Consider the following 138,714-nt stretch of genomic DNA (forward strand, 5'->3'; position numbering starts at 1 on the left):
TATTACTGTAAAATTTAACCTATAATTCCTAAAATATGGCCTAAACTTTGGCTCAAAAATCACACAATAATTGTATAAATTCAGGTCAAAAATAGGATAATTATTGAATGAATTACCATGCAATAATTGTGTGATTTATTGCAATTTTTAGCACAATTATTGTATGGTCAAATATACAGAAATCGTAGTGAATTTAATTGAATGATTTTTCAACAAAAATCACACAGACTTTTTTCATAGGGCTGTAGCACGCGCTTTTATTTATCTTTCTTCCGGGAGTTTTCAGGTATTACAGGTTGATCAACAGGGGTCATTTCTATATTAGGCAGTTTAGGAGGCGTATTGGCTACTGTTTTTGATGCTCTTGACCTTAATTTGTTAACCTTATGGTTAAATTCAGTGACATCAGGCTCATCTGCTAATGACTCATCATCTGTCATGTAAAAAACTGGGCAGCGAAATTTTCCCAAGTTTTGGATAAGGCATATATTGCTATAGAAAATATTAGCGAAAGGTAGTTGGTTGTATATTTGTAGCTTGAGCTTGAGCAGTGAAGTTCGTAGGGTTAGCACTGTTGCCAAACTTCTCTATCAATAACTGTGCTTTGTTTACAGCTTTTGACAGGTTTTTGTTAAATAGGTCTTTGAAGAAACAGTCCTCTATAAAAGAACTTAAGTGAAAAGAAAGTGACTGATAAAATATATCGTTAAATTCTGAAATGAAGTCTACAGCTTCTTTGTATTGTATTCTACTCGTGTCCTTTGTCATTTTTAATGTGTAATAAAGTTTAATAAAGGAATATATTTTTTTAAAAAAAATTATTACACAGAAATTTTCATAAAAAATGAATATTCAGGAAAGAGTTTTTTTAAATAAGTATTAAAGTTATTACTATTACACAAATTTTATTTACTAATATTTAACTCACATGATAATTGGAAATAAGGCTATTAAACTTTGTCTGGCATTGTTTACCAGTGTAGTTGCACCCACAATTATGGTTAACACTTTCTGCTATTGTATTCCAGAAGTTTCTTTGGCTGTGACCAATGATTCTGTAGTAATACTCATAATTTTGTTCCCTATGCTGCTCAATTAGAGCAGCGGTTTGCTGGTCTGACCATTCAGTATTAGAATTACGATTATGGCAAGAGGTAGAAGTCTGAGGGGAGGTAGATGAATTATGATAAAAAGGGTATGAGGGGAGGTAGGAGACTGAGGAGAAGTAGAAGACAAAGAAGAGGGTATGAGAGGAGGTAGATGAATTATGATGAAAAGGGGTATGAGGGGAGGTAGATGAATTATGATAGAAAAGGTACGAAAGGAGGTAGGAGACTGAGAAGAAGTAGAAGACAAAGAAGAGGGTATGAGAGGAGGTAGATGAATTATGATGAAGAGGGGTACGAGGAGAGGTAGACGAATGATGATGATGAGGGTGCGAAAGGTATTACGATTATCATGAGGAGAGTTAGGTCAAGGAGAATCAGATCAAGGAGGGTCAGGTTGAGGAGAGATATTAGGTTGAAGAGAGGACATGTTATTTGAAGATAGAGAGTTAGGTCGAGGAGAGTCAAGTCGAGAAGATAGTCAGATCAAGAAGAGTTATTAGGTCAAAGAGAGGACATATTACATATGGGCCAATCATTAATTAATGATCAGGTGATATAATTTAGGAATATATATGAAATTTGTGATGATCTGCAAATAAATAACTTTCTACAAAAAAACAATATGGTGGGAATCATCGGGAAATCATTTTCCTATTAGATGTTGTAAATATGTGACATGTTGAAGTTAGTATAATGTGCTCTATTTTTATAACATTATTTGCACATTATTACGTTTATTAAGGCATTTTAAACAACAGTTTACACTGTAAAACTTTTTTTAAATATATTAATAGGTTTATTTTTATTTTTTAGGTATTATTGTTTAATAATTATTGTAATTATTGTATATTATATGTATTTATATAATAAACAGCATATTTTTAAGGATTATTCTTTATTTTTGACGGTATTTTATAATGGTTTTATTACACAAAAAAAGTGTTTTTAAATATTTTTTTTGATTTTTTTTCGCTTGTAAAGTAAGCATCTATTAACATAACATTTCTTAATTCTTAACTGCAATTTATTCAAATAAATAATACAATTATACAATTATATTTTATCTTACAGCAATTAAAGAAAGCAGAGCAGATGAGTGAAATTCTTGATGATAAAAAAAAAAATCTGAGATATTAAATCATTTGCACAATGCATATTGTTCAGAACCATTATTTTGTCAATTTTACGAAAATGAATACTGTTTGACCTATCATGGAGAAAATCCTGAACATGTTCAATTAAATGATTCTATGTTACTAGTATGGGCTAGCTATATAGTAAGTATATATTATTTTCCGTTGATTTATTGTTGAAAATTGATTGGTGTTAATTGCTTCTTATTTACTTGAATTAATTGAATTAATTAATAAATTAAATATACTTATAGGTAGATGATTCTAACCAGAAAGAAATATACCAGAAAACAAAAGAACATCTTTGTCAAAACCACCTCCTTTAACATCATTTATACCACCAGCAACCCAATCAAAAAAGCAAAAAACTAATGCTTTACCAAGAACAACCGAAAATAATCTTGGATCACAACCTATGATCATTTATCAAATGTCACAGCCGATGCCACCAATGTACAATTCTTATCAACATGGTTATTATTCAACAAATAATAGTATTGGAGATTTTCTTATGAAACTTGGTGATTCTTTTCTACAATATGAAAGTAATTTTATTGATAATGGATATACTGTTGATTTGTTATCTCATTTAACATTAGGTCAATTAAAAGATATTGGAGTAGACTTAGCTGGACATCGTATTAAAATTTTAGTAGAATTAGGAATTAAAATTCCAAATTGATCTTTTACTGTAGTTCATTTGAAACATTTTGAAATATATATATATTAATATAATAAACAATTTGCTTATTTTTCATCCATTTTGATAGTTTGTCAGATATATTAAGGAGTCAAATAATAAATTATGCATAACCCGCATGAGTAAAACATGCTTTAGCTTTACTGATTCTATTAAATTAAATGCCGTATTCAATACGTAATAAGCGTCATATTCTCTTTCTACCCATTCATGATATCTATGAAGGAAACCCTTTACATATGAAAAGCATTGCTCAATCTATTAAATAAATATCTGATATTGTTAATATTAAAAAAAAAAAATGTAAATAAATGTATATAAAATATTACCGAATTAAGACCAGGAGAATAGGCGGGTAAAAATATTAACTTTACTCCATATGCTGCAAGAATTTCATATGTGCGAAGAGATTTATGTATTGAGCAATTATCCATTACTAAAATACTAAAAAATAAATTTAATTATTTTAATAATATTGAATTATTAATTTAAAATAGTAAAATAAAAGTATATTTACTAAATCGTGTAGTAGAAAATTATAGAAATCATCTTCATTCATAAGACCTTCTTGTATACAATGAGCAATAATACCATTAATCCCTAATGTACCTTCAATTGTGTATCTTTTACCCCTTATAAATGGACATTTAATTTCTGCACGTCTATTTGAAGATGAATAGCCATAAGATCTAAAAGGTGTTCTCTCATCTTTTGCAGTTTCATCCACAAAAACAAACTGTTCAAGTGAAAAATTTTTCATTCTCATAATAAAGGAAATTCTTTCTATTTCATTTCTTTCTTTTGCTTTTCTAGATAGCTATAAATATATGATGTAAATAACGAACATACAAAATGTATAAATTAATTACTATAATAAATAACCTTTTTTCTAAAAAATCCCAAAGATTTTAAAGTACGACAGACAGTTGAAACACTGACTGAAAGATTATTGGGCTTGTCATTTAAATATTTCTGCTGATATTTAGTTACTTTGGCTGCTAATTCATCTAAATACCAATCAGATTTTTTAAGTAAAAGCCTATATAATTTTTATTAATAAATAATGTATATTTATATAATTGTTGTAGTATAATAATAATATAAAACAAATTACTTTACCATAATTCTTTCCTGTTGCAATTTAGATTTTCGTCTTGCTTTTTTCTTATTAGAATTTTCCAACACACCATGTTTCTTATAATATCTTCTTACATCTTTTACAAAAGTTTTTGATACATGACACTCTTTTGAAATTTGTGAAATACTATGTCTACCTAATAAAGTCTTTTGAATAATTAACTTCCTTATATCTTTGCCTAAGTAAAAATGTCCCATTGTTTAAATTTTTTAAAGTGTAGTAGTTTATTTGTTACACATACTAATTTATAAATAATATAATATAAATATATTGAGTTGCGTGATTTTATTATTTGTTATTATTTCTGATTTTATTTTGAGGAGTCAAATAAACAAGTTTTTAAAAATCACAGGGTGGTCGCACAATTTTGCGATTGGAAATAAGTAATTGTTGATTTTGTGAAGTTTTAGTTCATTCAGACCAGGGATAACCACTAACGTGAGGATGTTTTTGGGTTTAAAGCATTCTGCACATAGCAAATTACAGATAACGGCGTAAATTATGCCAACAGAATATTGTGAATTTATAAAAGGCTGGAACCAGTCCATGTTTAGCATCAATCCAATGTACTCTATTAGCATATTCTTTTGTAAAAAAAGGTTCAGTGTTATCATCTTTAAATTCTTCTCAAATCCTACTATCATAAATATCGAATAATGCTTCAGTTTCATTTTTCCTTTCTGCTTACTTTCGACATGACATCTCAAAATCTTTGCGGCAAAAAAAGGGAAAGCTGCTGCTTGATATTGATTAGTGGAAAAGTCATTACTGGGCGAAATATAGGATTATAATTACTATCTATATTTCTCGTTAATAGATTACTACACATTTGTCGAAATCTTTGCATGCTATGATTTGGATAGTTTACAAAACTACAAGTTGGGATTTCAGTTGTGTTTATTATTTCATTAATGTCATATAGTTTATGACATTTATTACAAGCAGCAAATTGGGATATTGTTGATATCCCAATTTTTTTTTTGCGAGGATGGGAATGACAAAATTTACTTTTATCTAATGCTGAAAGTAAAAGGTTTAAAAATTTAAAAAGAGAGTTTATTGCGACATTCAGAAGTTTATATCATTATTAATATTGCAATATCCACAACATAACCCAAGTACAGACATCATCGTTAAGATTAGGAGAAAGTTTAGTCTCATCATTATCAAATTCTGGTGATGTAAAATTAATCTCTTCATAGTCGTCATCCTCCTCCTCATCAGAATCATCAAAATCAATATTTTGGTCATTATCCTTCCCAGAATCCTTAGAGGGTCTATTTTGATCATCATCATCCGCATCATCTGATATTAAATTTCATTTATAGGCATCTTTTTTGTTAAAAAAAGATAATTTCTTACAGGTAATGGACCAGGAATATCAGATGATAACTCGGATAATGGTTCATACTCCATTGCATAATAATCCATTTCATTGGCTTCTTGATAATTGATTTCTATTTCATTATCGCATAGTCCAGATGGCCCAGCTTCTTTATAATTGATACTTTTATAGCTAAAAGTATGGCAATGGTTATACATTCTGTACACATTGGTACAAAATCTTGCCCTTCAATAAAGAGTGGAGCTGACCTATATTGATATTAGCTCGCAAAGGTCAACCCATACGCACTGGGTAAAAAAAAGGGTATCAACTGGGACAAACCACTCTAAAGCTTTGAGCTTATAAAGTGGAAATAAAATATATAACTATTCTACTAATACTAATTTTTGTAATAAAGACAATATTTCTGCTAAAACTTCCTTGTTTGCTTTATTACCACCCTTGATGGTCAGGTGGTTATTATTCTTAGAAGCTTTCATCAAGGATTGTTATTTATCCTTCTTCTTAGACTGATTACTTATCGGAGCTTTACCTGTTTTACCAGATTTCTTCTTGTCTGAGATATTTTTAGCCTTCAGTTTTGATTGTGTTAGGAATGGAGTGTTGACACCATTTCACTTGTGGCATCTCCCAATTCTCAAAATAGGCCACAAGTTTTCTCCTTTCTTTGCTTGTCTGAATGATTTTAAATGAGCTAGCACTGCACTTCATTAAAAATTCAGTCAGTTTACAGTCTATTCACAAGGTAGCCATCATTATTTTTTCTGGAATGCCATGAATAATGGCTTAGAATTTCTCATGTTATTTGCTTTCTTGTAATTATTAAACTGGGGAAGGGCAAATGAGGATAGTGCTATCTTGACTCTAAAAGTTTGATACTTGTGTTGGTGTTTAAGCGAACACTTGATAGTATTACCCATAGTTTTAATTCTGCTAAAATTTTTGGCAAATCCCAGGTATACGGAATATAGTAAACTATTATGTCTCAGATTTGCTTTTGCTCCTCTCTGACAGTTTCGTATCTGGTCAGTATTTGAATAGCCTTGGGTTTGGATGATTTCTTTTCCTTTTGGGAATTTTTAGCTAATGTTTGTGCATTAGGTTTTGCTGTTGTTGATTGGTTCTTGACTTGTTTATCATCTGTAACACGCGCTTTTGATTTTTGTTTATCCTTCCAGGAATTTTTAGGTATCACAGTTTGATCAACAGGGTCATTTTCACATCAGGCAGTATTGGAGGCATTTCAACTACTGGATTTGGTATTTGTAATCCTAAAATTATATCATCTTCATCTTCATAAAGATCATCTTCAGATGACTTATCTAAACCATCATCTGTAACATTTTCATCATATACAACGTCATCCATGTCGCCAAAATTGTAGTAGAAGTGGAAAGCAAAATTATCCCATGACCTGGACGAAACATAAAGTGCTATAGAATATATTAGCATTACAAAACATCTGTATCAATAACTGGGCTTTATCCACAGTAGTTGATGGGTTTTTAGCAAATAAGTTCTTGTGAAAACCATTCTTTATAAAAAAACCTAAGTGTTTTATAACATCTTCAAAGAAAATGATACTAGAGTCAAAAATTAACTTTATAGCTTGTTTGTTTTTCTGTATTCTACTCTTATCCATTTTTTTATTTTATGTAATAAAATTTAATAAAGAGGATTATTTTTATAAAAAATTATTATGCAGAAATTTTCGTAAAAAATAAGTTTAGAAAAGAGTTCAAATTACAGATATTCAGAATTTATTTTATTCCAACAAAAGTAGTAAATCTGGACTAGTACAAATAGTAGCTAAATTGGTATGTAATATAAATACAAGTGAACTAAAATACATGTCTAGAGCCAGAAATATATATTCAGCGCTAGAAACTAAATTTCTATACCACCAGACCTCCCCCCTTTATTAAAGAGAAAAGCTATACCTAAGTGAAACTACACTGCCTAATCTAACCCATATGCATTGGGTATAGTTAAAGAAATCAACTGGGGATAGCCCCTTTAAAGCCAAGGGCTTATAGAGCGAAATAAAAAGTAAAAAAAATTCTGCTGCTAAAAATATGCTATATTCTAATTAGAAAACTTAACCATAAAGGAAACTAGACTAATTTAATTTACATAATAAAGTTAAAATCTCTGCTAAAACCTCGTTGTTACCTTTATTACGACTTTTACTCTTTGAAGATTTCTTTGCCTGCTTGGGTTCTTCAACTGGTTATCATCTTTAGCGACTCTGGTCAAGGACTTTATATCCTTCTTTTTAGGCTTATTACTATCCTTGCTTTGTCCAGTAACACCAGACTTCTTGTTTGAAGTATTTTTGCCTTCGTATTATGCTTATTCATTAAGGTGTTAACACCATTTCAACTCCTTACCATTGGTAAAGAAAACTTGTGAAGTATTTAAGGCCTTGAGTGTAGCCTCCCAATTCTCAAAATAGCCTACAAGCTTCCTCTTCCCTTTACTTGTTTGTATAATTTTAAATGCACTAGCATCACATGTTGTTAAAAATGCTGTTGGTTTATGGTCAGCCCACAAAGTAGCCATCTTCATTTCTTCCAGAATATTATGAATGATGGCTTAAAATTTCTCTCATTGTTTTCTTTCTTGGAGATTCCAACTTGCAGGAAACTATCTCACAGGTATACCTCCCAAATCAGTCATCCAGAACTTATTAAATTGGGGAAGAGTAAATGAGTTTAACTCTAAGAGTCTGATATTTATGTATCCGTTTAACTGACAACTTAATAGTTTTACCCCATAATGTTAATTCTCCTAAGTATTTTCTTAACGTCCCAGGTATATGATATATCGTATAAAATAATATCTCTAATTTGCTCTCGCTCATCATCAACTTCTTTGTACAGTCAGCTCACCTTATAATGAAGTTGCCGTCCCAGCTGATCTGACCTTCGTTATGGAAAAATTCGGTAACACCACAGCGAATTATTTGGTATATATAACGAAAATTCGTAATATTGTATAATGAATATTTATTGCATTATTTTAAAATTCGTTAAATATCTTTCTATATTTTTTAAAAGTTTTATTTAGTTAATTATGTATTATTTATTAATTATTATTGTTGTATTTGTAATTATCATACAATTATTATATTATTACTAAAATTAATGGATTAAGTAATATTAATAAAATTATTGAGATTAGTTTGTCTTGCAGAAATAAAACGTTGTTTTAAAGCTTCTTTTTTTAGCTTTTTAACAAAATTTAATTCATCTTTTTTCATATCAAAATTATCCTCTTGTTGCTCCAAATACAAAATCACCTTATCATAATGCTCGATAGCCTCATTATGAGTAATGGGTGGTAAAGGATCAAAATCTTCTACCTCCTCTTGATTATTGGGATTATTAGGGAGAATAGCTTTCAAAATTTCTTCATTGGATATCATTTCTGCTGTAAGTCCGAAATTATCATATTGAATAAATTCATCAGCAGTAAAAGGATTTTCAAGATAAAGTTGATCAATTAAATCTTGAACTTCTTCTAGTTCTCTCATATGCATTAGATGAACTTGTGTTTCAGCATGAAATTCTAAATCAATTTCAACTTCATCATCTTTAGGTAAAATACCTGTCTTTAACCAGCAATTTTCAATTGTAGATTGCGTAACAGCATCCCATGCACGTGCAACATATTTGATGCACTTTTTGATATTAATTTCAATGGGTTCAATGCCATATTCATTATAATTATCGAAAGTTTTAACTCTATTATGTAATAACAACTTTCGGTATTGTGCCTAAAATAAAAAAAAATGATAAAGTAATAATCAATAAAATTTAAGTATCACTGATGCAAAATAGAGATTAAATTTGCTCACCTTAAAACTATTGATAATTCCTTGATCACATGGTTGGAGGTGTGCAGTAGTGTTTGGAGGAAGGAATTCAATTGTAATATTTGTAAGACTTGTATTTTCATATAAAGAATGAGTTGGTGCATTATCAACAAAAAGAATAATATTTCGGTTTTGTGCTCTCATTTGAGCATCAAGCTTTTTGAGGTATTCATTCCAGATTGATACTTGCATCCAGCTCTTTGAGTTCCAGTAATAATTTACTGGAAGAGTCTTCTTATTAATATTTTTAAGAACTCAGGGATTTTCATATTTATGTATGAATAATGGGCGCATTTTTTCAGTTCCAGTTGCATTACAAGTAAACAAAACAGTTATACGATCTTTTGATTGTTTTGTTCCAGCAACAGGACCATTAGATATAGTGCGATTGGGTCGCATTTTCCAAAAAAGACCTGTTTCATCACAATTAAAAATATCCTTAGGGTCATAATTTTTAAGAATTTGGCGCAAGTTTTCACACATTATATCAAGATCTTGGAGTGGTGCACTTGCTGCTTCTCCATGCACATTATATTGTTTAAGGTTATGCCATTTTTTAAAATTGTCAACCCACCCTTCTGATCCTTTAAATTTTTCTTCATTGCACAAAAAAGCAAACTCCAAGGCTTTAGTTGAAAGAATATCATCACTAATAACAAGGCCAGCCTGGAGTGCATTTTCTACCCAAAGAGTTAAAGCCTCTTCAATATTAATAAATGGAAGCTTTCTTTCATGTCGCAGACCAGCTTGATATGAACTAAGATCCACTGCAAGCCAACGGTCTTTTTCCTTTAAAATATCACTAATCATCCCTTCACTAACCTCATACTCTTTGGCTAGTTCTTTTTGTTTTAAGGAAGGCGTGGATATTTTTTTAAAACAAACTTCTTTTTTTTGTGCAGCAGTAAGAGACTTACGTTTGTTAGTAATTGAAGGTTCATTAGAAAGTTGTTTTTTGGATAGGTTAGTAGGTTTAATTTTTGGCATTTTTTAAAAAAATATAAAAAATAAAAACGCGAAACATGAATTTTAATCATTATCTATTATTATTTTTATATAAAATTACAGAATGTGCAGTATTGCTATATTTGAAACATGATTTGGTGTAAAATAAATGCTAAATTGTCCTTTATAGAAAATTTGCAAAAAAATAGCCCTCCATAAAAAAAATTGCAAAAATCTTCGTAATATTTAAAAAAATTCGGTATAAAAAAAATTCGTTACAAAGCGACTCATTTTATATATAAAGTTTACACAATCTACTTCGTTATACGCTATACAGCATTTAATTAGTAAAATTCGGTATAACAAGATTTTTTAATATGTAAAATTCTGGACCACAGTGAAGATCCGTTGTACTAAAAAATTCGTTACATTAAAATTCGTTATAAAGCGAGCTGACTGTATCCAGTCAGTATTTGTGTTGCCTCAGGTACGATAAATTCTTCCCCTTACAGGGTTTTTTGGCTGATGTTTGTACACTATGTTTGGCTTGTTTATCATCTGTAACACACACCTTTTATTTATCTTTCTTCCGGAAAGTTTCAGATATCACAGTTTGATCAACAAGAGTCATTTTCATATCTGGCAGTATTGGAGGTGTTTCTAGTACTGGTTTTGATGTAATTTTCGTATTTGATGAACTAGTAGATGGACATTCTGATTCTGTATCATCACCCATACCACCAGTCCACCATATAGAGTATAGGCGCAGGTGGCAAAAGCATCTCACGATCTAGACGAACAGTAAAGAGCTATAGAAAATATTAGTGAAAGGGTGGTAGGTTGTATATTCGTCACCTTTGCCTGTTGAAAAAAGTTATTCAGGTTGGCACACTCGCCAAACATTCCTGCTAAAAGCTGAGTTTTGTTTATAGACTGTGAACTTTTATCAAATAAAGTTTTAAGGAAACTATTTTTCATGAATGAACTGAGCTGAACGGTTACTTCATGTAAAAATTGGTGTCCATTATATAAGACAAACTTTAAAAAGTCTTCTGCATTATTAGAATTTATTCTACTCAAGTCTCCTATATCTGACATTTTTATTTTATGTAAAAAAATTTTAAATAAAGTGAAAAAATTTATAAAAAAATTTTTGCAGAATTTTTCATAAAAATGAAAAGGAAAAAGAGTTGTTACAGATATTCAGAAAAAAATTACCTAAAGCAATAACTATATGGCCAATAGTAAAGCTCTAAATGGTTTGGATTGGTCCAGATTGGGGAGTAACCTAGGATCATACCAAAATAATTGGTTCATTTTGGTCTGGTCCCAGATTATCTTTTAACATAAACTGGATCAGATCAAAATTAACTAATTATTTTGGTCTGGTCCAGTCCAGTCCTATAATAAAAAAATGTTGCTTAAATTAAAATTACTTTGAAAAAACATTTCGCAACATTTTTTTATTAAATTATTATAGAAACGTTACATAAACAGTTTTTTATAATAATATATTATAAAAAACGTTTTCACAGCAGATTGCAAAATTGTAAGACCACCCTATGATTTTTTAATTTGAAAATTTGATATTTTGAATTTTTCAAAAACCAGTAAAAAATCAAGTTAAAAACCTGTTTATTCAACTCCTTAAATAAAAATAGAAATATATCATATGATTTAATATAAATAAATTACTTTAAAATCTATATTAATTTTAAGGAGTTAAAGTTATTACCAAAATAGGTATTTAAACTTGCTTTTTTACTAATTCTTGAAAAATTCAAAATATCAAATTTTCAAATTGAAAATCATAGGGTGGTCTTACAATTTTGCAATCTGCTGTAATTAAAAAAATGTTGCGAAAACATTTTTCTAATTAAAATTACTTTGAAAAAACATTTCGCAACATTTTTTCATTAAATTATTATAGAAACGTTGCAAAAACGTTTTTTTTATAATAATATATTATAAAAAACCTTTTCACAACATTTTTCCATTAAATTAATTAAAAAAATATTGTGAAAATGTTTTTCTAATTAAAATTACTTTGAAAAAACATTTTACAACGTTTTTTCATCAAATTATTATAGAAATGTTGCGAAAACGTTTTTTCTATAATAATATATTATAAAAAACGTTTTTGTAATATTTTTTCATTAAATTAATTAAAAAAAATGTTGCGAAAATGTTTTTCTAATTAAAATTACTTTGAAAAAACATTTCGCAACATTTTTTTATCAAATTATTATAGAAACGTTGTGCGTAAACATTTTTTTATAATAATATATTAAAAAAATGTTTCACAACATTTTTTTTATTTAATAATTAAACAATTGCAACAGTTTTAATATAAAACCATTGCGAAAACGTTTATTCAATCTGGTCTTCTTTGTTAGACTGTGGTATAAGTGTGAATATATTTTTCAACAGCCATGTATCTATTGCATGTTAAATATATTTGCAATTTCTTTTGTAATATTTGCTTTAGCCTGGAGGAAAATGTTATGAAATAGGGCTGGATATTTTCATTGTCCAGGGGTAGCCTGACAATTTGTCAGTCGTAGCAACCAGTATTTTTTTTACAATATTATGATTTTAAGAAACAAAACACTTCCAAAAAATTTAAAGAAAAAACTAACTTAAAAATATGGCATTCACCTCTGGTGAATTTTACTGGATGAATTTTGCCATGCATAAATTTAATAAATTTTATGGTAAAATTCACCATAAGTAAATTTCACCTTGATTTTCATAAATTTTTTAACTTTTCTCATTTTATTTTTTTAAAGAAAATCCTTCTTTCTTAATAATAAATAACCTTGAATAGTTAGTTTCTTTAATAACAATATGGAATTTAATGCTTTTTGTTCTAATTATCATAATAATAATTATGAGATAAATGCTTTTATTATGATAATTTTACCAATATAAACCTTTCATTATATTCCGAACCTTTTAATATAAACTTTTTGCCATCATCTTTGGAACTTTCTGAGCCACCTTCTATATCACCTGTATTACCATTTGTATTATCTGTTAAACCACTTTTAACTTCAGATAATAATTTTACAGATATAGAACCTTCGCTACCTTTAGAACCATCTTTTGGTAATAGTAATTATCAATATAATTTGGCTGTAAGAGATTCTTTTGATGATTGGTTATTAGTTATAATGATAAAGATTCTAATGATTCAACTATTAACAGACGTAAATCATTTCATTGTTCATTAAGTAGCAATTATGAACCTCAAAAAATATTGGATCAAAAATTACATTGGTTACATGGTACAATTAAAACTAATTGTGAATGGCATGTTAACTTTACATTTCCTAAATCTGCACATCAAATAGGGTGCACAACATTAAAAGATGTGCATAATCATGAGGTAAATCCTGCACAAATATCTCATATTATTGCTAGATATAGACGTCTTAATAGTGAAATGATTCAAGACTTAAAGTTTTTTTCAGATTGCAAGGTTGCGCCAATTACACAATTAGAGATACTTAAAAAAAAGTATCCAGAACATGTATTTCATAAGCAAGACGTTTATAATGCAATTTATAAATTGCGTCAAAGTAATAGAGATGAAAAACTGGATTCAGTTTTATTTCTTAATGTACTTTTAGAAAAAATGACTCAAGACCCACGTTGGAAGATTTATATTTGACATTTTGGTAATGAATGTCATTTATCAGGCATCTTTTGGATGTCTCCCTCTCAATAAGAGTTATATCAATGATTTTCTTGTAAGACCAATAAATACAATATGTATTTGAGTGTATTAATGGTAAAAGACAACTATGGACGATTTTGAAATATAGCAAATGCACTAGTGGAAGATGGAATGGCATCTACATACACATGGATTTTGCAATGTTTAATGAAAGCTACTGATAATATTGCGCCAAAAGCATTTTGGACAGATTCAGAGTCAGGATTAATCAATGCAGCTTCTCAAATTTTTTCTACAACACCACATTTTTATTATTTATTTCATATCTGGCGAAATATAATTAAGGATTAATCTTAAATCAAAATTAGGATTAAGATTTAATGTTTTCAGTAAGGCCTTTTATTCATGTAGAAACGTACTAAGCATAGAATTATTTGAGCAACGTTAAGCATTTATGATAAATGAATTTCCAGAGTATGAATGCTATATGACTAGGGCATTATATGGTAATAGAATCAGTTTGGCTAAAGCTTATATGCCATTCCATAAATTAGTTTGTTAATAAGTTGAGATAGAGTTTAACATAAATTTTTGTTATAGAATTTACAAGCTGAAACCATTGATGATAATTTCATAGAAGTGGTAGATGAACCACAAATAACATTGAAGGCTATACTTGATTGTATAGATACATCAAATATTATTGAAGTATGGAAATTATTAGAATAGGAGGTATTTCTAGAAAAAAAATCTGGTAGCTCTTTTTAGTGATGGGACTCATATTTGTATGTGTATAGAATCTATTACAAAAGGAATTATTTGCCATTACTTTTGGTGAGTAATGCTTTATTCAAGTACTGCAAGATTCCATATTAGTATTATACCTATCAGATGGTATAAAAATGAAATTTTAATGAAATTAGATGATATTCTTGATAATTCACCAGTACTTATAGCATTAGAGTCATCTACTGAAGTTAATACAACATCACGAACAGTAGATTTTACTCTCCAAAGTCTAAGACAACTTCAAGGATCTTGTCATAAAGAAAATGCTCAGAGAATTATTCCTCAAAGAAGCTGTCCGCAGGTGGGTGGGAGGTTTGGGAGGTTTGGGAAAAAAAATAAAGTCTTTTCCAAATAATTTTTTTTTAATTCATTGCTTCTAATGAAACTTGATCAATTTTTACTCAGTAATCATAATAAAATATTCATTAGAAAAGGGAGAAAATTTTACATATTTTTATTCATTTTTATTGTACTTTTTATTGTATTTTTAATTATATAATAACATGTAAAATTGTACTTTTTTAAAAAATTGAATTTTAATATAATAATTATAAATCATATGATACGGTAAAAATCACCTCTGGTGAATTTCACCTCTGGTAAGAGTTAAAATGATCCTAAAAATATTATCATTTTTATTTTTCTTTACAAAATGCCAGAGTTATTTTTTTCTCTCACTCATCAAATCCTAACACATCCAAAGATCTGGAACTACCTGAGATTTTTGACTACCTAGGAATGAAAGTTGTAGGGTACTTGTACCTGATAGGCTAGTCTCTTCTGACTTAGGGTCTCATTAATCAGAAAACGAGGTGGTTCCTAAGTACCTTTCACATCAAGGGTGGATATTTTTTGATACTATGCGTCAAGGTGGTAATCCTATATCTGCGAATTCAAAAAAAAAACTCTAAATCAAAAGAATTTGAAGTCAAGGTAATCTAAGCATTCTTTTAAAAAAATTTAATCAAAGATTAATGTGAACATGTTATTTGTAGATGACAGATACACATAATTCTAATTATTTATATAGCTAGAATAATTGTTATATGGATAAATCTAATTGTAACAGCCTGTTACGTGTCTTATTTGTAACAACTCCCAATTTTATCCAATTAAAATTTAAGATCGGGCGTAATGTAAACAAAAACAAAAGATCAGTCATGTAACTAAGACAAAAGAATTTTTAAAAAATTTCAAGAAACTGCTTATAACTTAAATTTTGTCTATGAAACTGTCTTAAGTACATTAAGTAAAAGTTTTCCAAATTAAATTTTGCATATAAAAATTTTATTTGTGAAACACATATTAAATTTATTATTAAAAAAAAATAAAAAAAAGATGTTACAAATAAGATATGTAACAGGCTGTTACAAATACATTTTTTCTTGTTATATATTTTTTTGTAATCTTTTTTATTATTAAATAAAAAATAATAAAACTTTGTTTAATTGAAAATACGGTAATAAAATTTTAGTATAATATAATTTTACTGTAGCCTGAATTAAAAATTAAAAGTTAATCTGAAAATTTTTTGCACTCCAGACGCAGTTACCAGTTAGTCATAATTATGTGAAAGTATGACAAAATTATATTTATCTCAGACAAATTGGGTGCCTAATTTTAAATTTGCACGTGAATATGTTATATTTGCATTTGTTTACTCTGTTTTCTATCTTTTCTCCATGTTTTTGTATGATAAATTTAATTTTGTTATTGCTTTTCTTTCAAAGATAATAGCAGAGTTAAACCTTTGGGGTAATACTATCAAGTTGTTAGTTAAATGCCAACACAAGTACCAGACTCTTCGAGTCAAGACAGCACTATCCTCATTCGCCTTTTTCCAGTTTAAAAAATATTGGACGTCAGACCTGGGAGGTATACCAGTTAGATGGTTTCCCGCAAGTTGGACTTTACGAGAAAGAAAACAATGTGAAAAGTTTCAAGCTGTCATTCATGACATTTCAGAGTATATGACGATGGCTATCTTGTGGATGGACCGTAAACCATGTGAATTTTTAATGAAATGCGGTGCTAGCTCATTTAAAATCATTCAAACAAGCAAAGGAAGGAGGAAACTTGTGGCATATTTTGAGAATTGAGAGACCACACTAAAGGCCTTAGATACGCCACAGTTTTTTGTACCAGATGGTAAGGAGTTGAAATGGTGTTGACACTCCATTCCTAACTTGAAGAAAGCATGTAAACTGAAGGCTAAAAATACCCTGAGCAAGAAGAAATCTGGTCATACAGGTCAAGCTTCAGGTAGTAATCAGCCTAAAAAGAAGGATAAAGTTCCGTCTTCAAAAAAAAACTACAAAATAACAACCAGTCGAAGAGTCCTGCCGTTCAGAAGAAGACAAAGAATATTTCAAAGAACAAGGATCATGAGAAGAATAACAAGGAGGTTTTAGCAGAAATTTTGTCCCTATTACGTAAATTAGTTTAGTCTAGTTTGTGTTATTTCATTAGTTAGAATTTTTTTATCATTTTAGGGTGGGTTACCTATATTCTAGGATGGTTCTTTTCTTGTCCCTATTCTACAATAGTCGGTTGTAGAATAGTTTTTTTTAAAAATTCTAGTCAAGATCCGATTTATTGAATGTAACTGCTTTTGTTAGTCAAATATTATCAATGTTATTCTCCTAGCTTGCCTTAAAATAAAATAATAAATAAAATAAAATAAAATACTTTAATACTTATTTAATACTTTAGGACTAATTACTGGTCATTGCAGATGACCCGCGTGGTGTCAAAAGCCATCCCAGAACTATGTTTTTTGAGGTGATGAATACACGGTTGGTGTCAGAAGAACTTGCCAATGGCAAGATATTAGAGGTATGTAAAGTATAAAAAGTTAAAATTATAAATTTTTTATTGATTTTCTTAATTATTTTATAGCACATCGCAACAACAATAGCAGTCAAAATACTGCTAATAGTGAAGAACTCGTTGATGGTAAGTATAAAATTTATTAATTTTTTATTTTTAGTCGATGACATTTAAATTTTTATTTTTTTATTTAGGCAATGTCGATTAAATTTTTTTTTTTTAATATAATAATAATAATAATTAATTAATAATAATTTTCTACATTTTTTTAAAATGTGATAATTTGATTATTAAAGTTTTATTTAATACGGATGGACAATCATATTATAATGCACAAGGTATGAAAATAGGATATACGCGTATTTTTCATATTTTTCTTTACAATATGTTGTGGTTTGGGTCTCAGTATAATCTGTAAAATTTAGTCTGGATTAGATTTATAATCCAAAATCAGATTGAACTGGACTGAATATTTTGATCCGGGTTGAAATATCAACCTAGATCTGACCAATTCAAATTTTCAGTCCAGATTTCTGGATTAGGACCAGACTGATTAGAGCTTTAGCCAATAGAATCATGTGATTTGGATTATAAGGATATGATTAAGCAGATAGGACCAAATGGCTTAATATTTTGCATTGGGCTGATTTCTATCAGCTTATGCCATCTAACCAAAATATCATGGATAATCCTCATATCATGACTGGTTTTTTCATTTTTTTTCATAAGAAACAATAGGATTTGAAGAATTGGTGGTTTAAGTTCGAATTACAATATTATGGCAGTGTTCACATGCATAAAATCAGAAAAAGAATAAATGCACCTACAATAGAATAGAAGCAGATAAAGGAAGATGAGAACAAAATGAATGAAATTATACAATATTTTGACTAGGGAATTGAGTCAATCAAATTAAAATCGATTATGGTTGATTGAGTCAAGTGACTCAACTATATCAAGTACTATAATCAATCATAATACTCGACTAATTATAATCGATTAAAATATTAAATGATATAATTGGTTAAATAAACATGATTAGATCTTAAAATAGTAACTAGTTTACCTTGTAAAAAAAGTTTTTTCTTTCACGTTCCTCTACTTGAAGTGTTAAACTTTTTTAACATTAACATGCCTCCAAAATGTGCAAATAGTTCTACTGAATCTTTATACACATCAAAACATTTGGCTAGTGATATTACATATGATAAGAGCCACAAATTTCTTGGTAGTCATTTTTTCGTCATAATAATTGACTATAAAGTACTAAAATTGATATTTATTATTCGATTTTATTTGATTGAGTGTACTTAATCAAATTTTAATTGATTACGGCTTGTTAGTTGATTTTAGTCAATTTTGCTAAACTAATTAATTGAACAATGATTTTTGGCATCAACTCAATTCCTTAATCTTGACAATCTTATTACCACAATAAATCCAGGACTCAATATGCCTATTCCTGAATGGCATCTGTGTCAAAGAAAAGCAATGAATTAAATTAAATGATGACCAGCAAAGTTACATTGATTTGATTAATAAATTGCAATAACATACCTAATGTAGGCTTTCATTCATAAGAAAATCAGATTTGCTAGTTTAAATATATTAAAGAAATTGTTCAAAGAACATTTGTGTGAGATGATAACAATGGACAACTGGAACTTGTAACAAGAAGGAATGATTAATGCATAAATAAATTCACATAGTTGACTTCAATTACAGGGTTGGCAGGCAAATGTGGATTTAAAGCAATCCTAAGTATACATACTGCGCTGCAATATGTTGCAAAATATGCAAGCACCATAATTATCAGCCTTTTTGGATGTATTGCATCAAATCCTTAGTAAAAGTCAGCCAGAAAATATGTTACTTGCTCCAGCCCAAAAGCTTTTATTACATAGTATTGCAAAATGGGACATTACCGACTGTCCAAGAAACCTACCATATTCTTCTCAAGTCTTCTTGAATCTTAACAAAGAAGTGCCAAGATGGATTTACGGTACTGGTAAAAGTGAAGAATCTTATTCTTTTAATAATTTGGGCTGAATGGAGAAATTACCTTTGAAAATATATTGGAATTGACTTACTGAACTTGAAGATTTCATATGTAAGGGCCTTCAATGGAAGGAGTTTTGCTGAGTGAAGGTTCTTCTTCACATTTAATACTGAAATCAAGACTGAATCAAAGATGGAACTATTACATAGTCATCTTTATACAACAATTATATCAAAGAGATTAATGCTGATCTAATTGATCATTTGGATTACCTATAGATGATGAAGAAAGCGAAATAAATGATAAAGAAGAATGCAAAATGAATATCAACCTGACTAAATATTTCTTGCCAAAATGGACCTAAAACCAAATTTTGATTGCTCTTTCAATCTAGGTTCGTAAGACATAGATTGGAACCATGACTGAATTATACAAACCTTATGGATATTGATATGTTTTTAAGTAAAAATTCTAAGATCGGTGAAGAAGAAAACATATTATAGCTGATTGCAAAATTGTAAGACCATCCTATGATTTTTTAATTTGAAAATTTGATATTTTAAATTTTTCAAAAACCAGTAAAAAATCAAGTTAAAAACCTGTTTATTCAACTCCTTAAATAAAAATAGAAATATATTATATGATTCAATATAAATAAATTACTTTAAAATCTTTATTAATTTCAAGAAGTTTAAAGTTGGTATTTAAACTTAATTCTTGAAAAATTCAAAATATCAAATTTTCAAATTAAAAATCATAGGGTTATCAAATGTTAAATGATAATTAAAAAATTGTTTTTAAAATACGCTTGAAGGACATAACTGCTGGCAGACAGGCTTTGAGAAATGGCAGGAAAATCTAAAGCACCTATAGCAGTGCTACTGCAATTATCACAGAATTTTTTATCACATTTCAGGTCAAGAAAAAAATATTTTTTATTATCTGATCTTTATTATCACAATCATCAATAGAATCTGTCTTCATATCAGAATCTACCAAGTCATGACATATTGTCTTCTCAAATTTACCTCAAGTGTTCTAAGCAACAATCGGTACATAAGTAAAAAAAACTAATATGTATGTATAGATCTCGAATTATCATTTAATACTGGAACATTTCCATATTACCAGACCTCACCCTTTGATAATGAGTAGAGCTATACCTAAGTGAAACTACGCTGCCTAGAATAACCTAAATGCACTGGGTAAAAATAAAGAATCAACCAGGGCAAGCCCCTTTTAAAACCAAGAGCCTAGAGTAAAATAAAAAAATTAAAGTATTCTAACACTAAAAACAATATAAATTATTTAGCAAACTTAACTAAAGATAAACTAATTAGCTAATTTCTGCTAAAACCTCCTTGTTAGAATTATTACCACCACTTTTACTCCTTGAGAAATTCTTGGCCTTCTTCTAAGTATTTGAGTTCTTTAACTGGTCATCATTTTTAGTGGCTTTAGTCAAGGAAAGTTTCTTATCCGTATTTTTATCCTTCAGTTTAAATTGTGCTTTTTTTAAGTTAAGAAGAGAGTGTCAATACCATTTGAAAACCTGTGGCCACAAGTTTCCTCTTTCCTTTACCTGCTTGAATAAGTTTAAATGAGCTAGCACTACAAGAAATCTGGTGATACTGGAATACTGGATAAGTTTTAGATAGCAACTAGGAAACGGAGCGTTTGAAGTATTATAATCACATGATCGTTAATAATTGTACATTAAATACCAAAAAAATTGTATTACAAAAAAAAATGTAACAAAAAAATGTATTACAAAAAAAAATGTAACAAAAAAAAATGTATTACTAAAAAAAATATATAGTTAAAAACATACATTGTGATACATTACAAATTTCCAATTTATGTTACAATTTATTTCGATAAAAAAATTTTCCCACAGACAATTCAATACAATTATACAATTGACGCAAAAAATTTGTCTAATGTTAATTACAATATCATATAATCCAGTAGTCGTTTTTCTTCTTTCTTTCTTTCTTTTACTCTATCACAACTTCCAATTCGGTAAATCCTTTCAAATGAAAACGGCTTAAAAAGAATGTCTTTCAGAGCACTAACCCATGATATTGAGACCAGCAGAATATTCCTTCTTTCCAATATCTATAAAAGCTTTTGGTAGCGTCAGTCCTTGGCTTTTATGTATAGTAATAGCCTACGCAAGTATGAAAGAAATTTGCAAACACGAACAAGCTACCATCTTGGTTTAATGGAGACAACTTTGTTACCCTCGATAGATATAATTGCAGGACCATTATAATTATCAAATTCTACAAGAACAGCAATTGGAAGAGAAGGTATATATCATCAATTGTTCCTACTGAGCCATTTGCCAGTCCTGTTTCCACAGACAAATTTGCTTTAAGCATAACCCGCGCACCCTTGGACAACAATAATTGTGCTTCAAGGCCTTTTGCAGTATCAGAATCTGCCTTAGAAGCATCATTGCCACCAGTATGGACAGCATGAACTCTAGCGACAGAAGCATTTAATGATTTGAGTTTAGCAAGGTTAATCTCATAAACGTCAACCTTTTGAGGAGTTATATGTATTGCATCCATAAATTGATTGTTTTCTATAGTAGATGAATTATCAAAACGTATTGCAAGTATCTTCAATCATCTATTGTTAATGTAATCGCATCAAACAGGCGAATTCCCTGATTGATGGCGAACTGCGTCAAGCTGATATACCTCTCAAAATTGGTTGTATACATTCATACCATCATTTGACAGTGAGTCATGTCTAGGTTTCTTAGAATATATTGGCTCATCAATTATCAGAGGAAGTTGACCAAAATCACCTACTAAAATGACCGATCGACCACAAAATGGTTGATTTTGATGTTCAGGAAAGGCTGCACATAAATGTGAGTCTACTTTCATCTATAATCACATAATTCACTCAATTCAATTTTTTTTGTAGGTTTTTCAGTCATTCACCCTCTATACTAAGGTCAGAACTGTTTATCAGAATTGAAAGAGTTGAATGGATCATTGTACCATGAATATTAAACGCAGCAATGCCAGTAGGAGCAAGAACAATCACAGGCGAAGTTTCAGCTCCATTATTTATAGCTATCTCTTGAAGACATGCTTGAATTGCGTTAATTAGATAAGATTTACTGGTTTCTGCTGTACCCATAATTATAAGTCTGAGTGGCTCAACTTGATTATGGTTTGTAATAATAGCATTATAGTGTGTTTCAATTCTTCTAAAAATAATCATTTGTTTCTCATTCAATGTTTGATAATCTACTATAATAGAATTCACTGTACTAACATCATCTTCAATCCTAGACTGCTGCATAAAAGTGTTTAAGTCTATAGAATCTATGTTGGGATAGCGATGTCTGACACCGCCAAACCAATTATTATTTCGATCAACATCATGTAATCCTAAATCAGAAGAACTATCAATAATTGCATTTGGACCCATTTCTGCTAATACCATCCAATCCGGATATGTATCATCTCTAGATTCATCCACTTCTTGCTGGCCTTCATCGTCATCACACTTATCTTCTAATTTATCAACAGATGAACCAAGTATATCTTTAAATTCATTTTCTGAATTGGCAATATTGTGATTAAAAAGGTCAGCCAAGCTTTGATGGGGAACATAGAGTATAACCTTTCCATTTACCATTATAAAACTTGTATCCAAAATAGAGCTAAAACATTGAGAGATTTTCTAATTCAACAGGTCTATCCCAGTACTTTTGCAAAGGTGATCGTTCCGTTCTTCCAACATCACTATTTGGCATTACATTTTTGATTCCAGTTCCACAAAGCCACCGATGAGATTCATTATTAAGATTTAAAATAACAAATGGACAACTGGAATGGTATAGAGGTAATCCAAGGAGTAAATGACAGGTTTCTTGGGCAAAATAATCATGTTCCGAAACCGTATGAAGCAATAAACATTGAAATGAAGGAAAAGAAGAACCAGAAGGATCACTTTCAGAAAGAATCTTATTTAGAATTTCTGAAAATGAAGAACATGGTTCTGACTTTGTAGCATATTTAGCGATGTACTGAAGGGTAGCATGAATATTAAGAACTGGTTTAAGGTCAACATTCGCACGCCAACCTTGAAGCTGAACGTGATTATGAGAGTTAACATAAGGATCATTTCTTGACGTAATCAGCTCTGGTTGTCCACGATCATTTTCATATATAAAACTATGTTCAACATTATCTTTAGGGAAACCAAATCTACAATACTGCTGACCATTTTTAGTCCTAAGACAGTATGAAGGACTACATCTTGTATGTTTCTGTAATTTATTAACTAGCTCAATATGATCTGTAAGTCATCACATAATTCATCATTAGCTTTTTAACAAGAATGGCAAACAAATACAGGAGCATCAGGACATGGATTAATCATAGTAACCAATAAGTCAAAATGCGACAAAATCCTGGACATCTCATCTTCATTATCTTTCATATTATCCCAATCAAACAAAGGCGCATCTCACATTATTCCTATTCCATAGACGTGCACACTACCTTGGTGTTGCCACTCATACCTATACCAATAGTCTTCCAATCTCCACTTAGGAATCAAAACGGTTTTCAAAAATGTCTCAAAACGTTTGTCAAAAAACCAGGTGGCGATATGCAGGTTATTAATCAAATCTTGACATCGATGCTTACACCGATCCTCATCCGATTCTACATCAATTGGGTTTTCAGTTTCTCCATGAGGCATTAATTAATAAAGATTTGGCCAATGCATGTCGGCTGCACTAAAAGTAAAAAATATCATCCCTTTTGCCCCAACTGCTTAATCATGTCATATAATTCAGAGCTGCATTTTTGCCAAAATTGTCTAGTGCCACGCAAACCCTCACCAAAATGCATGACACGATCTGCCATATGATTATCATCTTTCATCATTTCCTGAATATCCCCAACCATCAATTGACTACCATTTAGACTTTGCTTAACATAAATTTTCCTTCCTGTAAGGTACGCTAATGCATGTGAAAATTTAAGGCAAAGTATCACCATCGGGGATGACGAGCAAACCTTCCATCCTTATATTTGAGTAAATGCTAGAAGTATTTGGCCAGTTTAACGTCCCTGATATGTTCTGCTCAAAGGTCTGCACTACCTGTTGGATATAGAGTTGGAAAGGCACGAGCAATATACCCAGGCATATTAAATTCGTTAATAGCAGTATCATCTATGTTTGGCCACATAACAGAACCAGATTCAGACTGCATATGAGCAAGGGCATCATCAGTTTCACTATCTAAACGATCAGCATCATGAAGTTTGTAATCAACATGATGGAGCCTGTTCTCAGCATCACGAACTTGTGAAAGTAAATAATCAATAGATCCTTCGTCAGGCAACGTACACAATACATTGTCATCAATAATAATATTGGCATAGTATCGATTGTTTCTTTTCAGCCAACAAAGTGCTTTTCTAACTTTGTCACGATGAACTGTAAAATCCCTGAATGATGTTGAACTTTCAGCAGAACTGCGACGGATAATAAGTGTATCTAACGTTGAAAGGTGTCGTGAAAGGTGAGATACAAACTCTCCTATATCCTGTAGAAAGTTTATCACATTCCCACTGTAGGCGTATTGGCCTCCGTGAAGATAATAAACTGATATGATTGGAAAGTTTGCGAGAATTTTTTTATCTCATTTTTATCACTGTAGCAGCGACAACACATTCCCAAAATGAGATTAATTGAAGGAAAATGTTCATTGCACACGAGACAAATTTTATGTTCCAGCTTGTTCATTTTATCACAAAATTTTTGCAGAAACTCACAGTCAGATTCGGAAAGAGGTTGAATAATATCAGTATGCCGTTTATCATCCTAACAATTAAGCCATTCATCAGCATTTTTCAAAACTCTTCATTGTTTTTCATATTACTTCTGCGCTCGGTTTCTATTCAAATGAGCTTCACGTTGATTTGAAGTTTCTAAAGACCTTTTTATTCGCTTATTTTTACGGTCATTAGTAAGACAAGTTTTACGTTCATCAAGTGATTCTGCAGCTCTTCTTTTACGTTGTCTAATTGCGGCAGCAGTTTGGCTAAGATTCTTTTTATTTTTCATTGTAGACAACAATCAAAAACAATTCAAACAAATAATTTTTTACAATATTTTTAATAAAGCGAATGTATTTATTGTATATTTATTATTTTACTGAAATCATTGTATATTTATTTATTTCTTAAAATCATAATTAAAATCATATTTATTTATTTATTAAAATTATATTTATTTATTAAAATTATTATTATTTATTTATGAAAAAATGTATTTGTAACAGCCTGTTACATATCTTATTTGTAACATCCTTTTTTTATTTTTTTTTAATAATAAATTTAATATGTGTTTCACAAATAAAATTTTTATATGCAAAATTTAATTTGGAAAACTTTTACTTAATGTACTTAAGACAGTTTCATAGACAAAATTTTAAGTTATAAGCAGTTTCTTGAAATTTTTTAAAAAATTCTTTTGTCTTAGTTACACAACTGATCTTTTGTTTTTGTTTACATTACACCCGATCTTAAATTTTAATTGGATAAAATTGGGAGTTGTTACAAATAAGACGTATAACAGGCTGTTACAATTAGATTTATCTTTTATTTATTTATTTATTAAAATTATTAAAATTATCTTTAAAAGTTTTATTTGCATAAATATATTTAACACAAATTTGATAATGATAACATGAGTTATTTGTTTATAAGTAACACAAAATTTCATTCATCAATCAGGCTATAGTACAGAATGACATTGCATTAGAATTGTGTAGAAGTAGAATGTCATCATGCTTCAAACAATAAGTCTAAAAAAAAGGATAAAAAATATTCCTCAATAAAAGCTACTAAAAATGATAACTAGTTAAAGAACTCAAATATTCAGAAGAAAGCAAAGAATTGCTTAAAAAGTAAGGGTGGTGGTAATAAAGCTAACAAGAAGGTTTTAGCAGAGATTTGACTTTATTACAAAAATTGTCTAATCTTTAGTTAGATTTACTAATTTTAGATTATTTTTAGGTTTTATAAAATATTTTAATTTTTTATTTCTACTCTAAGCCCTATGGTTTGAAGAAGGTTTACCAGAATCCCGGACATCACATATATAACTCATAACTGATCTGCATGAATTTAAGTACTTTTTGCTCCTGCTAAAATAGACCTAATTTGCTAAAAATCAAATTATCACATTTCAAATCTATACTAATTTGCTAAAACTCAAAATATGAGTTAATAATCTTTTCTTTTATTATCAATAAAAAAATAAATGATTAATATAAATTAAACTGCCAATTTTTATAATTAAAATATGTAGATTATAGATAAAATAATAATTAATAAAAATAATAAATTAAATAAATAATTATTAAAAAATAAAATGTTGCGAAACTAAACGGACGGGTTTTGGCCCGCATTATGCTTAATTTTGGCCGGAATTCTACTTAATTTTGGCCAAAATATAACCCGGACCCCGAAACTAATATTTTTAAAAATATTATTTATAAAGTTAAAAAAAAAGGATAAGTTAAATTTAAAAAAAAGTACCAATTTGCTCAAATATAAAATATGACTTTGTAAAATTAATACAATTTGCTAAAACTCATAATTATAACTATTAATTAATTTTCAATCAATTTGCTTTATCTAAAATTATGAGTTTAACCTAATTTTGATTGAATTTGCTAAAACTCAAATGTGAGTTATATATGTGATGTCCGGGGTCCTGCTTTACCCCAGTTGATTCTTTTTTTTTTACCCAATGCATTTGAATTATCTTAGGCAGTATAGTTTCACCTAGATGTAGCCATCCTCTTTATCAAAGAGTGAGGTTCTGTAACATGGAATTTGTTCCAGTATGGGATAATAGTTTGAGATCTAAACACATATATTAGTTTTTTATACTTACATTAGTTACATATTAAGTTACTTTTATTTGTAATAGTACTCTTTATAAAATAAAAAAAAAATGTATATTTGACAACTTCAAGTCATCCAAAAAAATATTGGAATTCATGAAATTTACAAGAAAATATAATCAATACAAAATTCATGAAATATTTGAAAATGGAACATATAAACTAAAAGACTTGGATGGAAAAATATAAAAATATTTCAAAATGGATAAATCTAATTTTACGTATAATTGAAATTAAAATAAGGGATTAAAATTTGCATTTTGAATACACTTTTTTTTGGAAATTTTTATATAATAAAAATGCTGATCATTTTATCATGTGATATTGGAAAATTTCTGATTTTTTTAAATAAATGAGGACCCCGGATATCTCCAAAACAGGTCATAAGTCACACTTTCGGCAGATTGGCCCATTTTTCAGGAGGGCTTAAAAAATCGTTTTTTGTAAATATCTCGGCATCCAGTGGTCCAATTTTGATGAACATTTTTTTAAATTGTAGAGCTAAATGAGGGCTACAAAATAAAAAAAAGTTCATTAAAATTGAATTACTGGATGCTGAGATATTTACAAAAAACGATTTTTTGAGTTTCAGCAAAAAGGGGTGTTTTTGGCCAAAAGTCCATTATGACCTTTATATTAGATATCCGGGGTCCTAATAAATGTAATTTAGATCTGAAAATTCAAATTAATATGGAAAATATACAATAAATGATTTGTATTATAAATAAACTCATATTATCAGTTATGTATGTATTTTTGTTTTCTCTACAAAATTACTTACTATAGTAAAAAGGGCTTAAAACTTCATTTTTAACTTATATCATAAGAGTGTGTTCAAATGCAAGTACATTTAAATTTCAAACCCTTAAAATGATTAAAATTGGTTACAAAATAAGTTTAAATTTTTTTAATATTATTTAAAATTCTAAAATATATGCCTTACTTTTTATAATAAAGAATTAACACTTTATGCAAATAGATTGTAAGAATTTTTACAATAATAAGTGAAATGGAATTTGATCAAACTGAATAATTATCAGAATTTTAACAGAATAAGCAGTTTAAGGATAAAATGATTAAGTTTTAAAAATCAAATAGAAACTAGATTTAAGATCATAAAAATTTTTATTGTAACTTATTAAGCATATTAAAATTCAGAAAATTGATATTAATCTATTTACCATTATAAATTTCTTTATTTATTTATCTTTATTTACCTCATTTATTTCATTTACTACTTCAATTGCTTCATTTACTTCATTTACTTCTTTCTATATTAGTGGAAAAAAAAGAGTTATTAGAACAATGAAATTCAGAGAATAGAAAAACGATATACCTGTTCTTTCAACTTTGCCAGAATTTCTTTGCTTTACTTTCTTGTCTTTCTTTCTCTGAACCTAATTGGTTCTTCAAGCTCCTATTACAAAGAAAATAGTTGTTTATAGTTTGTAGTTTGCCTCATTACAACTAATACAAGAATAAATTGTACCAATGATTTCCTAGTGCAAATGAACAGAATACAAATACCTCCAATTAATGCAAATAACTCTTTGTTGAATGTAACACCTTGTTTAGATCTTTCAATACATATTATAGGTAATACAGAAAGTGGTACAGAAGATCGAATGATAGATGGTGTGGTAGGTGGTATAGCATATGGTATAGAAGGTGTGGAATGATGTACAAATACCGAGGAGAAACAATGCATAAATTCTGAGACAAAAATACACATGAAAATTAATGCAATGTATTTTCTTTCATAAAATATTTGATCGTTGTTTTTATCGTTATTACAGAACTTTGCGCCATATATACGAACAAAAAAGTCACTAAATAACAATAGTTTTTTGGACCAGATCTAAGGTTTAATTGAGAATGAGGCAATTTTTCTAAATTCAGTTAATAATTAATCATTATTAGTTTATTGATATAATAGTTATTATTAGCATGACAACAGTGATTTTATTATCCCCGATTTTTTATTTATATTTTCTAAACAACATAATATTTTGCACAATTCTCAATTGTACAGTATCCAATTGGGTCAATATTTGCTCCAATTCATGTAATTTTTTCCTTTCTGTTTCATTCAATAATTGTATATTAGAGCTCTTATTCAATTGTCGTAATGCATCTTCTTTTTCTTTCTTTTCTAGGAGTCTTGATGCTCCCGATTCATAATCAAATCTCACTTGATGTATATTAGCAAGTGTTTGATAATAATTATTCAACAATACATCATAACATTTTTTGTAATCTATATCCCATAGATAAAATGTTCTTGATGGTGCTCGATCTGCCGATCGTGGGACTTCCTGTAAAAAGATTCACGTATTTAGTTAATAACAAATATAAATTTCTTATGAACTTGACAGCTTGATAAATTACTTGTATTTGTACAAAACCCCCGCTCATTAATTCTGTAAGCTTTTGGCGAACTTCTAAAGGATTCATCAATGTTAAATTAACAATCTGAAAAAAATAAAATATTTAGTTTTAAAAAACTGATGAGGTACAAATTGTACAAATTAAAAAACTTACTGCTTTTTCATCCAATTTGCCTTTTTCGTATAAGAGTCTGACAATTCTCACTCCTTTAAATCCATATTTTTCCATAATGACATCTTCAAAAATCTCTTTTTTCAATGATTCACAAATTTCATTATATCGAATAATATACATTCCACCCATATTCTCATCTTTTTTACGTAATATATCATCATATTCCACAAGATAATCCAAATATTGTTTAATGAGAATTTCGCGAGTTACTCCTCTTCTTGCACTTTGCATTTGTTGATTAAATAAATCAGTCTTTTCAATGGGAACACTCCTAATAATTCTTTGAGCTGATATTGCATCTAACATATTTAAAATACATATAAATACGTATATTTATTTCAAGGACACAGATAAATCAAGATAATTTTATTTTATTCTTACATGATTCCACATCATTTGGCTTCTCATCATCTACAATGTCAAGAACTACTTTCGCTATAATACTTGCAGATTGATTAATTTGAGCCTTAACAAATTCAACAATTTGCTGTAGCACCCAAATATTAAAATTATTTCAGAAAAAATAATTATAACAGCTAATCAATATATGCTTTCACTTACTCTGTTTCTCGATTTAGCATTAAATTTTTCATAATTTACACGATAATATTGATTTTCCTAAAAGATAAGATTTTTGTTAACAAAAACAGAGTCAACGAATTCAATTGTTTATAACTTACATCAATTGGATCATCTCCTTTTTGTTGCTGTAAATTCAAATGGATTAGAAAGTAATTTATATATATATGTAAAAAAAAATATATTTAAACAAAAATTCAAACCTTTGTTGGTCGTTCAATACTATCAAAATTGATTTTACGTTTCTAAAAATTAGGATAAGGAAAATAAATAAATATGAAAATAAAAATCAAATTACAATACTATTAATATTATTAGCTTAGTCTCACCGATCCTGTTGCAACACTGTCATCATCAGTTACAGCCGCGAGTTTAGCTTTCACTTCAGCCATTTGTTTTTTCGTGGGAATAAAATTGGTGACTTTTGCTAATTCGCGTTGTTCAGCCTCTGATGCCTTATCCTGGGCAGATTTTGAATCTGTTATTCTTACTGGTGTAAGATAACGTCTTTCCACAATTTTTTTAAACGTCATCTTTAACTCTTTGTATTCTATTAATGAAAGTATGATAATAAATTTAAAGGACGAGCATAAAAAAAAATTAATATAATAAATATTTGATTTACTCACTGTTCGTTCTCTTTGATATATTTCGATCTTCGATGAATCCATTGAACGTTCCCTTACCATTTAACAGCATATAATAAGTAATCTCATCAGCTCCCTATTACCATAAATAAAATAATAATAGATATAATTCTTCACAAATAAGTGAACATATTAACATAAATCAAATCAATGTACCCTATGTCTAACCCATTCATTTGCGTATTTTATATAAATTCCAAAATTAACTCTTGCTAAAACTTCATTTTGATCAATAGAATAATGAATTGAATTACGTGAACCTTCTCTAGTTTCTGCCCAATATACTAAATTATGTTGAATTAGCACAAAGAGACATTCACGAGTCTTAGATACACTTTGTTTTGAAAATTTAGAAATAGATACTAATGGAAGTCGACCTTTTTGTAATAACACTTTGGCCACTTCCTATAATGGATAAGAATCATTTGAGTAAGGGTGCAAAGATATTTTCGAGATATGTAATTTAAATACCTCAATAATTGGACCAAAATCGTCCCTAATTATATAACAACATAAGCGTAAAAGTGCTTGCGCCATTATAATATACAGAATTTTTCAAATCCACTTCAGTTAAGACTTCGTGATCACCATTGTTTATCAGCCAATTAAAATAATGTATTATTAACATCTAAAACTTAGTCATGATATACTTTCCTCGTTCATCCTTACCAACCTCAATAGCACGAAAGCTTTTATTTCGTGCAGATACAAGCAAAAAACCACGAGGACCACCGTCGGGGACACCTGGAGCAACAAATTATAACATTACCGATACTCGTTATGAAGTTATTAAACGTATCCTTTATGAATCCCCTAAAACAGATTTACCACATTTCACAGAGGAAGATCTTGAAAGACACGAAACTATTGAAAGAGCTTGGCAATTATACTTGCGTAATAAACGTGAAGCGAAAAGTAAAGAACTGGCAGCAAAATATAGAATGTTAAATGAAGCGAATATGCAACTTGAGCAAATAAGTAAAAATTTATTTTTATCGGCTCAGCTTGGTAATAAAACCATGTTGTTTCCCGGCCAAATGAAAATTCCTACAGAGACCCCTCCATTAAATGGATGGAACTACGATTACATTCCTTCTCCTAAACCTGACCAATCTCAAGAAAAAGAAAGTAAGAAAGAAGAGGGATAAATCTTAGAAGAAAGAGGATAATAATCAGGAAAATTTTTCAATTATTGGCTATCTTGTTAACCTATTGATCATTTAAAGCTTGAAGGGATGTTTCAATCATAAATAAATAAATAATATATTTTTTGTCCTTGCTTGTTACAATTCCATTAAGCAATATAAATCCAAATCCAACAAGGCTTGTAAAGTTTCTTTGTAGATATATTAATCTTGTTTTATATCTTTCACTTATAATAGATTTATTCAATTAAAAATTTATAAATACATTTCTAATAACGCTCTTGCATCTTTTGCGTTCAAATTAACATCCTTATTTCCTTGAAAAGCGATTTCCCATAAAACTGGACAAACATCGGGTCTAATAGAATAGATTCCACTTACAACCTGTGTAGATCTAAATATCATAAGTAAATACTTATGTCTGAGTGCTTTGACATCACCAGTCTAGAAAGAAAGAAAGAATGAATGAATATTTTGGAATCAAATATGTATATATAGATAATTACTTACCTTCATGTTTACTCCAGTGATACACATTCTTTCAGCCCATTCTCTCACTAATTTCATCCGTTCCACACACCCCAAAGTCGTTAATTGATTTGCAACTTCATCACTATAAAATTCTATGAATAATTTTACAACTAATTCTTGTATACTTAATCTCCAAGGTGTAATATTGATTAAATCAGTTATGACAGATCTCCATCTTTCAGAACAAAGTACACGAACTCTATGCGATTTAATAATTATAGTGACAATTGATTGATACATGGATTCATACATTTCTAAATGCATGAAATCATTATCATTACGAGGTAATGATGCATATATAAATGGTAGACATCGATGTACCGCAACCGGATCACCTTTATCAGTTCGCTCAACAATGTATTGACAAAAAATCTACATAATTATTAAATAATAATATATATATGTGTAAAATATTAATTTACTTAATTAACTTGTACAAAATACCTTTCTAGCAACATCACTTCGTCCTAATAAATGAGTTTCAGCTTCGCTAAACGATATCCAAGTAGGTGTGATCGGTATTTCTTGAGTATCAATTACATCTTGCGTCTTATCTTTACGGGCTCTGTTATTCTCTTTTGCTTCCCTTTGTCTATCATCGACCATCATAAATAATAAATGTCTATAAAAACCTTCATAAAATTCTTTTTCATCGAGATCTGGTAAATTATAATTTTTGCTAAATATCATTCGAAATGCATTAGACCCAAAATGCAGCATGGAAGTACACCATTTAAGAGTCGAAGTTTCTTTTTCTTTCTACATATTTTATTGAAAAATAGAAAATTAATGAGAAAAAGAAATCTCGCATACGTTCTTAAATTGCTCAAACAGTGAAAAACATAACAACCGTGATCATTTGCATTATGTTAGTGACAAGTCGCAATGGAATTCTTTCTGATGATTTATCAACATATTTTCGCAAAATTTCGATTATTCGGGCAGAAAAAACGCTTACAACAAGAGGATCTTGAAAAACCATCGCGAGTTCACTGGTAAATTGATAAATTGACTAATTTATTAACATAAATTTAAAATTAAACAATGTATAACTTACATTATGTCTCTGGAAGCAGTTTTTTTAGCTTTGTTGTACATGCTTATTAACTCATTTATACGATTTGAATCGAATCCTTTTCTTATTCCGGAATTTACGTACCAAATAAAATTAAACGAATGGTCTCGTTTACACATCTATTTTTTATAGACAAAATATAGATCGACATTAATTCATGCAATTATAAGTCACTTTACTTGATAATAATATTTACTTGAATTCGATCCGCCTTTTGCATTCCCATGAAAAAATCAAACCTAAAGGAACAAATCCTAGGCCACCCGTTGTCATTAAACCAAATTCTGATGAGGTTTAGCATTTCATCAAATAATATGTTGTTTTCACCAATCATGTCTATTATATCTTGGAGACCCTTATTGTTCATTCTAAACATCATTTAAAGAAAAATAACGATCAGAAAGAAAAAATAACGATCAGAAAGAAAAAATAACGATCAGAAAGAAAAAATAACGATCAGAAAGAAAAAATAACGATCAGAAAGAAAAAATAACGATCAGAAAGAAAAAATAACGATCAGAAAGAAAAAATAACGATCAGAAAGAAAAAATAACGATCAGAAAGAAAAAATAACGATCAGAAAGAAAAAATAACGATCAGAAAGAAAAAATAACGATCAGAAAGAAAAAATAACGATCAGAAAGAAAAAATAACGATCAGAAAGAAAAAATAACGATCAGAAAGAAAAAATAACGATCAGAAAGAAAAAATAACGATCAGAAAGAAAAAATAACGATCAGAAAGAAAAAATAACGATCAGAAAGAAAAAATAACGATCAGAAAGAAAAAATAACGATCAGAAAGAAAAAATAATGATTAGAAAGAAAAAGTAATGATTAGATCGTATAATTACTGTTATAATGCATATTATAACATATAACAAACCTGAAATCTAAAACTTCATTAATATTAGTGCCTCTCATTTCTCTGCTTAAAAAATATAAACTTTGATCTTTCAAATATTCTTCAAAAATTGGTGTCACATAGAGCCTGAACAGTGATTTATCGCGAGCGAATAATTCCCTTTTGATACTCATTGGTGCCTCCTATTACTTTGACAATGTGAAATAAATAAATAATATCAAACCCAGACTTGACTCTTAAAAAGTAGATATTGCCCTTACATCAACAATATTCGGATCATTCACTAGCCAATCATACATTTCCGAACTTATTCGGTCATGATATTTAACACAAGCAGTCAACACTGCCTTTCGTATTTCCTTCATAAACATAAATTGTGAAGCAATATTTATAAATTCATTAAATCTAAAAATTATAATTAGATTATAAAGGTAAATAACATTTAATAATTTTTGGATCAGTCAATATTTAAAAATCTATTAATACGCTCACTTTTCGACATTCCAAAACTCTTTATCAATCATTCTTACAAATGATTCTCCCAATTCTTCAACGAGAGCTTTATTAGCTTCATATCTTGACAAACCACTATGGTCAAGTAAAGGACGTACATTCTAAGTTTTCCCAAAAATTGTTTTAATTCTCATGCTCATCGGAGATTCTCTAAATTATAAACAAAAAAAGTACCTCAATATCTGGTATATCAATATTAGCTAAATATTGAACATCTTGAATTCCCGTTGTTAGGTTATCGGAGCCTGCTAAGACAGATGCTATCCTAGTCATTGATTCTCGACCTAGAGAAAGGTTATTAGCATCTGGTAAAGGAACGCGGTACGGAAATGACATGTTTCAAACTTCAGATAGAAACTAAAACTACTGTTAAAAGTCAGATAAGAATTGATCAATCCGCAGTGGTTTTTTTATGGGTCACCTCGTCGATCACGAACATAATTTGTAAAACTAGGTTAACTAGATTTAAAAAAAAAACCAAAATTAGCTAGCAAGAACGTCACCTGTTTGAGGGCTGGGGTGTAACGATCCACGCCCACTTCATCGCCTCTTTACCAAATTCAAATGGGCATGTTAATTAAGCGTGGGAATAAAAATTCAGGGGAAACTTTAAAACAATCTTTCACGTTGTGATGCTGCGGGATGACGGAACGGCCTTTAACTGCTAAGCGTCTAAGCGGTGTGATAATAGTGTACACGATCATATCACATTTAACAAATATAAAAATGTCTTTACTTCCATAGTTTTTTTTTCCATCCTTTGAAATAATATATTTACGAAAAAAAAAGAAATACTATGTCAACTCAACTTAGTCAAAAAGTTATTGAACTTGAATACGAATATGGTGCTCACAAGTTAGTACTTTTTTAACTTACTTTATAACTGTATTTAGTAATCACGTGACATATGAATGTTTATAAATCTACCAATCAAATTGAACTCCAATTTTTCAGTCAATAAAATCGCGTCGTATTATTATATATTTTTTTATTAAGGAAAATTGACTTTTTTTAGCTATCATCCATTGCCTGTGGTATTCTCCAGGGCTCAAGGTGCGTATGTTTGGGACCCAGAAGGCAACAAATATATGGACTTTTTGTGTGCCTATTCGGCAGTGAACCAAGGTCATTGTCATCCAAAGATAGTTGCAGCTCTTTGTGACCAAGCTCAAAAGCTAACTTTGAGTTCTAGGGCATTTTACAATGACGTGTTCGGTAGATATGCCAAATTTATAACTGAGGTATTAAAAAAAATTTTGATTTACGGCTTTTTTATAAGGGCCTTTTTAATTCTTTGCATTTTATTATTTAGTATTTTGGTTATGAAATGGTCTTGCCAATGAACACTGGTGCTGAAGCAGTCGAGACAGGAATCAAACTTGCACGTAAATGGGGATATCTCAAAAAGGGAATTCCAAAAAATAAAGCTATTGTGGTCTCCTGCAGGAATAATTTTCACGGTAGAACAACGACAATTATTTCCATGTCAACTGATTCAGATGCACGTGAAGGCTTTGGGCCTTACATGCCCTGTGTAGGACCAGTTTGTCCTGCTACTGGACGTAGTGTGGATTATAATTCTATTAAGGATTTAGAAGATGCTTTTGAGGCACATGGTCCTCATATAGCTGCCTTTTTAGTAGAACCAATTCAAGGTGAAGCTGGGTAAGTAAAAGACTATTTTTTTATCCGTTATATGAATTTTTTCAATGTATATATATTTTAACATTTCAATTTACTATCAACAGTATCATCGTCCCAGACGATGGATATTTAAAAAAAGCATACGATTTATGCAAAAAGCACAATATTTTATTAATTGCTGATGAAGTTCAAACGGGCTTAGCTCGTACGGGTAAGTTGCTTTGTCAAGAACATGACGAGGTTCGAGCGGATATTGTCATACTTGGTAAAGCACTTTCAGGCGGCGTTTACCCAATATCAGCAGTCCTTACTAGTAAGGATATTATGTTATGCATTAAACCTGGTGAACATGGTTCAACGTATGGAGGAAATCCGTTGGGTTGTGCGGTTGCGATTGCAGCCCTGGAAGTAATTAAAGAAGAGAGTCTTGTAGAGAAAGCAGCTGTGTTAGGGGAAAAATTCCGTTCAGCCCTTCGCAAGATTGATTCTCCATTAATCCAAACTGTACGGGGAAAGGGCTTATTAAACGCTCTAGTAATTGATGAAACCAAGTCGGACAAGACAGCTTGGCAGCTGTGCTTATTACTCAAATCACGAGGGTTGTTAGCAAAACCCACTCATAAAAATATTATCCGCCTCGCTCCTGTGTTAAGTATTACTGAAGAAGAATTAATGCAAGGAGTTAAAATTATTGAGCAGGCACTTAAAGATATTATCAATATGAAAAGTGATAATATCCCAGGATATTTAGAGGATTCGAAATTAAATTTGCCTGATCAGTTTTGCGATGATTGAACCAATTCTCAATTAAATAAAAAGTCTATAATATTTTTAAATTTATCAAAAAAGTTTAATAAAAGAAGTAAAAGAACATTTTAATAAATATTATTTTTGTGGGCTAATTTTCAAATCATTTATCCGCTTTTTTAATCTGGTGTATACAGTACATATAAATTTTAATTATGCATAATACAAATGTTCATAAATTTTACAGAATATGTAATTCACGCACTGTGCGTTTAGTTTAATTAATAAACAATTAAAATAAAATATTTTGTAATACCAGAAAATAAGCTGACTGCCAAATCAATTAATAAAAGAAACCTTCAATTAAGAAAATAAAGTTAGCATAATCAAGGGAAAAATGAGATTTAAATTTAAGGTATTACATACCAATAATTTTACCGCCGGTGTGTTTACGTCTGGCTTCATGATGATCCATAATACCAGCACTTGTTGTTAACACTAAGCAAATTAAAATTAGAACAAATAATATATTTTTAATAAAGAATGATATATTATTAAAGCTTACCTAAATAACCGAATTGACGAGATGGTAATAAATTGTTAACCCATTTTTCAATCTCATCTAACTTAATGTTGAAACGAGGAGAAATAACACCACATTTATTTAAGCGACCATTTAAATGAATAACGAGTTTACCAGAACGATGGTCATCAATTTCCTCAAATTCGCCAATATATTCTATATTCAAAATATATATATATATATATATAAAAAAACATATTAATAATATTTAAGTATATATTTTGTTTAATGTGACCAAATATTAAACACCAAAATATTTATGACCAATAATAGATACTGGCGTGTAAGTATTTGGCTTTATTCTCTCGAAGTATTAAAAAACAAAAGTCTAGAGTAATTAAAAGTGACTTTTATCCAGTTATAACTCCGATGATTTTTAAAATTCAAATATAAAATATTTATGTACCGTGCTTTTGCATTACACGCAAGAACTTGACAATGACCTTCGAAGAAGGTCGAACAAGAACTTGGCGTTTGCCGCGTTTTTCAGCATTAACAATGTTATTAAGACAATCGTTCTAAAACAAATAATAATTATTAATTAAATGAAACATTTAATCCATAATCACGCGAAATATGTTAAAAAGAAATCAATTTAACATACCAAAACTGAAATTCTAACCATCTTGTCTTTTTGATGAATATAAGAACAGATTATGTCCTCAAAAGCTAAGGTTATTATAATATTCTAATTGATCAAAGTAAAATATCATAGTCCAATGATGGATATAATAAAGAAAAAAAAAAGAAAAAGAAAGCCATCATGAGTATCGCTCTTATTAACATTTTTAGTGAGCGAGTCAAGCAGCATAATGGCTGCATAAGGGTATCAATTTTTTCATAAATGATTCCTTTGCAGTTTAAGAAAGATAAATTACTATAAATTAATGTAGACTATATTTAAAACGTATGCTTCTTACAGAAAGAGCTCCAAATAAATCCAATGCAGCACACAAGATTTTTTTAATATATTTAAATAAATTCTGTAATGGATGAAAGATTTTTATTAGGTAAATGAATTTCTCACCTTGCTAAAGCGGTAACTAAAAGGAATGAGAAGATTACAATTCTTTTTTTTTTTTAAAAAAAATAATCTATCCAATCAAATTCACGTCTATCTATAAAATTTTGAATTAAGCTATGCACTAACACGTGAAAATGGCCGGTGACAAATAACGGGTGGCGAATAAGTTTTCACCTTTTTTTCAATAAAAAAAAAAAATCCAAGAAACGAAAATTTATAGTTGGTTTTTTTTGTTAAAATAAGCGGATTTGTTATTTTCAATGACTTCATTGGCAATTTCCCTGGAATGTAGTTTGAGTCATTTAAAGAGTTAATTCAGGCCAAATTTATGATGCCGGCTGGAATTACCCGATATTAATGTACGAACTGGCCGGAGTTAACGTTATAGCTATCACGTGCAAGTGCATAACTCCTAAAATTCGCCAGTTCGTACGTCTCGTACGTCACCCCCACTGATGCCCGATACATCACAAAAAATTTTTAGATCTATATATATACGTATGAGGGATTATCTGTTCGCTTTTTCTCTTAGTGAATCAGAATGCCGGTTGTTCACGTAGATAAAGAAGAATTTTACAAGGCTCTCGGAAAGGAATATTGTAATTTTTTTGTGACTCGAGAGTATTAATTTATTTCAGATATGCCACGAAAGTAAAATATACTGACATAATTATCAATTTTAAATCCTTTATTTTAGCCACGGATGAATTTAGTGAATTATGTTTCGACTTCGGTCTCGAGCTTGAAGAAGATGTATGTTTTATTTTTTATTGTGCTGAATTATCATAAATTATTGCTAAAAATTATGATAATGATTGTCGTTGGCCTAAGCTAGACCTCTGAAAAAGAGCTGGCTATCAGAGAAGTAGGTACAATCAAAGCCGAGGGTTTATCTGAAAAGCCTATCTTGAAAATTGAAATCCCCGCCAATAGGTAGATCATGAACGAAATTTATTACCTTTATTACTTTAAAAACTTTTTCATATATATATTTATCGATTAAACGAATATTATTAGGTATGACCTACTTTGTCACGAAGGCATTTCACGTGCATTTTTAATTTTCCAAGGAAAGGCAAAGCCACCCACTTACAAAGTGGTTGATCCTAAAGATGGGCAAATACAAATAACCGTAAAATCTGAAGTGAGTAAAAATCTAATTTATATGTTTACAAGTTGTTCACTGTATAAAAATAGAATCAATTACGTATGTAAACTTAATCATAATTAATTACATTATTATTATTTTAGACTGCGCAAATTCGACCCCATGTTGTTGGCGCCATACTACGGGATATATCTTTTAACGAAAAAAATTATAGTAATTTTATCGAATTGCAAGAAAAGTTGCACATCAATCTCTGCAGGTAACTTTTACGACATATTTCCTATGCTTGTAAATGTGGTGCACCAGATAAAATTTTGATTTAATATAGAAAGAGAACGCTTGTTGCTATCGGAACACACGATTTAGACACACTTAAACCTCCTTTCACTTATGAGGCTCTTCCTCCAAAAAGCATTAAATTCGCACCGTTAAACCAACCTAAAGAATACGATGGGGAAGAATTGATGAAATTTTATGAGGTGTAAATATATTTTAAAATCAAACTATATTTGATGAAAAAATGATTTAATATTTAAATTTTGTGCTGTATTCTGTTAATTTAGGCTGATAAACATATCGGAAAATTTCTTCATATTATCCGTGATTCTCCTGTTTATCCTGTGATTTATGATACAAATCGGGTCGTTTGCTCTTTACCTCCAATCATCAACGGCGATCATTCAAAGATTACGTTGAACACAAAAAACGTTTTTATTGAATGTACTGCAACTGATTTAACAAAAGCAAAAATCGTATTAAATACAATTGTTACAATGTTTTCTGAATATTGTGCGGAACCCTTCACGTGAGTTAGTCCTCGGTTTACACTTTATTACTTGAATTAACTATTGATTTATTTATAATTGATCTATTAAAAGTATAGAACCTGTCGAAGTTATATATCCTGATGGAAAAATATGTACTTATCCTGATCTTTCACCTCGTTTCATAAAAGTTAAAGCTGATTATATTAATGCGTGCATAGGTGTAATGCTCACTTCTTCAGAAATTATAACGTACTTAAATCGCATGGCACTTTCTGCTAAATTGGTTAATGAAGCAGAACTTTCGGTGGAAATACCACCAACTAGAGCAGATATTTTACACGCATGTGATGTTATGGAAGATGTTGCTATAGCTCATGGATTTAATAATATTCCAAAAAAAACTCTGAAAATTATCAATTCGACTGGCAAAGCATTACCTATTAATAAATTAAGTGATTTGGTTAGAAAAGAAATTGCTTTATCAGGCTGGAGTGAAGTTTTACCTTTAATTTTGGTAATATTTTAATTTAACATATTTTTAAATACAATATAAATTTATTAAGTTTTTCTTTATATAGTGTTCACATGATGAGAACTTTGCGTATTTGAATAAAAAAGATGATAATTCTACGGCCGTGAAATTGGAAAATCCAAAAACTTTAGAATATCAAGTTGTTCGTTCTTCTCTTTTGCCAGGAATTTTAAAGACCGTTAGAGAAAATAAGAAGCATGCATTACCTATTAAAGTTTTCGAGGTTTCTGATATAGTTTTGAAAGATGATTCTTTGGAAAGGAAAACAAGGAATGAAAGACATGTTTGTGCTATTTATTGCGCAAAAGTTTCAGGATTTGAGGTAAAGATTTTTACTTCCACTTTATTTCTATTTCTTTTCGCAATTGACTTTTTTAATTACATGTGATATTTATAGCTTATTCATGGGCTTGTTAATCGTCTTATGGATATGCTTAATGTTAAACTTGTGTCTGTTAATGGAGATGATGTTGGATATTATATAAAAGAGTCAGAAAGTATGTTCATATCCATATTTGGTTATTTACAATATTGTACAATACTAATATATTTTCGATTTAATTAATAGATCCAACATATTTTCCTAATAGATGTGCAGATATTTTTCTACGTAGGTCTTCGAAGTCATCATCAATAGTAACGAGTAAAATTGGTAACTTTGGTATACTTCATCCTAATGTATTAGAAAAATTTGAAATAATGTATCCTTGTTCTGTCGTAGAATTTAATTTAGAAGAATTTATTTAATAATTATCAAAGAATTTATTTTTTTTACCAAAGCGTTAGTAAAAAATTCCACTACAGATTATTCTCATATGAATATTAAGTATTCGTTAAAATTAAATTATACTAATTTTTTAGCTTCAAAAAAGCCTTTCAAATGTTGCAATTGCCATAGGCATGTAAATCCAAGAACAACCAATTGTGCTATAGTCCAATATACTACACGTGAATTAGTAAGTTCGGATTGATCACGGAATTCAGCCTCGCGTTCCTAATAAAGAAATGTTAAAATAAAATGTTTAAATAAAAATTTCTTGTAAATTTAGTTAATACTCACACGTTGATAACCTTGTTCCCTACGAATATCTGCAATACGGTGATTCAAGTCGCGTACTCTTTGTGCAAGATCTAAAAATAAACGAAAAATGAATAAACTTTGATTGTATAAAAATTCATAAAAAAATACCCACCACTAAAATGTTCTTTATCATTTTCTTCTTCGCTAGTTGTTTCTCCAATGACCATATCTAAATGTAATTTCTTCATATGATGATTTGAAATTAGATCAATTTTATATTTTAAACTCTGATAACAATGGTATATTATACTAACTATTTGGCTATTCGAAAACCAACCAGAAGAATTTGTAGATAAGCAGATTGCATGATCTCCCGATTCTGCAGCTGTGAAAGTGAATCTCCCGCGACTTGCTCCTTTTTGATTAATAATTCGATGCAATAGAGGTAATTCCTATTATTTAAAAGAAATTAATTAAATAAAATTTTTAAAAAAAATTGAATTAACTTGTGTATGATTACTTCAACAGTTATCTGTATTCCAAGTTGAGGATTTTCGATATATTGTTGTTGTGTATCAGACCATTCTTCAGCTTTATATGTACCTTTAAAGCAAATATATTTTATTTAACTTAATTTATTCCTAAATTATTAACCAAATACCGCCAATAATCTGTTTCTTACCAACAACAAGTGTGTCTCTAGGTAATTCTTCGAGAAAACATTTTTGTTCAGTTCCTTCCAAATAAAAATATAAAGACGTAGTTGGTTTAACTAAAATAAATAATACAATAGTATACAATAAGAAAAGGTTTATAACCCTTAAACGAGTTGAATACATCATTAATACCGAAAAAAATACAAAATCTACTTCAAACATTTATTAACAATCTTTTTATAACAGCTGTCGACTTTGGATTCGACAATATCCATATTTGATTTAGGCCAAATTACACAAGATTTAATTTGCAAATCCCAATTTATTACTGTGACTACATATTTGGTACTCGAAACGGATGTACATTCTATCTATTCGTGTAAAGTATCTATTCGTGTAAAATATTTATCGTTTAAGTATGAAAATTTGTTCTAATACTTTGTGATGCAGTAACTGAAATGAATATTAAATAATTTCTTCATTAAAAAAAAATTTAATTATGTACAAATAACGATTTATTTTCCATTGGAGATTGATTTTACAGGACTCGCAGCAAGTTCACGCTCATTAGGAACAAATTTCAAAGCTTCTCCATCGTATCTAAAAATAGACAAGTAATAAATAAACGCTAACTAGAAAAGTACTAATGTAGTATATAGATACCTATAATCAAAAAATAATTCAGATCCAGGTTCAAGGTCACATAAGGCGTATATTCCAATACGATGCTCGCCTTTAACTAAAGTGACTAATTTACAAGGTAAAAATGAATTAATGTAATTATATTAAAAAGTGAAATTTTTTACGTAGTATAAACGTACCGCGACAATATGCGTTTGGATCTTGTGAATGATTAATGAATCTAAATTTATTTCCTTTACGAGTCGCGTCTACAACAAATTCTATAGAAAAAGTTATTCGAAATTTTATATTTCAAATAAGTACACGAAAAGAAACATTTTAATTTAGATTACCTTTATTTAAGTTGAACAAAAAGCTTGTTCTTCGCTTATCGTAAATTTTACCACGGCGATCTGCTTCAGTTTGTGATATAACCTAAAAATTTGTAAAAATGAGTAAATAATACTAAAATTATAACAAGTAATTTATATATTTACTTCTCCGATATATTCTCCTAAATATTCATTTTTCTTAACATGTTCTCTTACGAAAAGACCCCAACCTGCCACCGTAGAAATACCGACAATAGTATGCTATATAAAGTGTAAATAGTTTTAAGCCAAATATATTAAATGTCAAATTGACTGATACTAACCTTGGCTTGCCTTCTCTGTATAGCGACATTTTTACACAAAGACCTTCCCATGTCTGTTTCGGACACCGAATGGCTTGTATTACACTCTAAGAATAATTAGGTAAATGAAATAAATCCATTTAATAACGCTTCTGTTAAAGGTTATTTGATAAATCAAAGGAAAATCAATATAATAATATAATACCAGAAGCTGTACATCCGCATAAATCTGGATCACATTCTCGGTAATTAGTAAAACATATACAACCACGATTACTGCATGTTTTTCCAAATCCATAACAATTACATCCAGGGAATCGTCGTGGACCTTTCAAGTAATACTATAAATTAGATATGATATAATATAATTAATACTATAAATTTAATGACTTACAATCGAGATCACAGTGACAGTATTTTTCGCATGGAACATTGCCTTTTTTGCAAGGACAATTAAAATCGCATGGACGACCAGGATGATCACAAGGATGATATTCCGAATGATTTTCTGCATCGATTACTAATTATACCGATGAATAATATGTTTCTTAAAATTAATTAAGGTTTAATGAAATGTGTGTGGGTATCATACCGAACAGATATAGGCTTTGACCCATCTGATCTTTTGAATTATTTTTCTTTTTTTTTCCTACTGCTTCTTCAATTATTATCTTTTGAATGGGCTAATCACGTTCTTTTCAAACTTTATCCGGTTTGAAGTATTTAACACGTACCAATTTTAGTCATAATCTTTCTGCTCTTCTTTTTCGCTTCATCTGAAGATGATCCAACCTCAACTTCCTGTTCTTTTTCGACTTCACCAAGTGCTCGAGATCGTCGATAGACCTAAATGATGAATGAATTTTTTAATCAATTACTAGATAATTTTTTGATTTTATATTTTACAAACCTGTTTACAATTTTTACTTGGAATGATATCAGCTATTTGACAATAATTCTTGCTTCCGATAAGTAATGCAGCCTTTCTAAATAATGCAATTTCGACATCGTTCCATTTATCATATGGTGAACGTGCCTCTCTTTTTAGATGCATATAACAATCCACTCCGCAAGGTTTATTTTTATCATTTAGTGGTCGAGGACGTTTTCTGTTTTCCGACGGTCTAAAATCAGTACCTAAAAATTCATAATTAATTAATATTAATATATTTTCTTGTTTCTAAACAATATATTAAATACACGAACCATGGAGTTTACAATCATACACATAACATCGTCGACACCATAAACTAGAATAAGAATGCATCATTAAGTTTACGTTGCTTTCACTTTTTGGTCTATTTAAAAAAAAAAAGAATTTTATATTATGTAAAGTTGATATGTAAATAAATCGTGAAGAAACAACTATATATCTATTACGATTCTATATCCATATCGCTTGAGTCATCTGGAGTACTCGTAGATTCAGTTGCAGATGATGGAGGTTCAAATTTGCGCGCATATTCCAAATATCTAATAAAGGAAATTTATTTAATTATAAAGATAAAACAACGGATTAAATTATCAGGATTTTTACTTGTGAAGTAACATCGTGATTTCTTTCCCCTTCAAAATTTTAGCAAGTGCGTTCGCAACAACTTCTACAATCTCTACATCATGATCATCAATCTCAATAGCACGATTAGCTGTCACTGATGATCGACCCATTCTTGAAGAAGTAGTAATTACTTCGCTTTGCTTAGGATCAATTTTAACAAGTGATTTTTCAACAAGTCCAACTGAAACATTGTTCTGGTTAAATATATGATGTAAAGTTCTCATGGCAATTTGCTCTCCTGTTATATTTGAGAAAATTTAATCCACTATTATAAATTTTGCTTAAACGATCAAAATTATTAACCTTCTGGATCTATAGAGTTCCTCCCAACGATACTATCTTCGTAAACATCAGAGTAATCAATATCTCCATCATCTTCACTATCTTCCCCAAAATAATAAAGATGTCTTAATACAGGATCATCTTCTGTCTAAAAAGGGTATAATAGGAAGTTTAGACATGTACAGAAAAAAATATCGTACATATATATTAATAAAATTACCTTCGAGCTTCTAATGATCGGGGTCCAAAAAGCGTATCTTGGAATTTGATTTTGTATAGGGACACTAGCAGCCTGACGCTTTTCATAACGTTTTTTGCGATGGCTAGCTGATAAAGAATCCTATTCGAAATTAAGAAGCTTTGTAAATCCTATATATTTTAATAAATTGAGAAAATTACTATGAATCACCGGTGGATCATCGCGAGTATCACGTGATCAATATATGTCACCCATTTTCTTTACAGTATGAAAAATCATATTTGTCACACATTATTCGTTACATGGTAGATTTCTTAATTCCGATTATATGGCGATCACATGATACTGGTGATTATCACCGACAGTGATAAATAACAAACTTTTTAAATAAACTACTTGAATATTTAAATCAATCTTTGCGGTAGGTTTCTTTTCCTTCGGAGATTTAGGTGATCCCGAACCAGTAGAACATCTTCCTTTTGAAACATATAAACTTTCAATTTCGGGATAAGGATCACTTTGAAATTTTGGGAATTTTGTAAGATGAATTTCATTTTCTTGAAATATTTTCATTACTTTTTCGCTATTTTCAAGTAGAGTAACCTTATATAAACGCGTGCCAAAAAAAAAAATTTTTGTAAAAAACTTGTATAAAAACGAAAACTTCAGTAAAGTGAAAAAAAACCTTGTTTTCTGACTGTTTCGAGCCATAATAGTCTTCACATGTTTTAAAATAATATTGCTGAACTTCATCTCTTAAAACAGATAAAGGTTTTACATGACGTTTACTCATCTTCTGCTTTATTTCACTAAAAAACGTCTTTGTAAAGAAGGGTGAGCGAAAATCTTGGTAAACAAACGAGCATTTTATAATTATCGCACCAATTAAAGATGCATGTTCTCCATGCAGTTTCGTTTGTTACACTGCATGTATATAATTCATAATTCATTGGACAGATATTTTGGTGTAATACGTGAATACGTGCCAAACAATAAAAGTCAAAACCTGAATTTATAATTTGTTGAACACGTAAAAGGTACAGTACTTAATACGAAATTTGTTTTTACTACATAGCAGATAGTCATTAAATTCGATCCATAATATTATAAAATAAAACAACGAATATGTTGCTCTATCCTTATCAGTTTAGTTTTTCTTAGAAATTTAGTCACATTAAAACTAAGCACGAAAATTTAAAATTTGAAGATCGGCCGTATATACTGTATACATACTATATCAATATTACCGGACGTAAAATTTATTATATTTATATATATCATGTAAAAAGAATAAGGATACAAAAAAAGAGGATCGTACAATATTTAAATTCATTATGTATATTTTAATTAATCTTCTTTCTCAACGTCAATCTCATTAAAATCATCATTTTCGAGGAAACTGTATGTATATATTTTAACACATCCATCTAGATTAATTAAAAAAGAAAGAATTTCTGATCTTAGTATTAATTCGCCAATTTGTATCTATCATAAAGTACTTTTATTCTACTAACCATCTGCACAAGTAAATAACAATGGTTTCCATGGATGAAAAATTACGTCTCTTACTTCTAAATCTACAAAAAAATTATTTGATTTTTCTAAAAAAAAAATCCAACAATTTAAATACTATTTTACTTACCATCATGATCTCTTAATATACCAGTAACTTGTCCATTTTTTAAATTGAATATAAATACACCACCGTCCATAGTTGGTGCAGCAAGATATCGCCCGTTTGAAGAAATCTTTATAAGCCATGAATTAGAATGATAACTATACTCAAAAATTAAATATACTAATAATTAAAGAACTAATAATTAAAAAATCTTATTATAAAAAATTATAAATGTATGTAAAAATATCTTACTCTTTGTGGTGATATCGTCTTATTTCTTCAAGATTAAATGATCCACCTTTTTTCGTTGGAAAATTTAACTTGTGTAATATACAAACATTAACTCTTGACGCTTTTCATTGAAAATAGGACAAACCAATTATTATTATGTCAATGTATTCATCTTCACCTTAAAAATTTTAATATTACCTATTTTACCACCTTCTGCGTCTAAAATTTCGACACCACGCGTAATAAGATAAGCGCTTTTTGGTTTTGATGATTTCTTTATTGCTTTACTACTACCCTCTTGTGCACTATCATTGTCATCTGAATCTCCTTCCAAAGATTCAACAGGATATATGAATTTGGCGCAGTCACAATATTGGGAATACATATTTCCAGAAAATGTTTGCACAAGCTTTAAAATAGAATCTCCTTTTCTTTAGAAAATACAATAGAAAAAATATCTATTAACATGATAGCAATTTTGTAATAATAAGTAAATACCTGTGCTGCTTCAAAATCATATAATCGAACATGTTCATCGGTAGCAGCCATGAAGTATCTGTTTCCAGTATTCGGAACAAATGAAACAGTGAACGCCATACAAGTTATACCATCTTCCATTCGTGTTTTGCTTATAAGAGTACTTGAAAGATTCCATGATATGTTAATTTAATATATATGCGTAAATAATAAGTGGAATTTTCATGAGAATTTTATTTACTCACGTCCAATCTTCTTGTAATTTCCATTTGATAATATAACCATCCTGACTGGTAGTTAGAAAATAAGGCTCTCCTTTGTACGTAATATTCTTTATACATAAAACTTCCTCAGAATGACCCTCGAGTCTTGCAATGACTTTTCCAGAAATTACATCAAAAATCTGTTTGACAACAGTATATATAATATAACTACTTTATGTCTAATAAATATACTTAAATGTGACACATATCACCGTTAACATTTACCTTCAAAGGACATGGTAGAATATGATTGTCATCATCTTCTTCAGACCATCGATTTCGGTCTTTCAACTTGCCACCAACAACCAGGTGTGTTTGATTATAAGTGAATTTACCGACAAAAAATTCGTCAATATTTTTTTCCTAAAAATAGCAACTAAAAAATATTAAGTTTCTGTGATATAATTAAATATTAACAACCTGATATACCTCAGTGTCTCTCAATTTTTGAATTAATTTGAATTCTCTTGTGTCCCAAATTCTTGCAGCTCCTACATTACAAAATGTTACGAGCATCGTTCCATCTGGTGATAAGGTCATTCCAGTAATTGGTCCTTAAAAGAAAATGCATAATAAATCAGTAATCGCTACAATAATATTTTACTGGCCAAATAAATGAATGTAATTACCCTGATCACGCACATCTACATTGATCAACTGAAGTTGATACTGAAAATTAAGATAATTTATCATTCCAGTATTACTTTCTGCATGAAATTGCCAGTAATTATCAGGATATGTGCTGGCAAGTTTATCAATATTGCATGGAACATATTGTGGCGCTTTTGATCCCTGTTTAAAAGTTATTATATGAATAATTTAGTGATCGGTGAATCAGCCAATTCACTATTTAAAATTAATAAGATAAATAAGATAAATACCTCTAATTTCTTCGTTTTTTTTGACTTTGTTGATAGTACAGCTTTCGATTTACCTTTGGAATTTGTAATTTCTTTACCCTTTGAGATACTACTGCCAGATTCCTTATTTTTTATTCTAAGTTTAATAATCGCTGTTTTCTTTTCCTGTTTTACTGATGATTCGTCACACGAATTATCGACTTCCTTCTTTTTATCTTTTTTACCCGTAGTAATTGTTTGAGTATCCTCTAAATTAGATTTTTCTCCTGCTCCTTCTATTTTAAGATTATCGGAAGTTGTTTCAATTTCTGGTTGTTGAAGTGGCTTAGTAGTTGCTTTATGATTTTTTTTATCTTTTTCGGATATTGTCTTTGCTTTTTTTTTCTTTGCTTCAAGTGCAGCTTGTCTTTCTGTTAATCGCGCCTGTTCTGTTAACAACTGTTCTTGTTTTCTCTTTGATAACGTTGAAGTACGTTGACTTCGTCTTAATGCCTACGATAAACAATAATATAAATTAAATAATATTATTTATTACAATATAATATCAAATACTCAAAAATGACGGTGAAAAACTTTTATTTCTTTTCAAAGAAGTTCTTTTGAATAATTAAACCTTACATTTTGCTCCCCCGACATTTTTTTTTTTTATTCCGCTTCAAATAAGAATTTATACCAAGTTAAAAATTGTGTTTTTTTAAAGAAATTCGATCAAATAAAACGAAAAATAAAAAAAAATCGAAATAAAAAGTCTAGACAATCGAACTAAAGTGACATAAACGTTTTCGTAATTTACACGAAATTCTACACAAATTAGCCTTTGAATGCAATAAAATGGCCTTTGAATGCAAGAATTGCAAATTCGGATACTAAATGTCAAAACGCGTTCATTTTTAAATAATGCAGTTGTTTCACAGTAATTTAATCCACGTGATCAGGATAATTTTACGAGGTAATTTCCGTTGCTTTTTAGGTAAATGACGCGATCCAATTAATGTAAAAAGAATCGGAAATAATATTCAGTCAATTCATATTTTTCAAATATGGGAAAATGGTTGCGTAATTAACGCGTTAAAAATTTAATCTCTCGGTTGTCTAAGTGTAATATGTACTTTTTTTTATTAATTTTATTAATAGAATATTTTTTTAATTCTTTTTTTCTTCATTAACGTTTTTTTCTTTTTAATCAAAAAAAAAAAATAAAAAAAATAAAAATAAAATAAAATTTTAAGCGAAAAAATAAAAATTTTAAAGAAATTATTATTAAACTAATTAATCAAAAGAAGTGATAAAATTGACCAGAAACTATATTACAGTAAGAAAAATCCTTTTTTTTTTAGAAAAGAAAAAAAAGGAGATTTAAATAAAATTTCACCCAATTAATCAATCCCTTTTTCTCTATTTCCATACCAAAAGAAAAAAGAATCTACATTAAAATTAACATCCAAAACATAATAAAATAAAAATTTTTTTTTTTTAAAAAATAAATGGTGATCTGTACTAGGAAAAACTATCCCTTGCGCCATCAAATCCTTCAATATAATTATCATTATCTCTATTACTTCTAACTTGTCTAACTTCACCGATATCGCCTAATTCGCTCTCATTTTCGTCCATCCTTCTCATACTAGAATATCTTCTTGGTAGATTTTCAACGCTATTATTCAAACTTTGTCTTGATCTCTCATCTGATAATTGACTAGATGCCGGACTTTCTCCAAAGACCATTAATCCACCACCTTCTCTGCTTTCCAGATTATCACTTCCATTATTAATATCATCTAAAGTCGAATCAGTCGTATATGGTGGTTCACCTGCTATTGCTATACTTATACTCCGACTTGCACTTTCACTTCCGTTTCCGATAGTATTATTATATTCAGCAGAAGTGGGGGGTGTATTATCATCACCAACATTACCAACGAATTCTGCAACACAAACATTAGGAAAAGCACCTTCACTTCCTGTACTCCTATTTATCCCTACAGCCCATCCATCATCAAATCTTTGCTTAACTTCTATTATATCATTTAAAGATAATTCCAATTCATCAGGTAATTGTGCTGAATAAGGAAATAGCACAACTACTAAACTCACTTCTTCTCTTACACCAGAATCGGAGTTAGGTGAGGATATATGTCGAATTGATGTAGTTGATGAATTTGCTGTTCCCGTTAAAGGAGGCGAAGGCGTAGGTATACTTAAAGTTACATTTGGATTATAGTTATTTACATTTAAATTAAATCCTATATTTCTATTTCCTGTATTATTATACATATTATTATCATAATGAGAATTGTTATTAGTTCCACTCATAGCCAAATCAACACCTTCAGCACTTATGTTTGATAATAAACTTCCAGTACCAGTATTTGAAGGAGTATTGGGCGTTACGCTACTATGCGAACGTCTTCCAATCATTTCCGTTGATGCTCCGTATTGATTATGACCATCAACATTTGGAGGTCTGAAATAAAAATATGGAGTTGCAAAAAAACTGCTTCTATCTCCTTTTCCGTGTCGTTTTTTTACACAACAAAATATAATGACACCCAATACTAAACAACCTCCTACTATTGTACCCAACACTAGTGCTAATCTGCTCGCATTATTACTTTTGCCATCAAATGCTTCTATACCTGATGCGTTGTTAGGCAAATTTGATGGCGTTAAGATTGTCGGTGCAGAATCGCTTACCGATGGTGCATTCTGAAAACATTCTAATATATCTTTAGCCGTGTCACAACACGAATTTGAGTTATCGCTTTTGCAATATGAGCATAATCCATTTGTATCAAACTGAAATCCTAAATAAAGGAAATAGAAAAATTAACATCCGTTTGAATATCTCTTATCTCATTTCATACAACATACCACAATTAACTAATTCATTTTCTTCTCCAGAGATACAATTTTCAGAGTCGTCAGCGGAATTTTGAGGATTTTCACACCATCTATTCAAATCTTCCAATTTCTCATCAATATTAAAAATTATCTCAGTAGTGCAAACGTTAGGACTGTAAGATATTTCTAGTAAAGATGCTAGATGATCTTTACAAGTTCGTTTACACAATTTCCTTTCTTTTAACGAAGAATTATTACATATTTTACTTTGAGGTCCTTGCACAAGGTATGCACAAATTGTTGTCAGAGTATACCTTGCATAGACAGTAAAGCTTGATGCTATTTCAGAAGAGCACATTTCCGCATTTAAAGAAGAATTTGCATCGTCTTTATATTTCCACTTAATATATTGAGTATTTACATAATTCATAATTAATTCATCAAATATGGTTATATTTTCTGCATTCAATAGCCAATCAAAATTTGTATCAAAAATAGCTCCACTTGAGTTTTGAAAGGACGGTAATGATTGTGAAGAAGCTGAGGATATATAGTATTGTGAGAAAGCGGGACATGTTACTGTGTTAGTAAGTGGAAGGCATGGTGGTGCTTTTACTGCTTGAGAATAACTTGCTAATGGATAAAAAGTTAAAAGGATTATAAGGTTGAGGAGAATTATTTTGAATTTTAATTTTGATGACATTTCGTCAGTATAGGCATTTTTGATAGGAGTTATTAGTCGTTCAGTTTTAATAAAAAGGAGGGAGAGATAACTCTCAAAAATGGACACTCTTCTTAATTTCGGTTTACTAAAACTAAAAAATTAAAAGAACCATTAAAATTAGAATATATTGTTAACTGAATTGTTGTTTTATGTAAATGATTTTAATAACTTACTTTTTTGTCAATAAATTTTTATATTTTCATTGTTCGTTGTTCGAAATAATTTTATAATATATAAAAAAGTTATTATTATATATAAATATAAATATAAATACAAAAAAAAAAAAATAAAGTAAAAAAAAAACAATAAAATAAAATAAAATAAAAAATAAAAATAAAAAAAAATAAAAAACAAAAATAAAAAATAAAAAGTTTCAAATAAAATTATCTTTTTATTAATTTGATTAAAGGAAAAAATAAAAACATAATAAGTATTTCACTTTGCATACTGGCAAAAAATCCGGAATTTTAATCTTTTTTTCTCACAAAAAAGATACAGCAAAACTATACTTTTATTACCTAGTTACTATACTTTAAAAAAGTTTAAGCTTACTTCACACATACATTAGCATACATACATTCAAACGACAATTCGGTTTGGACGATTTATGAGTATACGAAAAGGAAAAAAAGAAAAGGATCCTTTGAGAAAAGTTGGTGTAAATGATAATTAATTTAAAAAAATTAGCGGAAAAATATATAAAGAACAATTTAGTTCATCAGATCCTTATTAGGAAATGTTCCCTTGAGGCGATTGTGTTCGTGCTTGTAATACAACTTCATAACCGATTTCGATACACGGTCTTTTTAGTTTATAAAGATATATCTGATATTTATTATATTACAAAATAAGAAATTTGCGCGGGTTTACATACAATAAGAATAGAGACTTTACGCCGTAATTCAAGTTTACTAGACGAGGCTTTTAAAAATGTTATATTAGGAAATATCCGTAATTTCATCTTACGCAGCAAACTCTTTCATTTAAATTTTAAACTTAGTAAAGTAGAATTACAAAGTAAAAAATAAGTTGTTATCTGTTAATATATCTACTGAGAAAAACCTATCCTTTTTGTAAAAGTTGTTTTCCTTTTTGAAATTTAAAAAGGGATCCTTTTTTTCTTTACTGGTAAATCAACTGCGTATGCTTAAGAATTAAGAAAAGATTTGATTCGCTTGTACAACATGTATACAGATTGCTTTGTAATTTTGTTTCACAATATCTCTATAAATAAACACGTTATAATAAACGCGTATTTTTTTCTTTTTACCTGTTTTTTTTTAAAAAAAAAAATTATAATCTAATCAAAAATGAGCTTCGCGATTAATTTTATTATTGATCATCCTGATGACGAAAATCAAATAGAAAACTCATCTAATCTTAATAATTATTACTGGGATGATTTTTTTACTTCAGTTAATGAGATTTCAGATGAAGCTACTGGTCAAGTTATTCAACTTCAAGAATCAGAACAAAAAGAACTTATTCCTAAAGAACTTGTAATAGAACACTCTCCAATTCCTAAGCTCCCAATAAATTTACCTTCTCCTTCTCCTTTATTGGAAGCAACTAAACCACCTCCATCAATAATTTTAGCTTCACCTCCTTTACAACCACATTTATTATCATCAACAGCATCAAATATTTTACCGCCTATAATCCTACCTCCATTAACTCCCTTTGCTGTTAACATTCCTCCTCCAAAGAGAATAGAACTTCCAACTACTATTGCAATACCTCCTCCGGAAATATCAACTTCTCCTTTAAGAAAGTCCCCAAAATCACCTTTAAAATCTATAACACCAAAGTTAATTCAAAGAAATTCTAAAGTTAGGCCAGATGAACAAGAATTAACGCGTCCATCTTCGCCAAAATCTTCTATTATGAATATTAACAAAGTTGCTACTCCGGAATTTCCCTTAAATATACCGCCGGAACCAAAACCGGTGATTTTGATGAATTCACCCAAGGAAAATCCGGAAAAAGTAGGATCGTTGGTAGATGAGATGCAAGTAAATTTAATAGAAACTTCTGAAAATTCACAAAATTCCGAAGAAAATCCTACCTTCGAGAAACTTAAAAATAAACAAGCTTGGATTAAAAGGATGCGCTTGAAATTTAGCGTAAGACCGGAATTTGAGATTACACAAAATATTTTGCACCCAGATGGTTCTTTAAATCAAGAGTATGATATTAATTTTTTTTACTCATTAATTGTTTTACGTATGTAAGATAGTTTATTTGATTGAATTTATTATGCAAAGTTATTTTCGACCTTCAAAAGGATCGATTCCTCAAATACAGCGTAAATGGTCAGATAAGGAACGTGTTCTGCTTATTAAAGGTATAGAAAAATACGGCATTGGGCATTACAAGGAAATTTCCGATGAATTTTTGCCGGATTGGGTTTGTTGATGTTTATTTTATTATTTATTTACATATGAATTTTATTAATATTTATTATTGGAAATACATTTTCTTAAAGTCTGCACAAGATCTTCGCGTAAAAACGATGCGATTAATTGGAAGACAGAATTTACAACTTTATAAAGAGTGGAAAGGAGATGAAAATGCGATTAAAATTGAGTATGAGAAAAATAAAAATATTGGATTAAAAACAGGGATGTGGAAAGCTGGAACTTTAGTTTATGATGATAATGGAGTTGTCTTGAAGATGATTCAGGAAATGTCAGGTGATAGCAAAAAGAGGAAAAGAAATGGACAGGATAATTTGGAGGGAGAAGAAGAGATTGAAATTGATTAATTCTAATATTGTTATTATTCTGGAATCTGGATAAGACAATATTAACATTAAACATCACCATATATTCAAAAAAAATTGTTATATTATACTTAAAATAAAATAATTATCCATATCAGATTTAGATACAAGAGTTCCAAATTAAACAACAATAATAATTTAATATTTGTTGTACATACAAATTTATACAAAATAAATTCTATTCAACTATTAAAAGTTAAAGTTGAAAATAATAAAAGTACAAAGAAACAAAATAAATAAAAAAAAACTCTAACTTTTTTTTATTTAAAGGTAATTACGATAACCGCTTTCATCATCAGCACTCTGTGCAATCCAAAGTATAAAAGTACTAAATATGATGCGTGAAAAATCAATATATTAATAAATAAATAAAAGAAAAAGAATAATTTTAAATTATTATTTTACCTGAACATGATGGAAAGGTTTTGAATGATCAATGCAATTCCAAAATATGTATGTGGTGATTCAATTACAATATATTTAAGAATTAATATGGTCTAAAATTTAAAATAATTAGCAAGTATCAAACTGGATTTCAAATAAACCATAAATGTAAATAACCGATATAATAAAATCCAGTTTGACTTATACATACAAAAGATCCGGCAAGTCCACCAGCCAATGCAGCGAAGCCCACAAATAAGAACAGGCGAGCATACATATTAACTTCACCACCGTATCCGTAAGGTCCGTAAAAATTACCAGGCGTAAGATTAGATTTATTAATGAGATTAATACTATATTATTTATTTATTTATTTACAAAATATTTAAAACGTTACAAGAAAAAACACGAATCAAGTAAATTTTTTTTTTAGAATACAAATATATATTATTATTACGTAGGTTAAATTCGTTAAGGGTGTGAATTTTTTTTAATTCACGATTCTTGAGGAAAAAAAAACTTACATTATCATCCCAATTGTACTTAGAATTCCACATATCCAGTCCTCAAAATTCATTACAGGAACACTATCATCATCACTTTTCAAATAATTAGAATACACTACGGCATCAATAAAAAACCACCACCCTATTGCAAACTATTAATATATCAATAGATTAATGTCCGTATGTTCGTATGAAAAATATTTCAAGCACATAAATAACTTTAAAATTTCTCATACCAAGCCCCCGGAAATATAGACCCCAGCTTCTCGTTTCTTTTCTGTTAAATGAGGTAAGGCTGGGATCGGGATGAGGCAAACACGCTGCCTTTCATTATCAAATAATTGTGAATGTGACATTTGTGTTTCAACGAAAAATGGATATATTTTTTAAGAGATTCCCTATATTAAGCCTTTTATATTGTTTCAATATTAAGATACAGAAAATCCTACCATACTATATTAATAGTAGTATGGCACGCCAACTTGGACAAGTTAAATGCAAACTGTAAATCTTTTGATGCAAATCTTTAATAAAAAAAGAAATAAATTTCCTTAAAAAGGATAAATGTGATGTAACCTATTCTATAAAAGGAAAATTTTGTACTTTTAGATCGACTTTTCTTGGATGACACTTTATGACGGTGATCAGAAGGATCAGAAGATCAATTGATTTACTTAAAATTATAAATAGTATTTATTTTCTCTTCTAAATTCTAAAAAAAAAAGAAATGTTTACTACTAAAAAGCCATTTAAAGTATGTTAGCTCTCTTTTTTTTTGTTTCAAATTTCGAATATTAATTCTTGTTCTTAGACAGAATATGCCGTGGAAATGACTTGTAATTCATGCGTTGAGTCTGTGAAAAAAGTTTTAACTCAAATTCCGGGTAAATTTTGTTCGAGATTATAGACCTTCATCACCATATGAAGTATTTGTTAAATAATTAATTTTAAATATTTGTAGGAATTAACCGGTTTGATATTGACCTTAATGATCAAAAAGTCATTGTCGAAGGAACAGGTAGCGTAAAACTATAATTTAGATTTAATCAAACTTTTTGTATATTTATTTTTTGTCAATTGACAAATAGCGCCTCCTTCAGCTGTTTCAAAAAAATTAAAAGAAACAGGAAAGAAAGTAATTGTACGCGGGCAAGGCACTATTCAAGGTTAATTCTCATAAAAAAAAACTTCATTTCTCACGCGTAATTAAAATAATTGAAGAAAAATTTATTATTTAGGTCAGCACGCTGGTGCAGCAGTTTGCATTTTTGATAATTATACTTATATACCATTAGATCAAGGTGAAACTACACGATTAAAAAAACCACAAGGACTTGCTCGCTTAGTTCAAATAGACACCGATAATTGTTTGATTGATGTTACAATACAGGGGATATCTCCTGGGTATCACGGAATTCACATACATGAATTGGGAGACATTTCAAGAGGTTCTGAAAGTACCGGAAATCATTATAATCCAGATAATGTTGAACATGGAAATATTGAAAAAGGTCATGTTGGAGATCTTGGAAATATTTATGTTGATGAAAATGGTTGGGGAGATTTAGTGATCGAAAGTAATAGAGTTAAAGTATGGGATGTTATTGGGAGATCTATGGTCATTTCACATAAAAAAGATGATGAAGGAAAAGGAGATAACAAACAAAGTAAAATTGATGGAAATTCTGGTCCCGGAATTATTGCTGGAATTATTGCAAGATCTGCTGGTGCTTTTGAAAATACGAAGAAAGTATGTGCTTGTTCTGGTCAAACTCTTTGGGAAGAAGCTAGAATTTATGATAAGTTAAATAAGTAATGAGGTAAAGTATATGATAGTACTAATTTAATTTATTAAAAAAAAAAACTGAAATTTTTGCCTTTAAATGAAAATAAATATAACGACTTTGTTAATTTAAAAAACTTTGGAAATCAAAATTGCAGTAATATAATTCATATAATGCTGTAGAAAGATTTGCTAACGAGTTATCTAATAAATAACCCTTCCTCTAAGAATATTTAGAATCGTAATAGAACAATCAATCCTCTTGCAATTTTTTATTTTTATTTTGATAAACTTTCCAACATTCTTTAAAATTATTTAATTCTTTTTGGCATAATCTCCAATCTTTTTTGTCAGCAAAACATATCTGTAATTCTTCATTTTCTTTTGCGCAACCAGTTTTAATTATTCTTTCTTCATATTCATCAGGTTCATCTATAGTTTTAGTTATATTTTGCGGAGAGTGTGAAGATTTATTTTTTGCGTAATCCATAATTTATGTGCGAGTAAAAGTCTATTTTTTTTATCCAGGAAATTGTGCAACCTTACAATTAGAAAAATTTAAATAATTCAATTACTAAAATTCTCAATTTTACATTTTATCATGTGAGCCAATCAGAAATCAATAATAAATCATGTCATTTAAAATCATGTCATTTAAAATCATGTCATTTAATAATTTAATATTCATTGATGACTATTTTTAGTGTGGTCGGGCACTTCCCCTCCAGCGCTGTCAATTTTGGCGGTTTGGTTCACAGTTTTTTAGATTACGTTTGGCTTACGTACTGTGACTTTGTTCACGTGGAATATAAAAATAAAATAAAAAATTATTGGGTACTTTTTTGTAAAAAAATGGTTTTTCTTAGGAATTTGAAGCTGATTGATTGTTACTATAAGCTATTGTGTTGTTCGATTCCATTTTGGATACAGCATTCATTTAAATATTTTAATTATTGATCAGCTCGTACTCTCGTAGCTCATCTATCAATTAAATGTCAAATAAAATAATGATCGTTTGTTAGTAAGTAATTAAAGCGCATATGAAATGGTAAATCAAATAAAAATAATAAATTATTAACCATATGAAAATAAATCGTCAGTTTCCAAAAACAGCCTCATACATCAAGTTCCAGCGTTCATATGAAAAAATTGACACGAAAATTAACACATGTTTGTTTATGACTGATTAACACGATTAACACATGAATACTGACCTCATTCTGACGCGGACAAAAGTCTATTATTAGATTTAGTTAAATATTTCCCGAATACATTGAACACATCAATTCCCACGTTTGATTCTTTAATGATTCATTAATTGCTAATCCGTCACTCAAATGGTTCACTATCGTCGCCAAAAAAAAATCTTAACCATTTTTTTTTAAAACGAGATCTCTAACTAATTACTTAATTATTTACTGTAAAACGGGATAAAAACAGACTTTTGTCCGAAAATAGACGTGTCCACAAATAAAATGGGGGTTTTGGGGGTGGCAGATCTCGTAATAATCGCGTGAATCTTAAAATGAGCATCGGCTCGTGGTCTTTTTTTTTTTGCTATTTGGAATGATGAATAAGAAGTAAAATCCACTTTATAAAGGACGCGAAAAACCCCGTTTCATAAAAAAAAGAAAAAAATTTTGATTTTTTTTTTCATTCTTTCCTTGTATAAATAAATCAAAATGGCTGCTGCGCCAGTAAAAAAACCCAATGATTCTTCGCTTCCCAGTAGCTTTAACGATGATATACAAAAGCAAAAATACATTAATAAAAAACAATCCCATGCAGGTAATGAGGCTTGGTGGATAAATGGAGCTTTCGTTATCATCGTACATATAGTTTCACTTCTTTCATTTTTAACATATACTGCGGATAGAAAAACATGGGTTATGACCTTTGTGATATGTCAATTGGCAATGTTTGGGTAAACTATTAAAATTTTTTAATTATTTATAAATTGATATCAAGTTCCAAAATGTAATTCCTGTTCTGCTTTATTTTAAAAGAATTACTGTTGGATATCATCGATTATGGAGTCACCGAGCATACGAAGCCGAGCTTCCCTTGCGCGTTGTTTTAGGTTTATTAGGTACACTTGGATTCCAAGGATCCATCAAGTGGTGGGTTCTTCGCCACAGATTACATCATAGGTATGAATCATTACCTTTTCATATTTCTATACATAAACATAAATATTAATTTTTATCTCAATTTAGATGGACGGATACGGAACACGATCCCTATTCGGCAGCAAAAGGATTTTGGTTTTCCCACATGGGCTGGATTTTCAAAAGACCACATTACCCACGCTTGAAATTAGTTGACGCTTCTGATCTTAATGCAGATCCAGTAGTAAGATTCCAGCATAAATATTATGTACTTTTAGCGTTAAGCTGTGGATTAGGAATTCCTACTATGATCGCCTCGTTATGGGGAGATGCCCTCGGTGGATTCTTATACGGTGGTATCCTAAGTCGTACTATTATTTGGCACTCTACTTTTTGCATTAATAGTTTTGCACATTGGGCTGGCGAACAACTTTATTCTAATGAAGTTTCTGCACGTGGAAACTTATTACTTGCCATGATGACTCACGGTGAAGGGTATCACAACTTTGTAGGTTTGAAACGTTCACTACACTTCTTTTTAGATGTGCAAGCCTTATTAACATGAAATTTATTGTTTGTATACATAGCATCATGAATTCCCTAAAGATTTCCGAAATGGGTACCGTTTATGTGATTGGGATCCCTCAAAATGGATTATATTTACTCTACATAAATTAACAAATCAAGTTCCAAATGTATCTCGTGTTCCTGAAAATGAAGTTCGTAAAGCAATGGTAAATATGGAAATTATTAAAGCCCAAGAAAAATCTAAAAAATACGATTGGGGAATTGATCCATCCTCATTGCCCGTCATCACTTACGAGCAGTATAAACAAAAACAAGAACAAGAAGGAAAAGAATGGATATTAGTTGATGAATATGTGTTGGATGTTTCGTCATTTAAGGACGATCATCCTGGTGGTGCAAAAATTTTGAAGAATTATTATGGTAAAGACTCCACTAAAGCATTTCATGGTGGTTTGAATGATCATTCTAAAGCCGCCAATACCATGACGGCTATGTTTAGAGTTGCCAAAATCGAAAAGAGTCAGAAGGAAGAATAGGACAATATTACCAATTATATTTTTTAAACATATAATATCTTGTAACTTTATTTTAAACTAATAGTGTGATATCATTTAATCTAATAAACCAAATAAACCAAATATTTTTAATATTTCTATACAAATAAGACTATTCCAATATTTACCTTATATGTCTAAGTAAAAATGCCAAATCACGTGATTATACATGATAATTTCTACTTATGTGTGACATTACATCACTTTGAGAATTCAATTTTTTAAACCCGAATTTTTTCTTTTTTTTTCGTTAACTAAAAAATAAAATATGGATAATAGCGGAGAAAAAGACGATATTCAAGTTCCAGAATCTAAAAAAAATGAATTTAGTGGTTTTTTGAAAACTCTCTCTACTTTCACTGGCGATATCTACAGTCTAACGTGTCCCAGTTTTCTTTTATCAGGCGTTTCAACACTAGAATATGGGTAAGCCAAGCTACTTTCTTATATAAAAGTTAAATTTATTTTTAACTCGTTTAAAATTTTTAAACGATAGACAATATTGGGCAGACTATCCTGAATATTTTGCTGCTATCTCTCAACCAGCTGATGAATTGGAAAGAGCTGTTGCCGTGTTAAGATGGTATATAAGTACTTTATATGGTTCTTTTGCATCAAGAAAAGACAAAGATAAAATCGAAAAAAAGCCGTTCAATCCTATTCTTGGTAAGGTATTTTTTTTTTAGTTATCAAAGAAAATCAATCACGTATATATCTTCCCTTATATCCCTCTTGTTAAATTATAGGTGAACAATTTTTGGCAAGATGGGAAGATAGAAATGGATCCGGTGAAACTATATTGTCTTCAGAACAAGTAAGTCATCATCCACCAATCTCAGCAGTTTATCTTGAAAACCAAAAAGCAGGTGTTTCAGCAAATGGACATAGTATGTATATTGTTTATTTTACTTCTTACAGGAAATCATTTTTTAAGAGAGATCTTTACTTTTTTATTCAGCCGGACAGAAAAGTTCTTTCAAAGCAACTGCAGCTCGAATTGATGTCATACAAGTAGGTCATGTAATAGTTCGTATGAGAGATCATCCAGAGAAATATTTAATTACTTTGCCATCTTTACAAATTCTTGGATTATGGAGAGGGGCTCCTTATGTAGAATTGAGGTTTGTTAAAGTAATAAGGTTTATCGTTTTTTTTTTCAATTAATAAATTTGTAATTTTTTTTCTTTTATTTTATGTCCTTCTTTATAGCGGAACTAGCGTGATTCAATCTAATAATTATAATATTTTAATAGAATTTAGTGGAAAGGGATGGCTATCGGGGGATAAACACACTTTTAATGGAGTAGTGCGCAAAAATGGATCAAAAGAGCAACTTTATGTCGCTACTGGCACTTGGTCAGGGAAATCTAACTTAGAAAATTGTAGAACTAATGAAAAAACAATCTTCTTAGATATACAGAGCTCTCAAAGAGCGGTTCCTATAATTGCACCAGAAGAGGATCAAAATGCTTTGGAAAGTAGAAAATTGTGGAAATATGTATCACAAGCCATTGACTCGGGAGATTTTGCTACGGCTTCTAAACTAAAGGTATTGTGAAAAATTCTTTTTTTTTAAATATATATATATATATATATATAGAACTTTTTATTTATAATTTTTATTAATTTAATAGGGTGAGATTGAACAACGTCAGCGTGATAAAGTTAAAAATGGCGAAGAAACAATTCTTCAATACTTTGATTGGGTAGAAGATGATCAAGTGTTTTTAAACCTTAATAATTTAATTAATAACAAATATCAGATAGAAGAAAAATACAGGGAGAAAGGTAGCTGGGTATTTAAGAAGTTATCATTTGAACAATAATGATATTAATTTATAATTATTGGTTTAATTGTAAAATATACCTATTTGTGTTGCAACGCACCTCTTTTTATTCCTACGAATAAATTTGTCTGCAAAATTTCAAAATAAGGTAATAATCACACAGAAATACCATATATATTAAATATTTTCATATTTTGTTTTATTTCACTTCATTCTAAATAGAATTTATTTTTTTTTATATATTTTACTTAACTTAAAATCCTTAAAAATTGAGTTTTAAATGGGTTAAATTAACTAGTATTCTAACTATGTAGTACTTTTGAATTATAAAAGCAACATAATATAATAATTTTAAATATCTATTTAAATTCTAATAAATTTATTTGATTTTTATATTATTCTTTCTTTTATTTGACTTCACTTCTTAAAGAAAGTAGCATAACAATATACTTAATTGCCTTTATCATTACTAAATATAATTAACCATTCTCAAATTATAATTTTTATATTTTTATTTATACAGCTATTACTGGATATAATAAATCTGCTATAAAATGAGATTGCTATATTTTACAGTATTATCAAACTGTAATGTTATATTAATAATAATTTTCTAAATAACAAATTTATGTGAAACTTGATTTCAAAGACCAGTTATAAAAACTCACGGTCTCGTTTTCAATGTAAACAAGTTCACCATGTGCTTTTTTAAAATAATTTTGGTATTATGTGTAAAATTGGCATATTATTATAATTCACTATATGAACATATTATTATATCAACATCATTTTAATATCAACATTATTTTAATATCAGCAACATTATTTTAATATCAACATTATTTTAATATCAACAACGTTATTTTAATACCAACAACATTATTTTAATATCAACAACTTTATTTTATAACAAAGAAATCGTTCTCAAATAATAAAAGCCATATATTATTTTGGAATAATTGATTCCTATTTTGTTTCGTATTGCAATAAGCAGGTGACATTCTATAAATTTTATTTCATTAATAAAGAAATTTTTCTAAATATTATAATGCTATATACAAACCAAAATAAATTAATTCTATTAAACCAACTTATTAATGTGAATATAGTTAAAATATTTTTTTTAAAAAAAAAATAATAAAAATAAAAAACAAAAAAAATAAAAAACTCACATCTAAAAATCATCAAAATTTTTATTCAACTTTATTTTGATTATCTTCATCTTTCTCATTTTCTTCATTTGGTGATGGCTGCTTAATTTGCGTTTGTGTGGATTGCTCTCCATAAGTTTCCGATTGTAAATGTTGATCCTCATTTTCAATCCTTGGTTGTTTTGACTTTTCTTTTTTCGAGGAAGTAAAATCCGTGCTCGAGCAACCTCTACAGAAAATAAAAGTTCAACACTTTCTAAAATAAGACAGAAAAAACAAAATAATAGAACTTTAAAAATTACCTGCAACCGCATAAAACACACTCAACTATGCGTCCTTCTTCCAATTTCGATTTTGGTACGCGACAGATACACGTAGTGCCAAAATTGGTATCTTTAGGTTGAATGCATCGTAAGCAACAGAGGCGTTCAAATCCCGGCTATAAACCAAGTTTAGGCAATAATTAGAACCATAAATGCATTAAACAATAATAATGAGTTTATATATACAAACCTTTTTCCATTTGGCAATCAAATTACCATCGGCATATCCATGTTTTAAACAGTAATCATAAACATCTTTTGAAATGGCCTCTCGTTTGTAGTATAGATCATAAATGTAACGTGATCTTTGATGGTGTAAACGAAAAATAGGCCACAAAGATTCCACACGACGTTTTCCTTCGTGTGGCTCATTTTCAGCTATATTTGTAAAGAAAATTAACTTGATAGAGAATAAATATAGCAAAATAGTAATAAACTAATATTACCGTCTTTCATTTTTCGGGCAAATTCTTGCAATGTTTCTTCGATGTCTTCAAAACCTTCTGGAGGTTTTTTTGTTCGTGAATGTCTAATTTTTGGCATCTTTTTTGTGAGAGTATTTTTATTTTACTATACATCACATATTAAAAGAAAATTCGATATCACGTGATAGTGCATGATTTGACAGTTGACACCCCCGTTAAAATGATATTTGATATTGCCCGACATTTACACATGTAAAAACGGTTTTATAATTATTGAATAACCATTTTTTTTTTATTATGTTATTGGTTTAAATATTTTGTCGACAGAAACAAAATTCAGAATTTATCATGTGACTAAATATGAAATTTTATGCTATTCTGGTTGTTCACGACCACGGCCATAACCACCTCTAAATTCAGGCTTAAAGTCACCGGAAGCTCCTTCTTTTTTGCCTTCACCATCATCACGACGACGATAATCACGATCACCACGACCTGCTGTACGATAAGAACTTCCATCTCTACCTTCTCCCTCTTTTTTACAAATTAATCATAAAATAATTAAATCGGAATTTATCATATTTAAATCAAATCATAACATAACACATTAACATACCAGGGCGTGGCCTTGCAGCGGGCCTAGGTTTCTTGAAAGTAGCTGGAACAATTTCTTGAGGCAGATGTAAATATTCTCTTAAATACTCAATGCCTTTATCTGTCAAAGAATAATAATAATATTGCCATGAGAATTGTGTATTCACAAATCCTCTTGAATTTAAGCTTTGGCAAGCTTTAATCACGTGTAAATTAGGTACTTCAATGTCTTGATGTTTAGGGGCATTGAAATCTTTCTTCGCAACTAAAACGCCCTCTGAAAATAATTATCATACAATTTTAGGTTAATAAAAGATAACAAATCAAACAATCAGAAACAATTTGAAAAAAAATTGACCCTTGAAAAGATTTTCATAGATCAGTTTGCGATTTTTCTTTGGAATAAGCATCTTCGTGTCTTATCTATTTATAATTATATTCAATTGATTTTTCGAATATAAAACTTCAAACGGATGGTTTTTTGATCAAAAAAAAAATGATTTTTTCTGTTACACGTTACACTAATTTAAACCAATCATATTTCTTGTTCTATATAATTGATCAACGTCGAAAAAATTATTTTTTTTGCCCTTAATAATGTCTGCGACATTTGCGAAAGCAGGCTCTTGGGATACTTTAGAGCCTAAATTGAGTCCTTTTATGTGGGTTGAAAGTCCGCATTTCTTATTAATATAGGTAGCAATTAACAATACTTTAATCTTCTTTATCTTTAGTTTGGAAACTTTAGCGACTTTAGGATTTTCAGAAATGACCCCTGTTCAAGCAAGTGCTATTCCATTGTTTATGAAAAATAAAGACGTAGTGATTGAGGTATGTTCAAAAGATATATTTATTATAAAGGTTTTATTTTAAACTATATGTACTGGTATAGGCTGTAACGGGCTCCGGTAAAACTCTTTCATTTGTTATTCCAATAATCGAAAAATTAACTCGAAAAAAACGACTAGCAAAAAATGAAATAGGTGCTATCGTTATTACTCCAACAAGGTAGATTTGAATTGAGTTACTTCTTTTTCTTTTGTTTAATAAAACATACTAAAATAATTAATAAATCGGTAAAGAGAACTTGCACAACAAATATCTTCAGTATTTTCTATATTTCTCAAAGATCCCTCTTTACCAAAACACGCACTTATCATCGGGGGTACCACTACACTTCATGACGATATTGCTGAGTTTAAAGAATTGGGCCCGGATATTCTTATTGGGACACCGGGACGACTGCGGGATTTATTAATTGGAAAAGGAAGCGAAAAAAGTGTGGTAAATACTAAAGAACTAGAAATACTAGTATTAGATGAAGCTGATAGATTATTAGATATGGGATTCTCGCAAACGTTAGATAATATCATTACACATTTACCAAAACAAAGACGAACAGGATTATTTTCTGCGACAATGACCGATTCTATTTCTGAGATCGTTCGTGTAGGATTAAGAAACCCAGTGAAAGTTGTTGTTAAAGTTGAAGATATTATCTCAAAGGATGAACAAAGGACACCGTTAACGTAAGATTTATAAATTTTGTCGAAACCCTTATATTTAATTTCTGAAAATTTTTTTTATTATAAAAGATTGGATATCGGATGTATAGTATGTGAACCACACCAAAAATTAGCTCAGCTGATACGAATAATAAACCGTGAAAAAACTACAAAAAAATGTATTGTCTATTATGCTACTTGTGCTTGTGTTGATTATTTTTATAAAGTATATATTTTAACTTTATTTCTTAATTAATTTAGAGAATTATAATAATTTAAAATTTATTTATAACTTTTTAGATATTAACAAAATTGTCACAATTAAAAGGAATATCTATCCATTCGCTACATGGAAAAATGGATACAAAGAGACGAACAGCTACCTATCAGTCATTTATTAACCTTCCGACAACATCAAAGGCTCTTTTATTGTGTACCGATGTTGCCGCAAGAGGGTTAGATATGCCTGACGTTGATTTCATTATACAAATGGATCCACCACAAGACCCAAAAGTTTTTTCCCATCGTTGCGGTAGAACCGCAAGAGCTGGAAAAAAAGGAAAAGCTATCTTATTATTGGTTAAAGGAAGGGAAGAAGTTTACGTAGGTATGTTGTTATTATTTATTAAGCTTTACACTAAAGTTTTAATGATTTTACATGAATTACACATTATAATTTAGATTTTTTAAAAATCCGAAAAATTCCCGTACGGCTTCTTTCTTATATTTTATCTGATAATAGTAATACCATTGTAACGCAAGATACTATCGATGAAGAAAATGATAGTCTCTTGAAACAAGTTCAGGACATTGTTTTAGCGGATCGAGATTTACATGATAAGGTAGTTTGTGATAAACATTTGAATTAATCGACTTCTTTTATATTAATACTTTTTTTAAAAGGGCACGAAAGCCTTCGTTTCGTACGTTCGTTTCTATACAAAACATGACGCTAGTTACATATTTCGCTTGAAAGATTTAGATCTGGGTAAAGTTGCTAAAGGTTACGGTCTATTACGGGTAATTACGATGTTTATTATTTACGTTGATATTTTGTTCCTTAGTAATAGTTAATTGGAACTTTTTAGTTACCGAAAATGCCCGAATTAAAAGATTACAAAATTAATGACTTTGAAGAAAACTCCGTAAATGTACGTAAAACGTATTTGTTTCTTTTTTTTCCTTTTAAATATAATTGGACTTATATGTTTTTTTTGTTTCTAGATGGATGAATATAAATATGCTGATAAATCACGCGAAAAAAAGAGAAGGCAAAAGTTAATAGAGGAAAAACTAAGATATGCCACGCAATCAGATAAGATACATAAACGTCGACAACTTCCAAAGGGTTCTTGGTCTGCTAAGAAATTAGCAAAGCAGCGCAAAGCGGAACGTAAATTTAAGAAAGCCAAAAAGAAAGAATTTCTTAAAAAAAGAAATGCTGATGATATGATTGACGATGAATGGAAAGAATTACAAAAAGAAGAACGATTAGCAAAGAAGTTAAAAAAGGGAAAAATCAAAAAAGAGGAATTTGAAAAAAGAAATAACGAGTTAGATTAGCTACCTAGTTCTAGTCGTAAATTCAACACGGTCGTGTGACCGTTAAACGTTGTCCGCATATTTATTGACGCAATGTAGACCTACAGAGAAGTGTCTTATGATGTTACCTAGTAAATAAACTAAATCACATGATTTTAATTAATTAAACTCTAAAGAGATTGTCGATACTACGATGCTACCATATTTTGGTTAACAAATAAACATTATAAGGATCTACAATTTTTTTTTATTTTTGGCGGGAAATAAAAATATAAATAGAAATGATCATAAAATCAAACATATAAATTTTAGCCTTATTTCAATTATTTCAAGAACGTTTACTAATGCCAATAGAAGATCCACGCTTACGTTTACGACGGGCTGCCCGCGAAGGTAACCTAGATCTTATAAAACGACTTCTTGCAAAAACAAACATGCAAAATCCTGACCCCGAAAATGGATGGTATGGAAATAATGCATCTATTATTTTTTACTGAGAAAAATACTCATAAATCTCTCTAAAGGACGACCTTAATGTATGCTACAAGTTGCAGACATGATTATGTCGTTGAATACCTTCTTCAACAAGGACATGAAGATTTAGAGCTTTCAAGAGTATGTCATTAAATATTATTTATATCATTTTTTACCAGCTTATTTATTAACCTTATAATACAAATTCTCTAAGGACTTTGAAAATAACACTATACTAATGATAGCTGCAAAATATAATTCTTTGGAGGTAATTATTAAAAGTCATTTTTGGCAATTATTATATATTACCTATTTTTCAATTTTTTCTTTTCCTGAAATTTCTCCGCACAGATTTTGAAAATATATGCTACACTTTTTCCTAGCAGTGTTAATATGGTTAATAAGCAAGGACAGACAGCTCTTATATTTGCTTCCAAACTTGGTAATCTTGATGCAATTAAAGTAGTTATTTGTTTTATAAGAGATTTTTTTTTTTAATTTTTATTATTAATTATATTATTACATTATTTATAGTTATTGTTAGAATTTGATGCAGATATTAATCAAACAGATTTTGATGGGAATACTGCATTACATTAGTAAGTATTAATTAATTTAACTTTAATAATTCGATATTTAATTAATTAATTTTAATTATCATTCTTATTATTTTTAATTTAGTGCTGCAGCTTGGAATCAATTTCAAGTAAATATTATTATTTAGATGTTTGTTTTAATAAATACATTAAAAATATTATAATTTATTCTTTTATTTAAGGCAGTAACGATGCTAATTGAGCATGGTTGTCAATTTGCCAGCAAAAATCTTTCTGGATGGACTGCATTAGACTATTCATACTCAGTGGATATGAAGGCACATTTACAAGAATGTGCTCGTGCTTATCATGAAGAAACAAAAAATAACAGAAAACGCAACCTCAAAATTACAGTTGATTCAATTATATCACTTGATTCAATACCAGTAACAACTCGATCTGCCACCTTTCCATTAGCAAAAGCAAATATTGAATTAACACTGGAAAATAACAATCAAGGAAATTATTCCTATTCAAGTGGTTCTTTATCACCAAATGATTTGAATTTAATAAAAAGGAAAGAATCTTTACCATGGTAATTTATTTAAAATAATTAAACAATTATAGATTTTATAGATAATTTAGTTATAATTTAATCACAAAGTTTTAAGTAAAATATATAATATAGAATTAATATTTAAATTATTTAATTATTTTATATAATACAAATTATTAATATATAAAATAGAATTTTTGAAAACTTTATATAATAATATAAAAATGAGTAAATATATTAATATATTAAATTATTTTTACCCAATAAAATTTATTATTATTATTATTATTATTTATTAAGTAGTTTTTTTTTAATAATGTAATCCTGTTTATTTAAAATAAAGTTTAAAATACAAAATTTATACCCATTAATAAGGTTGCCTATCTAAACCTCTCCAAAATTCTACGATTAGTTTCTCCAAGATTTTACTATAGTTTTATTATAGTTTCGGCAAGGTTTCAGCAGTTTCAGCATTTATAATAAGTTTTGTCAGGTTTTGCTTTTCTCCAGAGTTTCGCCAACTTTTTAATAAAACTTTCATATAGTTTTGGCAAAGTTTCGCTATTTCGGCATTTCACCAACTTGCCAAAACCCCTAGTTTCTCCAGCAACCTTACCCATTAATAATAAGTACAAAGTAAATTATATACAAAATATAATAATATTGTTTAAATATCTTTTAAACCAAACTACCTTTGACCTTTCTAAATGGAAAAGGCTATACCTTTAAATCTGTTATAATAATAAAAAAATATTAAAATCCTTTTAATTTCTTTCAATTTGGAATATATAAGTATATCATATTAACCATCTATTACTATTTACTATTTACTATTTATTAATAAAATTATTTAACATATTATATTCTAAAAAAAAGAAACCCAAATATAACTGAAAACATCTAAATATATAATAAAAAACATCTAAATATATACAGAAAATGTAACAGATTTTGAAATAATTTATTTATGCTAGAATATTTTTTGTATATTTCTAGATGTTTTCTGTATATATCTAAATATTTTCAATTATATCTGTATATTTTCTGGTATACATGCTGCCAAAATAATTTGGAATGCCATAATTGAATTTGGGATTTTACTTATAATTACGGCAATCCAAAATAATTTGGGTGGCATGTATATTTTCTGGATTTTCTTTTTTATAGGATTATTTAATTTTACCAGTAATTTTATATTACTATAATATATTAATAAATAAATTTTACTAAAATTATTATTATATTTTTTGCAAAAACTATTATCAATTTCTTTTTATAATTCTATTAAATTAGCTATTAAATTTTATAATTATTAGTTGACTTAAATATACTTTAAATAATTTCATATATTAATAGTAATTATCAGTAATAAATTTATAATCTATGTTAATATTTTTTAAATTTTTAATTTTACTTAAAAGTATATCATAATACTAATATGATAATTATTATTACTACTAAACTTTATTTTTTTAACAAGTTATAAAATAATACTTTTATATACATAGTGCAGTTATTAAAGTAGCACTCTTTCATTAAGCTTAATTATAATTATACTGCAAACACTACTATTAATAGCATAAAAGTACAAAAATTACCAAATTATTTTAGCTATAATAACATGAAATAGATCTAGCGCAGACATATCACACATTTTATGTTACACGATTCAAATTATTATTTATACAGAAATATCACCAAATATTTTCAATTATATAGGTTTATAAATAGTGTAAGTTACTAGACTACACTATAATAAATTAGTATATATAATTAGACTATATATTTCAACAAAGGATTATAATATCCTTCTAATATTTTTTAAAAGATCATTAGAAGTTTCAGAATCCTATTTCATTATACTTTAAAAAGATTTTGGTTTTCTTCGATAGTTACTTTATAATATCACTAAAAATATAATATACTTTACTGTAAAAATATAATATACTAATAAATAGTCTGTCTAAATAGTAAAATTAAGGGTGCAATATCTTTGTATTAGTAGATCTATTGAAATAGATTTTAGACCAATTATAATATTCCTGAAATATTAGCTATATTAAATAAAAATTAGATTCAACTTCTAATTAGAATGAATATTAAATAATAACTCTAGTAATTAATAATCATCTTAAGGGATAAGTCTATATTTCTTTAATGTCTTCTGTCTAAAGTTGCCTGCTGAAACTCTACAGGCTATTATCGAAATATCAAAACTAAAACCTGTCGAAATGCCGAAATGCCAAAATAGGTTCGACATGTCGAAATTGTCAAAACCTAAAAATATTACGTTTCACATAATAACTCGGCATCCAATGATCTTAGAAAAATGCACCATAGCCTACATCAATCATTTATACCCGACGTTTAGCTAATGGTAGGCTTAAAATCATCTTTCTACTTTGCTAAAGTTATTACGCGCGCTCTCTACTTCTTACGAGCATCGCACTAGTATCCTATCATCCCCAAGGGGTAACCATACCACTAAGTACTTATTTTTCCTCAAGCAAACAGCACCATATATGAGGACATCCCCCATCAGGCCACATTTAAGGCTGATCTGAAACTAGGAATACACTGCCTATTCGTCCTTAAACCCATTGCATGATACTGGTACTCAATTTATTTTACAACCTTTAGAGAGCACCTACTTTCATGAAGGACTTTAAATCATCTTTCTACGATCACTAGATGCTGAGATATTGAGTGAAACGTCAAAAATTGGCATTTTGTATTTTGCGATACTGCGCCATTTGATGTTTCGCCTATTATCTTAGCATCCAGTTATCGTAAAAAGATGATTTAATCACCATTTGACTCATCATTATGAGACGATTCCAACGAGCTATGGTGCATCTTTCTACAATAATTGAATGCCGAGTTATTAAGTGAAATGTCAAATGGCGCAGTATCGCAAAATACAAAATGCTGATTTTTGACATTTCGCTTAATATCTCGGCATCTAGCGATTATAAAAAGATGATTTACCATTGCCATGTGGCGCAGTCCTGTCTGCGTCACTACTATACCTTAGGTGGGGACTTCCTGTCCAGGTGGTCACTCCACGATACCGCTTGGGATCAGTAATGGCTAGATAGTCGTCCTAGATGGTAAAGCTGAGGGTGCAATGTCTTAGTGGTAGTTTGACCTTCTGTTAGGTCTTAGACCAACCAAGGTGTTCGTGCATAAAACAGGTAGCATGGTTATGAAATTCGATTCCCTACTCGGCCTCCCATATGTATCCATCCCAAGGCTATTGATACCCACCATAAGGGGTGATTCTGGACAGATGCCTGCTACTTCCTATCCAAGTGGTCACTACAAAGTATACCACTTGGGGTAAACAACTGTATGTACTATCAGTGCTAAATAATCGCGGGCTGTACACAGGTCGAAATTAGTTAAATAGGGTATCAATAGGTTATCAATAGGTTATCAATCGGCTATCAATAGGCTACCCTGTGGTAGCTATTAACTTGCGCCATGTCTGATCACCAATCGGGCAGGCTGATTGATAAGCATTGATGTCTATTAATACGCCTTATTGATAACCAATTTGATAAAAATACCAATAGGATACTAATAGGTTATCAATAAGTTATTAATTGGCTAACAATCAGCCTGCCCGATTGGTGACAGATTATGGCGCAAGTTCAATAGGCTACCAATAGGGTAGCCTATTGATAGCCGATTGATAACCTATTGATAATCTATTGATACCCTATTTAACTAATTTCGACCTGTGGTAGTAGCCTTTGAGTGAGACTTAGTACCTAAAATGGTGGTATGGAAGGGTACTAGATGGTTGATGCTACCTGTCGAAAGTCCTTCATGAAAGTAGGTGCTCTCTAAAGGTCGTAAAAATAAATTGAGTACCAGTATTATGCAATAGGTTTAAGGACGAGTAGGCAGTGTATTCCTAGCTTCAAATCGCCTTAAATGTGGCCTGATAGGGGATGTCCTTATATATGATGCGTCTACAGGAAAAATAAGTACTCGGTGGTATGGTTACATTCTTGGAGATGATAGGATACTAGTCGATGATGCTTCATAAGAAGTAAAGGGAGACTTGGCCGTAAAAACTTTAGCAAAATAAAAAGATGATTTAACCACCATTTGACTCTTCATTATGAGACAATTCTAACGAGCTATGATGCATCTTTCTACAATCATTGGATGCTGAGTTATTACATGAAATGTAATATTTTTAGGTTTTGACAATTTTGACATGTCGAAACTATTTCAGCATTTTGATAAATCAGAGAGCCAATGTTGAAATGTCAAAATAGTTTCGACAATTTCGACATGCCAAAACTCCTTAATTTCGGCAGGCAACTTTAGTTATATAACAAAATGTTATATAACATATATAACAGTTATATAATGGTTATATAATAATTAAGAGGTATTTTAAGGTACTGTACAGTTGACCTTCTTTATAGGCACCTCCCATATAAGAACTACCCTCCTTAAGGCACACATTTTTTAGTCCAGATTTTTTTATATATAAAATACCCCTTTTATAATTACTTTATTAGTTATAAGTACAATCACACCAAACGTCAGTCCCATATTATAGTGAATATATGTAAAATTCCCCTTGCATAAGCACACAAATCACGTAATTTATAAAATAACTGTGCGTTTCATTTTATTATTTTGTTGTTTTACCATGAGGAAAAATTTAAGTTTTTTATTTTTCAAAAATTCGATAATTTTTACATATAAACTTTTTTACTTAATTATTTTATATATACATGTATATATATATATATATATAATCACGTTTACTTAAAAATTTATATATGTGTGATTATATATTTAACCCTCACCAATAGGCACACCTCATTATAATCACACCATTGGATGGTCCCGAGGGGTGTGATTGTAGAGGGGGCTGACTGTATATAATTATTTTGTATAATATCTTACTATTTAATAATTATAAAAAAATAAAATATATATTATTAGATTTGTTTTATTAAGTTAAGATGAATTAAATGGTGACAATTTTATGCCACTAATATCAATATAAAATAAGTTATTATAATTTAAAAATTTTAAAATATTTAAATAACCAGGTGATTTTATGTCCTATAAAAATCTAATATTTAAAAAACACTGCAATCACGTGAGCGTTATGTTTAGAATACCCATATAAATAACTATTTACAAATTGTGTAACCGCAGTGCATGATACACATGATGCAATAACAATAAAAATATGTTACAGGCAGTTACGTGTCTTTTTACTTTTTTATTTCCTTTCCCTTTCTTCAATAACGAAAAAAGAGAAGCAAATAAAAAAGAATCCACTATGCGTACCTAAATGGAAAGAAAGTAAAGGTTAGAACAAATGAAAAATGAAACAAAATAAATAAAACAAACAAAAAACGAAAATAAGTTGCACCTTAGAGCCAAAAGAGCCAGACATAAAATAGAGAGAGTAAAGATAAGAACGAGCGAAAAGCGAAACAAAACAAATAACACAAACGATACTAAACAAAAAATGCACCTTAGGGTCAAAAAGCTGAAAGAACTGGGACCTAAATGGAGAGGATAAAGGTTAGAACGAACGAAAAACGAAACAAAACAAAACAAAGCTGAACAAGTGAAAACAAAGAAAAACTTACCTGGAATCTCACGTTAAAAAGAGAACTGACCTAAAGAAAAAAAAAAGAAAAGGTTAGCAACTGCTTTACTTACCCAGAATCTGATGCTGAAAAGAGAACCGACCAAAAGAAAAAAAAAAGAGAGATTAGAAACTTCTAACGAAAGGGAAATTGAAAGAAAGAGAAAATACAAACCTGATAGAAGAATATCAAATACCGACTTACAAAAAGAGAATACCAAACTGATCTACAAAAAAAAAAGAACCCAATGAAGAATACTGAATACTGACCTACAAAAAAAGAAAAAGAATCCTGAAGGTGTCATCCTACAAGAAAGAGAATCCTGAAGCGTCATCCTACAAGAAAGAGAATACCGAACTGACCTACAAAAAGAAAAGAACTCTATAGAAGAATGCTAAATACTGACCTATAAAAAAAATAAAGAATCTCAAAGCGAAAAAAAATACTGAACGGTTTCTCCAATTGTACGAAGCTGATAGCTGTTGAGCTTGGAACCAAAAGAAATGTTAACCCAAAAGAATTAAGACGCTTAAATCGACATTATTCATCTTTGAAAGAGACTTAAAACATTTTTCCGCTGAAGCGTTCCAACACGGTCCAATCTTTTAAAGCAGATGAAAACATCGCATTCAGATCCGATAGATCTGACTCTGTTAAGGTTGCTTGCCAAAACCTGTTTGGCCTAATGCCGAAAGGTGAAACCTCTTATATAGTGCCGAAACGTCGAAACGCCAAAACTGCGAAACCTGTCAAAATTGCGAAACTGCCAAAACATGCCGAAACCTCTATAATAGGTTTCTCTGTAGTTTCGGCATAGTTGATTATAAGATTTGCATATAGTTACGCCAAGTTACACCAATTAATAATATAATTTAGATGATCAAATAATCTACAGATAAAAGATTAAACTTCAATATTTTACCGACGTCTTAGTTCTTTTAAGCTTTATCTAGTGTTAGAATTTTCATTTCTAACTCCCATATTAATATTATGATATTACACGTTTTTACAGTTTTTTTTAAGGGGCTTATATTCATTAAAGGAAAATGCGTAACATGCATTTAATAAACCCAATTCCGTCATCTCCTTTAACACTGAACTAAAGTTTCTTTTACTTTCTTCCATTTTCTTAATAATAAAATTAATAATAAACTGTTTCAAATGACTGATCACATAGAAGATTCACCCATTAAAAAGAAAAATAGAGGAGGTCAGCCACCTAATAGCATTTGGGAAGATATTAATAAAGGAGAAGCTGTTGGTTCTGGCAAATTTGCCGCCTCTTGCAAGTACTGTAAGAATACATGGTCACGCGGTGAAGTTTCAAAGCTCGAAGAGCATCTTTCAAACCATTGTCCAGATGCGCCAGCAGCAGTTGTTAGAAGGTATATGATTAAAGTAATAGAACGGCAAGATAAGTTTAAGTCATCCAAAAAAAGAAAATACTCTGAAGGTCAAAGTAACATGGATGATTACCATGATTCAACAGAGCTTAACGAACAAAGATGTACATGAATTAATCGTGCATTAGTTAAATTTTTTATTGCGTGCGGAATTGCGTTTAGAGTAGTGGAACATCCCCTTTTCATCAATTTTATAAAAGAGCTTAATGCCGGATACAATACACCAACAAGGGAAGTATTAGTAAATCAACTACTTGAACGTGAATTAGCTCAAGTGAACTTCAAAGTTAATTCTGAGCTTGAAAAGGAAACGAATTTAACGTTAGGTTTGTTAAATTAAATAGGCTATCATACGTCATTTTTATTTAATCTTACTTACTATATAATATTAATTTATAATTTAGCCTTTGATGGTTGGACGTCTGGTACACATCGTTCAATTTGGAACTTCATTGTAATGACTCCGTCGTGTAAAGAATATCTTTATCAACTTTCTGATTTGTCTGAAAATTCGCACACTGCAGAATATCTAGTTACGGTAATTGAAAAGGTTATAGAAGGTATTGGAGAAGATCGAATATGTGCTGTAGTTTCTGATAATGCGGCCAATGTTCGTAATGCACAAAAAATTATACATGAGAATCATCCAAAGATTGAAAATGTGCGATGCGTTACACATTCTATCAATTTAATTGCATGCGACATCATCAAGGAGAAGTTTGGAAAACGTTTATTAAAACGTGTTAATATTTTGAAAACCTTTTTTAGAAGTTCTCATCAGGCTAATGCAAAACTTACTCAAATAATTAAAGAAAAAGGAATTAGTGGAGGAGGATTAAAATTATATTGCAAGACATGCTGGACTACTGCTAGTGAATCCATAAATTCAGTAATAAATTTGGAATCAGCACTAGAAGAAATGGCCAGCGATCATGATAAAGTGCTAACAAATGATAAAATAAAACTGATTATTCAATCGAGAAATTTTTTTTCAAATTTACGAGTTCTTGGATTTGTTCTGGATCCTCTAAGAAAAGCGGTACTTTCATTAGAATCGAGAAGAGCTACACTTGCAGATTGTTTCCTGAGCTTGGCAAGACTTGCAGGTACATTAAAAAAGTTACCCAAATCATTAAATCCTGCATTCCGAAGTCATTGTATCAAAGTAATAAATAAAAGATTTGATGAGTTCGATGATGATAAGTATATTACTTGTTTTTTTATGGATCCCAGATTTAGAAACGCGCCACTTAAAAAATGCGCCCTCATGAGAATTATCAAATGTGCAGCTTCAATCGGGAAAAATTTAGGTTTTGACCGTTACGAAGCTGAAACTTTATGTGATCAAATACAGAAATATATTAATGAGCAAGAGCCATTTGACCTAGATATCGGTTTTGCTAAAGATAATCATGTGAATTGGTGGAAATATATTAATACCGAACCAGAACCAGATGCCCTGCCAAGAATTGCAAGTTATCTATTTGCAATATGTCCTAACTCAGCAACTTGCGAACGTGGATTTTCGACTTTAGGATGGCTATTTCATAAACGTCGCTTAAATCTTAATGTGGATAAACTAGAATCCATGTGCAAATTAATTTTGTATTGGAAATCCAATTCAAAAACTGAACTTGGATTTTATGGAATTGATCAAAAAAAGAATACTCGTCTTAGTGATGATGAGATCAATATACGTATTGCAGAAGCTTTTGCAGAAGATGACAATGAGGAATATAATGAGGAGCAAGCTTCTACTCAGAGATTAACTACAAGCGGCGAAACAATACCCGAAGACAATTGCCGTGTAGTAATCGAAAGTCTATGGATTGATCAATTTGTTAATTTATCGCATGATTCAATTACTAGTGAAATCGGCGATATTCCAAGAGATATATTGGATGATTCAGATGAAAATAATGCGGAAGATGATGAAGTTGATGATAGTGGTAATAACAAGAGACCCAGAGAAGTTGACTATGATTATGATATAGATAATGTATTAGGTATGGATGACGGTGATAATAATGATGATAATTATGATGATAATGAGGAATAATAATAATGAGAAATAATTACAATAGTTAATCCAATGAGAATTAATTCTAATATCATGTAATTTAAATAATGATACTATTTAGGAAATAAATGATGTAATTATGCAGGGCAAAATATTCGCGATCAAAGTCCAGTTAACATATAATTATGCAGGCAATGCAGGCAATTGTAATTTTATATTATATTTTAAAACATTGCCATTTAATTAAGGAATAAGGATAAGCATATTATATTTTAAAAATAGTGCAATTTAATTAAGGAATAAAAATAAGCATATTATATTTTAAAAATAGTGCAATTTAATTAAGGAATAAGGATAAGCATATTATATTAGAATCAATAAGTTTTAAGGACTTCGTTAATTAAATTTATTACATTAGATCAATAAATTTTAAGAACTGCGTTACAAAAAAAAATTTAGAACTGCGTTAATTAAATTTATTACATTAGAATCAAAACTGTGTTTATTTTGTTACAAATACTTTAATTATGTAGAATGTTATTATGTTCGTCAGTTCATGTTTTAAACATTATAACGAATTTTAAAATTATTATAAATATTATGAAATTTGAATTTTTTTTTCGCAATTCAAAACCAAATTGTATTTTAATTTTCAAATTGTATTTAATTTTCAAGTTACGTAAAAATCATAAAAATAAAAAATGGCAGCATTAGTACCTTTTGTCCCACCGCCACCACCAGTATTCCAATGGACGATTAACGCAGCTAGGCAATTAATCGCGGAACGAAGAAACTTACATCAGCAATTCGAAAGAATTGCAAACCGTCATCATGTAAATGCATGAATCAGGAAGTCACGGGAAAAATGTTCATCAAATATACATCGGTCATTTGATGTACATCATAAAGAAATGCTGAACATCGGACCCTGCAATGTACTACCGATGTCACAACATTCGATATTCATCACCAAATCAAAGATGTTCATTGCCCGTACATTACGATATACATTATTTTACATCATATCAATCTTTTATTATTTATGTTAATATGTCAATGTTAAATGTTATTGAATAACAAATTATTTTATTAAATTACATTATAACAATCTATACTAAAGCTATATTAATCTAATTAATCCTATTAAAAATAACAACGTTTCTATAAAAAAGAAAAAAAATGGCAAAGCTTCACAAAGAAATTCACCATTTTCAAATTCTAACATTTCTAATTGAATCCCTTGAAACCTACAAAAAAAAACAAAGAAAAAGAAAATTTAGTATTTCTGTTAAAGAAAATGAAAAAAAAGATGGTAAGCTTCGCAACGAAACTTACCACTTAAATTAATTCAACTGAATACTCCGGAGGACCCACAAAAAAAAGTTTTGAAGTTATTTTTCAAACTGATTTTATCCAGGAAGTACAACCTACAATAAAAAGATAAAAAAAAATATTAATAAAAAAAAATAATTTAAAAGAAAAAGTTTCGAAGAGAAACTTCGAAACTTGCCTGAAAAGCCGATCCAAATCTCGAAAATGATTCCTACAAAATAGACAAAAGAAGAAATGGTTAGTTTCTTCAAAACATACCAAAAAAAATTTAAAAGAAAAGTTTTGAAAGTAAACTAAACTTTCGAAACTTACCAATCATATCGTCTAAAATCTGGAAACCTGCAAAAAAAAGAAAAAAAATCAATAAATTAAAAAGTTTCAAAAGTAAACTAACTTTCGAAACTTACCGATAATATCCATTCAGGATCTTCTTCCCCTTTCCCCATTTCTTATCTTAAAGCAAAGCCCGGTTTCATGTTCAAATGGCATCCTTCTATACGTCCTATAAACAAAATAACGAAAAGAAACTGCTTAAAGGATCAACGTAACAAGTGTATGCTCCATTAATGTAATGACATGTTTCAAAAGAATTTTATGACGAACATATCCTTTAAATTTGAATTGAATAAAGGATCTATCACTGTGGCTAGCCTCATTAAATAATTTGTATTGTCCAGCTGATTATCGATAAATGTTTTCCATCATGGTAACTTTGGTATCCAAAGGTTGTATTAAACCACCAGTAATTAAAAAGGGTGAAGCACCAAGTTTCATAAATTAAAGAAACCCCCCTTTCCCGTTTATTATCCTAAATCCAGTTTCTTACACGTCCTACAAAAAAAATAATGAAAAGAAACGTTAGTTCGTTTCTCATATTTAAAGTAACAAAAAATTCTCCCTTTCCCCATTTCTTACCTAAAGTCCGGTTTCGTATTCAAGAGCTGGCTCGAGCTGGACTTGAACTTTACCTAAAAAAAAGAGAAAGATGGCGTTAATGATGTTTTATAACGCCATTACACAGCCACACACTCACCAAACAACACCTACCGCATATTCCATAGCCAGAAACCTAAAAAAATAAAAGAAAATTGGCATTAGCTAGTATTGTTTCAAATGCCATTATACAACCACACACTCTCTAAACTATACCAACCAATGTGCAGTAATTCTTGCTGATTATAAGGAAGGTGAAGGTGCTCCGAATTTATATCCAAAAAATCCTCGTGAGAAAGTTAAGGTTAATTAATCCACTAGCCGGAAACCTGAAAAATAAAAAAAAATGCGTTAATGGGGTTCCATAACGCAATTTCATAACCATACTATTCATATAATACACTACCTACTGAGGAAAGGCCGAAGAACTAAAAAATAAAAACAAAATTGCGTCAGTATTGTTCCATATCGCAATTTTATAACCATACTGTACACTACGTACCGTATAACTCCAAGGAAAGGCTGAAAAACTAAAAATAAAAAAAATGTGTTGGTGTTATTCTGTAACGCAATTCATAACTGTATATTAAACTACTTACCGCATAACTCCAAGGAAAGGCTGTTCTTGCTTTATTTCGACGGAATTCACGTCTAGAAGAATGTCCCTAAAGAAAAAAAAGAAAGGGAACGTTAGTAACGTTCCCAAATTAAAAAAAACAAGTATCCCTCCCCTTAACTTACATTTCTGTCATCCTTTTAAATAATAATAATGAATAAATTATTATTTAAAAAAGATCGGTAAAAAAAAAAATTTTTTTTTATATAAAAAGTTGATTATCAATCAACTGATCAGGATCGGTAAATCAGAATATTGGTAAGTCATATGACTGACATGAAACCGTAGTAATTAGCAGTTTAAAATTTTCTTTTTTTTCAGTTAATTTTTCTTTATTTTCTCCTTTTTCCAATAATTCGCTCTAGACTGCAGGCTATGCCTTATGTTCTTTTAGAATAGCAGGCAGGGTGACTACACTGGCTTCTCCAGTTGTGGTTGGATACATTCATGACAATGGGTTCATTAGACTTGTAGTTTATGTTTTTCTCATTAATTTGTATGACTCCAGTCGTGTCTAATTTTAAAAATAAAAATAAAATATTACTTTATAGGACTGAGCCCGTTACGAGCCTAAACTTTTTACCTTCTCGCTACGCATTCTACAAAAAAAAAATATGAAGAGAAACATTAGTTCGTTTCTTAAATTAAAAATATCCCCTTTCCAGTTTCTTACTACCTTAAAGTCCGGTTTCACGACCAAGCTGGTGTCTTACGAAAAAAAGATAATGAAAAAAAAAGATAAAATTAAAAAAAAAATAAATAAAAAAAAATAAATTAAAAAAAGTAACGACTAACGAGACTTACAGGTGTGAGAAAAAGGGGAGAACGAAAGGGAAGGGAAGGACGAAAGGACAAGAGGATGAAGGGAAGTGAAAGAAAGGGGTTAAAGTTTTTTAGACTTTTTTTTATCAAAAAAAAAAAGATCAATCGGCAAACTGATCATGTGATACCGATTATTACTAACTGTAGTTAACTGAAATTTACTAGTTAGTAATCATATTTTTATTATAGCAAAGATATGTACAGTCGCGTCCGAAAGTGTTGCCCGATTACTTACAGATGAAGGCCATAATTATTAAGTCACTATGATCATCTCGGCATCCAGTGATCAGAATTCGACAAACAAAGGCTCATTGGATTCATCTCGTCAAGACGAAGTGAATGGTGGTTGGCCTATATCTCTAGGATCAATAGATGCCAAGATATAACTTAAAACATTCTTTACCTGAAAATTTTTCAAAACTCTAAATTTCACGAAATTGGGAATATCTCACTATCCAGTGATTCTATTCTGACAAACAAAGACTCATTGGATTTGTCTCATTGATACACGTCGAATGGTGGCCAGTTCATACATGTAGCATCATTATATCTCAGGATAAAGGCCAAACCATCAAAAAAATGTTTTAAGGTACACCTTAGTATCTATTAACCCTAGAGATATGAGACATTCACCATTCAACTCATCTTGACGAGACGAATCCAATGAGCCTTTGTTCATCGAATTCTGATCACTGGATGCCAAGATAATCACAGGTTTCCAGATGATTATATCCTTTATCTTTAGGCCAAAAATAAGCTAAAATTAAATAAAATTGCAACTACTAATTTTCCAACAAATTTATTTGGTTTAAACCAAGTAGAGAACATTTAAAAATGAACCAATATATTATCCAGAAGTGTGTCCCTCTCCCAAGAGCTGTAGGCGAATTTAAAGCTATATTAAAGAAAAAATAAAAATTTAAATAGTTCTGTTTTTGAGAAGGTTGCCACCCTGGCATTATGAAAATTTGATTTAGTATGAGAAACAAACTAGGTATGAATATTTTACTAATGTATACACTAGTGAAAAAATACAGATATTTTTGCTTTTGTCTTCATTTTCAAATCGGGCGTCACTTTCGGACGCGACTGTACATTGAATATTTATTATTAAATGCTGCACATCATGATAAAAATTCATTGATGATGTTCATTAACGTTAAATATTACACGTACATTTAAAATAATGAAAATTACGATGTAAATGATTTGCAAAAATATACATGTGATGAACATTTTTCCCGTGACTTCCTGATGTGGACAATAATAGCAAATAGGGTGTTCGTTGTAACGGGATTTGCAGTGACACCCAGGCAATGCCAAACAAAATGAAATGCCCTCAAACGAGGTTATGAAAACCTCAGTAGGATAATAAATAATAATGATGACGACATTCCTATTATAAGCCCAAATAGTTTCGATAGAGCGTATTTTGTTGATATGAACGATGAATTCTGGTTACAAACCGGTAATTATTATTAATTATTATTTTAAATTAATTTTATTTAGGCAATTCATTCAATTCATTAATATTTTTATTGGATTTTAGATCTGTTTAGATGAGAGTATTGACGGCAGCATGCTGCGCATGATCGACGTCAATATGAATATAGATTGCGAAGGGAAAAAAGAAGGTCGCGATCTAGGTCTCGATCAAGAAGTAGATCAAGAAGTAGAGATAGAAGACGAGATAGAAGTAGAGATAGAAGACGAGATAGAAGTAAAGATAGAAAACGGGACAGAAGTAGAGATAGGAGAAGAGGTAGAAGCAGGTCCCCACATAGAAGATAAAGATATTATTAAATTTTAATTTTTATTATATTTTTAATCGTATATTTTATTAGTTTAATATTAAATATTATAAAATAAATATTTACATATAAAAAATCATATTGTCTTTATTCTTATAAATTGTTTAAATGCCGAAACTCTAATTAAATCATATAGAAAGTATTGCCGAAACGCCGAAACAGTTTCGGCAAGTTACGGCAATTTCGCGATTTTGATAGGTTTCGCAGTTTCGGCATTTCTTAATGATTTCGCGAAACTAGTTTCGGCAGTTTCGCGTACGCCATTCTGCCGAAACCCTCTAGTTTCGGCAAGCAACCTTAGACTCTGTATCTACTGAACTGACCTACAAAAAAAGAAAAAGAATTCTGAAGGCGTTATCCTACAAGAAAAAAAATCCTGAAACATCATCCTGCAAGAAAGTACCAATCTGCCAAAAAAAGAAAAAGGATCCCGAAACGTCCTACAAAAAAAGGGGGTTCTGACTGACAAAAAGAAAAAAAATTAAAAAAAGAGGGGAATAATTTGAGAAAATTTTAAGAAAATGGGGAATAAAAGAATATAGACTTCAGCTTTCAGCTTTAAAGTAAGTATTTGCGCTATTTTTTATTTCTTTTTTTTTGATTTAGGAACGCTACTAACGTTCCTTTTCCTTTCTTTTTCTTTAGGAATGAACTTAAATATTACTGGACTTAAGATTTCGGTTTTGGAGTTGTTTTTGTTTCTTTTTCTTTAGGGACAGACTTGGACTCCAGATTTTGGCTTTGAAGTGAATATTTGCATTTGTTTTTTTGTTTCTTTTTGATTTTTTTTTGATTTAGAAACGCTACTAACATTTCTTTTCTTTCTTTTTCTTTAGGAATGAACTCAGATATTACTGGACTCAAGATTTCAGTTTGGAGTGAGTATTTGTGTTGTTTATTGTTTCTTTTTCTTTTTTTATTCAGAACACTACTAATGTTCTTTTTCTTTCTTTTTCTTTAGGGACGGACTTGGACTCCAAATTTTGGCTTTAAAGTGAGTATTTGCATTTGTTTTTTTGTTTGTTTTTTGTTTTTTTTTGATTTGAGAATACTACTAACATTTCTGATCTGATCTTTGATTTTTGCATTTTTATTTTATCTTTGGAATGTGATTACCTTTGATCTTATCCTTGATTTTTGCGTTTTTTATTGATCTTTGTATTCTTTATCTTTGGGATGTGATTCCCTTTGATCTTATCCTTGATTTTCATGTTTTTTATTAATCTTTGTGTTCTTTATCTTTGGGATGTGATTCCCCTTTGATCTTATCCTTGATTTTCACGTTTTTTATTGATCTTTGTGTTCTTTAGCTTTGGGATGTGATTACCCTTTAATCCTTTAATCTTATCCTTGATTTTCACGTTTTTATTGATCTTTATGTTCATAGGCAAAAAATAAAAGAGCATAACAAAAATAGTTTGAAGTTACCACTGGTGATCTTTAGCAAAACTCAAAGAATAAATAAAAAATAATTTTTTTTTAAAAATTTTTAAGTAATAAAATTGAAAAGTGCGTATTACTATAAATATACGGAATTGTTATACAGACTGTAAGCAGATTTATCCCTAACTGTTAACATAGTTAACAGGTGAATACTAATTTAATTAAAAAAATCAGGTGATTTCACATCCTATAAAAATTTAATTAAAAAATCAGGTGATTTCACATTCTATAAAAATTTAATTGTAAATCAGGTGATTTCACTTGAAAAAAAATAGTCAGTAATTCATTTATATAAAAAATTTTATCATCTGTTATTATTATATGATATTTAATAAAATGACCCATACATCTCAAAAAAATTATTAAATATTTGGACATTGTAAGGCATAATGACGCATTTTTTAAAATTTCTTTCTCTTTTTTTACCAGCTTAAGTTGCTACAACTCTCTTTTCATTTTCATTATTAGTAATATTAGTTATATCTCATAGGTCGAAAAGTGAAAAATCAGGTATCAAACAGTCACCAATCGGTCACCAATCAGGTAGCTGATTGGTGACTAATTGGTAACTAATTGGCATTTTCGCCAAATACCGTCACCAATCAGGCAGTTTACTAACTTTTGATCCAGTGATCAGAAAAGAATGAAATATAGCTCATTGGAATCGTCTCAACAAGACGAATCTAATGGTAGTAAAACCGCATTTCTAGGATTAATACGTGATGAGAAATTAAGTAAAATATAAAAATAAAAATATCTTATTTATATTTTATTTAATTTTTTATTAACTATTAATCCTAAAAATACGATTTTACTACCATTAGATTTGTCTTGTTGAGACAATTCCAATGAGCTATATTTCATTCTTTTCTGATAACTGGATCAAAAGTTAGCAAACTGCCTGATTGGTGACTAATTGATGCCTAATTTTTCACTTTTCAATCTGTGTATCTTGCATATGCTTTGCTTTCTTTTTTTGGAGTTCACCATATAATCTGTACCTATTAGGTTGTCTACCTTTATGTTGTACTCTTAATGGATCACTAATATGCATATTTTTCTGATATTCAGATAATTCTACTTTTGTATTTTCAATAAAACATTTTACTTGATTGACGAATTCAACAACTTTATCAGTTCGAATAGCTAAATCAAGAGCTTTTTTAGCATATCCCATACCAAATTCATACTTTTGTTTAGAACTCTGCAGTTGTACAATATTAGGAGTTTGCCTAAAATTTGCAAGATATTGAAATGATCCATGCCTATAGAGCCAAAGAATGAGAAAAAGAAGAAATAAAAGTTTAAAAAAGAATGCATGATTCTTTTTTAAACTTTTGATATGTGTAATGCATGACGTAACCATTCGATCAGCATGAGACTAATGTCTAATTGTAAATCATTGCTAATTGAGGTTGAATTTTTTAATTTTATTCGAATATAGGCTGAATTTTACTAAGGCCGAATATTCATTTTTCAACTAGTGTAAATCTATACTAATCTAATTAATTCAAAAATATTAGCTAAATGTTTTTAGGCTTCGTAATAAAACTTACCACTTTTAAATTAACTAAATACTCTAAAACAAAGTAAAGTTTTGAAGTTATTTTTTAAAACTTACCAATCTTCGTATCTAGGAAATACAACCTACAATAAAAAGATAAAAGTATTAATAAAAAAAAAATTAATTTAATTAAAAAGTTTTGAAGTAAAATTTTGAAACTTACAAATCCGTTAAAATTTGTATATACTTATGAATCTTGACCTTCTTTTTCCATTCTTTGAAAACCCACCTGAGATCTAAAAAAAAGAAAAAGAACAGTTAGTATTGATTCATAATAATAATAATAATAATAATAATAAAAACCAAGATTCATATATACTATCAGGAAATTTGTTTAGGTGTAATTTAGTGTAATATTTTGGAGGTAGTGTAAAATTTTGAAATATTACACTAAAAATATAATATTACAAAAGTTTATGCTCTTAAATTTGAATAATTATAGTAATTTAAGAATATCTCGCTATCTACTGATCCAATCAAGATGATCTATAGCTCATTGGAATCAGCTTATCAAGATGAATCGAATGGTAGTAAAATCGCATCTTTACGTTTGATAGATAGCTTTCTATTAATTTAAAACTTTATTGCATACTATAGAGCATTCTATTAACTGTAAAAATGCGTGATTTTACTACCATTCGATTCATCTTAATGAGCTGATTCCAATGAGCTATAGATCATTTTGATTGGATTAGTAAATAGCGAGATATTCTTAAATTACTATAATTATTCAAATTTAAGAGCGTAAACTTATGTAATATTACATTTTTAATACAGTCTCCGGTGAAAAGAATGGCGGTGTGAATATCATTTATTATTTTGGATATGAGATCAGAATTTTCCTATTTAAATTAAAACTTGTAATGCCCAATGAATTTTTAGAATACTATTTTAAAAAGCAATAAAAAAAATGAAGATTATTATTGTTTTTACGCCTATTTTACCTTTTAAAAAACCAAAAAGTTATAAATTTAATAGAAATTGGAGCATAATAATTTGCTATGAATTTTTTTAAAATGCTCAAAATCCTACATAATAATAAATTCCAATTTTTTTTTAAAAAAAAACCACTTACTTTTAACTGCCAAATATTATAATTGCATTTTGTTATATCACATTATCACAGAGAAATACTACTAATAATTTTTTGAATTTGGTATGAAAGTTTGAAATAAAAAGTTTAAACTTCATTTTCTCATCAACCAAAGTTTGTATTGAAACAAAATTACAACTATTAGATTTCTTGCAATTACGAGATTTAAATAATGATCTTTTATTATATTATTAAGCTTTTATATTGCTTTTAGAAATGATTATCTTTATACAACATAAAAATCCATAATACTCACTATTATACTTGAACTATCACATTACACAGATGCTACACAGTAATTTTGAGACCACCATTCGAACCACATAGTCAAGAGGAATCAAATGGTGGTAAATTTGTCTCAATCTGACCTCTGGATGGCAAGAAAGCTAAGTAAATATTAAAATATCATAATAAACATATGGGCTGATTTGTCTACCTTTAATTAAAATATTGATTTTATTACATTTTTATTATACAAAATACTATATAATATACAGTAAATTGGGGGTGAGTATTAAAAAACTTTTATTTAATGTTATTATACTTTAAATTGGTAAATATTTCTTTTAAATTAATATAATTCTTAGCACTTACTATATATATTAAAAATTTGTATCTCAACTTTAAACGTAAATATCTTCAGATCTAATGATCCAATCAGCAAGCTCTTTTTTCGCTCATATAGACCAGATCAAAAGCTTTCCGAAGAGCCTAAATTTATAAAAAACGGATCAGTGGATCCCAAGATATTTGCATTTAAGCATGTTAAAAAGTTTGTACCTCAACCTTAAACGTAAATATCTCCAGATCTAATGATTCAATCGTCGAGCTCTTTTTTCGCCTATAAAGTCCAGAACAAGAGCTTTCCAACGAGCCTAAAATTATAGAAAACGGATCAGTGAATCTTGATATATTTGCGTCTAAAGATGGTAATACAAATTCCAACATAAAATAATTATTTTTATTGTTTGAAAATATCTATTATGATACCATCTTTTATATGATATTTTTATTATACTTTTATAAACATTTATAGCTACTAAGACTATATAAATTTTTATTTTACTTTATATTTTATTAAAATATACTTACTTTTTAATAATATATGTTAAAATTCCATATATATGAGAAATGGGTTTTTTCACAGCTCTTTTACATTTAATAATTTAAGTTTCGCAAATGTAAATTTTTGTTTAACTTATTATTTAGTCAAGTGATCATCAATCAGATGATTTTTTGGTATTACAAAACAATTTTGAGTAATGAAAATTGTGAAAATCAATTCAATAACGCTTTTTAATGCAGAGTAGACAAATCAGCCCATATATAGGGTTGATCACCCTATCTCAGTAGTTGGTTACTGAGACCCTTATTAAGCCTGAGTATGGTGAGGCCGCAGGTTCGATTCCCATAATCATGGAAATAAAAAGAATTTTACTGCGGACGCTACTACTAATAGCGTGAAGATATAGGGATTAGGTAGTTGGACTGCACCATGGTGAATTAATGTGTACAATTAGGCCGCACATTTCAACAAAGGGTTATGGTGTCCTTCTAACATTCTCTATGAGGTTATTGGGATGTTTGGAGTCCTGTTTGTAAGGTTACTGCTTGCATACCTTGGGGGTAATTTCCTGTCCAGGTGCTCACTCAAATGATACCGCTTGGGGTCTAATGTGGCTAGATGGTTATTATAGATGGTAAAATTCTGGGTGCAATGACTTTGTGGTAGTTTACCTTCTAATAGGTTTAGGCCAACTAGGATATTTCCAAACAGACAGGTGTACTAGGTGAGGTATGGGGTTCAACTCCCCACTAGGTGAATACCGGGTGGCAGCTTGGGTGGTAGGGCACCACTGGAAATAATCCCAAACAAGAGAGTCTGTATTATCTCATGTTCTCTCTGTCTCAGTGATCACTACTATACCATTAAAGGGGGATTCACAACTGTACCTTGGGGCTAAGGAATCGTGGGGCTGTAGTGGCCTTGGGTGAGGCCTTAGTTCAGTTCTGAAGTGTGAATGTTGGTACAGAAGGGTTTCTAGATGATTGCCATTACATCTGACACTGAAAGTCCTCCATTACTAAGACAGGCCAAAGTGGCATAATATAAATTCGAGCTTGTTTTGCCTCTAGAAATATAAAGGATGAGTAGGGGGTTATAGCTAGCCAGTTAGTATTCCGTTGATAGATAGGAACTATCTTGAGGTCAAACTAAAATGGCAGTTGTAGTAATAATTAGTCAGATTGCACATACCAGTTGGTTGGTATACGTTAGTCAACTAAATGTACTTATGGACTACCATGTTATAAATAGGTTCTTAAATGTGAACCTTTACTTTAAGTCAAATAACAAAAAGACAAATCAGCCTATATGAATAACACTGATTAAGAGTGCAAATAGTACGTAATACTAAATTAAAGCATTTATTGACATGAAAAGATGATCATATTAAATATTATTTAAATAATAAAATATATGTATTTTCTGTTCTTCTTTCAGAAAATAAAAAAAAATTTCACATTTTACTATAAATTATATTCGTGTTATCAAAAAGACTGACTGCCATTCTTTTCGCTAGGGTCTATATAATATTTCGAAATTTTACACCACCTTCAAAATATTACACTAAATTACGTCTAAACAAATTTCCTAATGTACTTATGAATCTTGGTTCCTTTTTCAGTTTTTTGGAAATCCACCCAAATCTATGAAAAAAAGAAAATGAATGGTTAGTAATCGTTTATAATATTAAAAAAAAAGAAAAAAAACTAAGATTTGGAATACTTACGAATTTTAGTTCTTTTCTATTATTCGGAAGCCCACCCAAGATTTATAAAAAAAGTAAAAGAACAGTTAATAACCGTTCCATAACATTAAAAAAAAATCTAAGATTCATAAGATAGAATACTTACGAATCTTAATAAAGATTCTCCTTTTTTTGTTTTTTGAAACCCCATCTGAGACCTAAAAAAAGAAAAAGAACGGTTAAAAACTGTCTATAATAACAAAAAAAAAATAATAAATTTAAAGATTCATACTATTATTACAAATCTTTGAGTTTTCTATTCTTTGGAAGCCCACCCGAAATCTAAAAAAAAGAAAAGAATGGTTAGAAACCGTTTATAATAATAAAATAAAATAAAAATAAACTAAGATTCATACTTACAAATTTTGGTTTTTTACATTTTTTGGAAGACACTCGAGATATCCAAGACCTAAAAAAAAGAAGGTTTGTAATATAATACTTACGAACCTTAGTTTTCCTTTTTCCAATCTTTGGAAGTCCCGATCCTATAAAAAAAAAGAAAAAATAGTTAGTAAACCATTCGTAATAATAATAAAAAATAAATCAAAAAATAAGGATTTGTATTCATACTTACAAATCTTTGGGTTTTTCCATTCTTCAGAAGTCCACCTGATTCTATAAAAATTAAAGAAAAAAAATGGTTAGTACTTAGTACCCGTTCATAATAATAAAAAACAAAAAAAATAAACCAAGATTTGGAATACTTATGAATTTTATTTCCATTCATCAGAAGTCCACCTGAACCTATAAAAGAAAGAAAGGAATGGTTAGTAAACTGTTCCATAAAATAAAAAAAAATACTAAGATTCTTATGAATCTTAGTTCCCATTCATCAGAAGCCTACCAAACCTATAAAAAAAGAAAGAAATGATTAGTAAATCATTCCATAAAATAAAAAGTAAATAAAAAAGATTCGTATTTACAAATCTTTGGTCTTTCGTTCTTCAAAACTTGGAAGTCTACCTGAACCTAAACAAAAAAAATGGTTATTAGTAACCGTTCTAAAATAATAAAAAAAATAAAAAAAACCAAGATTCTTATAAATCTTGGTTCCTCTTTGCAAAATCCTTTCTTCCATTCTTTTTCCCAGTTTTTTACCTTAAAGTCCAGTTTTGTGAACAAGCCAGCATTCTACAAAAAAAATAATGAAAAAGAAACATTAGATCGTTTCTTAACTTCAAAATATTAAAAATTTTTTTCCCTATTTTTTACTTTAAATAAGTCTGATTTCATGTTAAAGCTGGCGTCCTACAAAAAAAACAATGAAAAAAAAATGTTAATTTGTTTTCTTAATTTCAAAATAAGTTTCCTTTTCCCATATTTTACCTTAAATAAGTCCAATTTCATGTTAAAGCTGACGTTCTACAAAAAAAACAATGAAAAAGAAACATTAATTCATTTTTTAAATTTAAAATAAGTTCCCTTTCCCCATTTTTTACCTTAAACAAGTCCAGTTTCATGTTAAAGTCAGTGTCTTACAAAAAAAAAATAATGAAAAAGAAATATTAATTTGTTTCTTAACTTCAAAATAAGTTCCCTTTCCCATTTTTTACCTTAAACAAGTCTGGTTTCATATTAAAACTAGCATCCTATAAAAAAAAAATGAAAAAGAAACGTTAATTATATTTGTTTCTTAAATTTAAAAAAAAAAAGAAAATTTAAAAAAAATAAATAAGTTTCAAAATGAAACTTACATTACTTCCAAGAAAAAAAGGCATGAGAAAAGGGGGGAAGGAAAGGATGAAAGGGAAGGGAGGGACAAAGGAAAAGGAAAGGATGATAAGAGAAGGAAAGGATGATAGGAAAAGGATGAAAGAGAAAAGTTTTAAAAAAGATAATAATCCTTTTTTAAACTTTTAATGTGTGTAATGCATAATGTTTAATTAGTGCACTATTTGACCAATGTCTAATCGTAGATCATGGTTTATCTTGACTAGTGCACTAATATAAAAAATTATTTCATATAAATTTGATAAATAATGAATTATCATTATTTAATACTGCACATCATAATAAAAATCTCATTGATGGTGTTCATTAATATTAAATATTACATGTTCATTTAAAATAATGAATATTATATTAAATATACATAATCTACAAAAATGTACATATAATAAACATTTTTCCCGTGACTTCCTGATGAATATCTTCTAAAATTCACTTATTTGATAAATCAATATTTGTTTCAATCTATAAATGTTCAATTAATACTATAAGTCTATAACATTATCTTCTGGAATAAGTTCACTTAAAATAGTGCTTATTTGCATTTAATCGTATATTTCTATTAGTTGAATTAATGGTAGACTCCTCTATTTCATCATTATTTTGATTAATAAATATCATCTACTTCAGCTAAAGCTTCGGTAACCCTTTTATTTAATTCAGCTTCATTTAATTTTTGTATATCTTTCTTTACTTTGTTTACCATATAATCTGAATTCCTTTTCAGTATTTGACTTCCAATAGGTAATCATTTTAGATATAGATTCAAGTTTTTTAACGCCAATCTGTATATGAAGTTTATGTATAAATCAACCTAAACTCAAAAAGCCTTTCTCACAATTAGCAAAGTTTGGACAAATTAAAAAAAAGATGGTGAGCAATACAGTCAACTCTCTTTATAGTCACACATTTGGGACAGTCCATATTTGGTGATTATAAAGAGATGTGACTATATAAAAAATTTCTTATATTAGTACATCATAATTCCGGCCAAAAATTAACATAATTTTAGCCAAAATTATACTTAAAACTTTATTGTATTGTAACTCCTCCAATATTAATCGTAGAGAGATGATCTTACCGCCATTCGATTCGTCTTGATGAGACGGTTCTAATGGTATAAAATACATCGAAATCCAATCACTAGATTAATTTCCGAAATTAAAAAATATTAATGGTTTTTGTGTAATAACTCTGCCAATATTGATCCTAGAGAGACTATCTTACTACCATTCGATTCGTCTTGATGAGACGGTTCTAATGGTATAAAATACATCGAAATCCAATCACTAGATTAATTTCCGAAATTAAAAAAATATTAATGGTTTTTGTGTAATAACTCTGCCAATATTGATCCTAGAGAGACTATCTTACTACCATTCGATTCGTCTTGATGCGACGAATCTAATGGTATAAAATACATCGAAATCTAATCACTAGATCAATTTCCGAAATTAAAAAATATTAAATAGTTTTTAAGTAGTAACTCCGTCAATATTGATCATAGAGAGATGAGCTTACCACCATTCGATTCGTCTTGATGAGGCGATTCCAACGAGCTATTAATCGTCTTTTTACAATCACTAGGTACCGAGATATTTAGCAAAATGTTAAATGGCGCAGTAAACGTAAATCAAGGAATATAATAATGCCGATGCTTAACATTTTGTTGAATAACTCATCAGCCAGTGATCGTAAAAGGATAAAACTAAAAAAAAAAAACTCTCTCCCGTTCTGCTCACTTGACAATATTTACGAAAAATAAAAAATTTTTTCGGAGTTTTTTATTACTTTTTCTTTATAATTTCTTTATTTTAGATAACTACTACGACACTTTACAAATGGGTAAAGATAACAAAAAGAAAAATAACCAGTCTAACAAAGATACTACATCTAAACGTCCTGCCTCTAGCTCTCCAACTGGCAACGTTTCTGGTCAAGGTTCCTCTATGTCTGGCCCTTCGAACTCTCCACCTTCGACCACCTCTACTAATAAACGTACCAGAGTCAGTGCTGAAGACTCTGTCATGGATGTTGATAAACCTCTCACGCCTCCTGGCCCTGTTGAGACAACTTCCGCTGAGTTACCTTCTCAACCCGATACCTCCTCTCTCGATGCTTCGCAACACGCCCCTACTAACAACAACGATAAAGGCAAAAGCCCTGAAATTACTCCCGCAGTCTCCTTCCCTGAACGTGCTGCCTCTCCGGACGCGTCCCAAGCTGCAGTACAATCTCAACCTACACTTTTCTACGCCTCGGCCGCTCCTAATGACGTCGATGGCTTTTGGAATCACTTCGCTTCAAACCGCGACGCGTGCGATGCGGTTGATCGACAACTTTCCTTGTACTCCTCTTATGGTAGTCGTGCCACGTGTAGTGGATCCAACGATTTGAAGAGGATCATCGTCCACTTCCGAAAAAAGGAAGATCTTGACAACGCCACAGCCTCCCCTATGAATTCTTTGTTTGGCTTGCATTTCCATGCATATGACCCCCAGGCTATTAAGGCTGATGAACACGCGCGTACCCTGGTGGTTACCGATATCCCCCTTTTTCTAACTGACGCTCTTTTGCGTGGTACCTTTCTCGTTACGGCAATATTACTCGTTGCCATACCCGTTTATCTAAACTTTATCGTACTGCATACATTACCTTTGAATCTACTGGTGCTTTACAGAACCTCGACTCTACCTGGGGCGTCCTTTGTGGAGGACATTGTTTGCGTATTTGCCCCGCTACTTTCTCACCTGAACAACGCGCTGAAAGACGCGCTTATGTTGCTTTACTTGCCGGACTCCCGCATGGCACTATAGCGGTCGATCTTGCTGAAATTGCCGATGAAATTTCTGCTAAATCTATCAATGTTCCCTTCTCTATGAATTCTTACAATCCCAAACCTTACGCCTATTGCCATTTTGCCTCTGAAACGGCTATGGAAAATGCTAAATCTATTTCATGTGCCCTCAAGAAAGTTGGCCTTACCTGGCATTCTCCGGATGAAGTCACTTCTCTTTGTCATCGATGTGGTCGCCCTAATTGTAACCCTGATCGATGTGGTTCTTCATCTAGACCTAATCGCCCTTCTCGCCCTTGGCAATCTAATGATAAATTACGTGCTTTATATAATAAGCATCTACCTCCTTCTCATCCCGCTAAACGACATAACCGTTTTGCCCGCCCTGATAACAATAATGATGGACAAAGCCGTACCAATGCTTCTCGCCATCGTTTTAAATCCAGACTTAATAACCGACAACAATCTCGTTCTCGTTCTCAACATCGACCATGGAATCGCGACAATGTTAATAATAACAATAATAATCAACGTCATCGTATTCCTGATGCAAATGAACTTGATCACTATATTGATGGCATGGATGTTACATACCCTGCTCCTCCTACTGTGCTTACTGATTGGAAATCTATTGGTGCTGCTCTTGAAAAAGTAGTTGAAGAATTAGCCCTTCTTACCACACAATTTGCTACCATTAACAGCCGCATCACTAATTTGGAATCTGCTATGGCTGCTCGTGCTCCTATTCCTGGCCCTTTTGTCACTAAACCTCCTTCCTACATCCCTTCCTCTATGCAAGGATGGGATGATACAGTGAATCGAACTGATAATAATATCCTCGTTGATGTTAATTCTCCCCTTTGCAATCAACAAGTGGTTTTTCCCCGATTCCTCATTTTGCTCCCATTCCACCTTCCAACGTCGCTCCTTCCTCCCCTATTGATATGGAACAGCGTCTCTCCTCTCTTTCCGATACTGTTGCCTCTTTGGCTGGCTCGATTAAAGAAGGAATCCAACAAAACAACCTCATCTTAGCTCGGCAACAAGGCCAAGCTAATCAATAATTGTTCTCTTTTCCCCCTTCTTTATTACCGATTTATCAGTGTGTAATAATGATAGACAACAAAAAACATAATTTTTCTCCTCACCCCTCTCCCCTTATTAAATTTGGTCAATTAAATGTTAATGGTTTATGTTCCCCAGTTCGACAACAACATTTGCTTAATTTTTTTCTCCACTCCTCTTTTGGTGCTTTATCTGTTAATGATACGCGTCTTTCCCCTTTAAATGCTAAATTCATTTTTAAAAATGAACACTCCCAACATCACTTTAAGTCTTATTGGGCTTGTTCATCTTCTTCTTCTCGCCCTCATGATGGTGTTGGTATTTTGTTACGTAATCCCCTTCATAAACATGTTCAAACAATTGATCCTTGGAACGGTCAACTTCTTAAATTAGACTTGTTCTTTCATCAAACTAAAATTTCTATTATTTCTATATATTATCCCCCTTCTGGTTCTGTTCATCAATCTATTTGCAATGATCTTATTGCCAAACTTCTTTCTTGGCTCGATTATACCCGAGCTAATAATTATTTTGTAATTATTCTTGGCGATTTCAATGCTGATGTAATCGCTCATTCTAATTATTCACCTAATCATTTTAAGCTTCTTCGCTTGCTTTCCTCTCGGTTTTTTACCGATCATCAAGCTCACTTCTCTACAAATGGTCCTGATCCCACTTTCTTTCATGATAATGGATCTTCTCGACTGGATTATATTTGGTCTTCACCTGGTTTTCCTGCCCCTGGTCTTTTTTCGCAAGTGGTTTCTTGCCCGGATCTCCTTGATCGTCCTTTTACAGATCACAAAGTTCTTTCAACTGTTTTTGACTTCAGTTCTTGCCTGGCTATTTTGGCTAAATCTCGTCTTAAACAAAAACAAGAATTGCGTACCATTTTCTCTTACGCTTCCACTTCAGTTGAACAATGGAATAATTTTACCACTGAAGTAGATGATTCTCTTGGAGTTTATTTGGATAGACAATATCGCCCTAATTTTGATTTCTCCTCTCTTTCTCTTGATCGTATGTGGCATGCATTGAAAGCTGCCATAATTAGTGCTGCTATTGAAACTTTACCCTTTCAAAAAGTCTCCAACACACACCGACATTCGTACTCTCCTGAATTAACTAAACTCATTGCTATTAACAAGTTTTTAGATCGATTTTTATATCGCCTTACTACTCGTCGTTCTAATCGGCTTACTCAGATTGCGCAAATGACTGCCGCTTTGCCCTCCCATCTTGAAAATCTTGCATCCTTACTCCCTGATTACTCAGTTCCTACCTATTCTACAACCCCTGTATCTGTATTTAAATCGTTTTTACGATCACAGAAAAATTTAGTTTCTGCCTTTTTATCTACTAAATTCGCCCAATACCTTACGGACTCAGTGGAATATTATACTGCACTACGTGACGAACACTTTTCGAACTCGCTCGGCACCTTTATCGATTCTGCCTTATCAGTAGAAAAACGTTCAATTGTTCTTGACCGTGTTCTGGTCGTCTTGGACTCAACTCCTACTTTACTAACGGATCCTTCGGATATTAAACATGCAGCTGTTTCTCATTTTCAATCAATTGTTTCTCCTCCGTTGGTCCACTATTCTTCCATCACTTCATTTCCCGCCCGATGGCAACAAGCTTACACTCCTCTTACTAATGTGTCTGCTTCATTATATGGTCCTGTTTTGGCGCCTATTTCCCTACAAGAATGGTCTGCTGTGATTTCCTCCATGCCAAATAATAAAGCTTCCGGCCCTTCAAAAATTTCTTATGAGATGATTAAACACTTGTCCGGTAAAGCCTTGGATTTTTCTCTTTTACTTGCCAATACTTGCCTTTCTCGTGGTGATATTCCTGCTGACTGGCGTGAAGCCGTGGTTTATCCTATTCCTAAACCTCATGACTTTGATGCTCAACTTAAGAACACTCGACCTATTACCCTTCTGGAAACAGTTCGAAAATGTGTAGTTAAGGTCGTCACGAATCGTCTTTCCAACATCCTTGCTGATAATAAAATTCTTCAAGGTGGTAATTTTGCTGGTTTACCTGGTGGTTCTACTGATGTCCCTATCAAAATGCTGGATGCGATTATTCATCAACATAAACATGACTCTACTGATGATCAGGGAACTATGGATCGTTTCTCAAGATATCTCTAAAGCTTTTGATTCTATGGATTTAAATATGCTTAAATTAGCTTTAGATAGGTTACATATCCCTGCACTTTTAGTGCGATTTATTTTAAATCTTTTTACACGACGAAATAATAAGATAATTACATGTCATGGCGATACAGCTGCTTATAGAGTACGTGTTGGTATCGATCAAGGAGAAATTATTTCCCCTCTTCTTTGGGTTATTTATTTGGATCCCTTACTCACTGTTTTGAATCAAGAAGCACGAGATCCTTTTATTTTAAAATCTTCAGCTCTTTTAAATTACTCTCCCCTTGAATTTGAACAACATTCTTTACCAATTTCACATTTAACGTTTATGGATGATTCTACACTTATTGCTTCTTCAAAATCTGGAATAGAAGACCGTCTTTCTATTACTGCTGAATTTTATACTTTAAATAATGTTCAAGCTAATTCAGCTAAATATGTTCTTCTTTCATCTTCTTCCCCTTCTTCAACGATTATTTTTGATCTTACACCTTCTTTTTTAGTCTCTGATTTGTCTCTTTCCCTTTCCTCTTTATCTTTGCATGCTTCCTTTCGCTTTTTAGGCGTTTGGTTTTCTTTATCCGCCTCTTCTGATTTTGTTTTCAAACAAGCGCGTTCCATGGTTAAAGATATGGCAGCTCTCCTGGGACTGAAGAAATTATTAGCACAACATGTGGCCTATCTCTATAATGCTGTCCTTCTTCCGCGATTGGAATTTTGTCTTCAAACTACCCTTTTCTCTGAAAGTACTATTCAATCAATTGTCAAGCCCCTGTTTTCAGTACTTCGAAGAAAAGCTGGTCTTGCTACGACTACTCCGTTGCCCTTGTTATTTTTCAAACTTCCCTTTTCGATTCAAAATGCTTTCTATCGCTTTCTTTCTTCCCATATTGCATCTTGGCAAAAAATTTTCACTCATCCTGATTTCAAAGATTTTGCCCTTTATGCTATCTCCTATCTTCAAGGATATTTGGGTGCTGAAAGTTGCCCGACTACTATTAACCTAGAACCATGGTCACAGATCGTTTCTTTGCGAACGCACACTTTGTTTAATTCGTTATTATTTTCTTCACGTTTGAACATCACGTGGTCTCTTTCCTTCCGGCCTCCGAGGCTTGATCTACAACCTGCTCTGCCACTCTGATCTATTCTACCTCATTCCATTTTTCAATCGAGTTGGAAACTTTGGAAAAACTTGAATATATTTGTGCTTGCTCAGTTGGTTTCTCCTTGTGGACGTTATCTTATGAATTGGCCTGACCTTCGTTATCTTGGCATCGTTGGTCGTAAAGGACGGATCCCTAATTGGTTTACTTTTATTAATAATAATTTTCTCTCTTCTTCTTCTTCTACTTTACTTTTATCTTCATATTTTATTAATTCTTCTTTTACTTTAGCTTCTCCTTGTTTATTAGATCATACTGTTAAAGATTATTTTTTTTATCCTCAATGGGCTATTACTCTTGACTCGCTACTCAAACTTTATCTGTTGGTCGTGTGCGTATCACTTATAAGAAACAAAACTCGGCTATTATGTCTCATTGGCTTCCTGTATCTACCTCGGCTGATGAACGATCCTATGACCCTTGTCCCGGTTGTGCTCTTAACATTCCCGCCTTATCCATGAAATCTGCCATCAGACAACGCTGTAATAGCGAGAAATGCTTTTTTAATGTAACTCTACCTCGATATCTGCGGTTATCCTACCAGAAATGCCAAAGTTTTCGCGGCTTATCTTCCCATTACTCTATCTACTTCATGGAGTTATGCGACTTCCTTGGCTCTTGTTCATTTTTCGAACGCGTCTCCCGCTCTTTCTCCCCTCTTTAAGGATAGTATCGATAGAGATAGAATTGAAGACACTATTTTACCACTTTCGGTGCAATCTTTGTACACTGATGGTTCGTTCCATCCTGCCAATGATTCTTCACCTCCTTCCATGACTTCCGCTTGGATTGCTCTTGATGATGTTGGACTTGTTCTGGAATCTTCTTCCATGCATCTCCCTTCTTACTTTCCTTCCGCTTTGCGTTCTGAAATTTCTGCTGTTCTGTTAGGATTGAATGCCCTTTTCCGTGATTCGTCAATCTCTATTCATACTGATTGTAGTCAGTTAATTTCACTATGGACACGGTTTGTTGATGCTCCTTTCTCACCGAAGTTGCTCCGAGAACCTAATCATTTTCTTTGGCTTTCTATTCGACAACTTATCATGGATCGTAATCTTAATGTCGTATTGATTAAAGTCCCTGCTCATGGCGATGATATCTACAATATACAAGCGGATTTTTTGGCAAAAGATGCTCATTCGTCTTTACAACCCACTACTCTACTTTCAACATTTTGTTATGCTCCATGCTTGTTGACTTTTAACTCCTTGCCTATTGACGTGAATATTCGACATTTTCTCCGCTCTATTGCAGATGCTCGTGCTCTTTTATCTTTCTGTTCACTAGCGCGTTTTACTGCTCTTGGTTCTCCTTCACTTTTTGATTGGGCTGGTATATATTTTTGCCTTTCACAAATTAAAGGTTTTGCTTCACATAGGAATGGTCGTCCTGAATTTTGGATCTTCCGCATTAAACTTCTTTTGGATATGTTGCCTACCTTAACTACTCTTCAACAACGTAAACCTTACTTATATTCTCCTGACTGGCTCTGTCCGCAGTGTAATTCTGCTCCTGAAGATTTGAATCATCTTTGGACTTGTCCTTATATTTTACCGGATTTAAATCCCTGTTTAACACACCGGTCTGAAGTCATTAAATTTAGAGATTCTTGTTTATCTTCTTTCTTATCCTTGAAATCTTTGGATAATTCCTTTCATACCGAGTTCTTTGCTTTGGATTGCTGGAACTATGAAGCTCCTTCTTCATCCTGTCTTTGGCTTACTCGAGGATTGTTGCCTGCGCATTTAACGGCATTTTTGAATCAATACTTTCCTCTCTCTGTTATATACAAGATTATTTCTCCCCTTCTTAATGACTTCCAAGTCGAATTATATGGTGAAATTTGGCTGTGTCGGAATGTTCTTTTCCATGCTTGGGAGGAGTCGCAGGGTATCTCGGCTGCTTTCAAATTATGTGGCCCATCTACAAATTCTTTCCCTAATACTACTTCTCCACAACAACACAACTCTTCTTTGGCGTCAGTTTCTCAGGATTCCTGGATTTCTTGGATATCCTCTTCTATAATTCGGGGTGGATCTTGGATCTCGCACTTGGATTTTCTGCGCCGCTTAACAGTTCAACCTCTTAGGATTTCTTTCTGGTAACGGACTGGATTTTTTGGATGTTGGATAGTTGACTCACACTGGCCTTCGGGTAAAGTTGGGGTATGCGATTCTGTAATAGTTCAGTTTTTCTTTGCTTTAATTTTATTTTAGTTTAGATTTCTTTACTTGTATGAGTCGTGAAGCTACTCTTTTTATTTTTTATTAGTTTATTTTCTTATTTTTGTAATATTGTTCGATTACTTTTCGAAGCCCAAAGTATAAATAAAAGATAAAGTCATAAGACTGTTTGCACAGTAAAAGGATAAAACTACCACCATTCGATTCGTCTCAGTGAGACGATTCTAACAAGCTATGGTACATCTTTGTACGATTATTAGATGCCAAGTTATTTAATATATTCTTTATATAACTGTGATTATAAACGGTTCTTTTTAATATAAGATTTTTGAGGATAGGTGTGATAGTGACTATAGATAGATTGTGACTATATAGGATAAATTTTAATAATAAAGTGTTTTGAACATTCAACTGGTGTGACTATATAGTAGAATGTGACTATAACGGGAGTGACTATAGAGAGAGTTGACTGTATGAGGTAAAAAATCAGGATCTGGTAATGTATCTATAAGATTTCAAGATTTCACCAGTTAATAGGCTCTTCATATTCAGTAGCAAATTTAAAATCAAAAGGTACTTCTTTATCCTTATATTGTTTTAATTGTGAACATAAGGCATTTTGTTCTTGAAGATCAAAACCTAAATTTCGGCTAATTATTATAGCAGTTTTAACGATTTTTGCATATATACCTTTCTTTAATGGAGCAGCTAATTAAATAAATAAATTTTCAAAAAAAATGTACAATGCATTTAACTTAAATAATAAAATCAATAAATTAAATTAAAATAGGATCTGGATATTTTTTATAGAATTTACAACTGACTTTTTACCAAAAAAAATCCAATTTGTTCTTTTTTTATTTTCCATTTTTTGCGATTATCTTGGCATTCAGTAATCTGATTCATGCAGATTTTTTTATTTTGTAGAGCTTGATGATGAGAGTTACAAAACAAAAAAAAGTTTACACAAATTGGACTACTGGCTGGATGCTGAAATAATCGCAAAAAACTGATTTTTTTTTGTAAAATTTAGGCCAATTTGCGAAAAAGTTATTCTCTGAGTTGTATATGTAATGTCAGGGGTCCTATTAAAATATAATTAAAATTTAAATACCTCAAAATTGTGGGTTTAAAAAAAATATAGTAAATATTTTTTCATTCTCAAACTCATTAAACCTTTCATTCATTACTTGATAATAATGATTTTGAAAAGATTTGTTAAATAAGCGTGATAATAATTTCATAATTGCAGCTAATCGTATTAAGTTAAAAAATAATCAGCCAGAGTTGCTTTTCATGCTTTTAAAGCTAAAATAGCTTTATGTAATAGATCTAAAACAAAAGCCAATATTTTTAAATCAAACCAGAAATTGTGACCTTTAATAATAGCTTTAATTTTAGTTTTAGATAAACTATTAGCATGGTCCGTTATAAATAACAATAATTAATAAATTATTAAAATTAATAATTAATAATTAATAATAGAAATAATGTATTTACCGCACCTGCATTACAAATTTATATATATTTGTATATTTATTATTTGCTATTTTAAGGGAAGGTGCGGTGTATAAACTAAAGATCGATATAAACAATTTACAAAAAAAGGAAGGATGTGTTGTAATGCAAGGTACGGTAAATAAATTCACTCTTAATAATATTACCTTTTCTAAAACTAATTTCAAATTCAAAACTGAATTTACCGATTCACTTGAAGTTATCTAATGCATTTTACAATAAGATTTAAGCCCACCACCTTTAATATTATTTTGTTAAATCAATTGATTAAGTTTTGCATCTTTTTACAAAATATAAATTAAATGATTTTGTTAATAAATTCTTTATATCATTATATATTAAAGTGAAAAGTGATTATAAACCACTTACCAGTTAAATGTAAATTATGAAAAGTTGAAACTAAGGTATTAATTTGAAAAAGAGGATGGATTGCAAATGCATGATTAACAATATTATTAATAACTAGGTTAATACAATGTGAGATGCAATGAATATTTTCAATATAAGGATATTTTTCATGTATCATAGCTCTGGCATTGTGAATATTTATCGCATTATCAGATACTATAGCAGATATACGCATAAGTAGTATTTAACTTCTTTACAAAATCAATAAAAAAGGAATGTTCAATGATTTTAAAAGACATTTCACAAGCTACAAAAAACTTCACTAAAACACGATTGATTTTATTAATTCGGCCTTTAGAAAGTTCTGTTGAATCATGAAATTTTTTTAAGGTCATTTGTCCATTCTCTAATTTTCTTTTTTTTTGGAAGTACTACTAGTTTCTTGTCCTACAATGTTTTTCATATATTCACAAAATACCAGTACTGGTGCATTCATGTAATGATTTGCAAGATACTCTTTAAAAACTGGTATCTCTTTTTGTTTTTATGTTACCAAACAGTACTTATATTCTGCTTCATACTTTCCAGGTTCAACAGAATTTTTTCTTTCAAAATGAAGCCATATGGATCTTAAAAGTCTTCCATCAACTTTCTTTTTTTTTATCTTTAGAATTTGGTGGTTGCTCATTAATTTCATTAATATCTTATTGAACAGCAGAATTTGTAAAAGTACTAAACGTATCCATTTTAGAAAGTTTTTTAAAATTTAATAAAAAGAAACATATTAAAACAGGACCCCAGATATCTCTTATAGAACTCACAACTGACTTTTTGCCAAAAAAAAGACCCAATTTGCTTTTTTTTTATTTTCCATTTTTTTTTGCAATTATCTCAGTATTCAGTAATCCGATTCATGCAAATGTTTTTTTATTTTGTAGAGCTCAATGAGAGCTACAAAACAAAAAAATGTTCGTACAAAATTGGACCACTGGATGCCAAAATAATCGCAAAAAACTGATTTTTTTTTGTAAAATTTAGGCCAATCTGCGAAAAAGTTGCCACTGGGTTGTATATGTAATGTCTGGGATCCTATTAAAACCCTTATATTGCGTAATTAAATATTACTAAAAAATTAATATTACTTCTATAAATTAAAATAAATAGTATATTCAAATGGTAATAATTCTAAAAGCATTAAAACTTTTACATTTTTGAATAGAAAAGTCTAAATATTTGAAAAAAAAAAGGAGATTATAAATGATAATCATAATTGATTTTTATTGGATAAAACTATTTGCCACAGTTTTGCCATTTTGACATAATATTTAATTTTGACATTATTGAAACATTTTACCAACAGTTACAACGTTATTAATTGAGGTTTTGACTTTACTAAATTTAAAAATGAGTTTTACTCGCAACCTTAGTAAAAATTATAAACAAACATACATGAGTAGATTTATTTAAAATAGTGTATTAATCAGGTCTAGTAAAGATTATTAATTATTATAAATGTGTACTTACATGGATTTATATAAAATAAATATTGATCAGCATAATGAAATTTTCTCTGATTGGCCACAATTTAAATGTTTTGTAAAAACTGTGATTTAAAATGTACTTTACATGTACTCATGTATTTTATTTATAAATAGGTTTTATTACTTGTTTTAAATCTCTTGTCATAGAACTAGTTATTAATCATAGTAATGAAAAAAAAAGTTTAGACCTTGCTTAATAGATAATTGTGCATATAAAAATGTTAGTTTTCGTTTAATTATAGAACTTGCATACCAGAAATGCTAAAAGAAAAATATATTAGAAACGTATTCCTATCTTGAAATAGGAAAACAACTTTACCATTTACATTATTGCAAAATAGTGGAATCTAATAGAAATAAAAATAAAAAAAGAAAGTTAAAAAACTAAGAATGCAGTAAGAAAAAAGTCACAAATGAAAAAGAAAGTATTAATATAATTATTACTACTAGTAGCTGAAAGACTTCTTTTTAAATGGTTAACTTATATCTCTTTAGTTTTGTATAGAGATCCTATTTTCACATTAAATATTAAAATATTAACAACTGTATTATTTAACAAATAACGTCAAGAATCTGCTAATTTAGAATTGGATCCAATACAATTTCAACTTATAATTGAAGATGCTAATTCTGAATTAAAAGAATTCTTTCCTTCAATGGTTAATACTATTATTTCTAAAGATCGATTAAAATATAATAAACAAAAGCTAAAAAATCAATTGTTACTTTATATTATATAATTGCTAGTTTGCGTAACAAATTGTATTTGGTAACATTAGGTACTACATGGGAAGCTATTAATACAATATCAAGTATTGGATATTCAGCTTGTGCTAAAACAGTTATAAACTATTAAAAGAAGATTCAATTGAATCATATAACTAAGATTGAAGATCACTTTTTAGAAAAGATAAACATTATTAAAAAAAAGTGGTTTATACTTTATATATTATAAAATTGATTTTTTTTTTATTTTTAATAAGGAGATTGTCTGTATATTTATAATATAGATGATTATTATAACATTTATGAAAAGCGTAAACTAGTTACCATAATAACATTAATAGCAAAGCATTTTTCCATTTGTGTTGCAAAACCTGTTATAGAATGCTTTACAGTACCAATTGTATTTAATGGAGTATCTATTCACAATCCAAATAATGTTGAAGCACCAAGAATTTGTTGGTATTTGCTCAACAAATACACTAAAAACTTTGATATCACATATACAAAACATCAGACATATTGGATTTCACAAGAATATCAAAACACTAATACTTTTAATCATATTGAACTTTTAACTATTCATTATTATGATAATGTTATTGCAGAGTGAAAGAATGAAAGATCAATAAAAGATCTTTAATTAATTAGTTTTAAAGAAAAGCATTTACATTTGATGTAGAACTACTTAAATACTTTACAAATAATTTTAACTATAAGTAGAAAAACAAATTATTTGAATAATTATATTATATTTATTGTTGCAGATTGGCCAAATCAGCTGTTTATCAGAAAACATTAACACATCTGCATACATTAGGATTACAATCTGCTATTTCAAAAGAAATTAAATCTTTTATACCGATACTAGGTCCACTTCACCTTTCATTTAATAGTAGAAAACATATTATGATAATTCATTATTTTTTTTTGAACAAATGTTTCACTTTATATTTGGTAAAAATAAAAAGCTGGTGAAAAAACTAAAGCTGTGAAGGATTAACCTTCTCTTAAAACTTGCGTGAAGTGGTTGGGTTAAAATTAAAAATGAGGTTATGCAAAAATTTGGTTCAACATGCAAAGATGTTGAATATCAAACTATAATTGACTTATTAGACAACCTTATTTTCAGTTACACTTAATGTCTATGCAGTTTTATTTCGTTCAGGTTCATTTGAAGAATATATGAAAACTGTATTTTGTATTTGAACATTTGCTTTACGTTGAAAAAGAAAAATTATAATAAAGTGCCCTTATATTTTTATCAGATTTATTTTATTGGCAAGATCACTCATTTGCTGATACAATTAAAAATTATTTACCATATTTTAATGACTATTACATTGAAAACACTCATAGCCGAATAAAAGCAAATACAAAACAGACTTATATTATTGGTATAATAAATATGATAATATTAATTTTTATTACATATTATTTTTATTTATTCTTAACAATTTAAATAGTAGATCATGATCTTATTTTTAAAGATATATTTTACAAAACTCGCAATTATTTATACAATCTATCTACACTTAAATTTCTGTTTGATAAGTCCTCAAAATTTCATAGTTCTAACATTCATGCAACTATATTAATTAAAAAAACTTATAAAGGGAAATATTGACGATTATCTATAAAATTAAATAAATAGTCTGTTATTGCCTGTTTATTTAGAATTTTGCATAATATTAATAACAGAAATTTTAATATGTAATAATACAGAATTTTGATTAATACAGTCAACTCTGGATATAACGAACCTTCCGTTCCAGGAGGTTTGGTTCGGTATATAGTGAATTCGTTATATAATATACCGAACTAGTTTTCTTTATAGGTAATTTAGGCCAAATTTGTAATGCTGGCCAAAATTATAATTTCTTTTAACATAAATTTTCGAAAAAATTACTAGTAATTCTGGCCAGCACTATCTGGACTACTATATAGTCACATGACTGTTCGTTATAGAAAGTATAAAGTTATTATATAGCTGATATATAGGGGCTGGTTAAGTTTGGTTCAGATGCGTTATATAGTGTTTTATTATAAAAGTTCGTTATATCCAGTGAAATTATTTATAAAAAATCGGTTCTGGAAATTATGATTCGGTATAACGAGATTTCGGTACAAACAGGTTCATTATAACCAGAGTCGACTGTATGTATACATTAAATTTCTTTATCTAGTTTTTGTTTTTATATGAATTATATAAAAAATTGAAAGAAAATTTAATTTTTAAAAACAGCAATACTGTATTTTTACATTCTCAAAATTTTACATAATAAAATACTTTAATTTATATATTATTTGAAAGTTACAATTCTGAAGAATAAATATTATATATAAATTTTTATAATTTATCTTTCAAATTAACAATTAACATCTAAAAAAATAAAAATCATTCACTTTTTTTTAATTTGACAATCATCAAGAATTTTTAATTTTTTTAATAAATACAGCTGTATGAAAATTAAAAGCATGAAAATTTGACTCTATGTTCTTTAAAGTCTATATTATTACATATTAAAATTTCAAGCATTATTATTTTATGTAATTTTAAGTAATTAACAAAAATAGAGGGTCCACTATTTTTGTCTAAGTAATGTAACAATTACTAAGCTTCTTTTTTTAATTAATATAGCTGTGTGAAAGTTAGAAGTGTGAAATTTTAAATATATATTCTTTGGAATTTACGTTATCATATATTAAAATTTCAAGTATTGTTATTATGTACAATTTCAAGTAATTGACAAAAATGGAAGGTCCTCTACTTTTGTCTAGGTAGTGTACTTATAATATACCTAAAATGTATCTAAAATACTCTTAAAATATATTTTTAATGTACTTGTTTTGCCTAAGTACTTAAATTATATTTAAAATATACTTAAACTAGAATTTAAGTACAATAAAAGTGTATTTTTTGCATGTTTAAAATATTCTTAAAATGTGCTTAAAATTCAATTTAAGTATATTTTAAATATATAAAAAATACACTTATATTGTACTTAAATTTTAATTTAAGCATATTTTAAGAATATTTTAAACATGTAAAAAATACACTTATATTGTACTTAAATTTTAGTTTAAGTATATTTTAAATATAATTTAAGTACTTGGACAAAAAACAAGTACATTAAAAGTATATTTTAAGAGTATTTTAGGCATATTTTAGGTATATTACAAGTATATCGTGAATTAAAATTGATATTTATTTTAATAAGTATATTTTAATAAAATTTTAAGTATATTTTAAGTATAAAGACTTTTCATAGGGACTAAAAATTTGCACAATTCTAATTTTTAAAATTTGACTTATAACTTATTTTAAAATTCTGTTTAAATATATATTTGCAGGTTAAGTTAGTAATTAGTATTATATTAATAATAATGTAATTGAAATTCTGTTAATAAATAATATTATATATATTATAATTATATAAAAAGAGTTTAAAATTGAATAGTTGGATTTTCATTTAAATTAAAATATTAAAAATGTTTATTAATAAATTATTTTATTAAATTATTGAATAAAAATTATTTAATTCTAATATTTTTAATTCTAATAATTCTAATTCTAATTTAATTAATTAATAAATAATATTATATATATTATAATTTATATATCTTTATATAAAAAGAGTTTAAAGTTGAATAGTTGGATTTTTTACTTTACAACTATTATTTTATAAAAATTATTCATTTAAATTAAAATATTAAAAATGTTTATTAATAAATTATTTTATTAAATTATTGAATAAATAAAAAAATTTTTCTATACAAAAAATTATTATTTACAAATAAGTTAAAAAAAAAAAGTAATAAATGCATAATAAAGTATATGAAATAGTATAATTTATATATTACAAATTAGTTTATATAATAATCATTAATTTAATTTAATATATTTAAACTTTTTGTTAAGCCACATTTACTTATTATTCATATTTCATATTTCAAAAGTCTTTTACCTTTTTAAATTGAAGTAAAATGCTAAAAAATACTAACAAATAGAAAATTTTCAATGGCATTATTATAACAAATAGAGAGCGATTTAACATTGTGCGGATTAATAAATTGGTGCAACGTGGATTTTTGTTATTAAAAATTGGCTAATCAAATATTGTAATTCAACCCAGCAATATCCACATTATATTACTGGATGAATTTTGATTTTCTAGCTGCATTTTTTATATTTTTGGCCAGAATTTGAGGTATGTGACCAGAATAAACGGAAACAATCGGCCGAATACAAAGACTATAAATTATAGAACAATACAATTAATGTAGTTTTTGTAATTACGAGAAAAACCAAAAAAAACCGAACCTAACCTTTATTTTATACCTGTTCTTTTGCCTGTTGTGATTCGTCTCTGTGATTGAATAATAAAAAATGACAAGTTCACAAGAACCTGAGGCCCCTGTTAAAGTTACGCCTACATCAACTCCAGTATCAACTCCAGCTACTCAATTTAGGTTCAAGGTCAACAAAACTTATCATAACAAAATGCACGTTCCGCGAAGAAAGACAGTCTATAACTTTTACGAGTTTGTAAGTATTGTTTAAGTTAAATCAATTATTATGTTTGGGTAGTTTAGTTATGATTTGAAAGCCCTAAACCTAAACACCTATTTTGTATTTATATTTCTAATTTTCAAATAAATTCTCATTCAAATAGCAAAAGAAGTGCCTCGAACTGTCTGCCGATTACTATCAAGGTATCTCGAATCTTTTAAAAGAAACCGACGTCTCATTATTTTTAGCGCCGCCAATGCCGGGAACGGATCCCCTCCATATTATTAACGAAACTGGAATGGTAATTAGTGGTATGCTGAATCCGGGCTTGGGTGAATATGCTGTTAGTCCCCAAAATTATAGTAATAAAAAATTAAAAAGACATGGGAGGGATGATATTTCAGCGAGTGGAGAAGAGGCTTACAGTTCCGAAAATCAAAAAGCACCAAAACATAGACGAGCGCCAAGACAACTTTGGACAGACGATGAAGTAGAACGGTTGAAGGCGGCCCATGATAAATACAGTGGCGATTGGGAATTAATCATCAAAGAATTTGAACCTGAACGTACCAGGTCCGTGATAGAGTTCCAACATTTTACAATTGATAATTCGAATGTTGATTGAACATGAGAGACCTTTGAAAACTTCATTTCTTCTTTTAAAAAATTAATATAATAATCACGGTTATTTTATAGAATTCAAATCTTCCAGAAGGCACGCCAGATGGGACTTCGCGCCGTCGAATCAGGGAAATTAATCGATCTTTCAAAACCAAACTCGATCATCGAATATAATAATGCACCAGAAGGAGACGAAGGAATCGAATATGAACAAGAAAATGTCGCTGGCGATTGGGTACAAGAAGATGATGATGCTGCAAATGATGGTTCAAACGATGGTTGAGAAAGCCGAGCAATAGATCATTTATATATATTCTTTTTTTTAATTCTATTCTGTTTTATTATATAAATAGCCGCACATCTTTACTCTTTTTTTTTCTTGATTCTTTACTTCAACTAGTGTACATAGATCGCGGCTTTATATCCTTCCACTCAAAAACTCTTGATTTCTCGATGTATTGTGGTACCGATTTAATGAATCGCGACACTTAACATCAATATAATTTCTTTTTATTTACTTTACAATTCTTCGTGGGGCGTAGTATTCGAAAAAAAAACTAATGTTTTCGCAATTTTTTGCGCAATTAAAAAAAAAAAATAAACATTTTTAAAATAAAGCGTGGTAAAGTCACGTGAAAAAGAATTCAAATGTTCATTTTGTTCTTTTGAGATTTAAAACTAGTGAAGAACTCTTAAACTTACCTATCGGTGATTGCAGAGTCGATTTTGTTGATACTTTCTCAAAATTTGGCGAATACTCTGAGGAGTGGCACAAAATTGCTAATGTTTCACACACGGAGGATATCAAAGGATATCATATATTCCATTCGTTTCCTTTAATCCAAATAAAAAGGTCGCATTTACGCGCACAATAATATAACTAAATGTAGTTTGTTGATCCCTAAATTTTATTTTGAACAAATTTTCTGAGAACAAGTTTTTTAAATCATTCGTTTATGTGTTGCATAATCGCATGTACGCATGTTATGATATTCCACAAATTATTCCGCGTCCCTTGTCTGAAAATTCATTTACCCGAGTAACACAGTATTACTTTATTGTCTAAAGATTTATTAGCTACTTTTAAACATACAACCATCTTATTTTTTAATATTGACCTATACATTACACATCTGAATCGAAAAAAATGACAGACTATGATATGCAGACTTCTTCAAATTATTCCTCGGGATCACCGTCTTCTGGTGGCTTTGGTGGTAATGGCGGTCAAGAATACGTAGTTTTTGATAGAACTACTGAAGGTTTCTCGAAGGGTACTTTGGACAGATCTACCGCCGCAAAATTAAAATTAGAACACTTCTATAAGGTTACGTTGGATCAAGCGAGAGAGCGTAATGACCGGTAGGTGAATTTGTCTCAGTGTTAATAGTTTAAAGAATGTTATAATATCGTGGAAACGTTGCATTTTTACCAATTTGTTATTAAGTTTGATCTTAATTTTATTAATCTCTATTTATTTAGACGTAATGAACTTGAAAAAAAACTCGAAAAAGAAGATATCTCAGATGAACGAAAGAACAGACAACTTCAATCACTTGGAAGAAAAGAATCTTCTTTTTTGAGACTTCGAAGGACTAGATTAGGATTAGAAGATTTCGTTACCGTCAAAGTAATCGGTAAGGGTGCATTTGGCGAGGTATGTAATAAATGTTCGTATGAATGTATGTTTGAGATTTGTGGTAATTGTATTTTATATTTCATAAATTAGGTTCGATTAGTTCAAAAAGCTGATACAGGGAAAATATATGCAATGAAAACTTTAAGAAAGGCAGATATGTTTAAAAAAGATCAGGTGATTGATTGAATTATTTTTATTTTAAATTCATTAAAAATATTATTTAAATTATTAAAATCATTAAAAATATGCTATTAGTTGGCTCACGTTAAAGCTGAGCGTGATGTTCTTGCTGAATCTGATTCTCCATGGGTAGTTCAACTATTTTACTCCTTCCAAGATGTGTCATATCTTTATCTTATTATGGAATTTTTGCCCGGTGGTGATTTAATGACAATGTTGATCAAGTATGATACCTTCTCGGAGGATGTAACAAGATTTTATATTGCAGAGTGTGTTTTAGCCATTGAAGCAATTCACAAACTAAATTTCATTCATCGGTAAATATATATATATTTTTTATAAATTTAATTTCAATTCGTAATAATATTTATATTTATTCATTTAGAGACATCAAACCGGATAACATTTTGATCGACAAAGATGGTCATATTAAATTGTCCGATTTTGGTCTTTCTACTGGTTTTCATCGAACACACGATTCTGCATATTATCAAAGACTTTTAGATGGAAGCCTTAATACTTCATCAGGTCACAGACAATTAGGTAGTGAAGCTAATATTAATTTGACATTATCGAGCAAGGACAGAATTGCCACATGGAAAAAAAATCGAAGAGCTTTGGTATGATCTTAAATTTGACTTGAACTTTATAAGCGCTAAAAGCCTGATTCTTATCAAAAATTTTATTTATTATAGGCTTATTCCACGGTTGGTACACCGGATTATATTGCACCCGAAATTTTCTTACAGCAAGGTTATGGCCAAGAATGTGATTGGTGGTCACTAGGAGCCATCATGTTTGAATGTCTTGTAGGTTATCCACCATTTTGTAGTGAAAATGCTCATGAAACTTATAGAAAAATTATCAATTGGCGGGATCAATTATATTTTCCTGATGATGTTCATTTAGGTCCTGAAGCAGAAAATTTAGTTCGACGGTAATTTTCTTTTTCTTTCAATTTAACAATTTTTAGTTTAAAGCTAATTAATATATGAAATGTTTTCAGACTTATTTGTGCACCTGAACAACGTTTGGGACGTCATGGTGCCGAAGAAATTAAAGTACATCCATTTTTTGCTGGAGTAGATTGGGATACCATTCGCAGCATTGAAGCACCTTTTGTACCAAATTTGAAATCTATTACTGATACTAGCTATTTCCCTACAGACGATCTGGATAAGATTCCAGAACAACCCCAAACTATCGGTATGTCCATTATATAAAAAAATTTTTTGAATTCTTTATTAATTTTTATTATTTTTAAACAGAACGTAACAATTCAAACGCTACTGGAGAATATAATCAAAAAGACTTGGCTTTCGTCGGTTATACATACAAGAGATTTGACGTTCTTACAAGAAAAAATGCTTGGTAAATTATTATTTAAGTTGGTAGGGTAAAAAGGAATTAAAGAACGATCGAAAGGAAATTGTATTATCACTTTATTTATTTTACAAATTCTCGGTAAATATTAAATATATTTGTATTCCGAGATATAAACCTCATGAATTTCAGCAGAAGAAAAAAAAATATTAAAAAACATGATTAGCCAAAGTTTATTTTTTAGAAACAAGTGAAATAGTCTATAAAGTAATATTATTAATGTATGTATAGAAATTATTTTTAACATTGAATTATAATATTATCGATCAAAATTTGTTGAACTACTAAATTTTTTTAGACATTCATGATTGAAGTGACTTATTTATAATTTATAATATATTAAAAATATAGAGAATAATATATGTGATTAAGTATATATTTATTAATTAGCTTAACATCATAAAAGACATTCATCATTTACCATAAAAATAAAGTAACATCAATACTTGTTGTTATTAAACATTAAGACTTTGTAATTATTTAATGAGATTAAATTTAAAATTTTATTTAACAAATGATGTCAACAAAACATTCTACCACTGATCGGTTTTTATTAACTACTTTAACAACTCTGCCCTCATCATTCAAATACTACAACCGGGATACAAAAATATATATATATATATATATATATATAGAGTGAAAAATGGTGAACAAAAAAGAAAAAAAGAAAAGAAAGAAATTTTTCGACAATATTTGAATATGAATTATATACAAAGTTTTGCCATTTTCACTCATCTAAAGAAAAATACTAACAGTAATTGATGTAAAGATAAAAAAAAACTTTCCCATCTAAAAAGAAATCAAGAACAAAAACTACTAAAGTTACTATACATTGTAAAAGAAACATGAGTCTTCCTATGGTTTCTTGTAGAAAGAAGATAAGCAACATAATTTTTCAAATCCAAAAATGAATAAGACAAAAAAAAAAAAAAAATTTTATATATATATATCAAACCTTTTTCAAAACACTTAATAATTCTACGTTATTTAATTCTTTTTATATATTTATTGTTATTTTTTTTTTTTTAGACTTATTTCTTAACGCTAATATTAAAATTGATCGAGACAGGTAATTCGACTTCTTCACCATCGATCTCTACCTTAATTTTTGCTTTTGGGGCAGCTGCTGACCAACCATAACTCTTTTGAGGTTTAGCGATTAAAGTATACAATGGTTCATTTTCAGTCGGTGGATTATCGGTAGCTGCATCACCGTTTTTGGTTGTTTCTTCTTCATCCGTTTTGTCTTTTTCATCTTCGACATCCTTTTTAGAAGAAGATTCTTCATGTTCCTCTTCTTTTTCGGTAGAAGAATAAGAAATTACCACTTTAAGATCTTTAGCCTTCATGAAATTTTTGAGAGCAGGAAGACTAGTATCGGCTTTCTATATTTTTTTGATCGCGATAAATATTTGAAGGCAATTCCATAAATATATATTTCAAATATCTGTTGGTAATGCTTTTTTAAAAAAAAAGTTTCTTCAAAGAAAAAAATAAAACGCGTCTTTGTTGTGTAATCCCCTCTTCCAAAACCTTTCTTGAATAATAACTTGTCAAAATAAATTTATAATAATATACTAACCTCAGTCTTAGCTTTTTTAGTTCCAGTTGTTTTAGTCTTAGAAGTTGATGCACTTGTTGCTGCTGCTGCTTTAGCTTCTTCAGCTTTAGTTTTCGCGGCACGTCTAGGATTGGTCTTACGTTCAACTGTTGTTTCTTCGGAAGCTTGTTTTCTCTTACGTGAGGTGGTCTTTTTGGTATCGTCAGCAACTTCAGTAGTCATTTTTCTCTAGTTTATAAACAGTAAGTAGTGGGGATACGTTATTTATTTGAGCTTTCAACTGAACTTTATCTCTTAAAAAGTTTGTTATTGGAAAAAAATTTTTTTTTTTTTTAAGGAAAAGGAATGCCGTTATTTATTTTTGCGGGGAAAACAGACTATGCGGTTGTGCCGATGGGAGTGATGAATAATACAGTATGCACGATATGATGTGATTATAAAATATGACATATAATTTTGTCAAAATATATATATTTTATTGTGTAATAAAAAAGGTTTGTTTCTCGATTCTTTTCAAGTTAAATTCTTTTCTTGATGCATAACAGGATTATTTTCAGGGTTCTTTATCATGAATGAAAAGAGATTTTTTAGTGAAAAAAACTGAACCTTATAATTAATTTCTATTTACAGCTATAAACTCTGATAAAATCAACTTAGCCTCTTCAAAATATTCTGGTCAGGTCGATGTATTTGGACATTGGGCAATCAGAAAGTTATTGCAAATCCGTCTCGATTAGGTTCTGCACTATTTTTTGGAAGATTGTTTTAAATGAAGGAACTTTTTTCTAGGTAAATTATTTTTCTCCTTTTCACATACTATTATAATTCAATTTTGCTTACAATATGACGGTAAAACCATTTTTTCGGTTATTTTTTTTATCAAATAATGACGCATTGTTTATGAACAGTCATTTAAATTGACTGTGCATATATCAAAATTCTGTCTATAATATATAATTTATTTAATCGTTTTTTATTAACAAATGTAAATTTAAAGCTTTAAAAACTTTAAATTAATTATAATATTATTAAGCTAAATAAAAATAATAATAGTTTTTCAATTTTTAACCTTATATTAATATAAAAAATTAAGATTATATTAAAGTGAGAATTAGGATAATTGGGATATGTTATATTATATAAATATTAATAAAAATCTTACACAATTTACATCTATATAATTAATAGTTAAGAAAATTAAAAAATATAGCATTTAATTAATATTGAAAAAAAGTAAAGCAAAAGAATAACAAATAATTAAAAGATATAATAGATATTAGAATTACTAAAGTAATAAAATGGAAATTGTTTTGAAATATTTATTATTTAAAAATTTAAAAAATATAAATTAAAATAAAATTTAATAAATAAAATAAAAATTATTAAGTTAAAAAAAGGTATAAAAATAGAATTTTAAAATTAATATAAAATAATTAATAAAATTTATATAGTTATACTTATAGTATTTCTATAAAAAAAAATTTATACAAAAATGATATATATTAATTAAAAAAAATTGCTTCACATAAAATTTTAAATGTATTTATTTTGATTAATTTTACTTAAAATATATTTAAAATATAAATTTTCTTTTTAAATATATATTTATATATTTAAATTATAATTAGTACATTTTAATATATTTTTAATATATTCTATTAGTACTTTGGTTATTAGTATAGTTACTTAGCTATTTAACAGTACCAAAATAGTTAAATTTAATTTATATATTTAAAAGTAGTATATAATGCCAATCATTTTTTATAAATGTACAGTAATAAATAATTTTATTGATCATTATATAGAGTTTTAGAAATTTGGTATTATATTAAAATAAATATCAAAATGAATTTTTTTTTTGCTAATATAACACATAATTAATATTTCTGATAATTAGTTACTAAAAATATTTCCAAAAAACTAAAGTTAAATGTTTTTAATATATTTACTAATGTAAAAATTTTATTGCAACATTATCTTTAAATATATAATATATATATAATTTAAAGTTAACTAAATTTAGTTAAATCAATTAAAATTTCTGAATAATAAATCATAATTTTAGTTAAAATTTATTAATTTTGACTAATTTGTAATACTAGCCTAAATTTTGTTAAAATGAAATTATTTACATAATATAATATCATTAACTTAATAATAAAAGTAAACTCAATAATCACTCTTACAATTCTATTGAAAAAATTTTACAAAAATTGTTAAAAAATTGCATTTTTCAGTTTATTTTGCCTATTTTTTAATAATTAAAAAAAAATTTGTTTAAATTTTTAGATTGTATTAATAAGGGTGCTGTCAGATATTATCTAATATTTTAAGGGAAAGGGGGTAATTATAGATCTTAGGTTACATATAATACTATATAAGAAATTATATATATAACATATCTTACCTAGGGGGGAGGGGGTAAGCTCTTATATTAAAGTGATATTAGGTAATATCTGACAGTGCCCTAATGATACTAATAATATTAGTATTTTTATTTAATAATATAAAAATTTAAGTATTTTAAGAAAAGTTAAAGAACAGAAAATTTGTAATAAAATAAATAAAATTATAGAATATTTAAAACAATAAAATTTTACACTATATGTAATTATTAATTTTATTAAAAAAAAATTTTAATAATATACTAAAGGAATAGAAAAATTAAAACAACTTTACAATTTATTTGGTATATAGTAAATTGATAAAAATGTTATTAAAGAAGTTGATAGTATTTTATTAAAATTAGAAGTATATAATTCATATTTTTAATTTAATAATAAATATTTACATCAATTAATAAGTAAAAAAATAAAGAATTTTAATAAAAAAATTATTGTCTGAAGCATAAGTATAGAATACTTTTATTCTACTCTAAACTATACATGTATTGTTTGTCCGCACATATGTATGACCAATAAAATCTTAGGATCAGGTATAATAGGATCCGTTTACTTATAATAAAGGTTATTGTAGAAAATTGGCCCTTTACTAATAGTTTTTACCTTATTTTTTTCTTAAATTCTATTGGTTAATTAGCTAAAAAGGAAACAAATCATAACAATGTAACATAAAATTTCCTTTTATAGTAGGATCTGCAAAGAATTTTATATATGATTTTTACTTTAGGCATGAGGGTGCCACCTATCTTATAAGGTAAAGAGGGGTTCTGATATAACCTTAGATTTGTTTATATATATAATACTTTTTGTTTATATTTCTCTAATTTAAAATATCTTTGAAATTTTTTATGCCATTTAATTTATAGTTTAATTTTTATGAGCATATAATTTATGATACATCAATGATTACCATTTCCTAGTTTAATGATATTAATATACAGTCAATTCTTCTTATAATGAATTTTGATATAACGAATTTTACAATATAACAGATTTTTAGTGTAGTACAGATTCTAATATATAAAAAAATCTTATTATACCAAATTATACTAATTAAATGTTATATACCATTTAATAAAGTAAATTTTATAAACCATATATAAAAAATACTCTTTTAATAACAAATTTTCTTTTATAACAAATTTTTTTAATATAACGAAGATATTTTGTATAACTTATATTTTTGCATTATAAAATACAATTATTATATAACAATATACTATAATATACCAAAATTTTCTAAATTATACCAGATTTTTCCAAATATTTTTATAATGAAAGTTTGATTAGCCTAGATGCTCACTTCATTATATTAGAAGTTAATTGTATTTTTTGCAATAAATATAATAAATATGTAATTTTCTTTTTAAAAATACAGAAGGACTCCAAAAAATGCTTATATATATAAAATACTAGGGTGCTTAGCCAGTATAAAAAAATTTTATAATGTAAAAATTTTATAATGCTTAATTTTAAGAAAATTTTATATTATATAGGGTTTAAAATTTGTCGTATTTTCTGCATGCGTTACTACCCCCATGGATATATTATATATAAAAGTCAAAATGACATTCTAAACCCTTCATGGCTCATTAAGTAAAGTTGTAGAATGGGCAAAAATACGCATAGAAATAAAATTTTAAGGCTCTATAATATGTACGTAAGAGTTGCAGTATGAATATTTAAAAAAATCAGGATTTTACTAAAGTCACGTGATAATTGATGATTGACAAATTTACTATCTAGGGGTTAGATAAATAAACGGGGGGGGCCAACTCATAGGTTACACAGACTGATCAATAATAACCAGAACTGTCGCCATATGTAATTTTATAAGTAACCTTATTAAAATATGATCGTACCCCATGTTTAAGATGAAAAATCAATTGATAATCATTATAATCCATGAAAAAAAAATAATTGATCGGTAATAAAGAAACGCGAAACTATCTGAAAATATAATTTTTTGTCAAAGTTTCGTGTTTATTTACTTTAAAAAACTTGATCGGCGGTTTAATACATCTAAAATACATAGAAAATTTCGCTACAACTTGAAAATGGTAGGCATTAAAGGTTAGAAAAGCACAACTTTTATATTTTTTAAATAATATTAACATTTTTTATTAAAAAGTTTCAAAAAAAACGCACAATTAATATAAACGAGAATAGTATTGATTTGCCAATACCAAAGCAGCAAAAAAAAGCATTACAAGAACTTGTACGTACTAAGCCTAACCTTAAAGGAAAAATGGTATATTTTTTTCCAACATTAGATAAATATTTTGAAGGTGTGCTTATGTATGAAGTAAAGGATAAGAAAGCATATGTATATAGCGTCAAAGATAATCGCAAATTTGACACATTTTCCAAATGGATAGATTATTTGGGAAACCGAGGATATTTTAAAGGACGTAGGTCTGCTACAGCAACCATTTTTTTGGAAGCAAATCCTACAAGTCCGTCAATTGCATCTATTTTATCTACATCAAATTCATTATATTGGAAAACATCATTGTTAATAAACACCACAGATATTCTTTCATCAATTCAAGAAAAAGTTAAACTGGGAGGAGAGTTTTCTGGAACTGCAATACGAAAAATTAGTGAAGGTCTTGAACTTCATTTTTTCAAAGAAGAAAAATCAGAAAAAAAGCTATTGATTCTAACTAAGAGTGGTTTATATAGATATGAAGTTTATATATTTGATCAAATAGTAAAAGAAAAATATCTTCCTTTTCCAACCAAAGAAATGAAAAGAACTTCGATGAAATAATTAATTTTATTAGATATGTTTTTTCTGTTAGTATTTGTTATGGACAAAGTACTGCTGGTAATTAATTATTATTTTTTATTTTTTATTTATTTATATACGTAAATTTTATTTGATAATTTTTATTCAAAGGTTTTGAACAAGTAACACATATTCGGGGTACTCAACTAGTTAGCAATAATAAAGATCATACTCCTTTTGCTTTAATGGAACGGATTGGTCAACCTGATGAGGTATATAGAAGAATAGATTGTATACTTGTAATAACAGAAAAAAATATATGCAAAAATTGTGCAAAATTATGAAAAACTTTACAAAGAATTCAACAAAGAATTTTGTCTGGAACAAACTCAATAAAAGTAACACATGCATCAAAAGAAACTCTTATAAAAAAGGTTAGCCAACAGAGAAAGATTATTAAAGAACAAAATAATATAATTATTGATTTAAAAGATTATTTAAAAGAAAAAATTGAAAGGGAAGAAGAAGAAGCATCAGGTGAAATTGCAAATATTGTTCATACTGTTACTAAAGGTATTATTAACAAAGATATAGATATTTCTGCTTTTCATCCTATTTTTCAAGAACTTATTCGTATTCAAACTGAAAAACCAAATGGAACAAGATATCATCCAATGTAAGGTTAATTAAGATGATATTAAATATGAAAAATATCTTATATTTTTAATTTTTTAGGTTTTTACGTTGGGCTATATCTGTATATAGTAGATCAGGTCATGCAGCTTATAATGCAATGAAAACAATTATGCGTTTACCATCAATTTCAACACTTAAAAGTTATATTAACGAAAGTGAACAAAAATCAGGCTGGCAAGATAAAATTGCTAATCAAATATTAGCTAATTTGACAATAAATAAAATTTGGGGATATGGAAGAGTGGGATTTTTTTCAGTGATTCTTTTAAAATTCAAAAAGGTAAAAATTATTATTATTTTTAAATTTTTTTAATAATTTATATTTAATTATTTAATTTGATTGTAAAACATCTAAAAATAGGTCTTCTTTGGAGTCAACGTAAAAATTGTTATGTTGGTTATTTGGATTTTGAAAATGAAATGCAAGAGTATGAGATGTTTGCTATGCAATGTAAACAAGAAATAGAATCAATATCAATAGAAGATAATTCTACATCAAGTAATAAACAAAAATTTGGACTTGCAACCCAAGTTCATCAAATTGTTTGGCATTCAACAACACATAATTTTGCATTTCCCATATCTTATTATGGTATTAATAATATATCAATACATAGTTTAAATACATTACTTTTTAATCTTGCAGCAAAAATTAGAGTGTATAGGTATATATACATGTGGATCAATTTGTGATGGAGCAGGAGAAAATAGAATTCATATTAAAAGTTTTGATTGGTATGCATCAAAATGGACTTGTGGTGATATTGTAGAAGTTAATTTTAATAAAGATAAAACATCTTTTTATGCAGCAAAAATTATAAATAGTAATTTTGAAAAAACAAAATTTACTGTATGTCAACTTGATTGTAATAATCCTAAAAATATTGAAATTGAACGAAATTTTATTCGTCCACCAATGCCTTCAAAATTGAAATGGAATGTCAATGAAATATGCGAATTTAGAAATCCAGATGATAATAAATGGTACTTAGGAAAAATTATTGAGTTTGATCCAAGTTGAAACAACATTATCTGTAGAAATTATAGAAGGAATATATGCAAAAAAGGGATGGAAAGTTTTTAGTTATCATATTAGTAAGTTTCTTTAGACCTGTTTATAATAATCAAGAAATTTTATTAAATTATAAAACAATCAATCCTATTACAGGAGAAGAGTGGTTTTTTATTAGTGATCCAACACATGTTTTTAAAAAACTTAGAAACAACATATCAAAAAGTCATACAGGTGAAAAAAATGCAAGAGAAATAATGTTTAATAAAAAGGAAATTAGTTGGAAACATATAAAAGGTGTATATGAATATACAAATAAACATGCAACTGCTAAAGCTACCAAACTTACAAAACGACATATATGGCTTACTTCATGGAGTAAGATGCGTGTTGATCTTGCTGAGCATACATTATCGAAAAGAAGTTGAAGATGCACTAGCAACTATTAAAGAACTTAAAAATATATCAGAAGGAACAAGAGTAAGTAATTATTAATTTATAATAATTAATTTCTTTAAAAAAAACTAATAATAATAATTTATTTTAAGGATTATATCAAATATTCACGAAAGTATCGTGAAATAATGCATAGTAAAATTAATTTTCAATCTTTAGAAGATCCACGTATCAATACTTTAAAACAAATTCGTGATTGGTTTATATGTGGTGATAAACAAAAGACAGAATCTAAAGAGTGGATTTCATCACAATGCCAATTTGATTTGGTTTTATCTATCAATGGTTTTATTGGAATGCTTACATATATTTTAAATAAATATCCAAGTGCAATGATTCAAGCAAAAAGGATTTCACAAGATATGCTTGAGGGACTTTTTGGTACAATCTGAGAACTTGGTGGAGACTCTTCCACCCAAACACTTAAATCTTATGGACATGCCTTAAACAAATATCAAATTACAATGTTAGTTTCGTCAGAAATAAAGAGTGTTAATTATGGCAAAACAGATAGTACTGGAACTGGTATTACTACTTTAGTAAGAAGGTATGCATATGTTATAAATTATATTATTATTACATCTTTATAAATTAAAATATTTTATTTACAATTAGAGATTATCGAAAAGATAAACAAAAAACAACAAATAATGAAGAAAATAATTACATTTATCAAAAACATTTGGTTCATTTGGCACAAATATCATCTCTTTCTCACAATGTGTTTAAAAATCTTCTTACAGATGATTTAATTATGGGGAAAATCAAGTTTCCATTAGGACCATACCATAAAAATGTTGATCAGTAAAATATTAGAATTTTTGCCCAGAGTGAACGCCACCAACTTATAGAAACCATCCTTTATCAGGATTCTATTGATAAATTATTACAAAAGTGGCAAGATATTATTAAAAATATCGCTTGTAAAGCAATTCTTAAAAAAACAGGAATTCAATGGTTAGCTACTTGGAGCTCTTACCTTGAAAATTGTCTAAATAATTTTAAATGCTCAGGAGTCTGGTATCAAGATTTTCTTATTGCGTCCAATTTAAATGATTCTTCAACTAAAAGGCTCGTTGTATACTTGCTTTTACAAGAGGTTATTAAAATTACCTTTAGTGAAAAAACAGTATCAAATATCTCACAAACTCATTTAGCAGCAGACAATAATTTAAAACCAGAAAAAATTATTGTCTTGGAATCATCTGAGGCGTCAAAATTTTCCTACATCATTGGGTGGATTGTTTATAAGTTAACAAAGAATGACAATATAACAAAATCGCGTCCTGAATTTGAAGCAATTAAAACTCACCTTATGACTCTAAATTCAGAACAAGTTGTTTATGAACAGGATGTTCGATCTCAAACAACAAATGCGATTCCCGGTCTGAAGTTTTTAGAATTTATGTATAAAATAGAATCATTAGTGTTATTATTATTTGAAAAGCATACGGAATTTGGACCCAATATTCTTCAATATATACACAATAGCTTATTACGTAACTTACCATTGTTAGAAAATTTTAACACACTCATCAATATCTCTACTCGATGCTTTCCACGTGCGACTCTATAAATATAACAAAATACGAGTTAAAAGATGATGCTAGAGATTTTCTTTATGAAAGAATTATTATTATTTATATGAAGAGTAGACAAAAATCCTGGCGAAAATTCAATGATCTCATCCCCGAAAAGGCAACCTCAAGCCTTAGGGAAAATCTTAAAGCTATGCGTAATGATACTGAAAATAACATACCTACTTTAATAAAAAAGTCCAACTTACCAAAAGATCCTATGCTTGGTTTGGTGCAACTTCAAATCTGGGCACAGTTGGATGGTGCTGAAGGATTATTCTCAAAATTGTTTCAGAGTGAGCTGAGCATAATTCGGTTACGGGCATTTGGAGATAATATAAATAACAAAAGAAAAAAGAGTTTAATACCTTTAATTTTAGAACACCTGAAAAAGGGTACTTCTTTTTCCAAAGAAGCTATATCAAAGGGTCAAATATTTACAGTTTGAATTATAGAATAGTTGTTAATGAAGTCTATTATCCAAATATTTGGTATATAAATAAAAAATAACATTAAAACGGTGCTTAAAGTAAATTGCTACAGTAAATTAGCTTATTCCAAGGAAAAAAATAACAATTTACAAAAGCTATAGTGACTCAATTGAAATAAAACCACTTTTCCTATATAGACCTAACTTGAGTAATCTTAGTTTTTAAGATCGGCTGCTTTTCTATGAATGCGCGTCGAAAAAAATTAAAAAAAAGTAAAAATTTGCGCAATTTTATAGTAGATTTCGATTGTGTAACCAATTTATGGTGGCGACAGTTCTGGTTATTATTGATCAGTCTGTGTAACCTATGAGTTGGCCCCCCCGTTTATTTATCTAACCCCTAGTTACTATATAAAAATTACCAAAAATGGAGGGGTGCGCACATGCGCGGGTGCGCACAAATTTTATTTCCTATTATATATATAAGATAATTAAATTGCATATTTTTGGTATTATTTAAAATACTAAGAGTTTTTAGTTACTTAATTTTTATATTTATAAAATTCTTTAAAATATTATATATTGAATTTATAATTAATTTTTATTTTATTTTTATTACCAATGATTTTACTTTCAGTTGATTTTATACTACATTTTACAATTTTATATATATAAATATATAAACAAAAATTTTTTTTAAAAAATTTCAGTTTTTTTTATTAATTATATTTTAATAATATCTTTTATTAATTTTATTAAACTCAGTGTACCATTTTTAATATAAAATTATTATATTATATATGTTTATTTTGTTAAATAAAATTACTGTAAATATATTTTACTTTAAAATATAATTTTACTACTCATCACTTTAGTTATATGAAATTACTTTTTATGCTTGAGTAAAATTATTTAGCAAATTAAATCTATTTGTATTTTAATTTTCATGAAGCTAAATATGATATTTATATAAAAAAACATATTTTTATAATGGTAATAATTTTTAAATTTTTTACTTTTTCTTTTACAACTTTGAAATATAATTACATTACTTTGATCAAATAAAATCGACTTTTAAAATTAATTAAAAGTTATTCAGCAAAGTCAAACTACTTATAATTTTATGAGTGTAAGTATAATACTTATGGAGAAAAGTGCATTTATCATAATAGTACTAACTTTCAAATTTTTTATTTCTCTGTTTATAACTTCAAAGTATAATTACACCCTTTAGTCAAATGAAATTGACTTTCTAAATTAATTGAAAATTGTTCAGCAAAATTAAAACTACCTGCATATTAATTTTTATAAATGTACTAAGTATAATACTTGTAGAGAAATTTACATTTTTTAATTTTTAATTTTTCTTTTACTATTTATTAACTTTATTAATTGAATACAGTAATACCAGAATCCTGAATAATTATAGTTAAGGTTATATTCAACTATATTTTAAACTTTATACATTATTTATCTTTTAATTTTATTAAATTAATATTATAAGATAATATAGAAAAAATGGTTTTTTTAAAAAAAAGAATCTTTTGATATTAAAATTATACAAATTTACTGATTAAAATTAGAGATAAAGTTGTATAATAAGGCAAAATTTAGCAAAAAAAATATACACTTTTTTACTATCAGTATACAGTTAAAGTTCTTTATAATGAATCTCGATTTCTGGAGATTATAATTTGTTATGATAAAAATTTTGGTAATAATTGTTACTAAATTTTAAACATTTATTCGCTATGATAAGCAATACTGAAAATCATATTCAAATTTGCTATATTAAATATATTCAGAAAGTTAATTAGTAATCAATTTTTTAAATGGTAAATTTGGCATGAACTTTATTACTTCATTATAATAAACTATTATACTATTTTTTATTTATACTAAAACACATATCCAAAGTAACTTGCTGTTTAGAATGGAATTCTTTCTGCTCTATTACTTTACACAATTTTTTTATGGTTTGAATATGATTATTTGAAAATTCCATTTTATCAGATTTTTGTTCTATATATGTGATTATTTGATTGAGTACTACTAGCGCCTTATAGTTACTGATAATTGGAATTTCTGGCCCCTTAACATTTGATTTTTCTGGCTCTTTTATTATTTCTATAATTTCTTTATCAGTCATCATCTGGTGATTTGTTTCATCCTTTTTATACTCTAAATATTCTTCAGCAGAAATTGGACTTCTATATATTTTAGAAGCCAGATGACCAATAAGATCTTGTAATTGGTCAACTTTTTCAAATTCATCAAAGTCAAAATTAATGTCATCATCAGTACTTAGTGAAAGGATGCCAGTTTTTCTCCAACCATTTGTAATAGTTACTGGTTAAACTAATTCCCATGTTTTTGCTACATATTTAATTGCTTTTTTTATTATAATTTTAGGTATGGATTGTCCAGTTTTTTGACTATTATTAAATAATGCTTTAATACGATTTTGCAAAAATAGTTTTTGATATTATGCCTACATTTATTATTTTATTAATAAATTAGTTTTTTTTTTGTTAATTATAAAACATTTTTGTACTTACTTTAAAACTATGAATGATTCTAGCATCATATAGCTGGAGGCATGAAGTTGTATTAAGAGGTAATTTATAAAGACTATGAAGACGAATATTAGAAAATTCAACATCATTAATTAATTTATAAATGGATATGCCATTATAAAGTAAGATTATATGTCTATTTTCAAGTCTTAGGCATAAATCAAAGAGTTTTAACCAATCGTTCTAAATATTAACTTACATATAAGCTGTTTTATTCTAATAATAATGTATTGGTAATAATGACTTTGAACCATTTTTTAAGATACGTAGATTTTGGCTTTTTCCAATAAAAACTGTTTTTACTTTTTCAGTTCCTGATGCATTACAACATAATGCAATAGTAACTCATTCGTTAGATTGTTTTTTACCTACAACTATTGTAAAATAAGTATTATTTTAGTTTATATATGATTTTTTATATTAATTTTATACTAATTAATACTGGACCAGTTGATAAAGTTCAATTTAACTCCATTTTCCAATAAAGTCCAGTTTCATCAATATTGAAAATATCATCAGATGAATATTCTTTAAGAATATTTTGAAAATCTTTACACATCTCATTCAAATTTTTTTCTGAAGGAACGCTTGCTGCTTCTTCATATTTTATATAAGATTCAAGATTGTGGTATTTTTTAAAACCTGTTATTCATCTATTAGATCCTTTAAAGTCTTGTATATCAAGTAATATTGTAAAATCACATGCTTTTTGTGCCATAATTCACCACTAATAGTAATATTATTATCAATAGTTTTTTCAACCCAAAAGCCCAAAGCTTCATTAACTTGTGGAAAATTTGGTTTGACCTTATTTTTTAAATAAAGCTTCATAAAAATCCAATTTTAAAGCCAACTATTTTTCACTTTCTTTTAAAATATCAGATATTATTCCTTGTGAAATATCATATTTTTTAGCAAGTTTTTTATTTTTAAATGTTGGTTTTTACAACTTTTTTAGACAAACTTCTTGTTTTTGAGTACCTGTAAAAGAGGCTCTGGTTCATTTTATATAAGAAGCTTTCTCTTTACCTTTAGAAGTTTTTTGTCTTTTTTTTTAAAGCATCTGAAATAAAATAATTAATTATTAAAAAAAATTTCACACAATTGTTTAATTTATAATGTGAAATTTTCTATTAATGGAAATTTCATTATATCTCTTACATTTTAACATGAAATTCATTAAAAAAAAATTCGTTACAGTCATTATAAAAATTTGTTATAAAATAAATTCGTTAATTAAAGATTTATTTTATTAATAATTATACAGATCTTTATTTTCACTATATGCAATGGTAGGATTTACTATAAAAATTCATTATTTTTAATTATTTTATTTAATAAAAAATTGGTACTACTTATATAATTCGCAATAGTGTAAAATTCAGAATACAGAAATTTGTTATAGAGAACTTTGACTGTATATAGAAATATTCAAAAAATAAAAAACTATATTATTAAATATTACTTTTTAAATTACAAAATTATAAATAGTAGGAAGGCAACTATTTTATTAAATTTACATTTATATCTATTAAAATAAATTCAAGATGGCAATAAGGGCACTGTCAGATATTACTTAATATCACTTTAATATAAGAGTTTACTCCCCTTCCTAGATAAGATATGTTATATATATAATTCCTTATATAGTATTATATGTAATCTAAGAGAAAAATAAACAATTAAAAATTTTACAAAACTTTTAATTCAATCAAAGTTTTCTTTTTATTTAATTTAAATTTAAAGTACTTTTAATAAATAGAAACTAACATATTTTATAAACTATCTAATTCTTAACATAAATTTGTTTAATTTAAATAAATTTATTTATTTTTAAAAAAATTAATAGTGATTAAACTAGGGATTGAAATCAATTAATCGAAAATCGACAAAACATAGTAAAATCAATTCTTGAGAATTGATTCTCAGCAATTTTTTACATGTAAGTTAATCTGACTTCAAAGTAATTTTTCATGCTGGCCAAGTGCTGATTATTTTTGCTGAAATTAGAAACTGATTCAAAGTCAGGTTGGTCGTCTATAAGAAAAATCTTGAAAAGATTTGATTTTGATTCCAATCCCTAGACTAAACAGCCATTATTAATTGGTTAATAGTTACATGAATGTATTTAAAAAGAGTATTCCAATATACTCAGAATTCAGAATTGCTTGTACATATAGAACATAAAAGGAATGCATTTAGCTATAAGTTCTAAACTTGGGACTAAGCTATTGAGTGCATATAAAAAGAGTGTGTACTTATAAAGAATGCACTTATGGAGATATTACTATATTATTAATTTATTTGTATATTATATTTAATATTTAATAAAATATTTTTTTTAGTAATAAATTATTATTTAGTTAATAAATATATTTTATAAATTATATGTATTATAATAAAAATTTAATTAGATTGAAAGATTGATTTGCTTATTTTATATAATTTTTAAGGTTAGTTATCAACAATGCTTAGCAATCATAATAAAAATCTTTGCTTAGAGCTACTAATAGAAAATATTTTTAGACTTACCTATATAAGTATTTTTTGGGATTCTATTAGGTGATTATATTGATATATTATATATGAATAAGGTTACTGGAGAAATTAGAAGGTTTTGGCAAGTTGGCAAAATACCGAAATGGTGAAACTTTACCAAAACTATATGAAAGTCTTAATAAAAACTCTGAAGAAAAGTGAAACTTATTATAAATGCTGAAACTGCCAAAATCTTGCCAAAACTATAAACTATAGTAAAATTTTAGAGAAACTAATTGTAGAATTTTGAAGAGGTTTAGGCAGGCAATTTTATATATGAAATATTTAATTCAAAATTTTAATAATTTAATAAATTTTTTTTTTTGAAGTTTAAAGAGTTGGCATATATTTAATTAATAAAAAAAATGAAGATTCACTATCTAAATTATTATGTTTTGAAAATAGAATCAATTTAGCTAAATTCTAACTTAAATTATAATTTTATAAGTACAGTCAACTCTCTTTATAGTCACACATTTGGGACAGTCCATATTTGGTGATTATAAAGAGATGTGACTATATAAAAAATTTCTTATATTTTGTATATCATAATTCCGGCCAAAAATTAACATAATTTTAGCCAGAATTATACTTAAAACTTTATTGTATCGTAACTTCGCCAATATTAATCGTAGAGAGATGATCTTACCGCCATTCGATTCGTCTTGATGAGACGGTTCTAATGGTATAAAATACGTCGAAATCCAATCACTAGATTAATTTCCGAAATTAAAAAAATATTAATGGTTTTTGTGTAATAACTCTGTCAATATTGATCCTAGAAAGACGATCTTACTACCATTCGATTCGTCTTGATGAGACGAATCTAATGGTATAAGATACATCGAAATCCAATCACTAGATCAATTTCCGAAATTAAAAAATATTAAATGGTTTTTAAGTAATAACTCCGTCAATATTGATCACAGAGAGATGAACTTACCACCATTCGATTCGTCTCGATGAGGCGATTCCAACGAGCTATAAATCGTCTTTTTACAATCACTAGGTACCGAGAAATCTAGCAAAATGTTAAATGGCGCAGTAAACGTAAATCAAGAAATATTATAATGCCGATGTTTAACATTTTGTTGAATAACTCGTCATCCAGTGATCAGAAAAGGATAAAACTAGTTCAACCTCTTAGGATCTCTTTCTGGTAACGGACTGGATTTTTGGATGTTGGATAGTTGACTCACACTGGCCTTCGGGTAAAGTTGGGGTATGCGATTCTGTAATAGTTCAGTTTTTCTTTGCTTTAATTTTATTTTAGTCTAGATTTCTTTACTTGTATGAGTCGTGAAGCTACTCTTTTTATTTTTTATTAGTTTATTTTCTTATTTTTGTAATATTGTTCTATTATTTTTCGAAGTTCAAAATATAAATAAAAGATAAAGTCATAAGACTGTTTGCACAGAAAAGGATAAAACTACCACCATTCGATTCGTCTCAGTGAGACGATTCTAACAAGCTATGATACATCTTTGTACGATTATTAGATGCCAAGTTATTTAATATATTCTTTATATAACTGTGATTATAAACGGTTCTTTTTAATATAAGATTTTTGAGGATAGGTGTGATAGTGACTATAGATAGATTGTGACTATATAGGATAGATTTTAATAATAAAGTGTTTTGAACATTCAACTGGTGTGACTATATAGTAGAATGTGACTATAACGGGAGTGACTATAGAGGGAGTTGACTGTATAATAAGTTAAAAAAAAGAAATATTAGTTCTTTAGCAACAAAAACTTTGAAAGAAAAAGAACTAACTAATAAGTAAAGAAAATTTCTGATTTCTATCTATAAAAAATTACAAAATAAAAATAAAACAAATAAAAGAAATTAGATTCTTTATATGACAACTAAACTTGTTCAATTACAGCATAGCGGACATGCTTATATCACCATGCCGATCATTTTGCTGATCATATATATTTTTCAAACTTCAATAAACAATATCTCGAAATTCAGTCATCCAATTTTGATAAAGTTGTGCTCATTGGATTCGCCTCATCGAGACGAGTCAAATGGTGGTATTTTCATTAATTTTGGATCACTAGATGCCAAGATATTCACGATTTTGTATTTCTATTATGAATTATCACATTATATAAAATCGGCCGATCTGGCTTGGCTACACCGATATACATTCGGCCGGGCTATAAAAATTGATAAATTTAAGTTTTTTAACGATATAGAATAAAATAATAAACCTTTTTCATTACTAAAATTGATATTTATTAATTTTATATATAAATTTTTAGTATTTAATTAGGAAATTTACTATTTTTAGACTTTAAAACTTTGTACAAAGCCACAGACTTTTAAGCCAACTCTGAAATTTTCATCATATATTTGTTAACCATTTAGAAATATATGGTGAAAAAATGGCATCCTAATTCGCTTGAAACCAAAAGTTACCTATATACTATATTTAGTCAATTTTAATAAATTTGCAATTTTTAGACTTCAAAGTTTTGTACAAAGCCACAGACTTTTAAGCCAACTTTGAAATTTTCATTATATATTTATTAACCATTTAGAAATATATGGTAAAAAAATGGCATCCTAATTCGCTTGAAACCGAAAACTTACTTATATGTTATATTTAGTCAATTTTAAGTAATATATGATTATTTGATTTTAAAACTTTATATATTTTCTAAAATTTATTTTTGTTTACTATTTTAAAAATATAAGATAAAATTAATTATTTTAAAAGTTTTCTATGTGTTATATTTAATCAGTTTTTTTATAAATAGACAAAAAAATTGCTTTAGCAAAATTAGAAAATCCAATCCAATTTAAAATAAAAAAACAATATTTTTTTAAATACTTTCATAATTTTTAATTATAAAAAATGGATAACACTTCTACTTTTTCAAATATTTGCAATTTTGATTCCATTGAATGTAATGGAAGAATAAAGCCAATCACTTATAACACTAAAATACCAAAATCTATGAATTAATTATTTCAGTTGGAATGTATTTATGCCAAATACATTACAATCAATTTATTTTAAATGAAACTAGAAATATTAATTATAATAAGAGTTGTGAGCATCCAAAACATGATGAATATAAAAATCAATCAAAAAATACAAAAAAAAAATCAAGCAAACTTAATCTTAAAAAGGTTCCAAAAAGATTAATTGAAGTTTTAGAATTAAATGAATCTTCAGAAATTTGTAGTATGTGTAGAAATAAAACTGATAAAGATTCTGAATATTTACAAAATGAAAAATACAAAGCACCTATTCCAATTAAAAAAAACAATTTAAATGATAATGATAATTTACAAGATAAATCAATAGAAACTATACAAGATGAACTAATAGAGGCTATACAAGATGAATCAATAGAAGTTATACAAAATGAATCAATAGAAGTTATACAAAATGAATCAATAGAAACTAAACAAATAAAAACTTGTCAACATCCAAAACATGATGAATACTTAAATCAATCAAAAAATACAAGCAAACAATTTAGTCTTCAAAAAGTTCCAACAAGATTAATTAAAGTATTAGAATTAGATGAACTTGCAATGATTTGCAGTATGTGTAAAAAAAAACTGATAAAGATTCTCAATATTTACAAACTGAAGAATATAAAGCACCAATTTCTAGAAAAAATAATAATGACAATATATCAAAAATAGGAAATCATACTTATTTATTTAGAAAAGATATCTTATATACTGGAGATGAATTACAACAATTTGAATCAGATTATCAAGAAATTATGACACAATTAAAAATTTCAAGTTAAATTAAATTAAATAGTAAAATAATAAAAATGTCTAATATTCTTTATAATAATCAACATGATTAAATCTTAAACCTATTTATGATCCAATAGCTTTTAAAACTATGTTAAAACAGCTGATAAAGATTTAATTGGATTTTTTGATGAATTATATGCTGGAACTAATCCTAATACTAAATCTGAAACAACAAATAATAACAACAAAAAAAAATTAGTTTCTTTATGTTATTTTTTAGCTAGCATTAATAATAAATATATTAATGGAATTAAAGTTGATATTGGATCATACTTGGAAACTTCTGGAGCTTCTTCTTCTTCTATTGATACATTGGCAAATATAGGAGTTTCAGTAACAAGAAAAACAGTAAATCGTAAAAAAAATTTTATTTCAAATGAACACCAACAAACTGTAGATAATTATTGTTTACAAAATATAGAAAATATGTTTATTCTTAATATAGATGATTACCATAATATTCATAGGCGTAATCAACCAACATTCGTTACAAACTCACAATATTTATCATTTTGTAACAATATTATTGAATACAAATACTAAAATTCCAAAAATACCATTTTATTCATTAAATAATTTTTCAATACATAATCCTAAAGGAATTGATTCTGGATTAATTATTAATAACATTAAAAATAATTTTATGAATCAATTAGGTAAAAGTTATTATATGCAAAAAGAATTATGGAAAAATTTTTTAATTGAAGATTCTTATGAAAATAGAGTTGACTACTTAATATTCATAATTATGATGGTAGAATTCAAAATTACCATGAATTAAGATCAATGTCTAATAGCAAATTAGTAGACTTTATTTTGCATCCTTTACATAGTACTTAAGGATTATATTGAATGTTTAGATTATGTATTTAAAGCATTTGAAAGATTAGAAAATATTGAAGAAAATTATTTAAATAATTTTATCATTCCTGTAATTGCTGATTGGCGGGACAAGTAAATATAAGAAGAGCTATAACACTTAGAATTAAGAAAGGCATTAATTCTGGAGTTCCAGAGCAAGTGTTAAATTTAATTCCTATGATAGGTTCCACTTCATCTTTAAACAGCAGAGAAATACTATTTCAAACATATCATTTCTTTTTGAGATGCTATATCATAACTTATTTGGAGATAAAAAAATATTATCTCAAAAACCAAAACAAACAGTAATCAATCTTATTTTACATTTAACTTATCATGGATGGAAAAATATTCGTGATATTGTTACAAAAAGATTTGGAAATTTAAAAGATGCAGAATATCAAATGATGATAGATTTATTAGATAATTCTATTCCACTTACTTTGGATATATATGCAATACTTTTTAGAAGTGGATTTTTTGAAGGATATTTAGAAAGTACTGTAAAAATTTGGATATTATTTCAAAGATTGAGAAGACATAATTATAATAAAGCATCACTTATGTTTTTAAGTGATGTATTTTATTGGACTTCAAAAAATCATCCAATAATTAATATTTTAAAAAATAATTTACCAATTTTTAATGATTATTTTGTTGAAAATTTTCATAGCTCTTTAAGGCATCAAACAGCAGAATCAAATTCAGAGTTACAAATTATACAAAAAGCAAAAATTATTGATGCCTGAAAGAAATAATAATCCTTTTAAAAATTCTTTTGTTAATTTGAGAAATCCAGGTGTCAAATTAAAGAATTAAAATCTTTAGAAAAAAAGGTTTCATTATTTTTATTCTCAATATTTGATAAGATTCATCAGAATATAGGAAATACAAAACAAATTAATAATGATAGATATCCAAAATTTTATCTTCCAAGTTTTGATATTGAAGTGGATGTAAAGGAATGCCTTTAGGCTGTCTACTGAATACACAAAAAATACCGGCAGATGATAAATTTTGTGATGCAAATAATTGTTTATTATCAAATAGTATAGATTTATCTAATGGAATTGTTTTACTTTGTGGACACAGTTTTCATAAAGAATGTTTAAGTACTTTATATGATGATAAATGTAATTTTTGTTTTGATTATTTATCATCGGAATTGAGAAAAATATTAAGAGTTTGGATCAAAGATTGTCGACATCATTAAAAGAAAATGAAATCCCTTTATTTGAAAAGGAAAATAATAATGATGATGAAAATGATGAAGAAGAGAATATTGAAAACATATTAGAAAGAATAGAATGTGATGTAGAAAATCAATATGATATAATGTATCAACAATGGTTAAATTATAATGATATATAATTAGTATTAATATAATAATTTTTATTAAATTGCAAAAGTCACTTTATTGAAATTTTTTAATAATAAAAATTAATATTTTATTTTGATTAATGAAAATTAATGAATTATAATTGTATAATTACTCCAACTAATAAGATAAATTATATAATAAAATAATTAGAAGATTCCGAATGCAAATATCTCAAGATATATAACTCCAAATTTTGTAAAATAAAGATGATCGGATTCATCAAGTCCTAAGTTTTCTAACAAGCTAAAAATCATAAAATTCTGATCACTGGATGCTGAGATAACTGAGATTAACT

At 28.7% G+C, this 138,714-nt stretch overlaps 33 protein-coding genes across 40 annotated transcripts; 17 read left to right on the forward strand and 16 right to left on the reverse strand.

The window, feature by feature from the left end:
• Window positions 1-2,657: 2,657 nt before the first annotated feature.
• On the forward strand, window positions 2,658-2,924 carry OCT59_008176 (uncharacterized protein; the record flags this gene model as incomplete). The annotated part of the gene is made up of 1 exon (XM_066142283.1): window positions 2,658-2,924. The coding sequence occupies one exon, from the start codon at window positions 2,658-2,660 to the stop codon at window positions 2,922-2,924; it is 267 nt and encodes an 88-aa protein (XP_065999179.1).
• A 2,243-nt stretch (window positions 2,925-5,167) lies between these two features.
• On the reverse strand, window positions 5,168-5,622 carry OCT59_008177 (uncharacterized protein; the record flags this gene model as incomplete). The annotated part of the gene is made up of 2 exons (XM_066142284.1): window positions 5,168-5,385; window positions 5,454-5,622. The coding sequence occupies 2 exons, from the start codon at window positions 5,620-5,622 to the stop codon at window positions 5,168-5,170; spliced, it is 387 nt and encodes a 128-aa protein (XP_065999180.1).
• Window positions 5,623-8,559: 2,937 nt separating this feature from the next.
• Window positions 8,560-9,148, reverse strand: OCT59_008178 (uncharacterized protein; the record flags this gene model as incomplete). The annotated part of the gene is made up of 3 exons (XM_066142285.1): window positions 8,560-8,562; window positions 8,727-9,034; window positions 9,109-9,148. 3 exons carry the CDS (start codon window positions 9,146-9,148, stop codon window positions 8,560-8,562), a joined length of 351 nt encoding a protein of 116 aa, XP_065999181.1.
• Window positions 9,149-12,894: 3,746 nt separating this feature from the next.
• On the forward strand, window positions 12,895-13,920 carry OCT59_008179 (uncharacterized protein; the record flags this gene model as incomplete). Its single annotated transcript, XM_066142286.1, has 3 exons — window positions 12,895-12,961; window positions 13,143-13,355; window positions 13,430-13,920. The coding sequence occupies 3 exons, from the start codon at window positions 12,895-12,897 to the stop codon at window positions 13,918-13,920; spliced, it is 771 nt and encodes a 256-aa protein (XP_065999182.1).
• Window positions 13,921-28,585: 14,665 nt separating this feature from the next.
• Window positions 28,586-29,208, reverse strand: OCT59_008180 (uncharacterized protein; the record flags this gene model as incomplete). Of its 2 annotated transcripts, none has more annotated exons than XM_066142287.1 (3): window positions 28,586-28,601; window positions 28,682-28,771; window positions 28,837-29,208. In XM_066142287.1, one exon carries the CDS (start codon window positions 29,206-29,208, stop codon window positions 28,921-28,923), a length of 288 nt encoding a protein of 95 aa, XP_065999183.1. In that variant the 3' UTR covers window positions 28,586-28,601; window positions 28,682-28,771; window positions 28,837-28,920. The 2 variants fall into 2 exon arrangements, with proteins under 2 accessions (XP_065999183.1, XP_065999184.1); XM_066142288.1 differs by lacking the exon at window positions 28,586-28,601 and having other exon boundaries at window positions 28,610-28,771; window positions 28,837-28,917; window positions 28,990-29,208.
• A 188-nt stretch (window positions 29,209-29,396) lies between these two features.
• On the reverse strand, window positions 29,397-31,825 carry OCT59_008181 (uncharacterized protein; the record flags this gene model as incomplete). Its single annotated transcript, XM_066142289.1, has 11 exons — window positions 29,397-29,815; window positions 29,889-29,972; window positions 30,042-30,361; window positions 30,444-30,549; window positions 30,624-30,680; window positions 30,743-30,769; window positions 30,845-30,886; window positions 30,971-31,191; window positions 31,271-31,364; window positions 31,445-31,693; window positions 31,760-31,825. 11 exons carry the CDS (start codon window positions 31,823-31,825, stop codon window positions 29,480-29,482), a joined length of 1,602 nt encoding a protein of 533 aa, XP_065999185.1. The 3' UTR covers window positions 29,397-29,479.
• An 89-nt stretch (window positions 31,826-31,914) lies between these two features.
• Window positions 31,915-32,731, forward strand: OCT59_008182 (mitochondrial 54S ribosomal protein mL40). The gene has a single exon (XM_025318407.2). It carries the CDS (start codon window positions 31,930-31,932, stop codon window positions 32,434-32,436), a length of 507 nt encoding a protein of 168 aa, XP_025176212.1. The 5' UTR covers window positions 31,915-31,929; the 3' UTR covers window positions 32,437-32,731.
• On the reverse strand, window positions 32,629-35,764 carry OCT59_008183 (uncharacterized protein). The gene is made up of 10 exons (XM_066142290.1): window positions 35,591-35,764; window positions 35,434-35,517; window positions 35,164-35,262; window positions 34,925-35,085; window positions 34,236-34,407; window positions 34,022-34,158; window positions 33,815-33,956; window positions 33,409-33,723; window positions 32,944-33,336; window positions 32,629-32,877 (listed from the first exon to the last, which is right to left on the reverse strand). The coding sequence occupies exons 1-10, from the start codon at window positions 35,750-35,752 to the stop codon at window positions 32,689-32,691; spliced, it is 1,854 nt and encodes a 617-aa protein (XP_065999186.1). The 5' UTR covers window positions 35,753-35,764; the 3' UTR covers window positions 32,629-32,688.
• Window positions 35,765-36,171: 407 nt separating this feature from the next.
• On the forward strand, window positions 36,172-38,126 carry OCT59_008184. Of its 3 annotated transcripts, none has more exons than XM_025331152.2 (4): window positions 36,172-36,271; window positions 36,432-36,657; window positions 36,729-37,081; window positions 37,165-38,126. In XM_025331152.2, exons 1-4 carry the CDS (start codon window positions 36,213-36,215, stop codon window positions 37,853-37,855), a joined length of 1,329 nt encoding a protein of 442 aa, XP_025176214.1. In that variant the 5' UTR covers window positions 36,172-36,212; the 3' UTR covers window positions 37,856-38,126. The 3 variants fall into 3 exon arrangements, with proteins under 3 accessions (XP_025176214.1, XP_065999188.1, XP_065999187.1); XM_066142292.1 differs by lacking the exon at window positions 36,172-36,271 and having other exon boundaries at window positions 36,369-36,469; window positions 36,609-36,657; XM_066142291.1 differs by lacking the exon at window positions 36,172-36,271 and having other exon boundaries at window positions 36,410-36,657.
• Window positions 37,951-39,684, reverse strand: OCT59_008185 (the record flags this gene model as incomplete). Of its 2 annotated transcripts, XM_066142293.1 has the most annotated exons (7): window positions 37,954-38,164; window positions 38,234-38,292; window positions 38,373-38,546; window positions 38,797-38,908; window positions 38,995-39,078; window positions 39,418-39,433; window positions 39,680-39,684. In XM_066142293.1, 7 exons carry the CDS (start codon window positions 39,682-39,684, stop codon window positions 38,147-38,149), a joined length of 468 nt encoding a protein of 155 aa, XP_065999189.1. In that variant the 3' UTR covers window positions 37,954-38,146. The 2 variants fall into 2 exon arrangements, with proteins under 2 accessions (XP_025176215.1, XP_065999189.1); XM_025310989.2 differs by lacking the exon at window positions 39,680-39,684 and having other exon boundaries at window positions 37,951-38,164; window positions 38,234-38,305; window positions 39,418-39,466.
• A 261-nt stretch (window positions 39,685-39,945) lies between these two features.
• OCT59_008186 (uncharacterized protein) lies at window positions 39,946-42,568 on the forward strand (the record flags this gene model as incomplete). Its single annotated transcript, XM_025326417.2, has 11 exons — window positions 39,946-40,013; window positions 40,112-40,167; window positions 40,250-40,347; window positions 40,432-40,558; window positions 40,666-40,781; window positions 40,851-41,001; window positions 41,086-41,327; window positions 41,401-41,803; window positions 41,868-42,143; window positions 42,219-42,318; window positions 42,390-42,568. The coding sequence occupies exons 1-11, from the start codon at window positions 39,956-39,958 to the stop codon at window positions 42,566-42,568; spliced, it is 1,806 nt and encodes a 601-aa protein (XP_025176216.1). The 5' UTR covers window positions 39,946-39,955.
• Window positions 42,504-43,711, reverse strand: OCT59_008187 (uncharacterized protein). 2 transcript variants are annotated; one of them, XM_066142294.1, is made up of 6 exons: window positions 43,525-43,711; window positions 43,363-43,445; window positions 43,157-43,294; window positions 43,015-43,084; window positions 42,884-42,952; window positions 42,504-42,815 (listed from the first exon to the last, which is right to left on the reverse strand). In XM_066142294.1, exons 1-6 carry the CDS (start codon window positions 43,682-43,684, stop codon window positions 42,802-42,804), a joined length of 534 nt encoding a protein of 177 aa, XP_065999190.1. In that variant the 5' UTR covers window positions 43,685-43,711; the 3' UTR covers window positions 42,504-42,801. The 2 variants fall into 2 exon arrangements, with proteins under 2 accessions (XP_065999190.1, XP_025176217.2); XM_025309364.2 differs by having other exon boundaries at window positions 42,882-42,952.
• Window positions 43,712-43,804: 93 nt separating this feature from the next.
• Window positions 43,805-47,585, reverse strand: OCT59_008188 (uncharacterized protein; the record flags this gene model as incomplete). 2 transcript variants are annotated; one of them, XM_066142296.1, is made up of 17 exons in its annotated part: window positions 43,998-44,098; window positions 44,162-44,246; window positions 44,320-44,400; window positions 44,473-44,554; window positions 44,617-44,712; window positions 44,775-44,860; window positions 44,959-45,081; window positions 45,148-45,273; window positions 45,488-45,599; window positions 45,664-45,890; window positions 45,960-46,051; window positions 46,134-46,226; window positions 46,291-46,549; window positions 46,615-46,741; window positions 46,814-46,933; window positions 47,189-47,395; window positions 47,478-47,585. In XM_066142296.1, the coding sequence occupies 17 exons, from the start codon at window positions 47,583-47,585 to the stop codon at window positions 44,014-44,016; spliced, it is 2,109 nt and encodes a 702-aa protein (XP_065999192.1). In that variant the 3' UTR covers window positions 43,998-44,013. The 2 variants fall into 2 exon arrangements, with proteins under 2 accessions (XP_065999191.1, XP_065999192.1); XM_066142295.1 differs by having other exon boundaries at window positions 43,805-44,098; window positions 44,162-44,400; window positions 44,473-44,712.
• Window positions 47,586-48,041: 456 nt separating this feature from the next.
• On the reverse strand, window positions 48,042-51,091 carry OCT59_008189 (uncharacterized protein). Its single transcript, XM_025318409.2, has 12 exons — window positions 50,860-51,091; window positions 50,263-50,733; window positions 50,011-50,173; window positions 49,811-49,935; window positions 49,607-49,744; window positions 49,364-49,521; window positions 49,140-49,281; window positions 48,840-49,050; window positions 48,663-48,762; window positions 48,435-48,568; window positions 48,307-48,369; window positions 48,042-48,219 (listed from the first exon to the last, which is right to left on the reverse strand). The coding sequence occupies exons 1-12, from the start codon at window positions 50,875-50,877 to the stop codon at window positions 48,140-48,142; spliced, it is 1,803 nt and encodes a 600-aa protein (XP_025176219.1). The 5' UTR covers window positions 50,878-51,091; the 3' UTR covers window positions 48,042-48,139.
• A 129-nt stretch (window positions 51,092-51,220) lies between these two features.
• On the reverse strand, window positions 51,221-54,079 carry OCT59_008190 (uncharacterized protein). The gene is made up of 3 exons (XM_025310990.2): window positions 53,980-54,079; window positions 53,113-53,897; window positions 51,221-53,045 (listed from the first exon to the last, which is right to left on the reverse strand). Exons 2-3 carry the CDS (start codon window positions 53,783-53,785, stop codon window positions 51,739-51,741), a joined length of 1,980 nt encoding a protein of 659 aa, XP_025176220.1. The 5' UTR covers window positions 53,786-53,897; window positions 53,980-54,079; the 3' UTR covers window positions 51,221-51,738.
• Window positions 54,080-55,048: 969 nt separating this feature from the next.
• On the forward strand, window positions 55,049-56,803 carry OCT59_008191 (uncharacterized protein). Its single transcript, XM_025318410.2, has 3 exons — window positions 55,049-55,991; window positions 56,071-56,212; window positions 56,292-56,803. Exons 1-3 carry the CDS (start codon window positions 55,117-55,119, stop codon window positions 56,568-56,570), a joined length of 1,296 nt encoding a protein of 431 aa, XP_025176221.1. The 5' UTR covers window positions 55,049-55,116; the 3' UTR covers window positions 56,571-56,803.
• Window positions 56,616-57,878, reverse strand: OCT59_008192 (uncharacterized protein). The gene is made up of 5 exons (XM_025318411.2): window positions 57,715-57,878; window positions 57,497-57,630; window positions 57,184-57,325; window positions 56,994-57,085; window positions 56,616-56,916 (listed from the first exon to the last, which is right to left on the reverse strand). The coding sequence occupies exons 1-5, from the start codon at window positions 57,832-57,834 to the stop codon at window positions 56,853-56,855; spliced, it is 552 nt and encodes a 183-aa protein (XP_025176222.1). The 5' UTR covers window positions 57,835-57,878; the 3' UTR covers window positions 56,616-56,852.
• A 327-nt stretch (window positions 57,879-58,205) lies between these two features.
• Window positions 58,206-59,392, forward strand: OCT59_008193 (uncharacterized protein; the record flags this gene model as incomplete). The annotated part of the gene is made up of 5 exons (XM_025318412.2): window positions 58,206-58,232; window positions 58,290-58,362; window positions 58,440-58,496; window positions 58,567-58,644; window positions 58,717-59,392. The coding sequence occupies 5 exons, from the start codon at window positions 58,206-58,208 to the stop codon at window positions 59,292-59,294; spliced, it is 813 nt and encodes a 270-aa protein (XP_025176223.1). The 3' UTR covers window positions 59,295-59,392.
• OCT59_008194 (uncharacterized protein) lies at window positions 58,687-59,766 on the reverse strand. Its single transcript, XM_066142299.1, has one exon. It carries the CDS (start codon window positions 59,749-59,751, stop codon window positions 59,515-59,517), a length of 237 nt encoding a protein of 78 aa, XP_065999193.1. The 5' UTR covers window positions 59,752-59,766; the 3' UTR covers window positions 58,687-59,514.
• A 1,034-nt stretch (window positions 59,767-60,800) lies between these two features.
• OCT59_008195 (uncharacterized protein) lies at window positions 60,801-62,558 on the forward strand. The gene is made up of 4 exons (XM_025318413.2): window positions 60,801-61,185; window positions 61,268-61,411; window positions 61,478-61,877; window positions 61,957-62,558. Exons 1-4 carry the CDS (start codon window positions 60,944-60,946, stop codon window positions 62,431-62,433), a joined length of 1,263 nt encoding a protein of 420 aa, XP_025176225.1. The 5' UTR covers window positions 60,801-60,943; the 3' UTR covers window positions 62,434-62,558.
• Window positions 62,559-62,719: 161 nt separating this feature from the next.
• Window positions 62,720-64,681, forward strand: OCT59_008196 (uncharacterized protein; the record flags this gene model as incomplete). The annotated part of the gene is made up of 6 exons (XM_025318414.2): window positions 62,720-62,877; window positions 62,948-63,117; window positions 63,198-63,338; window positions 63,410-63,572; window positions 63,661-64,000; window positions 64,086-64,681. The coding sequence occupies 6 exons, from the start codon at window positions 62,720-62,722 to the stop codon at window positions 64,275-64,277; spliced, it is 1,164 nt and encodes a 387-aa protein (XP_025176226.1). The 3' UTR covers window positions 64,278-64,681.
• A 481-nt stretch (window positions 64,682-65,162) lies between these two features.
• OCT59_008197 (uncharacterized protein) lies at window positions 65,163-66,266 on the reverse strand. Its single transcript, XM_025326418.2, has 5 exons — window positions 66,159-66,266; window positions 65,903-66,090; window positions 65,692-65,828; window positions 65,411-65,618; window positions 65,163-65,328 (listed from the first exon to the last, which is right to left on the reverse strand). The coding sequence occupies exons 1-4, from the start codon at window positions 66,253-66,255 to the stop codon at window positions 65,432-65,434; spliced, it is 609 nt and encodes a 202-aa protein (XP_025176228.1). The 5' UTR covers window positions 66,256-66,266; the 3' UTR covers window positions 65,163-65,328; window positions 65,411-65,431.
• On the reverse strand, window positions 66,256-67,212 carry OCT59_008198 (40S ribosomal protein eS10). The gene is made up of 4 exons (XM_025318416.2): window positions 67,090-67,212; window positions 66,754-67,008; window positions 66,409-66,671; window positions 66,256-66,262 (listed from the first exon to the last, which is right to left on the reverse strand). Exons 1-3 carry the CDS (start codon window positions 67,139-67,141, stop codon window positions 66,511-66,513), a joined length of 468 nt encoding a protein of 155 aa, XP_025176229.1. The 5' UTR covers window positions 67,142-67,212; the 3' UTR covers window positions 66,256-66,262; window positions 66,409-66,510.
• A 116-nt stretch (window positions 67,213-67,328) lies between these two features.
• On the forward strand, window positions 67,329-69,946 carry OCT59_008199 (uncharacterized protein; the record flags this gene model as incomplete). Its single annotated transcript, XM_025318417.2, has 10 exons — window positions 67,329-67,393; window positions 67,466-67,562; window positions 67,624-67,739; window positions 67,814-68,260; window positions 68,327-68,462; window positions 68,537-68,843; window positions 68,918-69,078; window positions 69,140-69,256; window positions 69,325-69,387; window positions 69,461-69,946. The coding sequence occupies 10 exons, from the start codon at window positions 67,329-67,331 to the stop codon at window positions 69,797-69,799; spliced, it is 1,848 nt and encodes a 615-aa protein (XP_025176230.1). The 3' UTR covers window positions 69,800-69,946.
• A 176-nt stretch (window positions 69,947-70,122) lies between these two features.
• On the forward strand, window positions 70,123-71,620 carry OCT59_008200 (uncharacterized protein; the record flags this gene model as incomplete). The annotated part of the gene is made up of 7 exons (XM_025310991.2): window positions 70,123-70,241; window positions 70,303-70,393; window positions 70,467-70,520; window positions 70,604-70,714; window positions 70,787-70,851; window positions 70,934-70,958; window positions 71,031-71,620. The coding sequence occupies 7 exons, from the start codon at window positions 70,123-70,125 to the stop codon at window positions 71,385-71,387; spliced, it is 822 nt and encodes a 273-aa protein (XP_025176231.1). The 3' UTR covers window positions 71,388-71,620.
• A 16,668-nt stretch (window positions 71,621-88,288) lies between these two features.
• OCT59_008201 (uncharacterized protein) lies at window positions 88,289-88,534 on the reverse strand (the record flags this gene model as incomplete). Its single annotated transcript, XM_066142300.1, has 1 exon — window positions 88,289-88,534. The coding sequence occupies one exon, from the start codon at window positions 88,532-88,534 to the stop codon at window positions 88,289-88,291; it is 246 nt and encodes an 81-aa protein (XP_065999194.1).
• Window positions 88,535-112,349: 23,815 nt separating this feature from the next.
• On the forward strand, window positions 112,350-114,080 carry OCT59_008202 (uncharacterized protein). Of its 2 annotated transcripts, XM_066142301.1 has the most exons (3): window positions 112,350-112,613; window positions 112,741-113,150; window positions 113,274-113,840. In XM_066142301.1, the coding sequence occupies exons 1-3, from the start codon at window positions 112,455-112,457 to the stop codon at window positions 113,479-113,481; spliced, it is 777 nt and encodes a 258-aa protein (XP_065999195.1). In that variant the 5' UTR covers window positions 112,350-112,454; the 3' UTR covers window positions 113,482-113,840. The 2 variants fall into 2 exon arrangements, with proteins under 2 accessions (XP_065999195.1, XP_065999196.1); XM_066142302.1 differs by having other exon boundaries at window positions 112,741-114,080.
• A 215-nt stretch (window positions 114,081-114,295) lies between these two features.
• OCT59_008203 (Serine/threonine-protein kinase) lies at window positions 114,296-116,865 on the forward strand. Its single transcript, XM_025318419.2, has 8 exons — window positions 114,296-114,560; window positions 114,681-114,855; window positions 114,928-115,011; window positions 115,093-115,334; window positions 115,403-115,637; window positions 115,713-115,954; window positions 116,024-116,223; window positions 116,286-116,865. The coding sequence occupies exons 1-8, from the start codon at window positions 114,346-114,348 to the stop codon at window positions 116,390-116,392; spliced, it is 1,500 nt and encodes a 499-aa protein (XP_025176234.1). The 5' UTR covers window positions 114,296-114,345; the 3' UTR covers window positions 116,393-116,865.
• A 17-nt stretch (window positions 116,866-116,882) lies between these two features.
• On the reverse strand, window positions 116,883-118,343 carry OCT59_008204 (uncharacterized protein). Its single transcript, XM_025318420.2, has 2 exons — window positions 117,986-118,343; window positions 116,883-117,788 (listed from the first exon to the last, which is right to left on the reverse strand). Exons 1-2 carry the CDS (start codon window positions 118,184-118,186, stop codon window positions 117,435-117,437), a joined length of 555 nt encoding a protein of 184 aa, XP_025176235.1. The 5' UTR covers window positions 118,187-118,343; the 3' UTR covers window positions 116,883-117,434.
• Window positions 118,344-122,423: 4,080 nt separating this feature from the next.
• On the forward strand, window positions 122,424-125,233 carry OCT59_008205 (uncharacterized protein; the record flags this gene model as incomplete). The annotated part of the gene is made up of 3 exons (XM_066142304.1): window positions 122,424-122,426; window positions 123,532-123,773; window positions 125,014-125,233. 3 exons carry the CDS (start codon window positions 122,424-122,426, stop codon window positions 125,231-125,233), a joined length of 465 nt encoding a protein of 154 aa, XP_065999197.1.
• A 156-nt stretch (window positions 125,234-125,389) lies between these two features.
• Window positions 125,390-126,837, forward strand: OCT59_008206 (uncharacterized protein; the record flags this gene model as incomplete). The annotated part of the gene is made up of 4 exons (XM_066142305.1): window positions 125,390-125,642; window positions 125,733-125,808; window positions 125,877-126,057; window positions 126,130-126,837. 4 exons carry the CDS (start codon window positions 125,390-125,392, stop codon window positions 126,835-126,837), a joined length of 1,218 nt encoding a protein of 405 aa, XP_065999198.1.
• Window positions 126,838-126,905: 68 nt separating this feature from the next.
• On the forward strand, window positions 126,906-127,286 carry OCT59_008207 (uncharacterized protein; the record flags this gene model as incomplete). The annotated part of the gene is made up of 1 exon (XM_066142306.1): window positions 126,906-127,286. One exon carries the CDS (start codon window positions 126,906-126,908, stop codon window positions 127,284-127,286), a length of 381 nt encoding a protein of 126 aa, XP_065999199.1.
• Window positions 127,287-135,251: 7,965 nt separating this feature from the next.
• OCT59_008208 (uncharacterized protein) lies at window positions 135,252-138,409 on the forward strand (the record flags this gene model as incomplete). The annotated part of the gene is made up of 9 exons (XM_066142307.1): window positions 135,252-135,303; window positions 135,372-135,950; window positions 136,055-136,159; window positions 136,278-136,525; window positions 136,623-136,833; window positions 137,011-137,131; window positions 137,223-137,747; window positions 137,838-137,994; window positions 138,221-138,409. The coding sequence occupies 9 exons, from the start codon at window positions 135,252-135,254 to the stop codon at window positions 138,407-138,409; spliced, it is 2,187 nt and encodes a 728-aa protein (XP_065999200.1).
• Between the last annotated feature and the right edge of the window lie 305 nt (window positions 138,410-138,714).

Source organism: Rhizophagus irregularis, chromosome 16 (assembly GCF_026210795.1).
Source record: "Rhizophagus irregularis chromosome 16, complete sequence".
NCBI classification, from domain to species: Eukaryota; Fungi; Glomeromycota; class Glomeromycetes; order Glomerales; family Glomeraceae; genus Rhizophagus; species Rhizophagus irregularis.

Bases quoted from the DNA above. Each gene is read 5' to 3' on its own strand.
- OCT59_008182 (XM_025318407.2), top strand. From the start codon at position 31,930: ATGATATACTTTCCTCGTTCATCCTTACCAACCTCAATAGCACGAAAG.
- OCT59_008183 (XM_066142290.1), bottom strand. From the start codon at position 35,752: ATGTCATTTCCGTACCGCGTTCCTTTACCAGATGCTAATAACCTTTCT. The intron at 34,408-34,924 runs GTTTGTTATATG...AATGATGTTTAG, and splicing joins AATGAAGTTTTAGATTTCAG to AATGAACAATAAGGGTCTCC. The intron at 34,159-34,235 runs GTAAATATTATT...TATAAAAAATAG, and splicing joins AAAAGGCGGATCGAATTCAA to ATGTGTAAACGAGACCATTC.
- OCT59_008184 (XM_025331152.2), top strand. From the start codon at position 36,213: ATGTCAACTCAACTTAGTCAAAAAGTTATTGAACTTGAATACGAATAT. The intron at 36,272-36,431 runs GTTAGTACTTTT...GACTTTTTTTAG, and splicing joins TACGAATATGGTGCTCACAA to CTATCATCCATTGCCTGTGG. The intron at 37,082-37,164 runs GTAAGTAAAAGA...TACTATCAACAG, and splicing joins CCAATTCAAGGTGAAGCTGG to TATCATCGTCCCAGACGATG.
- OCT59_008187 (XM_025309364.2), bottom strand. From the start codon at position 43,684: ATGATGTATTCAACTCGTTTAAGGGTTATAAACCTTTTCTTATTGTAT. The intron at 43,295-43,362 runs GTAATCATACAC...TTTAAATAATAG, and splicing joins GAATACAGATAACTGTTGAA to GAATTACCTCTATTGCATCG. The intron at 42,953-43,014 runs GTGGGTATTTTT...GTTTATTTTTAG, and splicing joins TGATAAAGAACATTTTAGTG to ATCTTGCACAAAGAGTACGC.
- OCT59_008189 (XM_025318409.2), bottom strand. The intron at 49,522-49,606 runs GTAAATGTTAAC...GTTGTCAAACAG, and splicing joins TTCTACCATGTCCTTTGAAG to ATTTTTGATGTAATTTCTGG. The intron at 48,370-48,434 runs GTAAGTAAAATA...ATTTTTTTGTAG, and splicing joins TATATTAAGAGATCATGATG to ATTTAGAAGTAAGAGACGTA.
- OCT59_008190 (XM_025310990.2), bottom strand. From the start codon at position 53,785: ATGTCATCAAAATTAAAATTCAAAATAATTCTCCTCAACCTTATAATC. The intron at 53,046-53,112 runs GTATGTTGTATG...TCCTTTATTTAG, and splicing joins AAATGAATTAGTTAATTGTG to GATTTCAGTTTGATACAAAT.
- OCT59_008191 (XM_025318410.2), top strand. From the start codon at position 55,117: ATGAGCTTCGCGATTAATTTTATTATTGATCATCCTGATGACGAAAAT. The intron at 55,992-56,070 runs GTATGATATTAA...TATTATGCAAAG, and splicing joins GATGGTTCTTTAAATCAAGA to TTATTTTCGACCTTCAAAAG. The intron at 56,213-56,291 runs GTTTGTTGATGT...ATTTTCTTAAAG, and splicing joins ATGAATTTTTGCCGGATTGG to TCTGCACAAGATCTTCGCGT.
- OCT59_008192 (XM_025318411.2), bottom strand. From the start codon at position 57,834: ATGTCACATTCACAATTATTTGATAATGAAAGGCAGCGTGTTTGCCTC. The intron at 57,631-57,714 runs GTATGAGAAATT...ATATATTAATAG, and splicing joins TCTATATTTCCGGGGGCTTG to TTTGCAATAGGGTGGTGGTT. The intron at 57,326-57,496 runs GTAAGTTTTTTT...TAAATAATATAG, and splicing joins AGTACAATTGGGATGATAAT to TATTAATCTCATTAATAAAT.
- OCT59_008194 (XM_066142299.1), bottom strand. From the start codon at position 59,751: ATGGATTACGCAAAAAATAAATCTTCACACTCTCCGCAAAATATAACT.
- OCT59_008195 (XM_025318413.2), top strand. From the start codon at position 60,944: ATGGCTGCTGCGCCAGTAAAAAAACCCAATGATTCTTCGCTTCCCAGT. The intron at 61,186-61,267 runs GTAAACTATTAA...TTATTTTAAAAG, and splicing joins TGTCAATTGGCAATGTTTGG to AATTACTGTTGGATATCATC. The intron at 61,878-61,956 runs GTAGGTTTGAAA...TTGTATACATAG, and splicing joins GTGAAGGGTATCACAACTTT to CATCATGAATTCCCTAAAGA.
- OCT59_008197 (XM_025326418.2), bottom strand. From the start codon at position 66,255: ATGCCAAAAATTAGACATTCACGAACAAAAAAACCTCCAGAAGGTTTT. The intron at 66,091-66,158 runs GTAATATTAGTT...TTACAAATATAG, and splicing joins TGCCCGAAAAATGAAAGACG to CTGAAAATGAGCCACACGAA. The intron at 65,619-65,691 runs GTAATTTTTAAA...TATTTTCTGTAG, and splicing joins TGTGTTTTATGCGGTTGCAG to AGGTTGCTCGAGCACGGATT.
- OCT59_008198 (XM_025318416.2), bottom strand. From the start codon at position 67,141: ATGCTTATTCCAAAGAAAAATCGCAAACTGATCTATGAAAATCTTTTC. The intron at 67,009-67,089 runs GTCAATTTTTTT...AATTATTTTCAG, and splicing joins CTATGAAAATCTTTTCAAGG to AGGGCGTTTTAGTTGCGAAG. The intron at 66,672-66,753 runs GTATGTTAATGT...TTTGTAAAAAAG, and splicing joins CGCTGCAAGGCCACGCCCTG to AGGGAGAAGGTAGAGATGGA.
- OCT59_008202 (XM_066142301.1), top strand. From the start codon at position 112,455: ATGACAAGTTCACAAGAACCTGAGGCCCCTGTTAAAGTTACGCCTACA. The intron at 112,614-112,740 runs GTAAGTATTGTT...TCATTCAAATAG, and splicing joins TCTATAACTTTTACGAGTTT to CAAAAGAAGTGCCTCGAACT. The intron at 113,151-113,273 runs GTCCGTGATAGA...GTTATTTTATAG, and splicing joins TTTGAACCTGAACGTACCAG to AATTCAAATCTTCCAGAAGG.
- OCT59_008203 (XM_025318419.2), top strand. From the start codon at position 114,346: ATGACAGACTATGATATGCAGACTTCTTCAAATTATTCCTCGGGATCA. The intron at 115,012-115,092 runs GTGATTGATTGA...ATATGCTATTAG, and splicing joins ATATGTTTAAAAAAGATCAG to TTGGCTCACGTTAAAGCTGA. The intron at 115,955-116,023 runs GTAATTTTCTTT...AAATGTTTTCAG, and splicing joins GCAGAAAATTTAGTTCGACG to ACTTATTTGTGCACCTGAAC.
- OCT59_008204 (XM_025318420.2), bottom strand. From the start codon at position 118,186: ATGACTACTGAAGTTGCTGACGATACCAAAAAGACCACCTCACGTAAG. The intron at 117,789-117,985 runs GTTAGTATATTA...AAAAAAATATAG, and splicing joins CTAAAAAAGCTAAGACTGAG to AAAGCCGATACTAGTCTTCC.